Source organism: Cavia porcellus, unplaced genomic scaffold (genome assembly GCF_034190915.1).
Source record: "Cavia porcellus strain 051 isolate PalLab524CR breed Dunkin Hartley unplaced genomic scaffold, mCavPor4.1 scaffold_6, whole genome shotgun sequence".
NCBI classification, from domain to species: domain Eukaryota; kingdom Metazoa; phylum Chordata; class Mammalia; order Rodentia; family Caviidae; genus Cavia; species Cavia porcellus.
In genome coordinates, this window is record NW_026947489.1 from 96,035,592 (window position 1) to 96,179,450 (window position 143,859).

The following is a 143,859-nucleotide window of genomic DNA, read 5'->3' on the forward strand; positions in this document are numbered from 1 at the left end:
ATTGATCAAAACAGTACAAAACAAAACCAATAAAACCTAAACATTGGAGACATTACAGGACTTCAAAAGAAGATAATAGTCAAACCAGAAAGGGCATCAGAGTGAATCTGATTGTCTTCAAAGTAGTTACCTATACCTTCAAACTTGATGCTATCAAGCAAAACAGAATAGAATAAAATCAGTCAAAACAAGATGGTGAGAGCAGTACAGGGCTTCAAATCAAGTTAATAGGAAATAAAAATGGTTACTATAATATATCCTGCTATTTTTCCCTTAATTAAAAAATAAAAAAATAAATTTAAAAAAGGAGACTGAGATAAAAGAGGACACAACAATACAACAGCACAGGTCAGAACAGAACAATTTAAGCAACATAGTGTTTCACCACAAGATAACCCGACATAACAGTAGTTACCATAGTGTCTCTTTCCTTGAAATATTTGAGTATAACTTCATATACTATAGCATCAAACATATCAAGACAGTGTAAAACCATTCAAGAGAATGAAAGTATTACAGGGTATTTAGAACCAACTAACAGAAAACGAAAAATAGTTTCTATATTATCTTCTTGTCTATAAAAATTTTTGTTTGTACTATCACATATAATAAAATCCAATAAGATACAACATGATAAGACAGATGGAGACAGAAGAATAAAAGTTTGATGGGACTTCAAAACAAGATGATATTAAATCAGCACTAGCTATTATGATGTCTTGTTTTCTTCAAAATAGCTGTTCATACAATCACAGGTAATAAAATCAAACAACCCAGAATAAAACCATCCCAATTAATGAACAAAAACATTATTAAACTTCAAAGCAATATGATGGGGAATCATGATTACCACATATTTTTATGTATTCTTACCATTTCTTACACTAGGGAAACTATTCGGTATTTATACATGTGAGTTTGATTTATTTCACTTATGAGTATGGTCTCAAGCTGTGCCCATTTATTTATAAATATCTCAATGTGGTCATTGTTTATAGCTGAGTAGTACTCTATTGTATAAAAATATCACAACTTTTATCCATTCCTCAGTTGACAGACACTTAGGTTGTTTCCAAGATCTGGCTATTACAAATTGTGCTGCTATAAACATGGGTGCACATATATCACTGTGGTATGATGCTTTCAGTTCTTCTGGGAATATGCCTAGATGTGGAATAGCTGAAACAAATGGGACTTCCAATCCCAGCTTTTTGAGAAATCTCCAGACTGACCTCCACAGTGGTTGCACCAGCCTACACTCCCATCAACAGTGTAAGAGAGTTTCTTTTTCCCCACAGCCTCTCCAGCATTTGTTGTTGGTGGTTTTCTTGATCCTGGCCATTCTTTCAGGAGTGAGATGGAATCTCAGTGTGGTTTTAATTTGCATTTCTCTAATGACCAATGATGATGAACATTTTTTCATGTATCTATTTGTCATTTGTATTTCTTCATCTGAGAAGTGTGTATTCATCTCAGATGCCCGTCTTTGGATTGGATCTTTGAATTTTGGGGGTCTGATTTTTTTTAATTCTTTATATGTTTTAGACAGAAGTCCTTTGTCTGAGGGAGAGTTCACTAAGATTTTTTTCCCAGTTTGTGGATTTTCTTTTCACTATGCTGGAGATTTCTTTTGACATGCACAAACTTTTTAATAAGAGGTGATCCCAGTTATTGATTCTGGGAAGTATTTCCCGTGCGGTTTGAGTCCTGTTCATGAATTCTCTACCTGCCCCTATGTCTTCAAGGTTTTTACCCAATTTGTCTTCCAATAGATTTAGTGTTTCTGTTTTAATATTGAGATCTTTGACCCATTTAGATTTTAATTTAGTATATGGTGATAGGCATGGGTCTAGCTTTAGTTTTTGGCATATGGAGAACCAGTTTTTCCAACACCATTTATTAAAGAGACTGTCCTTCTTCCAGTGAACATGTTTGGCCCTTTTATCAAAGATAAGGTGGTTGAGTGTGTTTGTAGTTGTGGTTGTATCTTCTAATCTATTCCATTGATCTTCAGCTCTGTTTTGATTCCAGTACCATGTTGATTTTACTACGGTTGCTTTGTAGTATAAGTTCAAGTCAGGGATTGTGATGCCTCCTGCCTTGCCTTTGCTGCTTAGAACTGTCTTTGCTATTCTAGGTCTCTTCTCGCTCCAGATGAATTTTAGGAGTGATTTCTCTAGATCTATGAGGTACGTTGATGGTATTTTTATTGGGATTGCTTTGAATCTGTGTAACAGTTTAGGGGAAATGGCCATTTTCACAATATTTATTCTTCCTATCTATGAGCAAGGGATGTCTTTTCACTTTCTGAGATCCTCTTCAATTTCTTCTTTCAGTATATTATAATTTTTCCTGTATGAGTCTATCACTTCTTTCATGAGAGTAATTCCTAAATATTTCATTTTTTTGGTTGCTAGTGTGAAGGATGTGGCTTCTCTTATTTCTCTGTCAGTGATTTTGTTGTTAATGTATAGGAATGCTATTGATTTTTGAGTATTGATTGGCTCACAGATTTAAATTAAACATTAAATCTGCTGGAATATAGAATAGGTGGAACTCTTGAAGACACTGGTGTAGGCAAAGATTTTATGAACAAAACCCTGATCTCATAGTCAGTATCACAAAGAATCAATGACTGTGCTCTCATCTTATTAAAAACTTTTTGCACAACAAGAGGAACTACCAATGGATTGAAGAGACAACCCACAATGTGGAAAAAATTTTTGCCAGCTGCTGCTCAGACAATGGACTAATATCAAGGTTATACAAAGAACTCAAAAAAATCAATGCAACAGAAAAGGGCTAACAAACATTAAGAAGATCTAAATAAATGAAAAAAGCAATTCACATATATGGATTGGAAGACTTAATATTGTTAAGATGACAAAATTCTCCAAATTTAGCCATGGATTCAATGCAGTCACTTTCACAATTTGTGCTAAGTTTACTTCCAGAAATCAACGAGCTGCTAATAAAACTCGTATGGCAATTCAAGGGATCCAGATCATTCTTGAAAAGGAGCACAGTTGGAGGCGTTGCACTTCCTGATTCTAGCATTTACTACAAAGCAGCAATAACCTGGACGATGTGGTTGGCATAAGGATAAACATTCTGACTGATGGAATGGGAAGGGTCCAGAAGTGCTCTCACCCAGTCAGCTGACTTTCAGGATGGACTCTGCCACACTTCAGTGGGAAGGAATTTTAGCAAATCCTTGGGGCCACTGATCGTCCACGTAGAAGAAAAAGAAGTTGGACCCCAACCTCACACTAAATGTAAAATTAATTAAAAGTGAATTAAAGACCTGAATTGAGAGGTGAAATTAAAACTTTAAGAAGAAAATATGGATAAATCTTCATGACCTAGACTTAGTGAACAGTCTTTTAGATACAACACCCAAACCACAAAAGAGAAAACAGAAAATTTAACTTCTTCAAAATTAAAAAAAATTTTGAGCTAGGCACAGTGGCTCACACCTCTTAATCTCAAGTATATGGAAGGCTGAGGCAGGAAGATCACAAGTTTCAGGCCAGCCTGGGCAACTTTAGCAAGATCCTGTCTCAAAACAAACAATGAGAAAGGTCTTAGATGTATCTCACTGGCAGGCCATGCCTGGGTCAAATCCTCATATCTCATGAACAAATAAAATAAATGTCTTTGTGTTTCAAAGAACATTGTCAAGAAAGTGAAAGGAACTACAGGTGGGAAAAAAGATTTAATGCAAATTACATGTCTATGTTTGATGCGGCTTAGTGTCCAGAAAATGTAGAGCATTATTTTAAGTCAGTGAAAAGGCAAACAATCCAGTTTGACAATGAGTAAATGCTCTGAATAGATATTTCCGCGGAGAGAAGGTCCGAATGGCCAACAGGCAAATAACAGGATGTTCACAGCTGCATTAGCAATCAAGGCTGAGGATATGGGAACTGTGATGAGTGTCCCCCTCCCCCATGGCCACCACAAAACTCCCACATGGACAATGACCACGTGGGGAGGACGTGGAGATGTAACTGAGGATGGAATCCAAAACAGTGCAGCTGCTGTGGGAGTACCTGGTAACGGCTCACGAGGGTTATACACAGAGTTACCACGTGGTCCAGCAATTCCACCGCTTAGCCCACAGTTCAAGAGAATTAGTAGCATATGCACACACAAGCTCTGCATGTGGATACTCATGGTAGTGTTATTAACAATGGCCAAAAAAGAGGAATCAACTCAGATATCCATCCGTGGGTGGACAGATGCTCAATTAAAAGTGATTTATCTGGCAAAGCAATATTATGCCAAAGTGAAATGAATGAAATATAGATACATTCTGCAACCTGGATGAACCATGCATCATTATACGAAGTGCAAGAAGCCAGACCAAAAAGACCAGGTACTGTATAATCCCCCTCAAATGAAGTTGAGAGCAGTTAATTCTGCAGAGAAGGAAGGCAGATTAGAGGTTGCTCGGGATGGCGTGGGGAGGAAAGCTGATGCTGGGAGTGGGGTTTCTTTTTGAGGTTTACAAATGTTCTGACATGGATCCTGTGAAGGTTGTGTGACTCTGAATAGATCAAAAGCCACTGAATTGAACACTTTGAATGATTGAGCGGCACATGTGTGAACTACAGCTCAAGGGTGCTATTAACACGAAAGAAAGCAAGGTCCTAGTGATCTAGGACCTCAATTGAGCCTGTAACAAATGACACGAAATGAAACAGAATCTTCACCTACAAGCTCTTGCCTTTTCCTTGCCCTGCCACCCCACCCATGGCCATGCTCATCACCTACCCACAGCACCGGCTACTCACGGCAGGCAGGGGTTCAGACAGGTCCTTTGTTCCCCAGGTCTCATCACAGCTTAGTAGGAGAGAGAAGGCCTGGCACTTAGCATTCATTCATTTGGTATAAGAGGAAAACTCGGAGTAATTATGGCTTAAACAAGACAGAAGTCATCTCTCTTACATTGGTTAGACAGCTTGGGTCTACTGCTGCAGTTCCTCAGGGCCGTGGGGAACTGCAGCCTTTCTGTGGTGTCCTGCGTGCAGCTCCTAACCAAGAGTCATCATGTAGGATGATGTGGCTGCTGAAGGGGGTTGAGGAAAGTAAACTGAGGCAGGGGGAGCTGGATACATATGTAGGGTCAAGAGAAGGATTCTGGAAGATGAAAGACAACAGACGGGAGCGAAGTCAGAGATCTAAGTCAGAGAGAGAAACTGCAGATGGCCTGGATAGTGAAGCCTCATCTGTTTATCTTCCTTATGGTAGAATTTATATGTAGGAAATGAACAGACCTTCCTTGTACATTAGGCAAGTTTTGATAAATTCCTGTACCTGGGCACTTAAACCACTGAAAGAGACCTAGAAACCACTGTAAAGAGACCTAGACCTCACCCTAGAAAGTCCCTTCATGCAACTTCCAAGTTACTTGATCTTTTATTTCTTTTTTTTTTTTGAGACATGATCTTACCGTGTAATTCAGGATGGCCTTGAATTTAAGGCTATCCTCCTGCCTCAGTCTCCCAAGTGCTAGGATTACAAGCATGCACCACCACACTTGGGCTATTCTGATTTCCCCCTGTAGATTAGTTTTACCTGCTTCCGAACTTCATACTTAAGACTGAATGATTTGTTTTGTGTCTCGCTTCTTTCACACGCCATGATGTTCTCATTCTTGTTGCTGTGTGTACTGGCAGCTACTCTCATTTAACTGCGAGTAACATTCTATCACATCATTCTACTAGAAGAGCTGTTTATTTTTCTTCTGATAGTCCTGGGGATTGTTTCTAGTTTTCCGTGATAATGAATATGGCAACTATGGGCATTCTTTTCATGAGTCTTTTTGTGGACTTATAGAGATCCCTTTCCCATCCTTGTCTCAGCCTGGGGAATTTATATTTGTTATCCCATGGTAAAGTTATTGGAATTCTAGCAAGTTAATTCCAATCAACCACTTCTAGTGCAACCCACGGCAAGCATAAAGACACCAAGGCATATTTACAGCTATGGAGAGTCGAGGGGTCCTGAGGCCAGCCCAGATACAGGTTCAGTGGAAAAAGGCCTCGACTCAGGGTCTAACCCAGATTTTATTATTTCATGAAGAAGGGAGTGGCTTGAGGATGAGTGACTGTGAGAACGAGGGAAGTACATGAATGCGGTGAGCTGTGTAGGTAGGAGGCCTGAAAGCACCTCTGCAGTATACCAAGAGAAGGAGATGCAGAAAGGCCAATCCGCACAACACAGCTGAGGTAAAGTTGTGCTTAGAAGGCTGGTGCTTCAGTACTGATGTGCAAACTTTTCCCCTGGGAAGTCCAGAAGTTGTAGCTTCTTATTCTGATAGCCCTGGAGCAGCAGCTCTGCATCCCAACCCAGCCAACTGAGAGGAAAAGGAAATGGCTTAGCTGGCTCTGTACCCATCAGCACTCGGAGACAGGGCCAGCTTTAGCCAAACCAGTAACTCCTGTCCTTTCTCTTAGGTAAATTCCCAGGAGGGGACTGGCTAGGGTGGGATTAGTGTTATAAGAAACACCAGCTCTTTGCCTAGTAGTGCTACCATTTTATATTCTTACCAGCAATGTGTGAAAATTTCAGTTCTCCATATCCTTGTCAGCATTTGATGTTGTCAGTATTTAATTTTAACTATTCTGGTGCATGTACTTGATGTCTTGAGGCAGTTTGTTTTATGACTAATGACACTCAGCACCTTTTTACAGAATCTTGATCATCTGTCAGTCTTCCTTTGTGAAGCTCCTATTCCAATACTTTTGCTATTTTAAAAGTTGAGTTCATCTTTTTATTGTTGGCTCCCAGGGATTATTTGTATATGCTGCATACCACTTTTTTTTTTTGGTCATTTGTGAGACGGGGTCTCGCTATGCAGTTCAGGCTGAACTTGAGCTTACTTTGTAGCCCAGGTTGGTCTCGAACTTGCAACGATCCTCCTGCTTCAGCCTCCCGAGTGCTGGGATTACAGGGGTGAGCCACCACGCCTGGCTCTGCATACCACTTTTTTTTTTTTTAATCAGATTTGCTTTTGCAAACATTTTCTTCTAGTCTGAGCCCTATCTATGCTACTTTTAATGGTGTCTGTTGAGGAGCAGTTTTTTTTTTTATTCTGATGAAGTCTAATTTATTTTTAAAAAGATACTTCATGCTGGGTGTGGTGGCACATGCCTATAATAATCCCAACACTCAGGAGGCTGAAGCAGCAGGGTTGCCAGGGGTCTGAGGCCAGTTTGGGCTGCATAGTAAGTTCAAGGCCAGTCTGAGCTACATTCTGAAGCCCTGTCTCAAAAAACCAAAACAACAACAACCAAAAGGACAAAAAAGATACTTCAGGCTTTCTGTGATCTTGTTTTGTTTTTTCACTTGGGACTACCTCAAATAGATTCTCCTGTGGTTTTTTTTCTAGAAATATTATAGCTTTAGCTTTTGGTTCATTTTTATGATGCAACTAAAATAAATTTTTATGATACCAGGAGTAGTAGCTTATACTTGTAATTCCAACATTTTGAAAGGTTGAGGCAGGAATATTGCAAATTCAAGTCCAACCTGGGTAAATTAGTGACTCAGAAAAACCTTCTCTCAAAATGAAAAATAAAGACCTGAGGATTTAGCTCAGCAGTAAGATCGAGGTCACAAGTTCAATCCCTGGTACCAAAATAAATAAATAAATAAAAATAAAAAATAAAATAAAATAAAATGTAAAATAGCTGAGAATGTAGTGCAAAGGTCCTGGGTTCTGTCTCCAGTTACACCCCTCTCCCCAAATTCTGGGAGTGTGGGTAAATAGTAGAATTCCCCTGAGTTTAATCTTCAGAAAGGGAAAAATAGATATAGGTAGATGATAGATAGATAGATAGATGGATTAGATAATAGATTTGTAAATTTTTAGAAAGAAATCAAGTTGAATCTGGAGACCATCTTGAAAAAGGATAGAGCTGCCACCTCAGTAACACTAAGTCTTCCAGCCCATGGACACACCTCCCCACTGATTTAGGTCTTCCCCCCCCCCCCCACTGTTGCTCTCTGTTTTTTTACTACTCGGGATTAATCCAAGGGCCTTTGTACTGAGCTACATCCTTAACCCCCCACCCTCTTCTGCAAGACAGGGTCTTTCGGAGTACCTAAGTTGCCCAGGTTGGACATGGAACTCTCCTGTCTCGGTCTCCCAGCATGTTACAGGCATGTACCACCTCACTTAGCTTATATAAAGGTTTTTGTTTTGTTTTTGGTACTGGAATCGAAAGCAGGGCTTTGCACTGAGCTACATCTTTAGCCCTTTTTTATTTTTAAATTTGAAACAGAATCTCATTGAATTACTAAACTGCCTGGGCTAGGCCCAAACTTGCAACCTTCCTTCCTGGCCTTCCACAGTGCTGGGACTACAGTCGTGTGCCCTCACACTGGACCTGTTCAGTCTTCTTGAATGTCTGTCAGCAGCACTCTATAGTGCTCAGAGCAGAGGTCTCACATAGCTTTTGTGGAATTTACTCCTGAGTATTTCACGGTTTTCTAAGAGGTGTTACTCTACAGGAAATGTTTTAAATCTCACCTTCCTATGTTGGCAGCAGCGTAACAGTCCACAGGCTGCCCCAGGTGTGGGGACTGGGTGGAGGCTTCCCCTCACTCCCTCCTGTCCCCAGATGCCCTCCCTCAGGCCACACCACTCTGGCCCTGGAGCCCTTAGTGGAGGCTGCTGCCCTGGTGGCTCCAGATGGCTGTAGCTCTGAGGCAGAGACACATCTTGCCCTCTCCAGGAGGAGATGGAAGGGAACACTCAGGCCCTGGTCTCCATGTCATTCCGCAGCATGTACTGAGGATAGAGTCTCAGGAAGTTGGGCTGTCCTATGTCCCCTCCTGTATTGCTGGAACAATATAGGGTGGGTAGAGGGAGGATGGAAACAGGAAGCCTCTTCTTGGCCAGGCAAGAGGACAGGCCAGCAGTGCCTGTGGGAGTTTGCCCAAAGCCCCCAGAGGAATGTGTGCTGACCATGCCAAGGCCATCTGTGTGTTCTGTGATTTATGCTGCTTACCTGGTGTCCACGTGGGTGTTGTCCACTCCTGGGGCCATCAGTGGACAGGGATTCTCATCGTCCTGTCCTGCTCCTGAGTAGGCATGATTAAGTCCTCAAACCATGGCCAGGAGGGACACATGGGTGAGGACTTGTAACAAGGCCAGGAGGCCTGGGAAAGACCTCAGCCTGAAACTGCTTCCTGGGCAGCGTGACGCTGGGCGGGGGAGCTTGGATTTTTTGCCCCTGCCTCTGGCTCTGTTGGGCCCCCACGACCTGTGCCCTTGTTTTGCACACTTTTGAGGGCTGGGTGATGAGGAGGCTTCAACGTTCCCCACCCGTCCCAGAGCTGTCCCTAAATCTGACCTCTTCTGAGGGGCCTCCTTGGAAGCTCAGTCTCCACTTGGACATTTCCTCTCTCCATGGCTCTCTGGTGAATGTGGGCAGGAGCAACACTTGGGGCTGAGGTCTCACTGCTCAGTGACGTCTGGGATTCTTCACCCGAGGGCTGTGACACCCAAGTGTGCGAGCCTGGGAGGGTTAGGTGTTCACACGCAAGAGTGTATGACAGGTCGTTCCAGAGGGGATAGAGACAGGGCTAACCCTTCAAGGGGGGCCGTGTGCCTAATGCAGTGGCCATTTGTTAAACCCTTGCTGCAACCCAGATGTCATGAAGCATGCGCTATACCTGCTGGTCAGCTTCTCTGCCCTGCAATAAAGGCAGAAGAGTCCTTTCCTTCTCCCTCACACTATGACAAGACAGCAAGACGTGGGGAGGCTCAGTCACAGTTCCCAGCTCACACAGCAATGCAAGTCTGCAGCTTCCCTGTCCTCCATCTGCTCTTTCCAGGGACACCCAGCTGGACAGTGGTGCTCAGTGCTGGTGGCAACCAGCTTGGATCCCTGGGGCTGTAACCACTGGGTTGGGATGGAGGTGATATATATCATTCTGGATCAAAGCCTGTAAGTGCTAGTGTCTTGCCTTTGGCTCGCTCCTAATTTTTGGTGGGGGCCACGGAGGCCGAGGTTTGAAACAGTGACACTCCTGGGGCCTGGATGGCCCCGTCATCACACCAGGTCTTGCTAATGTGAGGAGCTGCCCTAGGCAGCAGCTCTGGGTGAGTGAGCTGTGTGTGGGCTGTACCAGCAGATGAGGGACACACGATACCTCACAGACTTCTGTTCATAAACTGCATGGCAATCCTGAGGGAAGCCAGGATGGAAGATGTCCAAGACGCAAGCTGTGAGAGCAGGCGGAGGACACTAGGGGTGGCCCTTGGCCCCTGTGCAGGTGGCCCCAGCCCTAGCCTCCTGGTGCAGCTTTCCTCTGCCCTACATGGAGCTCGCCCATGGCTGGCCCTGTCTCCACCCCAGTGGATGGCACACAGACAGCAGCCACATCACACACTGTGCTTCATGCACATCCTGGTGAAAGGAAAATTAGAATTTTAAATAAAATCCAGCCAAGACCAGGCAGACATGTCCATGTCCAGACAAGCCTGATAACAGAACATTCCCTCCTTTGGGTAATCCATGCTTGTATAACAATGGCCTTGCCATGTAACTTGAGATGTATAAACTCCCTCAGCAGCCCTTGATGTCACCCGACCGTCCAGTCATGATGCACTAAATCTGCCTCTGTACCTCCTCCTTGATGCCCCCGTAAAAGCCCTGAACCTTGCTAGGCGGGCTCTGACTTTTGGTGAGAGTGTAATAATCTGTCTCCTAACCCTTCTTGATGCCGTTTCCTCCTGTGTTCAATCTGTTTTCTGTAGTACCAGGGACTCGGATCTCTTGCAATCTGGATGGTCACTGCTTTCTGGCTTTGCTGAGGAGCAGCCACCAGCTGTGTGTAGCAGACAGAAATCCTACCCAGCGCTGGGCCAGGCAGATAAAAGGTGGAGGGCCAGAGATGGGACACAAAGACCATGAGCTCGACCCACTGGGACTGCTCTGCAAACTCTCATAGATGTGGGCACAAGGTCTTGGCCCTGCCTTCTGGAAGCTTCCATCCTGTAAACCCGAGTAGAACCTTAGCCACAGGAAAATTACGGAGCACCAGGAATTGGACAGGGAGTTTTTTACTTGCAGGCAATAGGAGCCCAGGGTCGGTGTACAACTTAGCGAGAAAAGACTGTGTCAGAGTTCTGGGGCTTACGCGGAACCCAGGGTTATTACCCTAAATGTGTGTGAGTGAGTGTCCCAGAACGGAGAGCATCATTTCACACTTTCTGCTTGCAACATTCTAAATAAGTCTGTCAAAGTCCTCCTTCCTCCTTTTCTCTGTCCTTCTCTCCCTTCCTTTTGCCCCAGTCCCTCTTTCCCTTCATTCCTTTGTTCCTTTCTCCTTCCCTTTCTTCCTTTTTCCCTTCCTTCTCTTCCTCCCTCACTCCCTCCTTTCCCCTGTTCCTCCATCCCTTCTTTCTTTCTTCTTACCAGTCTTCTTCCTTCCTTCCTTCCTTCCTCCTTTGTTTCCTGTTGGCCTCCTAAATTAGGGGTGCCCTAAGCCCCTGCTAACCCAGACTCCATAGCTCTATTTTGCTTGGCTGGGCAGTGTAAGGCTTGATTCTGATATGACTCTCCAGGTGCTTGGCCTATCTGCCAGCAGAAGCATTGTTCTCTTCTCAGTACCTGTGCCCCAGCAAGTACAGGATGTTTAAAAGAAGTAAAATAGAAGATGGAATCTTCCAAACCCTGGGACATCTGAAGACACCCAAACATTCATACCAGATGCCTCAAGGACTTTGCCCACTGAGGCACCAGACTTCCAGAGAACTTTTCTATTTTTGGTGATGGGAGTCAAACCTAAGACCTTGCGCTTTCCAGGCAGGGGCTGTGCCACTGAGCTTTATCCCCACCCCCTTCCTGAGAACTCTGACCACTGATGTTTACTAAGATCTTCCCACCTAGTGTCCCTTGCTTTCTTTTTTTTATTTTAAAGAATTTAAAGAGAAAAAACAAGCAAAACAGAAAAAGGGTAGAAGTAATACAGAATTTCAAAAAAAAAAAACAAATAGTAAGAAATCACTAGTTGATAGATTATATATTGTCATCTTAGAAGTTGCTGTTCCAGGTACAACATTAAAGCATACAAAGTGGACATTCAAACAGTGAGACTGCAAACAGTTCTGTTCAATGATCCAACAAAAACTTAGTAGTATGGTTATCTGTCTTACACAATTAAACATATGTGCAGTTACATCCTTTAGAGCACTTTCGTTTCCTCTCTTTTTTATAATAACAATTACATATTTTAGGTGTTATTACTCCTACAGTTCTTATTACTTTGTTTGAAGAGAATAAAACCAAATGTGACAAAACAAAATGGAGTCAGTTAAAACAAGAATAGACATCGTATATGATGTGGTCAAGGTGATCAACAGTGGCTACTATAATGCCTCTTACTATCTTCAAAAGAATTGCCCATATCTTAAAGAGGGTAAGATTAAACATAACAAAACAGAACAAAACAAATCTTAAGGAAACAATTTTAAGAAGCACAGATTTCAAGGAAAGTCCACTAGAGATCGTCACTGTCTGTCTTATTGTCTCTAGTTTTCTTCCAAATAGTTGTCCTCATCTTCACATGCCTTGAATACATACTGAACATTATAGAACTAATATAATAATAACAGGATGATGAAAGGCTTTTTAGGTCTTCAAGACCTGACATTGGGGAAATCAATAATGACTGCCATAATGTCCCTCATTCTCTTCACAGTAGCTGTCCTTACCTTTACATACACTGAAATTGAACATAAGAGACTAGACTAATATCATTCTGAACAGTGGTGAATTGTATAATAATGTAACAGAGTTAGCACTAGGTTTCTTTTTTCTTTTTTTATTTAAAGAAAAAACAGAACAGGAAAAGGGTACAAGTAATACAGAATTTCAAAAAAATAAACTGTAAGAAACCACTAGTTAATAGATTACATATTATCACCTTAGAAATAGTTGTTCAAGTTACAAAATTAAAGCATACAAGTGGACATTCAAACAGTGAGACTGCAAACAGTTGTGTTCAGTGATCCAACAAAAATTTAGTAATATGGTCATCTGTCTTACACACCAAAACACACTTGCGGTTGTATCTTTTAGAGCACTTTCTTTTCTTCTCTTTTTTACAATATGGGTTTTATTACTCCCACAGTTCTTATTACTTTTTTTGGGAAGAGAATAAAACCAAATGTGACAAAACAAAGCAGTCAGTCAAAACAAAGGATGGACATAGTACATGATGTAAAAGCAGAATACAAGATATTCAACAATGGTTACCATAATGCCTCTTGCTACCTTAAAAAGAATTGCCTATACCATCAGTTATAATAAAATTGAACAAAACAGTACAGAACAAAAACAATAAAACCGAAACATTGGAGACACTACAGGACTTCAAAAGAAGATAATAGTCAAACCAAATGGGCATCATAGTGAATCTTATTGCCTTCAAAGTAATTGCCTATACCCTCAAACTTGATACTATCAAATAAAACAGAATAGAGTAAAATCAGTCAAAACAAGATGGTGAGAGCAATACAGCACTGGGTTTCTTAGTGTCTCTTCTTCAGAGTATCTGTTTGTTACATCGTGCATTATATAATCTGTTCCCGCAAACTGTTTAGAAATTCTCCCCATGTGGAAAGCCTGCATCTCCTGGCCTTTTTGCCTTGTCTGCCTGCATCCAGGTACAATATGCTTGCTATGCTGCCTTTCTACAAGCCCAGTGGTCTCAGGCTGGCCTCCTCTTCACACTGCTCCTTACAGAGGCTAGGACAGTGAGCAGAGGCTGAGAGCAGTGGTGTCCCCACCCTAGATTTCCTGCCTTGCCAGACCAGCACAAGCTGGTCATCGTGTCATCTACCCTGGAGTTCCAGATCTGGGGAGGGAGGCTCTGGCAGCCCCGGAAACTCAGACTGTCAGTATTTCTGAGGAGGAGCCCTGCTAGACCTTACCTTCTCCATCCCTGATTAGGCTCTTTGGGGACCAAGGGCTCCCACAGAGTAGCCTTTAAATAGGATGTCTGCAAAACTCAGGTGGCTGGAACAAGTCTGGCACAGGGGTTGAGCTGGAGGGGGCAAAGGCTCAAATCAGGGGTCACTGAGACGAAGCAGGCCAACACACGTACTTCCTTATTTATTCATGTAGAGACACATACCATTATGCTAATCTATGATGCCATTATAAAACATAAAATGAAAGTTTTGAGAGATGAGAGAACACTAGTAAACAAATTAAACAAATTAAGACCCATCCATACCACAGGCCACTACTGAGTTATAAAAGAACACGCTCTTAGAACTCAATAATAAGGAGACAACTAGGTTTTCAAAAAGGACAAAAGATTCCAACAGATATTTTATTAAAGGAGATATTCAAATGACCAACAGCATATGGAAATGCTTGACATCATTTGTTATTAGGGAACTGCAAACTAAAACTACAAAGAAATGCCACTTTGTTCCACTTGAATGTATGATTCCATTTATATGAAATTTCCTAAAACAGCAAAGCTTAGAGGTGGTGGTGGGGGCAGGAGTGAATGCTCACTACCAGAGCCGGAGGAACTTTTATGACAATGAGAATTTTCTAAACCTGGTTTGGGGTGATAGTTGCACAACTACAAATTTGCTCAAATTGACTGAACAGCACACTCATGGTGGATGAAATTTGAAAATAAAGCTGGTCGGGTGTGGTGGTACACGTTTGTGATCCCAGCACTCGGGAGGCTGAGGCAGGAGGATCATTGTGTGTTTGAGGCCAGCCTGAGCTATAGAGTGAGTTCAAGGTCAGCCTAATCTACACTGAGACCTTGTCTCAAAAAGTAAAAAGTATTTTTTGGGGGGAGCTGGGGATTTAGCTCAGTGGCATTAGCACCTGCCTTGCAAGCAGGCGGTCATGAGTTCAACCCCCGGTACCGATAAAACAAAAAGTATTTTTTAAAAAAGTTTGTTTTTGAAAACAGAATGAAGAAGTTCACTAGGGATAGAAGAAAGGTCTCCAGGACACATGGTGAAGTAACAGTGGAGAGCCAGGGTGCACCCGTGCTCACTATAAAGTGAAGATGTGCTGAGATGTGGCTTTGTTGGATGCATGCAGCCTTCTGAAAGGACAGACGAAACTGTAGCAGTAGGCATGCATTTAGGAATCTGATGGCTTGGAGCACAGGGCAGAGAGTTGTGTTTTACTTTTTTTTTTCTTTTGGAGACAGGTTCTTGCATGTAGATCAAGCTGGCCTTGAACTCACTATGTAGCACAGGCTGACCTTGAACTCAAGGCGATCCTCCTGCCTCAGCTGTCCTTGTAGTTGAGACTACAGACCCACTCCCACCCTGGCCCCCCTTTTGCCATTGTAGTGCACAGTGAGGGGGTATTTGTGCATCTGCATTGCTGTAGAATGGTCACTGTGTCCATCTTCACAGCTCCTCTCATCCTGCAGGACTGAAATTCTGCCTGTTAAGCAGTCGGGCCTCTGCCTTCCTCAGATTCAGGCTGCCTTTGGCGAGCTCTGCCGTACTCAAGGCCACCCTATACTCTGTACACTGGGCCCACCTGTGCAACAGCATGTGTCAGACGCCTCCTTTTTAAGGCTAATAGTATTGCCCTGCCCCCCCCAGCTCTTCCCCCTGTTCATCCCTTCATCCCTCCATGCTGCCTGGGGGACGCCACCTTTTGGCTACTGTGAATATTTGGTGTGAACTTGGGGGTGCCAATTGCCCTTTGAGGTCCCACATACTTGCCATCCTAGCATTTGGGAGGCTGAGGCAGGAAAATCACTGAGTTCAAGGTCAGCCTGAACTATATAGCAAGACCCTAGGTTGTAGTCAGGGGTTGCAAGGAGAACAATTACATACAGAACACAAAATTTATAGTATTGTTTATAATGGTCACCCAAGAAGTCAAATACAAAGAAAAATCTGTCTACAACACCAAAGACCTAGAAAATCCAGCTGAGGGCCTAGATTCCATGGCAATAACCCACATGAGTTATGAGTTCACCTGAAAACCTAGAGTCCGAGACAGTGACTCGCGCAAGTCTGTTTCATGGATCTGTGCTGGGAGGGCCTAGAGGTCAGCATGGGGGCTAGAAAGTCTGTGCCAGTGGGGTGAAGAAGCTGTGCTAGTGGGCTGAGGGTTCTGCTCTGGAGCCAAGAAGAAACACTCAAAATAAGGACTAGGACTCCCCCTAAAAAGTACCACAGCCGTCCTCAACTGCAGTCAGGTCCTGAGCTCCTCTGATGATGATAACAGCTGAGTCCATATCAGGAAGCCAGCGTGACAAGCTTCTCCTGAGGACTGAACATCACCCATCTTCCCCCTTGGAGCCAGGAAGCGATGCTCAAAGTAAGGATCAGAGCTCCTCCAAAGTGAACCACAGCCATTCTCAGTGACAAGGTCCTGAGCTCCTCTGAGGACAACAGCTGAGTTCATATCAGGGGAGCCAGCATGACAAGCTCCTCCAGGAGAACCAATGGCTCCAAATAACAGTACTTAGGAGAACCCACAACACTTCTCTCTTCCTCTCCATGTCTCCTTTTATGCTGGCAACAGTCCTCAGGTGGGCCAACCACGCTCAGGACCACACTGATTCAGCTTAGCTGGTGATTAAATTGAATACCAGTTACCAATCCACTATACCCTGTCCTAAAAAAAAATCCCAGTTATTTGTACATTTTTAAGCATAAATATCCTTTTAAGAAAGAAATTAGCCTGGTGTGGTGGCCTAGGCCTGTACTCTCAGCTATGTGGGAGAATGAAACATGGGTGGCAGGTTCCAGGCCAGTCTGGGCAACTTATTGACAACTTAGTGACACCTTATTTAAAAAAAAAAAAGGCTAGGGATTTAACTCAGTGGCATAAGTGCTTGCCTGGCAAGTGAGAGGTCATGAGTTTGATCCCTGGTACAAAAACAAACAAACAAACAAACAAACAAATGGCCAAAAAAGGTTGGGGAAGGATTGAGGGTATAGCTTAGTGGCATAGTGCCTACCTGGCAAGTACAAGGTCCCGAGTTCGATTCTTGTCCCAGTAATGAGAGGAAAGTAACCAAAACAAAGGTCTTGGGTATAGCTCAGTAGTAGAGCACTTTCCTAGCATGAGGCTGGGCCTCACTCCCCCATTATCACATCAGTCAGCCCATTCTCTCCCAGGGCTGATCAGGGGAGAGGGCATCCATCTCAGCCTCCCATCCAGCACACATCTGGCTTCCCACTGGAGACTCCTGGTCTTCCCTTGCCCCCTGACCTCGGAAGGAGCTCCAGGAAGTCTGGGACCAAAGCATCCTTTCTGGGGGGACTGCAGGCCTCCAGGGAGCAGCCCACAGCCTCTTTTCTCCACTCCCAGAATTCACAAATGCCTCAACTTCCAAGATGGCAAACTCTGACTTGAATAAGTGTGCGGGTGGATCCTGGTCTTTACCCCACTTAAGCCCACGCTTGCTTCAGGGTTACATGCTGTGGCTTAGGTGCCAAATCCTTTCCCAAAATCCTAGAGCAGTGGTGGTGAACCTTTAAAGCTGTCACTTCACTGCCACTGTCCTGGGAACTCTGAGTTCCAGAGCACGAGCAGTGCCTGGATGCTAATGAGAGCCTAGCGCAGTGATGCCGCCTTACCAGGTAGAGCCAAGGATGGACAGGTCCAGGCCCTACTGGGAATGGCTGATCCATCCCCTGCCTGCCTGCTACTCCTCCAGGAGGCATTTCTCATTTACCTCAGAGCTATCTGTTTCAGCTCCCTGAGCTGGGCCTAGTGGCCCCTGTGGGCAGTGAGGGGCGGCTACAGGGTTGCTGGTAAAGTTGGCCTTGGTCTGGTGACTTCTCAGCTGTGAGCTCTGGGCTATGCTGTCCTTTCTGGCATCTGCAAGGTGCCACTGTGAGCATGACAATGTCCCTGAGTGCCACTGTGGGTCAGGCAGTGTGGACAGGTTTGACACGGGACTTACACGAGGGCATGCTTATGTGTGGGTATATTTAGCTGGAAAGTATTCATTACTTACCTGATATTCAAATTTAACTGGGCATCCTGTGTTTTTATGTGCTGAGCCTACAATTTCAGCCTGATGGGACGTGAATGCCAGTACATGTTGGCTGGCTTGTTAATAAATGTGATGGCTGGGTAGAGCAGGTGCTTTGTGTGTGTGAGGCCCTGGGTTTAACCCTAGCACCAAGTAATGATCACAAACACTGAATGGCCCAGAAGGTTTTCTCGTGGTTTCTTTTTTTTTTTTTTTTTTTTTTTTCTTTCTTTCTTTTTTTTTTGGTCCTTTTGAGACCAGGTTTCATTGTGCAGTTCAGGTTGGACTTAAAATCACTTTGTGGCCCAAAGTGGCCTTTTCTATGGTATTTTTGTCTAACCTTCTCCACCAGATTAAAGGTACAGTGGTACCTCAGTTCACGAACTTAATTCTTTCTAAGATTTTGCTTACAACCCAAATTGGACAAACTCTAATCAAATTCTGTAGTTAGATCCAGTGACCTTCTGGGGAAGTTTGATTCGGTTCTCTGCTTTGGTTTGAGATCAGAATAATAGGAAGAAGCTCATGAACCAAGGTACAACTATGCTCCAAGAACATTCACTTTGCATTTATTTATTGGGCAGCTACTGTATGCAGGTCATAACTGCAAGCCTTGGAAAGATAGTAGTGAACCAGACTTAGTCCTTGCCCTCTGGGGGCTTCCAGTCTGGTGACAAGATGAATACTGAGCACTCATGAGGAAGCCAAGTGTGATAGCGCACACCTGTAATCTCTACACCATGGGAGGCTGAGGCAGGAGGATTGACGGTTTGAACCTAGCCTGGGAAAACATTAATGAGGTACTTTAATTGGTACTTAGGGACATCTTATTTTACCTGCCGGTGGAAAAATATAGGAAAAAATATAGGAAAGGGGCTGGGGGTGTAGCGCAGTATGAAGGCACTGGGTTAAATCCCTAGCCAGTATTGCAAAATAAACAAAACATACACACAGAGTTCAGAGCTGTGGGAGAGGCCCCATGCTGTCTCTGCCTGGGCAGGGGCCTGGCCCATGACACTGACAGGGAGGGGCCTGGCAAGCATGGAGGAGCCCGAGGCCTCCCATCCCTTTCTGTGGGACACAGCCAGCGAGGAAAGGAGGCTCATCAGTTGCGGCTCAGTTTGGAGGTGTTTGGGGAGCCATTGTCATGGTGTCAGGTGCAGAGCGCCTGAGGAAGAGCCTGATCTGACCTTTGATGGAGGAGGAAACTGAGCCCTGGAGGGGGAAGCGACTTCTTTCTCTTTTTTTGGGAAGCAACTTCTGAAGGTCACACAAATCTTTCCTGGTGGTGCTGCCACCAAAACCCCTGCCTCTGGTGCGTCCCTGAGAAGGCTGTGAGGTCAGGCGCTCTCTGGGCTGGGAATCCCCAGGGGCTAGTTTCGGGGTCTTCATGTCCCATGTTTCTCAGAGCAAGGAGCCGCTGAAAGTCGCACTCCACTGACAAAGGAGAATGTGGGCCCTGAGAAGTTTCACTTCCCAAGGGCTGTGCTGGCCACATTCAGGCAGGGGCCTCAAACCCCGCCTGCCTGGGCTTTCTCCACCTTAGCCAGTCACAGCCCTGGATCTTCTGCATGCCAGCTGGGGCCCACAGTGACCAGGGTGGCATCTCACCTCCCTGCGCTGCGTGACTGCTTCCCCTCTCTGCACTCACATGTGGCCCTCAGTGATTACCTGCCCTTTTCTTTCCCTGCAGCCTGAGTTCACATGGGGACCTAGGTGCCAAGGCACAACCTCTGCCACCAGACATCCTAAATGGGCCTTTCTCATTTCTTCTTGTAGTGCTAAGTATTATAAACCCAGGGCTTGCCCATGTTACACAGGTGCTTTGCTATATCCCTGTATCTGTCTATTTATCTACCTATCTATCTAATCCATCTATCATCTATGTTGAGTGTTTTCATTTTTCTTTTTTTCGGTCTTTTTGGGACAGGGTCTCTCTATGCAGTTCAGGCTGGCCTTGGGCTCTCTTTGTAGCCCAGGCTGGTGTTGAAATTGCAAGATCCTCCTGCCTCAGCCTCCCATGTGCTGGGATTACAGATGTACACCACCATGTCCAGTTTATCATCTATTTTGAGACAAAGTCTTGCTACATTGCTCAGAGTGGCTTTGAATTTGTGATATTCCTGCCTCAGCCTCTCAAGTAGCTGAGATTACAGGTATATAATACCACTCCCAGCTTTAAATTTAAGGCCACCACTTCTAGCTGCATTTGGTTGTTCTAAAACATGCCTGAAAGTTCTTTGGTACTCTTTCCATTGAGGTGACATCCATGTTGGTCTTTCTCCTTGAAGCTAAGCTAAGCTTATGAGAGATGGTGAACATAGGTATGGCAGAAGCAATGCCTGTAAGGGACAGTTGGACCCTTCAACTTTCTGGGGACATTGCGTTGTGGAGAGTATGAGGCCACCATGCTGGAGGAAGCCCTGACCATGTATGGACAGAGCAGATGATGAGGGAATGGACAAGCCAGAGGCCTCTGCAGTCATGTGGGTGGAAGGGCTCTGGGTCAGGAGCCACTCATGGTGGAGCTCAACCTGATTCGGGTCTGACTCCAGGCCAGGACACACAGCAGGTCAAGGCCTCCAGAGATGGGTGTGAATGGGGCCACAGGGAGCAGCTCCAGCTCTAAGCCTCCTCCCTGGAAGTGTTGGCCTGTCGAACAAGTGCTAGCTCTCTAATCCAATTCATCTCTCCTCTAGTTCTTTAGTGTTTAACTCATTCCCAGGAGAGTACAGTTCCCTGAAGGTAGAGATGTTTATCTGTGTGGTAGTTGGCTATGCCCTGAGCACCTCCTGTGGAGCCCAGAGCACAGTGATAGACGCTCACTGCATAACTCCACAGATGGAGGGATGTGGGGGATGGGTGGGGGACGGAGGGAGGGATGGAATGGAGGGATATGGGAGGTGCGTGGGGGAAGGGAGGGAAGGAGGGAGGGAAGAAGAGAGAGAAAGGGATGGGGCAAGGAGGGAAGGAGGAAGAGAAAGAGGGATGCAGGGAGGGAGGGCCAGTGTGGCCACCACTGTGGGACCAGATTTGGTACAGTCCTCTAGAGGTCCAGGGTGGACAGCTGGGGCCACAAGGTGAGTGTTCCCCAACTAAGAAAGCAAGTTTAGGCTTCCTAATGCTCTGCCCAGGGCCCATGGAATGTCCAACCTGGGAACGAGCTCTGTGAGCTTAGGGTTGAGCTCAGGGGCAGCCATGTTCACTGAGAGGGCCTCACTCACAGCCTAACAAACTGGCTACTTGTCTGCTCTCAATCCGAGGGACTCAGCACCAGGATTTAGCCTCATACCCTGGACTGAACCCTTGCCTGCCTGGGCAGCACTGGAGAATGGATAAGGAGATGGCCAGAGTGTCCCAAGGCCTGTCCTTCTCACCCATGACTCCCTCCTGGGCTCAGGAAGAGCACTAATGTTGTGGGCACCCGTGGGGTGTAGCCTAGGGCTCGCTGCTCACTGCCCTTTAGCAGAAGGAGTCCCGGGCTGAACCTCCCAGGATGAAACAGATGGCAGTGTCACAGAGATGAGGCTACCTGGGAGGCACCTGGGTACCACAGCAGCACAGTGCACAGCTCACAGGGCCTCGTGTTGACCTGGGGTTGCAGAGCAGGTAATGAGCTGTTGAGCAGCACTGTCCTGCTGCCCATGGGATTTTCTCCCCAGCAGAAGGTTAGTAGGACTCTCCTTTCCAGAGTAGGTAGGACTCTCCTCTCCTAGCAAAATGGGAAGGGGCTGAGGGAGACCAGGAATGGGCAGTTTGGGGGCTCAGGGCTCTTCTGGAGAGATTAGTTAACCCATGCTGAGTTAGTTGATGTCTTCCTTCCCCTCTCTTAGGAACCCGCTCCCCAAGTGTCCTCTGCCTTCCATAGTCCAGGACCTCCTCCTGGCCCTGCTATCCATTTGTCTGCCTCAGGGGATCCCAGACAGCAGGTGGTGGCCAACCCAGTTCCCTAACCAGCCTCCCTCGGGGCTCTGCGCAGCCCTTCACAGAGTATTGAGGATCCTGGGGTCCTCCTATTTCCTGGCTGGTGGTGACTTCTCAGTGACCCCTGTTGAGGAGGCGCCCCTGGGTGGAAGTGGGGTGTACAACATCCTCAGCCTCCTCCGCAGCTTCCAAATCTCCCACCATCTTCCTCAACCTTGGCCCTGGTTGGTCAGCATTGTTTCCTGCCACCTCTTGGGTACCCCACTTTGCCCATCTTTTATCTAGGATCCTCTCCATCCTTGTTCAGAATGAGCCCAATGTCTTCCTGGTGCCTAGCTGTGTCTCGAGCATTCCCTCCACCAGGTCACCTGGCACCTCATCCTCACTGCTGGGCTCTGCCCTGAGCTCACAGCCTGTTCTCCAACCATGTTCTAGCATCTTGATGGCTCTCTCGCAGCAAGCCTAGCCCTTGTTCCAGGGCAGCAGAGCCAGCAGTCTCTCCCTGCCTGCGCCGAGATGGCAGGACAGAACTGAGGCCACAGTGTCAGCAACTGGGTCTGACGATCTCTGTCCTGCACAGAATCAGGCCATCACGGATATTCCTTCCTAGCCTCAGGAGAAGCTTCCTTTGTTTGGGCCACACCCCGTGGGGAGCGAGTCCAGTGTCTCTGTGCCCTTCCCAGGCTGACTTCCTCTTCTTCCTGGCTCTTTGACTCCCCACCCCCAGGGCCAGTGCTGCTCACATGTCCCCCTTCTGGGGCAGTTCTTGCTGACCACTGACCACCACACTGCCCCACATCACCCACAGACTTGACCCTCCTCTCAGACAGTCTGAGTGTGAGTATATTCTTCCTCACCTGATGGGGCCTGTTCCTGGCACCTGGCATATATCAAGCACTCAATATGCATTTGTAGAATCTATAAAAAATGGTAAGGAGGGAGGGGCTCCTCCCTGCAGGCCCTGCTTCATCCTGGCTCTGTGATTTCCCATGTCCTTTGTGGGTGCTGCTGGGCCCCACCTCTGCTCAGCTGTCTCAGATACTCAGATGGCTGAGGGTGGGGTGGAAGTCCAGGGGGACAGAGGCAACATGGTTGGAATGACTCCCTCTTCCAGGATGCGACCCTGCCTAATGCCCCAAACCTCCTCCGTCCCCCAGGTCCCACATGGAAGAGGATCTCATTCTGCTCAGCACAGAGTGCTCCTCATGGTCCCTGCCTGGAACTGAATTCTGTAAATGGAGGGCTGAGCCCCAGGAACCTCTCAGGCAAAGGCAGAGAGCAGTGAGAGCCTGATGCTGGGGAGACCCTGGGGTGCAGTGACTGTAACTGGGAGGACAGCACAGTGCTTCTCTTGCTAAGGAACTGACTTGAGTGCCAAACCACAAGGGGCCCAGGCCCATGTGAATTTACTCAGCACAGCTCCCCTCCTTGCCCTGGCTTAGGGAACCTGGTGGGCAGGCGACGAAGCTAGAGCTCTCTTGTGGGTGACAGTATCCATGCAGGGCGGAGAAGAAACTGGGTGGCTTGGGGATATCCCTAACCTTTGAGCTGACGTCACAGTGATCGACACTCACTCTTAGCACACATTTTGTGGTGCCGGTTCTCTGCAGTGACGAGGAGAGCTGCAGATCTGAAGTTTTCCTGAGTACAGATGGGGAACCAGGTCCTGCCAGGGGTTCAGTGAGGTGACAGTCACTTGAAGAATGGCTCATTTTTTCATTAATGGGAAGAATTGAAAGCTTGTTTCTGGGAGGCAAGACCAGTGCCAGCTCCATCTCCACAAGAAGAGTGGGGTCATGGGTGGCCGAGCTACAAGGCCATATGGGGCACGGGGGAAGGTTGTGTCACCCCAGGTGGAAAGACAGCCCAGACACCAGGAGTCCATAGAGCTCAGCCAGACAGAGCAGGCAGATAGATGGGTCCTGGTCAGGTTTGCCTCTGCATCTGGAAGCTGGGCACAGGGAGTCGGGTTATGTGCTTGGAGCCCCATGACTAGGCTGAGTTCAGATCCACATGTGCATTCCCAGCATCCCATTCTGTATTTCCAAAACCAGCTGAGTGCTGTGTGGCCCGAAGTGGACTTGCCCAGCCAGGCTGTGTCCTTGTGCCACTGCTACAGCCTGAGCCTTGGGGTTCTGATGTTTGTTTTAAACAGTTTGCTGTTTAAAAGCCTAACTTTTTCTTTTCTTTTTCAAATCTATTTTATTTCAAAAGAGAGAAAAAAACCAAATCAAAACAAAAAACTCCTACAAAATTTCAAAACACATCAATCAGGGAGTAATAATGGTACATACATTGTGCATTGCTGCTCCCAAATCATTCATCGAGAGCAAAAGACATCTGCATTCAGACAACTGTCCAAACAGTATTGGCACAAATCTTTCTCTTCAGTGTACCCAGAGAAATCAATAGTCTAACTATCTTAACTATTTTTTATATACATATGCATATATATATACACATACACTTATGCATCTGTTGTTTCTTCCAGCTTGTCATACTAGTGAGACAATATAATGTTTACACATGCGTATCTGATTTGTTTCACTTAGGAGTATGGTCTCAAGTTGCATCCATTTACCTTAAAAGTCTCCAGTTTATCATTCTTTATAGCTGAGTAGTACTCTACTGGATAAAAGTACCACATCTCTTTTATCCATTCTTCAGTTGATGGGCATTTAGGTTGTTTCTAAGAACTAGCTATTACAAACTGCTGCTATAAACATTGGTGCACATATATCTTTGTGGTATGATGCTTTTACACAGACGGGAAATAGCTGGGCAGAATGGGACCTCTAGTCCTAGTTTTTTGAGGAATCTCCACACTGATTTCCACAGTGGTTGCAGCAGTCTGCATTTCCACTACAGTGGATAAGGGTTCCTTTTCCCCACAGCCCCTCCAGCATTTGTTATTACTTGATTTCTTGATAATAGCCATTCTTTCTGGGGTGAGATGAAATCTCAGCATTGTTTTAATTTGCATTTCTGAAATGACCAGTGCTGTTGAACACTTTTCACATATTTATTTGCTGTTTGTATTTCTCCATCTGAGAAGTGTATATTGGTCTCAGATGCCCAGTTTTTAATTGGGTCTTTAAGTCTGGGAAGACAGATTTTTTTGAGTCCTTTATGTTCTCAATAGTAATCCTTTGTCTGAGGAGCAGCTGACAAATGTTTTCTCCCATGTTGTTTCTTTTCACTCTGTTGGTGGTTTCTCTCTTGTGCAAAAGCTTTTCAATAAGATGAGGTCCCAGCTGTTGATTCTCTGTGATTAGTTCCTGTGCAATCGGGGTTTTGTTCATAAAGTCTTTGCCTACACCAGTGTCTTCAAGAGTTTTACCTACTCTGTCTTCCAGCAGATTTAATTTTTCTGTTTTATTATTAAGATCTTTGATCCATTCCAAATTTAGCTTAGTGCTTGGTGAAAGACATGGGTCCAGTTTTAATCTTCAGCATGTGTAGAGCTAGCTTTTCTAGCACCATTTACTAAAGAAGCTGTCTTTCTTCTAGTGAATGTGTTTGGCACCTTTGTCAAAAATAAGGTGGCTTAGTGTGTCTGGAGTTGTTTCTGCAATGTCTAATTTTCTCCATTGATCTTTGGGTCTGTTTTTTTCCTCCAGTACTGTACTGTTTTTATCACAGGAGCTTTATAGCATAATTTCAAGTCAGGGATTGTGATGCCCCCTGCCTTGTCTTTGTTGCCCAGTATCCCCTTTGCTATTCTAGATCTCTTCTGATTCCAGATGAATTTTAGGATTGTTTTCTCTAATTCTGTGAGATGTGCTATTGGAATTTGGATTAGGATTGCATTGAATCTGTGTAACACTTTTGGAAGTATGGCCATTTTTACTATATTGGTTCTTCCTACCCAAGAGCACAGCATATCTCTCCATTTTCTAATATCCTCTTTGGTCTCCTTTTCAGAGTACTGAAATGTAGAGATCTTTTATAGCCTTCATTAGATTGATTCCTAGGTATTTCATTTTTTGGATGTTGTTTTGAAAGGTGTTTCCCTGATTTCTCTCTCAGTGAGTTTGTAATTCATGTACAGGAAAAGCCTAACTTTTAATCATTTGCTTTCTTCTTTTTGGCACTGGGGATTTTGTGATACTAAGCATTCACTGGATTACAGAGCTCCTTTCCAGACCTAGGCGATTTTTCCTGAGGTGTACAGGGTCGGGGAGAATGATTTTCACATGGCAAGGCAGAATAGCTGGGATTCAGTGCCTCCCCCAGGCCACAGGAGACCTGAGCCTGAGACTTACGAATGGTTTAATTTTTCCTCCCTCTGAACTTGGCACTAATGGAAATAAGGCTGTTTCTTTCTTTAACCCATCAGTTCTCTTTCATTCCCACTCCATTCTGTAAACACACAACCATCTGTCCAGGGTTGCAGATGCACAGACCCACAGCCAGGGGACAGACTGCAGTCTGTCTGGGGCTGTATGAGTGTAGAAGTGACTTCTGGTCAGTGCACTTACTTACTCATCCCGTTGAGATAATTCCTGGGGAGCATGGCTCAGCTTTGGTTGAGGCTGCTATTTCCTTATGTGGTTGTCAGTTTGTCCCCACTGCCTAAACATTCTACACCCTTGCCAGCATTTGAAGCTGTTAGTTTTGTGTCAGCCCTGCTGAGAGTAATGGTCTTGCACTATGATTTTACTTTGCATTTTTCAGATGCTTGAATTGGGCACTTTTTTGAGACAGGGTTATGTTGTGTAATTCAGACTGGGCTTAACTATTTAGCCCAGGTTGGGGTCTCAAACTCATGGTGATCCTCCTGCTCAGCCTCTTGAGTGCTGGGATTACCATGCCCAGCTGGGCACTTATGTGTAAGGATCTCATGTATCTTCTTTGTGAAGATTGAGTCTATTCCAATTTCTATTGATTGCTTTCATTGGTAAGTAAGATCTCTTTATATATCCTGGACACTAGACTGGTCCTTTGATGGGTATCTTCTCATGAATGAATTTTACTTTATGGGGCTTTAGCACCATAGCTAGAAACCCCACAGCCCATGTTGCAAATAGTAGATACTGTAATTTTAAAGTAAATGGAATGAAAACAAGACCATGTTACATTCAAGCTAGTGTGCTTGGCAGCTGGGCAGCAGCCTGATTCCTACTGAAAGGAGGAATTATCCATTGAGAGGAGATAAGCATTTCTGGGAACCTGCCCCTTGATGCAATCTAAAGACTGAAGAGAGGAAACAAATAGCTCCTTATCTTCCACTTGCATTCATTGTCACCCAGGGGACCTAGCTCTCACAGAGGAGATAATTGACATCCTATAAATATGCCAAGTGCCAGCCCTTGTGAGTCTTACACTTTGGAAACACATTATGGGGTGTAGGTACAGGAAGGGATTGGCATAATGGGACTGACAATAAGAACAGCTGCCTAAGTGGCAGAGTGGACGAGAGAATGGATGTGGAGAACACAGGTAAGGAACCCTGGAGGTCACAGTTCTGAACTGGGAGATCTCGGCCCCAGTGGCCAGCGTAGGATATAAGAAGTAGAATCTGGCACCATGGTGAGTGGTTGATGGATGAAGAGATGGCCCTCTGGGGTGACTAGGGTTTCTAAATTGGGAGGTAGAGGAGAGGTAGCAAAGGCAGGATGGGAGAATGGAGGAGAGGAGGAGATCACTTGGGATGTGCTGACTTAGAAGTGCTCAGGGACCACTGAGGCAGAGTCATTAGCTCATTCATTTCGCAAGTACCAACCGAGTGTATGCAGGTGAAGGGCCAGCAGTCCCCAGGCAGGGAGGCAGGGTCCCTGTCCCTGTTCTCTGGAAGCTCATGGAAAGGACACAGACTTCTGAAAAAGAAGCAGCAGTGAGTGAGAGCTTGGGTTGGGCGTGTGGGACAGCAGCTGAAGAAAGCTACTTGGGGGTGAGCCTGCCCAGGGAGGGAATATGCACTGTGCCAGTGTCTAGGGCAGCAGGGAAGGTACCCTGCACAGAAAGCCACCAGGGAGTGATGGAAGGAAGTGATACAGGCCACAGGAAGTGGGTTTAAAAGATAGGACATTGACACATTCATCCATTCAGTCACACAGCCCTTTTCTTTTTGGGGCCCTGGGCAGTCAGAGATGGGTAAGAAATTTGGGGGAGGCAGTGACGTGGAGCCTGCAAGGTGGGAGTGCCAAGGGCCTCACCTCTGCTGATCCAGCTGGCGTGTTTTGTGTAGAGCCAGTGTGGAGAGAGAGACAAGGAGGAGTTTGCTGACTGGGGACTTAGCAAGGGTGTGCAGGCAGAGCCCAGCAGTGTGCAGGACACAGAGGCACACAGGACAGATGGTGCAAAGCTGGGTCTGAGCAGAAAGTCCTAGGGTATGGGCAAGTGCTAAAAAGCAGAGGGGCCACCAAGTGTGCTGCTACAGTGGGAGGGAGAGGATGGGTGCGGAGGGTGAGGCCTGTGCTCTGGGTCTTAGAAGAAGCAAGGGGACTGGAGGGCAGCCATGTGGTTGCAGGAGGGGCAGGCAGAGTTGTCAAGCCTGAGCTCAGAGCCCCCTCTGCGGATGCCCATATGATGGAGGGCCTCCCTCTGCCTGACCCCAGAGCCCCCTGCCAGACAGGCCTTCTCTGTCCCCTCCTGGACCAAACATCACCAGCCCCAGTCACTAATTTGGAGCTAGGCTGAAACCTGTGGGCTGGGGTCCAGTGAGGGACAAGACTTCAGAAGGCCTACAGAACTGGCCTTGGGCAAAGCCTCTGGTGCCCCCTGCTGGCAGCTCTGCCTCAGCGCCCAGGTGCTCTGCAGCAGACACCCTTCTGCCTGGCCACCTGGACCAGCTCCAGGTTGCAGAGCAGTGTATGGGATCCCTAGGGAGGAGGTCTGGCTCTTGATGGCTGAGTGTCCTGCTTCATCCTTCAGTGGCAGCTGGGAGAGACTCCAAAGCCCACCACACGCCACATCCAAGGCAGGTTGTGAACTAGGGACAAGAAGGGCATCATGCTGAGCTTAAGAGGCTGGTCTGGAAAGGTTGTTTGCTGCATTAATGCATCTATGGGACATTCTCCAAAGAAACATCAGACACATAGAGAGAGCTCCAAGGCGAGATGAGGATACATAGCAGAAGGAATCCTCTTTCTTCATGGTGGCTCATACACGCTAGACACAGCTGTCTAACACCAACAGTGCTGTTACAGGTGGGCCTAGCTGGTGGATAGGGTCACGAGGACTTTGTAGGCCATCTCACTCAGTGCTTCTCTGCATTCTGCTTGCCAGCTGTCAAGAGTTAAGCAGCACTGCTCTCCCATACGGCCCTGCCATGATGCCCCACCTCAGAGCCAGCCTACTGTGGACCGAAACCTCAGAACCCATGAGCCACATTAAACTTCTCCTCCTTTGATTTGTGGCACAGGTATTACATCCCATGAGGATAAGCGGACTAGCCCACATGCTTTGGAAGAGACATCTGGGTCCTGGGAGCAGCCACCCCAACAAGGTCTCGGAGCACCTGTGCTTCTTCTTATAACATGGACGGCTACACCATCAGCTGCTGAACCTTGCCTGCTTCTGTCCTCTGGTCAGAAGAAAGGGGCTCCCTGCCACAGTCTCCTACTTCAGGGGCTCCAGGCTGCCCTCTAGTTATGGCTCTCTATGTAGGGTGAGCCATCAGAAGGTCTCCTGTAGGCTGGATGTTTCCTTTAGACCAGGCTTCCAATACAGGGGCCCAGCATGCCCTGGCTTAATGGCTCAAACCTACTCCAGGTGTCACCAGTGGGCTGCAGCACCCTATCAGCACAGAGCCTGTTCTTTGCTCTGTGGTGGCAAGAGAGAAGGGTAGGATGAGGGCCTGGCTTCTCACCCCACCATGTTCTCAGGGACCTTGGAAGAATTACAGATGTTTAAACTAGAATCTGGTCTTCCGAATCATCATCAAAACACCCTTGCTGAAGTAGAAGAATAAAACATATTTTATTTCAATTATTAGCTTGATTTACAACTTTTAAATACTTAGATGTATGAAAAGAGATCCCTACTGGTACTTCTACCTGGACCCTGGTTCTACAGGGCCAACAAGTATGTTCCTGGCACACAAGAACACAATACCTACTTTGAGAGACACAGGGATAACAGGGGCAGGATGCCTGGCCTGGTGTGGATGCTCAATACAAACGAGCTATTATTGTCCCCTGAGCCATGAGCAGGGAGGTGGGGCCACAAGATCCACAGCCTGAGGTGGTTTGTGCATGAGAAGGGACAGGTCGGGCCTCCTGACCCAGGTGCACTCCTTCTTCTCTGAGGCTGGGTGCCCTAGACCTCTCCCAAGGGCAAGGGGAGTCCCAGTAGGTATCTTGGCAGCTGGGGCCAGAGAAGGTGCTACTCCCTCCAGAAGAGCAGGCTGGCTGCTCTCTGGCCCCTGCTGGGAAGGGCCGCAGAGAGGCTGGGTCCCCTGGCGAGGGCTGTGCGCTGGTGAGGGAGGGGCCTTGCAAGCAGGTTTTCATCCTGTATCAGGGCTCTGTGTGGATAAGGCCCCCTTTATGGCAGGGGCAGGGGACAAGGGCAAGAAAAACCCTTGCCCAGCACAGTGCGGATGGGATCCTGATGTGGATCAGCAGACAGGAAGGCCAGATCTTTGGTTGGGGCAAGGAGGCTTAGACTGGAGGTCACATGGTCCTGTCAAGATCTGTCTGTTTCTGCGTGGTCGCCTACACAGGCACCTGCCCGAAGGAGCCAGAAAACCCCTCATAAAGTCTCCCTCCCAGAACAGAAGCCCCCCATCCTGGCACCCAACCAGAGCACCTGGCCTAGGTCAGGACAAAAAAAGACCTATTTCAGGTCGCTGTACCATCGGCACTGAGGATGGGTGCCAGTCGGTTAGTGTGGTGGGAAGATGTCTGTGCACTGCTGCAGGATGAACTCTACCACCTGGTTCTGGAGCACCATAGTCATGGGAATGCTGGCCTCTGTCTCTGGCCGCAGCAGCGTAGGCCCGAACACAATGGCCATGCTCTGCACTGACATGCGGTTCTGCTCTCCGTGCTCCACCACCCTGAGAGGGAAGGACAATCAGGCTTGGGGTCGGGGTCATGGGGACCCCAGCTTGGGTGCAGAGTCACCATGCTCACCGGTGCAGGTGCTGGAACAGCAGCTGCAGGGTGTCATGGTTTGGGGTGGGCAGTGAGCACACCAGGTCTCGAATGCAGCGGGCACGCTTGGCCGGGTCCTGCAGTTCTGTGGGGAGATGGGAGTTGGCACAGCACACCAGGGCACCCAACCCTCCCCCCCACTAGGCCCTCTGGGCTCTGGCTCACTGATGGCTGCGAGGAAGAGGGGGAAGTGCGAGAAGGGGAAGAGTGGCTCAGGCAGCTCACGCAGGAAGAGCTTGAGCGCACCAGTGAGCACATGGACATCATCCCAGCGTCCGTCGTCCAGGTCTAGGCGCTCGTCTGCGGGAGGGGGGAGTGTCAGGGAGGGGCAGCAGGTCAGAAGGGACAGAGGATCAGGGGCCCCAGAGTGGGGGTGTTACCGTGGTCCACGTGGTAGCGCAGTTTCTGGATGGTGGCCAGGTTCCCACTGATGCGGTACAGGCCGTCAGTGTCTAGCCCTGTGGAAACCGAGGCGCTGATGCACCTTTCCAAGCCCCAGACCCAGCACCCCCAACCTCCCAGTCCCAGTATTGAGAGCCGCGCATACCCCGGGCCTCCACAGCGCGCACGCATTGCTGCACGAAGCGTGGTACTGAGCTCTTCTCTCTCGCGCAAAGGGTGGCCAGCGAACAGCCGAAGACCTGGTCTAGGGACAGGGTGTCAGTGCCGAGCAAAAACCTCTCCCTAGTCCCCCTCTTCCAGAACCCCGGGCCCCTCACTGAAGCCCCCTCCTCGAACCCCCCTCCCCGTGGTACCCCTGATGTAGCCACGCTCGCGTAGTGACTGCAGCGTAGGCCGCCTCTGCAAGAACCTCCGCAGCTTGTGCCGCACCCGGCTCAGGTCACTCTCCAGGGTCCCAGGGCTTGGGGCAGGCGCGGCTGCGGCGGGACACGAGCATCAGCAGGCTGTTAGGTCCCAGCCCGGGTCCTCTCCCCACCCCTCCACCGGGCGCACCTGCGCAGTCCTCCTTCTCGCTGGACTGGAAGTCTGTGCTGTTGGCTTCACTGTCCTCCTCCAGGGCTGGATCTGCGGACTGGAACTGAAGTCTGAGCAGGGCAGGGTCCAGAAGCCCCTGGCAGGCCTCAGTGGAGATTCTGAGGCAGAACCCCCTATCCAGCCCCCCATCAGGATGTTGCCTCTTTTGGCCATGGGAACCCTTAGGCACCCTTACCTTCCCATCTTGCACCCCTCACCCCGCAGCCTCTCTACCCACATCTTCCTCAGCACCTGCACACCCTCCTCCAGATCAGTTTCCAGCCATCAAATACTTTTTCCAGCAGAAGCCAGCACACTATCAATAGCTGCACTACCACCACCTCCTGCATCTGAGCTCCTGCTTCTATCACTGCAGTCCACAGATGCACTCATGGCCAGGTGAAGAGCCGTGAGAGGGGTCCCCCCATCTCTACTTATGTTATTAGTATTTTGGAACCTGAAAATGGTACACTTGAATTCAGTCTTTTATCTTCTTGTTTCAGCCTGTTGGTCTGGTGTGCACCTGGCTCTAAGTATACCACCTATATTCTTCCTTCTTCCTTTGAAATTGAAAATGCCCCTCATGCCCGTCCCTTCCTGCAGAGCCCTCCAGAGAGGCCATCCTTGGGTGCCAGGGTTCACTGTGCAGGGCAGAGTGCCTCCCCACAAGCCAGGAGACTGGGGCTCTGCCTACCCGTTCCTGGATGCCCTGCAGGATAGCCTTGTGCCAGGCGCTGATGACATCCTCTGAGTCGTGCTGAATCAGGTACTCAGAGCCATCTCGGCTCCGCAGCTGGAGGAACACAAATCACTGGGTCACAGAGGAACCAGGCCAGGGTGGACGGGGCTCAGAGGTGGAGATGACCTGTCCCTGCCCTGTAAGGGCGGAGCCTGGCAAGCAAAGGCCTGGCCCAGGGTCAGCAGGGGTCTAGAATAGCCTAGTGGGTGGGGAGGTCTGTAGACTGCACCTCCTCTGAGGAAAGCGAGACCTTGTGTGCAATGGAGACTCTGAGTTGTCCTGGCTTTTCCAGCCTGTGCCCCCACACTGCCCTACACTCCAGCCCATCCATCATTCAGCATCTGTCAGCCAGAACATGGAGGAAACCTGGCATGTGTGCATAGCCTACTGACTTGGACAGCCCCACCCCCAGTCTGTGCCTGTGACCCAGAGGGGCTAAAAGTCTTCTAAAACAATATCCATCATGTCTTGCAGCTTGCTCAGAACATAACCAGCTCATGTCTGTGAGTCTCCCATGCCCTCACAGGCTTCCGACATAAAATCATCCCTTGCTCATTTTCTTCCACAAGGAACTCCTGGGCCACTGATTCCAATACTAGTCTTGATCGAAACAATTATTCAGCCAATCACCCTAGCAGTCTGTTTAACCACAAACATTACTGCTGGGCACCTGCTTATACATTTAATTGGAGGAGCTACACTAGCCTTAACTACTATCAGCATCCCTACAGTTCTAATTACATTCGTTATCTTATTCTTATTGACAATACTAGAAATTGCCGTGGCAATAATTCAAGCCTATGTATTTACGATACTAGTAAGTCTTTACCTACATAACAACTCTTAATGACCCACCAAACACATGCTTACCATATAGTAAACCCCAGCCCATGACCACTCACAGGGGCCTTATCTGCCCTTCCACTAACTTCAGGTATAATCATATGATTTCACTTCAACTCAAAAACACTATTAACGCTAAGTTTTTTAGCCAATGCTCTCATTATATATCAATGATGACGAGACATCGTATGAGAAGGGCCATATCAAGGACATCATACAACAGCTGTACAAAGAGGATTAAGATATGGAATGGTCTTACTGATTATTTCTGAAGTATTTTTCTTCTTGGGCTTTTTCTGAGCATTTTATCACTCTAGCCTAGCCCCAACCCCAGAACCAGGAGGATTTTGACCACCCGCAGGTATCAACCCATTAAACCCTATAGAAGTCCCTCTTTTAAATACATCAGTTCTCCTAGCATCGGGTGTATCAATTACCTTGATCCCACCACAACCTTATAGAAGGGAACTGAAAACAAATCATTCAAGCCTTGGCCATTACAATTGCCCTAGGTATTTATTTTACCCTACTACAAGCCTCAGAGTATTATGAAGCCTCGTTTTCTATTTCTGACGGAATTTATGGCTCAACCTTTTTTGTTGCAACAGGGTTTCACAGCCTACATGTAATCATTCCTTTTAGTATGTCTTTTCCGCCAACTACTCTACCACTTTACAGATAGACACCATTTTGGCTTTGAAGCAGCTGCTTGATATTGACACTTCGTGGACGTAGTATGACCGTTCCTCTACGTCTCCATTTACTGATGAGGCTCATACTTTCTTAGTATAAACAGTATTGCCGACTTCCAATCAGCAGGCCCCAGATACACCTGGGAGAAAGTAATTAACATCATAATTTCTCTACTAACCAACTGCTTCTTAACCCTCCTATTAATCACGATTGCATTCTGACTACCTCAAATAAACACTTATACAGAAAAAACTAGTCCATACGAATGTGGGTTTGACCCCACAGAATCTGCATGCCTACCATGCTCAATGAAATTTTTCCTTATCGTCATTACCTTTTTGCTGTTCGACCTAGAAATTGCCTTACTATTGCCACTTCCACGAGCATCTCAAATCAACAATCTTAACCTCATACTATTAATTGTACTTATACTTATTTTAATCTTAACACTAGGCCTAGCTTATGAATAAACTCAAAAAGGCCTAGAATGAACTGAATATGGTAATTAGTTTAATCCAAAAACAAATGATTTCGACTCATGAGATTACGCTTAACACGTAATTACCAAGATGTCATCAATCCACTTCAATTTAATTATAGCCTTTGCCATCTCATTTTAGGTACAATACGCTACTGATCCCACATAATGTCAACATTATTATGCCTAGAAGGCATAATATTCTCAACATTTATCTTTGGCTCTCTTGTCATACTCAACTCCCACTACCTACTATCATTCGCAATTTCGATTATCATATTAGTGTTTGCTGCCTGCGAGGCAGCTGTGGGCCTAGCATTATTAGTTATAATCTCCAACACCTATGGGACTGATTATGTACAAAACTTAAATTTACTACAATGCTAAAAATTATTATACCTACAATTATACTTATTCCAACCATCTGATTATCTAATAAACCAATAATATGGATTAACACAACATCACATAGCCTACTAATTGCATTAATTACCCTAACAACTATTAACAAACTTGACACCACTGGACAAAATTACTCTACAAACTTTTCATCCGATTCATTTTCCTCCCCTCTCCTCATTCTAATGACATGACTCCTACCGCTAATAATTATTGCCAGCCAACATCACCTAAACAATGAAACAGAGACACGCAAAAAATGTATATAACCCTTATAGTTCTCCTTCAAATTTCCTTAATCATAACTTTCTCTGTTACAGAGATAATAATATTTTATATTTTATTTGAAACAACCCTAATTCCTACCCTAATCATCATTACCCGATGAGGGAAATCAAGCAGAGCACATGAAAGCAGGCCTGTATTTCCTATTTTGTACACTAATTGGGTCTCTCCCCTTATTAATTGCTTTAGTATACTTACAAAACTTACTAGGGACTATAAACTTCATAGCATACTCATCAATTGCCCATATAGGATGAATAGCAGCTATTTTAATCTATAATCCATCAATTATACTAATAAATTATATCATTTATATTTTTCTCACAGCCTCCATATTTTCTATGTTTATTATATATAACAGCATAACTACATCTTCTCTAAGCCACACTTGAAATATTTCCCCACTGTTAACCACAATAATAATAATTACTCTCCCATCATTAGGAGGCCTTCCACCTCTAACTGGGTTCGCTCCTAAATGATTAATTATTCAAGAAATAGTAAAAAATAGTAACATCATTCTCCCCACTGCAATAACCATCAGAGCCCTACTCAACCTATATTTCTATATACGACTAATATATTCAACATCACTAACCCTATTTCCTTCAAAAAACAATACAAAAATAAAATGACATTATCAGTACATGAAACACAATTTCCTACTCCCCACAATCTTAATTATCTCCACCCTTTTAAATGTGTGCTTGTGAGGGACCCCACAAAGCAACTGTGATCTGCAAGGACATCCTGGGCCCCAAAATGCCACACAGACCCTGTGCTAGAGCCTTTGAGGTTCTTTCTGCAGGAAAACCCTGCAGTCGCCTACAGGTCGCCCTGAGCAGAGGGAAGAAGGCTGTCATTGGCAGGGAGGCAGACTTGAGTTTCCTTCAGGACTGGCACCCTTCCTGGCTCACACAGCTTCTAAAGGCACTGTTGCCTTCAGACCTTGTCAAAAAGACAACTGGCTGAGTGTGGAGGCTGAGGCAGGAGGACTGACATGAGTTTAAAGCCACTTGGGCTACATAGTGAGTTCATGACCAGCATGAACTATATAGTGAGACCCTGTCTCAGAAAACTACCAACCCCCAAAACAAAGATGACAACTAGGCCAGGCTTTCTCAGAAGCTTCATCAGCAGCCCAATCAAAAGTGGCATGATAGGCAACACTTTGAAGGATGCCCCAGTCTAGGAAGGACCAAGGCTCACAAATATGAGGTCCTGGCTCAATATGACACCATGGCAGACATGAGTCCTTGATGGAAACTGCCCTGCCAAGTTTTGAGAAGACTCCAGATGATGGATCAGAGTAGCTCATCTCTAAAACTGGGTTTCCAATGCTGCTCTGAACACCGTGGCTCTGGAACTGGATGAAGCTCAGCGAATCACTGTAAACACTCCACTAGCGCTCTTTGAAGAACTGGTTTTTCTGGGCTGAGATCTGAGGTCAGGTTTGCTCCTATCATAATAAGCTACCTGGAAAGCACAGGATCCCTATGACCCAACAGGGTGGTCTGCAACAGGGTACTGGCCTCATCCTCTAGGCCCCATGTTCACCAAGCTACATGCTAGGAATTTCTTTAAGAAGAAACTGTGATTTTCTGAAGAGCTGGCCCTAAAATTAGCTGTGTCACTGACAGACCATCTCAGCTTCTGGAGACACAAGCTAAACTTTTCAGCAGCTGCCTGAGCACCTGCTCATCACCTGCCCCCAGTCCTTCTCCACTTGACTTCCACCTCTAACATGTTTTGCCTGGTCCTAGGTTCTTAAGGGATTTCGCCAATTTGCCTTGTATAGGTATTTATTTTTGAGATAGTTTTTATATGCAATTCAGGCTGAACTTGGACTCACTATGTAGATGAGACTGGCCTTGCACTCACAGCAATCTTCCCCTTGCTACCTCCTGAGTGCCAGGATTACACGCATTTGCCGTTGCACTCAGCTAACACCTGTGTTTTTGTTGAAATTTGCTGCACAGCTTTCAGAGACCAAGGTGTGGATAGAGCAGTTTGAAAAGGAGACCAAAGGAAAAAGGGAACAGGGCACTGTGAGGCTATCCCCCGGGTTTTCCTGTTCTTCATGCTGGGGACACCCAAAAGTTTGTTCCTGCCCTGGTTTCTTTACTGGGGACCCAGTAAAGAACCTGACTCTCGTAGGGGAGAGCAGGTGCCCCTGCCCAGTTGCCAGAAGGTAGCAATTCTAGGCATGACTGCTTCCTCTTCCAGAAATCCTTGCTTCTCACCAACCTCAGCTCCTTCAGGGGGAGTATGGGGCCCAGATGGCAGAAACACTGCCCCAGGATGAGCAGCTTTGGCCTTGCACCCCATCCCCCCAGCTTCTCTTTCTTGGTACTATGGAGAAGGCACCTCTTCCCTGCCCACTGCTCACCTCTAGCACATTCTTCTTGCTGGATTTGTCCTTGGGAGCCCAGGAAAGAGAGGCCCCTTTCAGCTCCACTGTGTACTCTGGTGTGGAGAGCTTGCAAGGCTGCTGCCTCTGGCAGAGAGGAGGAGTGGCACAGGGTTAGGGGATCCTCAACTCATAGGGGCCTGCCACAGCACCTGTCTCTGACCCATGGCTTCTTGGTTCTCGGAACAGACCGGGGATCCCAGAGGAGTCAGACAACAGCTTTGGGTTCCTGGGCCCTAGATGTACTGGTGCTTCTTAGTCAGAAGCCTGTTGGCTGGCTTGTCCATTTCTCTCCACCCAGCAGGGTGCCAGGCTGGGCCTCCTTCTTCCACCTGCAAGGACTGCCCCACCCCAAGGTGACTGGGACTGTTTGTCCTGTGTGGATCTACTGCCAACACTCCTCTCTGCTGAGCCCAGCTGCACTGCTTCGAGGGTACAGCTGTCTCAGCCCAGGTTAGGTGGGGAGGTTCTGGCAAGGGCCCTAGCTCACCAGGCCGCCTGCAGCTGAGGTCTTGGAGTCCTTGAAGAAGGTCAGGACACTGCCCTCCAGGACCGACCAGGAAGTGCTCCAGTGCTTCTTCCTGGAGGCAGGCAGGGCTCAGATTTGCTCCCAGCAGAGGATGCACTGTGACCCCCAGGGTAAGGGCATCCTTTCCACCAGAGGCAAGGCATGATCTCTCAGTGCTCCTAGGACTTCATGAGAGATCCCTGAGGACAGGCCCACACTGCCCCTCTGGGTGAGCTCTCACCGGAGCCGCTTCCCCTTGTCTGCTGTCCGGGTGCAATGCAGTACCCCTGCCTTGTCCAGGGTCTTCATCTAGACAGAAAGGAAAGTGGGGCTCCGGGATGAGCCATGGCAGAGGCTGGCCCTCTCCATGGCAGCTCCTTGTGGGCTGAAAGAGTCTCCTCCTTATTGGCCACCTACCCGGCAGCTGTGGTGGGACGTGCTTCTCCTCCCAGCCCTCCCCCTGGGCTTAGTGCTGTCACAGAAAAAGGCAAGATGGCCCACTCTGTCTCCACCCCCAGCTCTCCAGAACTCTATTTCTCCAGTGATGTTCACCAGGGCCTGCTTGCCCATATTCACCTTTTCCTCTGGGGGGCTGGCCAGGGCTGGGGTGCTGCCATCCCGACTGGTTTTGCGGATGCTTCGAGGGGCAGGGATGGGGACCTGGGGAGAAGGGCACTGTCATGTAGGATCCCTTCCATTACCCAGGCTATCCCTCCCAGGCTGTTTACCTGGGGCAGCTCCCACCGCACAGAAGAGTCCTGTGGCTTGTAGAAGTAGACCTTGCCATGCTGGTCCTCCAGCTGCACCCACTGGGTCGAGGGGACAGGGACAGTCAGAGCCCAGCCCTGAGCATGGGAGAAGGTCCCACCAGCAGATCCAGGACAGCGTCAGGTTTGGGGGCTCCCGGGAGCACCCCACCAGCCTCTGTCTCACCTGTTCTCCCGTGAAGTGGTTGGTGTAGAAGGTCTGCTGGTCCGGGCCTAGATGACAAGACCAGCCAGGGGGCGGGGACAACGGGGACGTGGGGCTGGGCTCCCCACAGGAGATCGCGGAGGGATAGTCTTCCTCAGGATAACTGGACAGCGGCTCTGGGTAGTCAGCCTCCGGGGTGGGAGGCTACAGGGAGCAGAGGTTCTTAGCGCCGGTACTGCCCCAGCCCTTACCCTTCCACAGCCAGTGGGCCTCAGTGGAGGCCGCAGGGTCACCAGCTCCACTCTTGCCCCACTGGTCCTGCCCCTCACCTCAGGCCCGGGCCTTGGACTCTGCCTCTCCCTGGCCGGAGGACTCCACTTTCGCCTTTCGCCCTGCCCCTGAGGTCCACCCCCATTCGTCTTGGCCCAATCCGCTCTGCCCGACTCCTGCCCCTATCCCCACCCACACGGCTCCGCCCCAGACTCCTGCCCCTATCCCCACCCACACGGCTCCGCCCCAGACTCCCGCCCTGTCTCCGCCCACCAGGCTCCGCCCCAGACTCCCGCCCTGTCCCCGCCCACCAGGCTCCGCCCCAGACTCCCGCCTGTCTCCGCCCACCAGGCTCCGCCCCGGACTCCCGCCCTGTCTCCGCCCACCAGGCTCCGCCCCAGACTCCCGGCCTGTCTCCGCCCACCAGGCTCCTCCCACTCACCCGCCGACCTGCGGGGCAGACTGGGCTCTGTGCTGGACGCATGTCCCCTAGCGCGTCTTCGTTCTCGTCCCTGGGCACGTCCTCCCAGGCCGTCTCGCCCGTCAGCGGGTTGTAGAAGAATACCCTGCGGCTATCCTCATCCCAGTACTGGTCCCACTCGCTCTCCAGGCTCTCGCGACTGCCGGCCGAGGTCGGGGAAGCGGCCGGGCTGGCCTCGCCGGGCGGCTCCCACGTGGTGGCGCCCGTGTCGCGGTTATAATAGTAGCGGCGCCCGCTGCCCGCGTCCGTGTGCTCTTCCCACGCCTCCCACGCGGGGTCGGGCCGAGGGGCGGCGGACGCGCGTGGCGACCGGGCCAGAGGTCTCCCCACGTTTACGTACACGGGGTCGGCGGGCGCGTCCACCTGTGGACAGCGATAGGGACACGTACATGTCAGGGGCCACCGGCCGGTACAGCCACCCTCACCTCCCGGTCCGGCCTCCTGGGGTCAGTGGCCCTTCTCCCCACGCCCGGAATGCAATGGAGGAGAGGGAGGAAATGTTCCTGCTAGTGATGGGCCATGCCGCTGATTACCCATTAACCAGTGACCGGTCCTCACGACTGAGAGGGTGGGCAGAACCCACTCGTCCCTGCTGCACCGAGCTCATTCCAGGGGAGCCCTGGGGACCGAACCCTTCAGGGTGCAGCTGGCACTTTCCACTGTGGGATTCACAGGTGTTGGCATCAACAGCTGGGCGAGTGGAAGTGGAAGGAGGAAGAAGGCATTTGGGGGTCCCTGTGATCCCAAATCCACACCCGTGTCTGATTCACACGTCCTGGCTCCCCGCTGGTTGCAAGGCAGAGTCCAGTCCCGGCCTTGTTCCTGCCACTCCCAGTGCCCTGCCCCTCTCGGTGAACTTTAAGCTCCAGCTGTTAAAGCTGCTGCAAGCCCCAACCGCCTTCCTCCCCCCACACTCAGCTCCACCCTTCCCATCTGCTTGGCGCCTCTTTCTCAGTACTCAGTTCAGGCACAGCTTCCAGGTCTTTGCAGAGACTCCAGTGCTCACCCCATCAAGCCCATTGCCTCCCACAGATAACCTGTGATTAAACCCGTAAACAACATGAGGCGATCCATACGGTTTCCTATGAACACATAATGCCAAATACAAATGCAGGTTCCAGCAAAGGAAGAACATCGACTGTCCAATTCTGTGCAATTGGAAATCATTCAAAATGCTCATGGACGTGGGCTGTGTCTGGTGAGTGCGAGGTCATGACTTTGATCCCCAGTATCAACAACAACAACAAAAAAGTGGGCAGTGTGATAAAGGGGTTTGGTTTTTGTTTTTTAAATCAGTACGACCACCTGCTTGCAAGGCAGGTGCTTATGCCACTGAGCTAAATCCCCAGCCCTTTGGGGTTCGGTTTTCTGTGTGTGTGTGTGTGCTAGGATTGAATTTGGAGCACAACAGGTTGCACCCCAGCCTCCAACAGAGGCACCTTCTACCTCCCCCAGTTGTCCCCTCATTCCTCCACCCTTCAAGTCCTGCTCTATTCTGACCTCAGCTTCTCTCAGGGAGGTCTAACCTGCAGGCACTAAAGTCTAACCTGCTGGAGCTGAGCTCAAGACTGTTAGGGCCCCATGCCATTCTGCCTTGGTGGTCAGTTAGTGGGCCAGACTTCTTCCCACCTGCTCATCTCAAAGGCAGAAGTCTTGCTAATAAGATGCAGCAGATCTGCCCAAAACACTGCTTTAAAACACGAGTCAGTCCCCTGTCCAAGGAGCAACACACAAACACACACCCCTGACACTCCAGGAGAGCTCTGAGCAGGAACTTCTGAGAATGATGGTCTGAGCCACAGAACCCAGTAAAATGCTGGGAAGACAGATGGAGGCTGGGAAGAGGAGGGTGAAAAGCTGCCCATTACTCTTAGCCCCCTGCCAGCTGGACTGTCCTGTTCAGAGGTTTGCAGGGTAGGGGAACGGGGATTTTGCTTAGTAACTCCCTGGGCTGGGCTGTACACAGGTATCACAATAGGTACAAAGATGATTTTGGAGGGAGAAGCTTGGGTCCCCAGTATGACTGAGCTGTCACTGGGGAGAGGGGTGCAGCATCACATGGGGTAGGGGCCAGAGCATAGCCCCCAAGAGATACACACTAAGGCCCGGATGGGGAAGAGCAAGGACCTCACTAGCGCCCAGAAGCAGGGTGCACACCCTTCCTTCAGAGAGACTGTGGCAGAGGGGCCCCTGTCCCAAGACCCAGGCCCAGCCAGCCCATCAACAGGCTTCTGACAAGTTCCCAGTCCAAGCCTCAGACCCAGGGCAGAGCTTGAAAGAGGAAGTGTCTCCCCTTAGACCTGAGGATCAACAGGCTGAAGAGGGACTCTGGCCGTACAGCGCTATGGGCCCCATACTTCCTGACAGCCGTGTTTTGCTGATCCTCAAACCCCCTGGCTGGAGCTTCGAACCTTGTCATCCCCACCCTCGCTCAGACAGCAGAGCCTCCGAGGAGGAAAAAGGCAGAAGAGAAGAGCCCCACTTGCCATCTCCTCAAAGGGTGAGACCCCTAGGCCCCTGGACCCAAGCCTCCCTCCCTACCTGAACCCGCAGGGCTTTGCTCTGCCTCCTGGTCAGTTTAGCAATCACGTCCACCATCCTGTCCCCTGTGAGCTGCTGGGCTGGGCCCTGGGAAAGTTCTAGGGGTGGAGCCAAGGGGCACAACCCTAGGCCTGGCACAGGGCAACAAGGAAACAAGAAGTTGCCTGAGATGGCGGAGGTTGAGACTGCAGCATTTCCTGTCAGAGCTGAGGAAGTGCTGTGGAGACAGTCTGAAACTGCGGTGAGGCCACCGTTTTCTGTGCTTCCCCACCCCAGCTGCCACACAAGGTCCCAGTCCCAGGCCTAGATATGCATGGTGTAGCCTGCACACTGAGGGTGCATCTAAACCCAGGGTAGTGAGGGTGCCACCCAGACAGGATGGCCAGAAGGGACTGGGCTTGGCTGGCTTGGGCCACAAGCAAGACAGGAGGGGCTCCAACTCCGTAGGCCCAGGGAGGATGGCAGGGAAAGAGGAAGCTTGTGGGGAGTCATGTTCCCAAAGAGGCAGGGGTCTGGGCAGACAAGGTGGAGAACTGCACCTGTCTCTGTAGCCTTGTGGGCCAGAGGGCTCTGGCTGTACCACTGTCTGGCGCCCAACTGCCAGTTGGTCTGTGTCCTGTAGCCCTGGTCACCAGGACCCAACTGTGCCTGTGCCCACACACATCCCCATCTACATTCACAGCCACTCCCAATCCCCATGAAATCAGCAGAGAGGTGGGTGCCAGGTTCTCCCTCTGCCTCTTGTTCCTCCAAGTCCTGGGGATGGTCGTATCTGCCCCTCTCAGGGTACCCCCACCTCAGCCCTAAGGGCCACCTGGTTTCCTCTCTTTTCTCCTCCTCAACTATGGCCTCTGTTGTGCCTCTTCAGGCTCAGGATAGCAACACAGTAAAGCCAAGCATGGGCAAGTTTGGGGCATGGGGTGCTTGGGAAGGGTACAGTTTACTGCAGCCTCTGCTGTTCTCTGCCTGGCCCAGTCCCCCAAGTTTCCCTTGGGAACCCAGACCCAGGGCAGGCCCAGGGTACAGCAACCCCTGTGGCTCCCCCCACCCCCTGCCAGGGAGGTGGCAACCACAGTAGCAACCAGCATCATGGTTTCCCTCCTCTGAGGACAGGAGGGATACCCCACCCCACCCAGCCCCTCCACCCACTTCCCTCTCCCAAATCTCCAGGAATGGCTGGGCAGGCGCAGAGGAATTAGAAATCTTGCTTTCCAGGATGAATGGCTAAAGAGGCCCAGAAACTGGCTTGGGCATGAACCCTCCTTCACATACCCACAGAGGCTGCTTTGTGCCACCAGGACCTCCATGGCTTCACCTTCTCCACTTGCACATGGATGCGGACTGGGTCCTGTATCCATCTGCCAGTGCAGAGCCACCTGTCCTTTGATATCCCCCTCAGGTACCTGCTGTAGAGCCCAGGGGAGGCACAGTCAGAGACTCATGACAGGGACATAATGGGTCTGAGGCTCAAGCTTCAGGTGGAAGGAGAACAGAAGAAGCAGGAGCCTGGAGAGGGACCTGGGAGAAGCTGCCTTGGCCTCCCTCTGGGCAATGCCAGAGGCTCCAGACCTCAGTCCTGTAGCTGTGTGATGGGCATCTGCCTTGCCCTAGTTAGCTGCTGAGTTCCCACGCCCCGAGATGGGAGAAAGCAGGGCACACTTCTGCTTTTTCTGACCTCAGATTTTGAAGTCTGGCCTGGCCCAGAGTGATCCTGTGGGGCCTGCTTCTGCAGCTGGCAGATCTAGGCTGTGGCCCCGGTGCTCATACTTACTGCCTGTGCTGTGGGAGAGCTCGGTCTGTGGGTGGTCATCTTCTGTCCCCCAAGCTATCTGCACCTGTACCCACCATTCTCCCCAGGGTAGGGCCCATGGCTCCTTCATGCCCATCTCCCTAGTGCCCAGAGAGCCTCCACTCCTTCCTGATCATCTTAGTCCCAAGCATTGCCAGGGACCTAAGGTCTCTCCATCTGGCTTGCTCCCCTGGCCCTCTGGTGCTTCCTCATCCCCATCTCTGTGGGCCGATCCAGCCTGTTTCTACCTTTCCTCAGCAATATGGGCCAGCTCTACACCCTGTCCCTTCCTGGTGTCCAGGAGTAGGCAGTTGGCTGTGTCAACAACCTAGCCCCTGGGTGTCCTCTGTGTCCGCCTCGGAGCTGGTGTCTCCTGACTCAGACACAGCGGCCTGGAGGCATCCCTGAGTCGCTGAACCTGATGACTGGTTCATGGACAGTGCAGACCGAGCGGCTGTGGGACATAGGCCCTGGTCAGCAAAGAAACGCAGCCCAACAGAGGAAGGATGGGGCTGTTCATGAAGGGCTGCAGCATGACTGAGAGCAGCTGAGTCTCTGGCCACACACAGGCAGGCAGTGCTGTAGGGAAGCAGGGAAGTCTGATGGTCCCTAGGTCTTTCGTGACACTCAGGGAATCTGCTGTCAGATGATAATTCGAGTGACACTGGCTGAGGTTCCAGGGATAACACGATGCTATGCAGAATTTACAAATCCTTAGCTCAATAAATAAACAAACAAGGCCAATACAGTTGAATCTAGGTAACAAGCATAATGGTGCTCATTTTTAAAGGTAATCTTTTACTTTTCTGTATGCTCGAAAAATTTCAGAATGAAATATTTTTTAAAAAGAGGGGGCCCTGGAGGTGTGGCTCAGTGGGAGAGCACATGCCTAGTGCACAGAGCCCTGGGCTCCAGACTAGCTCTGCAAATAATAATAATAATAATAATAATAATAATAACCTCTCTCAAACAGTTTACCAGTCGTCACTCAGGTTCCACAGAAGCATACTGCTTTCCTTTGTTCAAGGTGCAGCCTGGGGCTAGCATCCTGGGGAGGAGGTAACTCAGGCAAGCCTGCTTATCCTCTTCTCCTAGGCAAGCAGGGGTCAAGGGAAAAAGTAGGGTGGCCCTGGCTGAGATCCTCTGCCCAGGAACACGGGGAGCCCAGGAAGCCCAGGTTGGGCCGAGCAGAGCAGGGAGCACTCGAGGCAGGACCATGGGCTTGGCCACAGCAGGTCTACCACAGGGCAGCCACAGCTGGCCCTCAGTTCTGCTTCCACCTCTCAGCTACTGGACACATACAGCACTGTGGAGCTGACCAAGGGGTGCTGTGAGGATGGAAATAGAGGTGGGTCTACACCTTATACTGTCTACTTGAGTAAATCCTCAAGGATCAAAGATTTAAATGTTAAGAAAATGAAGCCAGGCTGAGTGTGGTGGTACACTCTTGTAATCCCAGCCCTCTGGGAGGCTGAGGTAGGAAAATCACAAATTTGAGTCTAGCCTGCTGGGTAATTTAGTGAGACTCTGTCTCAAAAAAGGGCAGGGCTGGATCACAAAGGCTCAGTGCATAAGACCCTGGGTTCAATCCCCAGTACTGCAAAAAACCAGATACGAAACTAAGGCAGCTGAAAATTCCTATTGTCTGGTAAATCTTCAGCCACCAGAAAGTCACAGGGCATTACTCACATGTCTGTGACAACCCTGGTGTAAACAACCTTAGTGATTGCATGAAGAGGTCATGCTGGCATGGCCAGATGATACTGTGAGCAAAGTCAACAGACAAGCCAGGCTGGATGTGAAGGCCCATGAATGCAGTGCTAGTTACTGAGGAGACTGAGGCAGTAAGATCCCTTGAGCCCAGGTGTGCAAGCATGCATGCATTGCATGTGCATGTGGCACATGCACGCACACACACACACACACACACACACACACACACACACACAAACTTGAAGAGGAAATAGCAAAGTATTATATATCATGCATTAAAGGGTTATTGTCCCTAATATAGATACAGCTTGAAATCAGCAAAAAGACCAATAACACAACAGACAAATAGGTAAAAGATACGAGTAGACTATCCACAGGAAAGGAAAAACAAATGGCTGCTGAATATATGGAAAGTGAAATGTAAATTCAAAACCTCCTAAGACACTACTGTATATTTTAGTATCAGATTGGCAGAAAGCAAAATTGGACTAAAGGGTGTAGGTAGAAAGATGGTCCCCAAGCTGGTGGGGCATCACCCTGGTATAACCATCTTTGCTGGCAACCTGCTGGCCTATCCTGTCCCCTTGACCTGAAACCCTTCTGGATTTGTTCCTATCCTCACTGGTGCATTGTGGGCATGAGGGGCAGAGAGAAAGCCATCTTGGCATTTAGCACAGGGCAGTCAGGAATTATGAGGCCCCCCTGCAGTGAAAGTGAAGGGGGCGTCAGCAAGGGGTGGGCAGGACACAATACCTGCACCCGCAGGAGACAAACCAAGCATCGACACAGACACCTTGGTTGGTGTTGCAATAAAGAAAATCTGCAAGAATGGGGAAAGAGTGAATGAAAGAGATGGCTTCTAAGCTGACTGAAATGTCGCACTGACACACATCACAATCCTTTATGTTTTGTTTTGTTTTTTTCTTATTCTGAGACAAAATCTAGCTAGTAGACCAGGCTGGCCTCAGACTCGCCATCCTCCTGGATCTGCTTCCTGAGCTCTTGATTACAGACGTGTGTCACCATCAATGCCCAGCCTTGAAAAATCATTTTTATTTTGAAACAGGGTCTTCACAATTGTTATACAGATTTAATGCAATCCTGGTCAAAATTCCAACAGCACATCTCACAGAATTAGAGAAAGGAATCCTAAAAATCCTTTGGAACCAGAGGAAACCAGAATTGGTTTTGTTAACCAATTCTGGGCAACAAAGTAAGGCAGGGAACATCATAATCCTTAACTTGAAATTATACTACAAAGCTACTGTGAAAAAAAAAATAGCATGGTACTGGCAAACAAAACAAAACAAAAACCCAAAACCAGATCTGAGGATTAATAGAACAGATTATAAGATGCAAACACAATTCCAAACACATTCAGCCACCTTACCTTTGACAAAAGTACCAAGTATGTACACTGGAAGAAGGAAACCCTCTTTAATTAATACTACTGACTAAACCGGTTTCCCACATGCCAAAGATTAAAACTAGACCCATGTATATCACCATGAACTAATCTAAATTCAAAATAGATCAAAGTTCTAAATAGTAAAAACAGAAACACTCTCTCTACTGGAAGAGAAAGTGGGTAGAAACCTTGAAGACATAGGAGTAAGCAGAGTTCATGAACAAAACACAAACTGCCGGGGAAGTACTTCAAAGAATAACTGGATCTCATCTTACAAAAAAAGTTTTGCACATCAAAAGAAATCACCAACAGAGTGAAAAGATAACCCATAGAATGGGAAAAAATTTTAGCCAATTGTCCCTCAAAGGACATGTCTTTCTAGATACATGTATCTAGAAAGTATAAAGAATTGAAAAAATCAGATCCCTCAAATTTAAAGATCCAATAAAAAAATGGGCTTCTGAGGTGAATATGCACTTCTCAGATGAAGCACTATAAATAGCAAATAAATATATGAGAAAATGTTCAGCATCATTTGTCATTAGATGCATAAATTAAAACACTATATTCTATCTCACTCCAGAAAGAACGGCTGCCATCAAGAAATCAACCAATAACAAATGCTGGCAGGGCTGAGGAAAAAAGGAACACATCTCCACTGTTAGTTGGGAGTGCAGACTGGTACAACCACTATGGAGATCAGCAAGGAGTTTCCTCAAAAATCTAGAATTACAAGTTCCATTTGACTCAGCTACTCCCCTTCTGGGTGTCTTCCCAGAAGAATTAAAAACATCATACCACAGTGATATATGTACATCTAGGTTTATCGTAGCACAATTTGTAATACTTAAATCTTGGAAACAATTCAAGGCCCATCATCCTAGGAATGCATAAAAAAGATGTGGTATTTTTGTACAATAGAGTACTACTCAGCTATAAAGGAGGACAAACTCAAGACTTTTAGAGGTAAATGGATGCAACTTGAGACCACACTCACAAGTGAAATAAATCAGAAATGCATGTGTAACACTGTACTGTCTCCCTGGTGTGAGAAACTGAAAGAATAAATAAAGTCTAAAATGTACATAGATATTGTTAAGTGGGAAGAAATTATTTAAAAGGAAAAAAGAACTAGGATTGGAAAAGGGGAAAGGAAGGAAGAGAAAAGGAAAAAATGCAAGTTAGCTAAGACTAATATTAAAGTACATTTTATAGCTAAGATACGTGGAAAGCATTCTCTTCTAGTAGTTTTACAGTAAAAAGTCAACTTTCCGAGTTTTACTCCAAATACTCGTTATATTTTTTTGTACATATGTTGTAACAGCCTTAATTCATGAACTGTTCATGATTTTTAGAGTTAAGAATGCAAGCCTTTTACATACCAATGACTTATCATAGGCTGTTTCTATGATGAATGTGATCATTATGTATATCTAAAATATACCAATAAAATCTAATGTTAAAAAAAGTACCTTTTATACATTTTTTATATCAATGACTTATCCTAGACTATTAAAATATTTTATATTTTCATTTAGACTTCTCTAGGAAATAAAAGTATTATTGTATATAAGAAAAAAATCTAGTATTAAAACAAAAACTAAATCTGTTGGAAGAGAGAATAAGTAGAACTAAAGAGATGGGTATAGGCAAAGACTTCATGAACAAAACCTTAATTGCATGGGAAACACAAAAAAGAATCAACAATTGGAATCTCATCCTATTAAAAAGCTTTTGTATGGCAAAAGAAATCACCAACAGACAGAAGAGTCAGACCACAGATTGGGAAAAAAAATCTTATCCAGCTGTTCCTCAGACAAAGACTAACATTTAGACTATATAGAGATTTGAAAATAATCAAATCCCACCCCCACAATTTAAAGACCCAATCCAAAAAATGGGCATCTGAGATGAACACACACTTCTTAGATGAAGTAGTAAAAATGGCAAATAAATGTATGAAAAAATGTTCAACATCATTGGTCTTTTTTTTTTTTTTTGTCTTTTTTGTTTTTACCGGTACCGGGAACATCATTGGTCTTCAAGAGATAAAATTAAAATAATGCAAGATCCAACCTCATCCAGAAAGAATGGCTATTATCAAGAAATTAACCAACAAAAAATGCTGGAAGGGTTGTGGAGAAAAAGGAACCTTTCTCCATTGCTGGTGGCTGTGTAGACTGGTGCAACCACTGTGCAAATCAGTGTAGAGAGTTCTCAAAAACTGAAACTAGAGGTTCCATTTGATGTAGCTATTCCTCTTCTTGTCATTTTCCCCCCAAAATTAAAAGCATCTTACTGAGGGAGACCACCCTATTGATTAAGTAGGCTTTAAGTAGCATGGGCTGCAGGGTTAATTCCACAACTGGCTTTTTAAAGTAGTGAGTCTAAGCCTACGTGACTCAGAAGAGCACTGCACGGTGCTTGGGCTAGCAATCCTCCCCACCCAGAATGGCCACAGCAGAGACCAGAGATAGGGTCAGTTAGTCTGTGAGGCTGTAGGTTCTGATAGGAGATAACATGGCAGCCGAGGACAAGTGACTCTTCCCAAATTTTTTCCCCAGAATTGTTTATTTTACTTGAAAAATGAGTTAGTTGTTAACCATGACCTTTTCCTGGTCTCTTGTCCTTGAGGCAAGGATGTTTTGTTCTTTCCTTTACAAGTCCTGCCTGCGTCAGCGGCTTATCCCCAGCAACTGCACAAGGCCTCCTGCCCCATTCTATAGATTGTACAACCAACAAACACCCTGGGTATGGCTGGTTTAGGGTCTTTGTTGCCTCAAACACTGACTGTCCCAGTTCCCTGTGTCATTTTTATTTTGTTTCTAAGTTTTTCTTTGCAGCCTTGAGTCACAGAGCTGAACAGGAGACTGAGGTCACTTGTCAGGGTCCCCAATATCATACCATAGTGATATATTCACACTCACGTTTATAGCAGCACAGTTTGTAATAGGTAAATCTTGGGAACAGCCCAAATTCCTTCAACTGGTGAATGGTAAAAAAAGATGTGGGCTTTTTTTTATAGTGAAGTACCACTCTGCCATAAAGAATAAGCTTGAGACATTTCCAGCTAAATAGATATCTTTTGAGACCATAGTATTAAGTGAAATATATCAAACACATATGTATAAAAATAGCATTGTTTCTCTGATGTGAGAAACTGAAAGTGTAAATAAGAACCGAAATAAATATTGTGATATAGGAAGAAATTTTTCAAAAGGAAAGGGGAACAAGGGAGTGGGAAGGGGAAAGTCGAAAGGGAAAAGAAAAAAATGAGAAAAGAAGGATAAAATGGAAACAAAAGCTTTGTAAATAAGTAGGGGAAATGGGACTGAAGGGGAATGGGAAGAAAGAGAAATCAAGATACATGATACACAGGCACAAATTCCTTATGACGAATGTGATCATTATGTATATCTAAATTGTACCAATAAACTTAAAAAAGAATCAAGGTCTTACTAATCTGGCCTTGAACTTGTGATCTTCTTGCCTCAACTTCTAAGTAGCTGGGACTATCAGGTACACACAATAGTGCCCAGTTTGGTTTAAAAAAACAAAACATTGTAAACTCATTACCAGTCAGGATGTATTTACTAGATACTGAACCAGAGCCTTCACACTGAGTTACATCTCCTGTCCCATAGTTATTTATTCTGAGACATAATCTTGCCAAATGGCCCAGGGTGGGCTCAAATTTATGATCATCCTGCCTCAGCCTCCCAGAGTGCTGGGATTACAGCGGGGCACAACCATGCTCTGCACATTACCAGTTTTAAAAAAAGTCATAACTACTAGCAGATAGGCTAGAAATATAATTACAACTTGAACAAAAATGTAAGAGCCCTTTAAAGGAGATTTGAAGTGGAGCAAAAAGTTAAAAGAGACTTTTTAAAGGACTTGAAATACGTATTTTACTAATTAAAGGAAAACATATTCACTCTTGAGAGTCCAATGTGTGGTCTGGAAGAAAGTAGAAGAAATACAACAAATATAGGATAAAAGTATTTAGGGGTGGAAACCAAGTGGGAGGAGAAAACCCTGAAGGAGCTGGTCAGGACCAGGCTAAGAACCCTGGAGAGACCATGAATGGATGACAGCTGTATGACCATCAGATCTTCCCGAGTGTTACAGCTGTGCCTAGATGCCTCCCCAAAGCCTCATGTGATCATAGGTGGGGCTTTTTCGAAGTGGGTGGATCTAGAGTGTGTGACGGATGGGTGATTGCTACATGGGTCCACTGACTGGTCTGGTACCACTGTAACCCTAGGAACCTGGAATAGATCACAAAAGGGGCTAAAAGATGCTGCTGTTGTCCCTTGTGGCTGGTCATTTGCTTCCTATGTGCCACCCTGCTTTGGAGCCAGCTGACTATGACTGAAATCTCCACAAACTGTGAGCCAAATAAACCTTTCCCCTTTGGATTTTGGGAATTTTGTCTCAGTAACAAGAAAAATAACTGAGACACCAAGTCTGTAGACCAGCAGGTTCTGTGAGCTGCAGAGGGGCATGTGGAAAAAAACCCACCCAAGAATCTACCCAGCATGATCTAACATTTGGTGAGACAGAAGCCACTAATGATGAAAGCACAGAGAAATAAGGGAATCAGTAACAGCCCAGTTGAAGGGGAAAACAACAGGCCAACCAGGAAATGCAAGCAATAGAAGCAAGTTCAGGATACCACTGTTCAACGAAATGGTGAGGCCGAATTGTAATCATTTTATACCTTGTGTTGTACTTTTGGAGTGCTCATAATAGTAGAAAATAATTACAATTTTTCTCTTCAAAATCTGGTTCCTTGAATTTTTCTAGGTAACATAAAAATTCAAAAAATGGCAATCTTAAAAAAATGGCAATCTTCAGAAATCCGTTAAAGGACATAGAGAGCTTGAGTTTATAAGTGTTGTCCATATGCTGTACATGTCTGTAAAACATACACAAAGCTACACTTTCTAGGCAGGGTACACAGTTGCACATCCCTGAAATCTCAGCTATTTGGGAGGCTAACGAGGAGGGTCATGAGTTACAGGTCAGTCTTTCTTGCCAACTTAGTGAGGGCCTGTCTTAAAAAAAAATGGTCAGAATGTTATTCAGTGCTAGAAAGGTCACCTGCCATGCCTGAGACTCTGAGTTCAACCTTTAGCACTGAGGGTGGCATGGCACAAAATTATTCTAAAAAGAAGACTGTGGCTGGGTGTGGTGCATGCCTATAATCTCAGCACTATGAAGGGCTGGGGCAAGAGTGTCCCAAGTTCAAACCCAGCCTGGGCAATTTAGTGACTTCTCAAAAGTAATAAAGGCTGAGGGACATACCTTCACTACTGGTTGAGTTCAGCCCCCACTAGCAGCCAAAAAAAAGTAATTATGGTTGAAAATAAAAAAGACACCAAAAGCAATCAGATCATATCGCAATCGAAGGTTACTGACCGACCTGGGACACACAGAACGACCAGTCTGCTACTACAGAGCAGCTGGAATCTGTGTGCTTCCAACACTCTGCACTAAATATAAAGAGCAAAAATGATGAAAAGCACAAGAAGTCCATAGATAAAATTTGAGTGGGAGCTTTTAAAAATCTATCAGAAACAAAGATGAAAAGTGATGTGAAAGTCTGGATCAATATAACCAACAAATTCAATACATATGAACACTTATAACCCTTACATAGAGAACACTCAATTTTCTACATCTAGAAAAAGCTTAGAAAAATCATTTCTTTGGCTCCAAGGAAACTCACAATATATTTTGAAAATGGAGATTTTTTTTACTTTATTTGTTAATATTAAGAAGAAAAGGTAAAACAAATTTTCACAACAAAATAATGAAAAAATAACAATTGTTGATAAATTACACATCATTATCTTTGCTCACTCAAGTACAAAATATGGGCATAAAAATTTCTTCAATTAATATTAGCACAACCTTTCCTATTCAGTGAACTAAGTGACACTAATGGTATAACTAACTTGCATTTTTTTCTTTTCCCTTCTATCCTTTTTCTTTTCCCCTATCTTAGTTTCTTCTTTTTATTGAACAGTTTCCTCCCATTTCACAGTGACTATTGTATATTTTGAACCTTATGGTTGCACATATGTCACTGTGGTGTGATGTTTTTCAATCCTTCTGGGAAGATACACAGAAGGGGAATACCTGGGTTGAATGGGACCTCTAATCCTAATTTTCTGAGGAATCTCCACACTGATTTCCACAGTGTTTATACTAGTCTACTCTCTAACCAACAGTTGTAAAGGGTTTCTTTTTTCCTACAGACCCAGCAGCATTTTTTATTGGTTGATATTTTTTTTTAAAAATTAAATAATTTTTTAATGAATAAGGAAGAAGATGAGATAAAAGCGGCCATAACGACATAACAATACAGGTTAAAGCATGATACTTTCAGCAACCTAGTGCTTCACCACCAAATAACCCGACTTAATAGTAGTTACCATAGGGTCTTTTTCTTTGAAATATTTGAATATAACTTCATATGCTATAGCATCAAACATATCTAGACTGTGTAACACCATTCAAGTGGATGAAAGCATTGTAGAGTATTTAGAACCAGCTAACAGAAAAAAATGATCAATGGTTTCAATATTATCTCTTTGCCTATAACAATTTTTGTTTATACTACCACATACGATAAAATCCAGCAAGTTACAACATGATAAAATCAATGGAGACAGAAGAACCATAGTTTGGTGCGGCTTTAAGGCAAGATGGTATTAAATCGGCACTAGCTGTTATTATGTCTTATTTTCTTCAAAGTAGCTGTTCATTGCATCACCGGCCATAATATCAAACAGCCCAGAATAAAGCCACTGCAATTAATGAGTGAAAATTTTATAAGGCTTCAAGGCCATATAATGGGGAATCATGGTTATCACATACTTTTATATATTTGATTCATTTCCTACACTAGGGAAACTATTCGGAGTTCACAGATGCGAGTCTGATTTAGTTCAGAGAAAACGAATGCCTTCCTAAGAAAACATAAAATGGCCAAAATTAACTAATAGGAAATTTGAATAGACCAGCACCGAGGAGAAGAAAGTCTGCCATTGAAAACCTTGATCTGGAGGGCCAGGGAGGTCACTGCCCTCTCTAGGAATTGTGCCTAGACTTCTGCCAACGAAATCCTGGGAGCAGACAACCAGCTGTAACTGCAACAGCCCTGACTCTGGGCTTTGTTGGCCAGTTGCTCCTGGAGAGCGAACTGGCTGAGGCCAGGGCCTCCCAGCGGCCGTTAGCATCTGCAGCTTCCTGCCTACATTTATATGAAAGCAAAAAAGCAAGGTGCTTTGCCAGGCTCAAGCCCAGTCTGTGCTGTACAGCAAGATCCATCTTAAAAGACAAAGAAAGGAGAAGAAGGGACAAGCAGGAGGACAGTGCAGAACTCAGGGAAGTAAAAACACAAACCCAGATGCTAGCAGGAAAGAGATAAAGCTTTGCTGTTATCCAAGTGTTCTCAGTGAGGTTCAATCCGGGTGCTAGAGACACTGCCACTGACACACTCAGACACAGGTTTTGGCCTGTGACCTGGAGGAAGGGCTGGGTGTGTCCAGCCTGAGGCCATGTCAGACATGCCTGCGTCCAACAAAAAATATGAAAAGCACAGGGAGCTTCATTTTTGTGTTACTTTTGAGCCAATAAGAAGTCTTAGCCGTAATGGTGTCATACACTTCTACTGGCGCCCCAGGACCACCCCTGTTCTCTCAGTGGCCAGGCCAGTGCACCTCACAGAGCCAGGGTGGACACATATGGGGCTAGCGCCTTCAGCCCTCTGCTTCCCAAGACAACACAAAGAGCTGGCTCTGCTGTCCAGCTAAGAGGACACAAGGAGGGTGTCTGCGGGAGGGAGCCCAGGGCTGAGCTGGATAGGGAGCCTCGGGCCTGGCCTGCACTAGTCAGCAACTCTCCAATCCGAACCCAACACCAGATCCTGCCTTGGTTCCTTGCTCACCAGCCCATCCCCAGCCCTCAGTGTCCCCAACACTCTGATGTAGACCCCCATACATCCTTCATCATCCTGCACCCTAGGGCCTGGCACTGACCAGCACTGTTCAGCACAGAGGCTGCCAGCAGCCCATGGAGGGCAGAGACAATTGAGCTGGGCTTGGAGGGCAGGGAGTGGTCACATCTCAAAGGTCTGGGGGCTGACAGGGCCAGAGATGAGGGGAGAGAAATCAGCCCGTGTTCAGGAGACACAGACCACCTCAGGTTAGTGGGGGGATGGTGGAGAGTCCCCTAAGTGACCAGGGATGGTCACAAGCCAGATCCTGGGGCTGCTGTGAGTCATGGGGAGGAAAGGTCAGGGGAAGCATGAAGAGGCCAGCTAAGTGCTGGCCAAGTGCCCCTGGTGAGGGATGTCAGAGGAGGAACAGTGCTCACTGCAACCTTGGCTTTAGCTCCCCACTCTTACCAAATGCCTTGGCTGGCCAGAAGTAGGCATGGGTGGATCTGTCCTGAGCTATGTCCTAGAAGCATCCAGGGAAAGCCAAGTGGGGAGTCCAGGGGAGGGGAGAGTGCAGGAAACCTTTCCAAGCTCCCAGTGCCAGTAGAGGGGTCACTCACAGTTCCCGGAAAGTGGAGAGGGAAGAACAAGGCCTGGGGCTCCTTCCAGGCCAGGCCTGCTCAGGTGTGGTGCCTCCTGGGCTGTTTGCATAAGGAGCTTCAGTGCCCAAGGCCCAGGGCGTGTGAAGGAGGCCACACCTCAAGGCCCCGGCCCTGCCTCACTTCCTGGGTAGGCAGGGTCCTCCTGGGTGGGTGTGGCCCTCCTGGCAAACCCTGCCCTCTCTTATATCTCGGGCCCTTCTGGGACTTCTGGTGTGGCCTCTTAGGGGTGGCACCCAGCTGTTTTGGAGGGTGAGACTGGGACATGCCTACTCCTTCCCGATCCCCACAGCCATGTGCCTCTCTCTGTGTGCTGCTCTTGCCTGGGGAGCAAGTAGGTTGATTTAGCCTAGTGGCCGGGGTGGAGTTTGGGTTCAGGCCCACAGACCCTCTCTAGACCCATCTGTGTTCAGGTTAGGGGGTTTCAGCCCTTGGGGACCATCCCAACATGCTCTGTGTCCCAGGGTCCAGGCTGGTAAGCTGCACCCCTGGACTGGAACATGCTTGTGTGGCAGCAGCTCCATGTCCCTTGTCTGAACCCTGAACCCTCTTGTCTGAGGCTTGTCACTCCTCCCTTTCCAGGAATCCTGTTCCTCACTCACCTATTTCCCACCCTCAACCCCCATTCCTGCCCATCACTTGGCAAAGCCTGGGGCTCACAGCTGCATCTCTCCTCTTTGCCTGTCCTTTCTACGTGTCCTTGGCCATCTGGCCTTAGGTGGCCACTTCAGATAAGTATCCTGCAGCCTTCATCTGCCATGACCTTCCTGTTACCCTCTTTCCTCTTGATGCTTCTCCTCGGCTTCTGGGCCACAATACTCCTGCATTTCTTTCCTGTTCCCATGGCTGTTTCATCTCTGTTTCCCATCTCTTTCCTTCACCCATAATATTGTCCATCTACATGCCACGCTGGGGAAGCCACGGAAGTCCTTGTGACTTTAGTCACAGTGGCTTTTTCTGTGTCCCAGTCCTTCTCTGAGAAAAACTTTCCAAGTGCTGACAAAGATCCACAAGGTGAGGCTGGTGCATACCACTCACCGCCCCCCCATGCCATCTGTGCCCCAAATGTACATAGCTCACAATCTATTTTCTTCTGTGGGCTACTGGTCCCAGAGAGGCAGTCCCAGAGCTGTGGTTGTGCAGATCTGCAAATTCACCCAGGGCTAGGCAAGAGGTGGATCAGCTCATGCTTAAGGGAATCCTCCTGCACAAGCAAAACTCCTTCCTGAAATGCTGCCCTGACAAGGAGAGGCAGGGAGGGGCTTCCTTCTGGAGGGCAGCCAGCTCCCACTCTAGGTGTTTGTTGGGAGCAGGATGTCAGGGAGAGGTACAGCTGGCCTTGAGTAAGGAATGGCAGGAGCTGGTTCTGCTCTGCTTACACTGGAAGAGACTTGAGGGTTCCTTTAGGGCCACAGGGCAGTGCCTCTGCACCAAGTCTCTCGAGGTCTTGGATCCTCCCTGTGACCCTCCAATCACTGCAAGAAGAAAGAGGACATAGGATCCTGGGCAGCTACTCTGGAGGCTGAGGTGACCTGGAAGTCTTGGGTGGCAGCCCGTGAAAGACTGCAGAGCCCCGGCTCACCAGTAGAGGGCCGCCGCCGCTCGCTCCTCCTTGACACACATCCTTGGTGCAAAACCAGGCCAGATGGTGGAGTTAGGGTTAGGGTTAGGGTCATCTCAACTCTAAGGTGGGTGGTGGACTCACTCTCACCATAGCCAAGCGCTAGAACCCGGAGAGACTCGGAGAGCACCCGGGAACAGGGCAACCGGGATGGAGCGCGGGCACCCAACCTCTTATTGTAGAGAAGGCACCTGGCCAGCTGGCGGGTGACGCTGACACAAGGCCACTTGCCTCCAGCACGCATGCGAGATGCTGTTTCCGCTCTGGCCACGAGAGGGCGTGCGGCCCCTAACGAGGACTGAGGGAGGGACCACCGGAGACCTTGTTCAAGGCCCACCGCAAGCCTGAGCCGTGGGTATCATGTTTACACATGAGGACCCCCAGCCCGGGGCGGGTCGTGGCTCAGCAGCAGCTGAAAGGAGACCCAGCAGGGTCAAGTGCGAGTTTCCGTTGCTGCAAAACCTGAACTGTCCAGGGCGATGAGATGGGGCTGGGCAGCACGGGGGGAGGGGGCGACAGGTGGCCTTCGCGGCCTAGGGTTGGGCATCCAAGTGGGTGCAATGGGAGTCCCGAGGGTCCCCACCTGTTCCCTTCTCTGGGCTCAAAAGCAAACCGAGCTCTGGGACTGGAAGTGAGTGGCCGATGGGTCCCCAGCCCATGGATGTGAGAGAAGTGACCATGACTCCCAGCACCTTTCTTCCCTGAGCATCCCTGGGGTCGGGACATTGGGAGCAGCAGAGGATTCTGGAAATGCACGGGTGTCTTAAAAACACGCAGGTTTTGGAGTTCTCAGACCCACATACCCAAACTCCGACTCACCAACTTCGCGTCGCTTTCAGAACCAAACCACCACGCGCTCAACGAAAAACCGAAAGGCCGCAAGCCCCCAGAGGGACTCTGCTCCATCTCTCGCACCCTCCTCGCATCTGACCCCGTAGCCACTGGACGGCGCCGCACTTCGTGCCAGGCGTCCAGGCCGCAGGGGGCGCCGGGTCCTCAGCCGGGCTTCACTGCCTTTCTGTGGCAGTGAGAAGAACAAAGGCCTTCCCAGCAGTGAGAAAAACAAAGGCCTCACAAATATGGGGTCAGTTCCGGCCCAGACACTTCCAGCGTCCAGAGAGTCACAGATCGGGGCCAGGGCGTGCCAGGCGTCCTCTCCGCCCTCCGGGACCTACCTGCTCCGGGATCCCCTCCGTGGCAGCCTCGTTGACATCCTCAGAGCCGCTGCGTGCCAGGGGCCGCGGACACACCCAGGAGCCTGCCACGCTGCAGGCCTTGATGTGGCGCGCACCCTTGAGGGGGATCCCAGAGGGCGCAGTGGCACGTGCCAGGTCATCCAGGGAATGCGCAGGGCGTACGAGTGTCACGGGCCGCGTGTACAGGCGGGCAGGAAGGCCAGGAACGCTCAGGAGCCGGGGGGTGCGGGCTGGTAGGGCTGGGCTGCCGAGTGCTGGCAGCTCACGCACATACTGGGCAGGCAGGTAGAAGGGGCGGCCGCCGGGCTCGCGCCTCACGCGCCACCAGTGCGGCGTGCTGCGGTGCAGCAGACGGTAGCGCTCATTAGGTCGGATGGCGATGTGGCGCCCGTCTCGGCCGGTGTACTCGAAGGAGTGTTCCACCAGCACGTCCACCTGGCCCTCGACATCCGCTGCCATCGCAGCCGCTGCGTTTCCCTGCAAATGAAGAGAAGAGGTGAGGTCAGAGTGAGCTCCGCATACGCGAGGGGACAGAGGCCTGGCTTCAGCCCGCCCTGTGCGCCCTGGATCCAGGGTTCCCGTCTTTGACAAGGGTACTTGCATGAAATCACCCCTGGGTTCTAGGGGTTCTACGACAACCCTTCATTCCGTGGCATTGATTCTAAGATTTGAGGCTCACTTCGGTCCAGTGGTGGGAAAGGGTGGGGTGGTAACAACAGCCCTGATCAACTATCAGGAAGTCTTGACTCAAGGATATGGCATGATCCTTTTGCCTAGTATTTCCTGAACCTCAGTTTCCCTGCTGGAGCAGTAGGAAAGTAGCCTGTTTCCTACAGTGAATCTATGGGGTGCTCACTGCGGAGCTCTCCGGAGTGTACCTGCCTGCAGGAGTCCCAGGGACTTAACACGGGCCTGGCTGCCAAGAACGGGGAACCGGTTTTCTCGGTTTCTTTTCCCTTCCATAGTGGCTTGGCCCGGTCCTCCCAGTCTTTGGTTCTGCACAGTGAAAGTAACTACCCATCCAGTGTTGCCAGGCCCCCAGAGCTCTCTGGAGCCACTACCTAGGGCTAGTTTGGCTCCGCCCAGCTGCGCTCTCCGCGCCTTCACCTAGGCAAGAACCAGGCCTCCCCCGAAGTGGATCTGAATTCTACATGGACCACATCTGCTCATGTCCATGAGGTGGCCACTGCTAGAAGCCGGGAGCTGGTCTCTTGCTGAGGCCGAGGACCCCGGAATCAAGCGGAGGGATGGAGGAGTCACGGCATTCTTTTACTTTTTCAAGCGATATTTGACAGATGTTACTGAGGCATGGAGCATGCTGGGCTCCGAAGGTAGCCTAAACAGAAGAGCCCCGCCCCGCACCTCCTTCTCGGACCCCAGTCGCTCACTCACTTGGGCAGAACGGGCCTCGGAGAGCCCACTGGCGGAGCGCACCGAGCAGGGGAGAGTACAGGTTAGATCCCAGCCATCGCGGGGCGGGGCGTGGAGGGGAGCCGCAGAGCGCGCCCGCGGGAGCTGGTGAGGGTAGAGGTGAAGAGAGACCTTCAACAGAGCCGTACCTAACCCCTGTACAGCTGTGGGAGGGGGCGAGGAGGAGGCATAGCCTGTATGCAGAGGTCCTTGGTGGGCGTGGGGGATCGGGCATCGGGACGGGAAGGGGGCATTGGCGGGTAGTGCGCGCAGTCCTAAGCCCCCTTCGCCAGCCGGAACTGCTGTCGGGAGCCCTGCGACCCACGGGCGCGCGGCTCTGGGAATGCCTGGCTGGGGCTGCCGGTCTCTTCCGGTCGCTCGAGTTTGGAACGAGGCTATTTGCCCCTGAGTCATCAGCCACGAGCCTTTCCAGCCGGATTGCGTTCCTGTCCCACCTCTGCCCGCCCTAGGCCCTTTCTGGGCGCAGCCGGCTGACGGAGATTCCCACAGCTGTGTCACCTGCCGCAGCGCCACATCTCGGGCTGGGCAAGAAGATGACCGGCGCCAGCGATCCTGAGGAAGCAGGAGGACCCCCGGAGCGCTAGAACGCACCGACCGCAAGGGGTGCTTTTTACTGCTACCCAGGTGACACAGAGGCGCCAGCGCTCGAGTTGGTGCAGAGCGCCCGGTTCCCTCGCCTCCCAGGGAACTGGGGGTGTCCTCCTCGCGTCCCAGCGCAGTGCAAAGCGGGCGGTGCGCGGGGGTCTGGGAGAGGACCTGCTATCTGGGGATCGTCCTCCCTCCCCCCGCCCGGCCCCGCTGGCTCTGGCACCTCAGGACGTCGGCCTCGCTTCCACTCGTCCAGGGGTCGCGCGCTGCTTGGAGTCCTGCTTTCCTTCCTGCACCACCTGGCCTCCGCGCTGCCCTGTTTCCTGTTCGACAATGTATGAGGGAGGCACCAGCGGAGCGCCCGGCAGAACTTCCTCCCCGCCTGGGGCTGGGCTGCGGTTGCAAAAGACAATCCCCGGTATCCCGGCTTCCTGTCCCCTGGGCCGGTTTGCGCCCCAGGAGCCGAGACACCACCCCTTCTTCTGTACACCTCATGGGATGGGTCCTGGGCCAAGCTAGCTGTCTCTAGGGATGAGGATGCCGGTGGCCTCCCACCAACTTCAGCACGATTTTCCTCCTTGAGACCCCTGCCCTTGTAGTGTTAGAGAAGGAAGTCCCTCCAATCTGCTCTGCAGCCTTCTGGAGGTCAGGGCCTCTAGTGGAGTCCAGGGCCTTCCTCTTGGGGCCACTCTGGGAAAGTAGCCTTGCCCCTCTAACTAGACCCAGTTTTCACTCCAGGCTTGGGCTAAGCAGCTCCTGTGGACTCATTCTCAGGGCTTGCATCTCCATAGGTCTCATGCTGAGTCTGCTAAGTGCCCATGTTTGAGAGAAGGGAGCCCCCATCCTAAGCCTGATTCCAGGTAGCCTGAACAGCACCAAGGGATTGGTTGGAAATGCACCTATAAACTGCCTCCACTCCACTGGGGACCAAATCCAAGGAACCCTGTACTACTGAACCATGTGACACAGCCCTTTTATGAGACCATCCTAAATTGTTTAGGCTGGGCTGGAACTTCTGATCCTGCCTCAGCCACCTAAGTTGGGGTGTGCCATGATGCTTTACAGTCTCAGACCGGTTCTCACTATTTAAGACTGAACTTGATCCCACTTTGTAGTCCAGGCTTGGATCAAACTCAAAATGATCCTTTTGCCTCAGGTTCCTAAGTGGTGAATTCTAGGCATATGCCAGTATCATTACTGTTTGTATTGTAAGGTCTGCAGGTTAGGTTTGCTTTTCCAAACCTCCCCTTCTCCAGGTGGAGGGGAAACTTATGCCCTTAAGGGTACTTTGCCAAGGACTTTCCCCAGCCTGGCATCGCTCCTCCTGCCTATTGCCCCTGGCGGGGAACCTGCTGGGGGAGCTGGGCTCATGGATGGACAGGGGGTGCCCTAGTCTTCAACAAAAAGCTGCAGATCTGACCATACGTTTTCTGCCTTATTTTCCTACAACCTGGCTCCCTGGGATTTCGTTTTCCTTCTTTTGTTCTTTAAGGGACAGTAAGGGGGTTCTGAGGAACAGAGCAGCCAAGTACAGGCCTTAAATCCACAGCCTGAGTTCTAGGACCCTACTAAACTCGTTCTCCTACTCCTTCCTGTTCCTTGATTTCTCCTGTGTTCCCGAGGCTGCAGTGCTCTGACATCTAAGGCTTAGGAAATGAAGCCACAGGCAACCAGCTTCAGCTACAACAGTGCAAAGCCCTGCCCCTCCCCCTGGGAACCTGCTCCTTGCCATGAAAGGGAGGCCGGACACTGTTGCTCGAATTCTTTTCTCCTTGCCCTTCTGGTGCATAAACCCCTGCCCGCAAGTGTGCACCCTTGGCTACAACTCTCCTGGACCAGAGATGGACTAATAGAAGGGCCCCTTTAGCCCTTGCCATGGTTGATAGCTCCTCCAGTAGCAGCGTTAGTGTTCTAAAATCACAGAGAGATAAGAAAGACCAGCTCTTTACTGCAAAATCATTCAAAAGCACACAGCAGCTTTAATACATAGCCAAGCACTTCTCAGGGGCTGAGCCTGTCTCAAAAGTTTATTGCATACAGTAACATCTGAAGACATGTGGACATTGCTGAGGCTCACAGCAGCTCTCCTCTGGGGTGTGGGGTGAGAGCCAACGCACTGCATTAGCAGCTTTTTGGTAACAGGAGGGGCCTGGTTTAATGTTCATGGTGGCAGGGTGGGAGGAGGCCCCAGCACCCAGGGCTTGTTCCTGCTGCCTCCCAGGGGACCTGGGATGTACTCCTAGGCCCATGTCCACCCCAGGTAACTCCTCCCATTCAGGTACCTGGGATGTTTGTGGAAGCATTAATGCTGGCTGTGGGTGTGGGGTGGGGAAATGGACCACTTCCGGGTTCTGGAGGCCTGTATTCTGGGCATAGGTGTCTTCACCTTCCCTTGTGGGAACACATAATGGGGCCAGAGGAGCTGTGTTGCAGCTGTTGCCACCTCCCTACTGCCTCCTCAGTTCTGTTACACAATTCCTCCAGCTCTGGGCTGGGCAGGTGACTCAGCAGCCCTATCACCACAGGGAGGGAAGGAGGTCACTTTTGTTTGTTTCCTTCCTTCCTTCCTTCTGTAAGTGCTGGATGGGACCAGGGCCTTGGGTGTGCTAGGTGAATGCCCCACACAGGGCTGTATCCCCACACAAAGGCTCACCTCCTGACTCTGAAAGATGTATGTCCTGAGGCCTCCACTTGAAGACAAGGCAGGTGGGGTGGTCAGAGGGGCCTGCTGGTGCAGGAGAGGAGGGGACAGCAGAGCTCACACCCATGCTCCCCCCACCATGCCTTTACAGTCTGAACATCACCTTGAGAACAGTTCAGGTTCTCATCCTGTTCCAAGGCCTCTTTCAAAAGGTGATCATGCTCTAAGGAGCTTTCAAGGCTCTGGCAGTGCCCTGCTGGGCCAGTCCAGGAGGCTTTGTGAGCCCATGGCTTGGTGGGCCGGAGTTGTGCAGGTTTCCACATGGCAGCTTCTTGGCCTGTGCAGCTCAGGACAGGTCCCTGCCCCAGTGCAGGGCCCACAGCTGGCTTGGTCTAGGCTCCTTGCCCTCTTAGGGATCCAAGTTTTTCTGCCCTGGCAAGGTCGGGCAGGTGGGGATGTGACCCCTAGAGCCACATGAGGTGGCCCTGGCCATTTGTGGAGGGCATGAGGTTAAAGGCGGGTGATGCTAGCCTTTCCTGAACAAGGAAGGCTCAAAGTGCTGACAGTGCTGGTTTTGATTTATTTCTCCTTTTCTTGCTAAGGCCAGTGCCCCAGACCTGAGAAGAGCTGGGGACTGATGCCGAGAAAGGGGAGGCTTTGGTGAGGAGTGTGGGGCATGCAGCCAAGAAGAGGTGGGGAAGGAAGATGACAGTCACCAGGACTAACCCTGACTCTGCCATCAGCAGCAGGTCTGTCTGTCAGTGGCTGTGCCCGGTCACCTGCTTGCCCCCGTCACGCCAAACAGCTCCCACACCCTTGGCTCAGGGTGAGAAGGCCTGGATTTTTGGGGTGACTTGCTTACGATCAAGAATAAAAAAATATTTTCTGTTGAAATATGAGGGGAAAAATAACCCACTTTAAAAAACTAGACCTTTTAATCGGTAATGTGGAGTTGAAAATGTCTCCAAGTCTTGTTTCCACAGTGTTTGCACAGCCCAAATTGAGGGTCATGGTGTGAGGCTGGCCAGGCCTGATGCAGGCCTTCAGGCCCCTGCTGGGGTCTAGAGAAGGGTGTAGGGGCAGCAAGGGCATCATGGCCCTTGTCTTCCCAACAAAGGAGAAGCTGTGACGCTGGTGAACAGAACCCTGGGCTGAGGGCAAACCAGGATGCCAGCCAGTTTTAGGAAAGACTGTTCTGTTCCAGGTACTTGCGCCGGCGGGCACAGCGGGGGCAGCCCTTCTTTACCACAGTCTGGCAGCTCTGGTGGAAGACGGTCTTGCACTCAGCACACCTGGGGAGAGAAAGGCCACTGTGCAGGTTGGGCAAGGGCTGGCCTGGGCTCTGGCTAGAATCCACAGTGAGCTGTGCTCTGTCTCATAGCCCATGCCCATAGATGGTGCCCTCGGCCTTGTTGAAGGTTGCTTTAGACAAGATGACCTGGAAGCTATTGGTGCACAATGCACCTTGCCCCACTGCACTTTTCTAACAGCTGCTTGGGTCCCCTAAACACTGTCATTGAAACACTCTGGTCTAAAACCAGCCCCAGGCTCAGGCAGGCTGCATCCTGGCTGGGTGAACCTACTGAAAGGGATGACTGGCTCCTATGTGAGTTCAAGGAAAGCTGAGGTGAAATCTTACACTTAGGATTCTGATCCTGAGGAACTACAGGCCAAGAACAATTACTGTAGTGCAAAGGCCGTGGCTGCATCACCCACCACCCATTTTTGACTGGAGTGGGAAGTCGTTCAATCCCTCGTCCTATTAGCAGATGGAGCTCAGAGAGGCCCTACTCAGAAAGCCTGTGTCACCTCTCTCTGGGCTCAGCAGAGGGGGAAGCCTGGGCCTGGGTTGCTCTGGACAACCCTGCCACCCAGTCAGGGCAGAGGTCACTGCTGGGACGACGGACCAGGCTGAGGGTGTAGGGTGCTGCCGGCGTCCCACATACCTGACTGTGGTGTCAAACTCAAAGGGGAAGATGATGTCACTGTGGTGGCAGATCTGGCAGATGAAGCCCCGCTGGGTACACAGGTCACAGTGGTAGACGTGCTGGGAGGCGAACTCGATTAGGACCTTGAGGAACCCTTCGTACAACCCCTCTGCAATCTGCAGGGAAAGCAGGCCTGGCCTTAGTAGCTGTGCCCTCATGCCATGTTCCTCACTGAGGGTCTGTCCCCACACTGACATGGGCAGGGGGACATCCAGCCCTGTACCCTATGCTCTTTGGGAAATGTGGGATTTGTACATGTGACCCAAAGCTTTCTGCTCTCCCTTGAGGAAAGCAGGGCCCCAAACTCTTACCCTTGGGATCCTGGGTCTGCTGAGTACCTGCCCAGGAAGCTGGGCACAGCAGGGAGCCCCTTCTGAGGGGAGAAACTGCAGAACTGCAGGCCCTTCCTCCCACTTCCCTTTGTGGTTTCTCCAGGAATGAGCACTTTTGGGGGGGCCTTGTGTACTCACCTGCTGCAGGTCAGCAACACTGAACTTGTGGGGAGACTCCAAGAGATAATGCCTGTATCCGAGCCTGAAAGAAACATGTGAACTTCCTTCCCACAGCACTGCTGGCTGGCGGGACCAAGAACACAAAGCGGCCAGTGTGGGCTCCCACCTGGCTCCCAGGAGAATTGGGACCTGGACAAGTCACCAGGACTCTGAACTAACTGCAGGAGTCCTCTGAGAAACAGAGCTGTCTGGGGAATTAACATTCATTTAAAGCACGTGACACAGGTCCCAGCACACAGTAAACACAGGACTAATGACAGTGCGGATGCCCCTGCTGTGTGCTGACCCTAAATACCAGGAGCTGGACTAATAGCTTCCCCCATGCTCATCTCACCCCACTACAATTCTGTGAGGCTGGCATCTGGAGAAGGTGAGAAACAGAGTTCAAGTAACTTCCCTGAGCCACACAGTGCATCAGAGTGGAGCTTGGGGGCAGGAATCTGGTGCCAGAGCTGGATCCTCATCACCCCACTCAGTCACTGCCCCCACACACTAGGGACAGAAATGCAGAAATGTGGCCACTGCCCTCTTGCAGCAATGGGTCCAGCTGAAAGACCCTCAGTCTCTGGTGTCAGTGCTATGTGAGAGGAGCCCAGATCCCATTTCAGAGGTGGGGCAGTGGTAGGGGACAAAGGCTCTGGTTCCCATCACTCCTCTGCAGGGCCTCTGGTCACATCCTGAGGGACAGAGAGGAAGCAGCTGCAGAAAACCCCTGGCATGGAATCTCCTCGCCTTGCTGTCTGTGGGCAGTGGGGGTGGGAACTCTGCATTACAGGAAGCTGGGGAGCTTGCCAGGATGCCTGGACATCAGGGCAGAAGCGCACCTGAGGTGGGGAGGGTGAGTCCTCCAGCAGCCTAACAGGACCACAGTGTCAGGGATGGGGACACTGCTGACCTGCCACTTTGTTCCACCATTCAGTTTTCCCCAGTGAATGTCCAGTTTTCTGAAACAGGAAGCTGCCATTTATCACCAGGAAGATACAGGGGTGAGGGACGGACACAGGCTGACCCTGAGCTGGTAGGAAGGGAAGGGCTGATTGGGAGGAAGAGTTATCCCTGTCATCTGCCTTTGTGCACAGTCCTGGGAGCCTTGGATGCTAGCCAGGTCCTGGGCCTGCACTGGTTCCCACTGTTTCAGAGGCCTTGCAACACTTAGTCAAGGCCAGATGGTTGCTAGGTGTGAGGGTGTATACCTATAATCCCAGCATTTAGGAGGACAGATTCAAAGCCAGCATGGGCTACACAGTGAGACCCTGTCTCAAAACAAAAAGATAGAGACACAGACAGAATGAGAATGAAGAAAGACCACAGGCTTCCTCTGCCAGGTTAGTGCCCTCCCTCAAGGCACACCATGTTGCCTGGGCCATCTGTCTGCCAGGTGCAGAAACCCTTGCTCTGAATCAGGAAGGCCATATGCAGGGTTTCCAGACTCACACTAGAGTTGGGAAGCTGGGGTCATCAGTGGGGCTGAAACTGGGCAAGGTGGTCCTGTACCTTTCCCCTTTCTGTGCCTCCTCTAAATAGCACCTGCACAGGCACAGCCTGCCACATGCACGTGCTGCCCTAGCACCCACTCCACAGAACCCACCCAAGGTTCTGGTCTACATAGGTCTGTGGCCTCTCTCTCGGCTCTAGACAACCACGACCTCACCAGGCAGGAGGCCATGGCATCTCAGAAAGGGGAGAAGTGAGCCAGCCTGGCCAAGAAGGGGGACACAGGCGAGACCTCAATAGCCTCTGTCCTCCCAAGCCCTGAGGGTAAAGGGTAAAAGCTATAGGCCTCAGCACTACCCAAACATACCACCACCTGCTGCTTGGTACTATGTTCCCAATACTTACTTATTGAATGCATCAATAAACGTGTAAACAAGTCTTCAAACCTGTGGTAACTCCACAAGCCTAGTAGAGAGCCCTGCCTGTGGAAGGTGCTTACCTCTTGTTCAGCTCCTTGAGGGCTCCACTGCGGCACAGGCCCAGGTAGTCCCCCAGGAGCTTCAGCTGCTCTCGCTTCTGGCTGATGAGGTGCATCTGCTCCACATGGTCATAGAGGGAGGGGTTCACCAGCTGCAGGTTGATGAGAGGCTGGGCCTGGATCTGCGCCAGGAACTTCAGGGCCTGTCGGCAGACCTGGAGTCCCATGGGGAACAGAGGCTGCTCAGCAAGCACCTCTGGGTGTGCTGCTCCCCCTACCCAGCAGCCACCTCCCTCATTTTACATGCCAGGAAATGGGTTTGGGGTTCGAAGAGACAAGCTTCTCGGCCAAGGACGCACAGCTCAGAATGGTTCAAGATCTGACCCAAGGTTTCTGAGCCCCAAGGCATCCTCCTTCTAACAACTCTGGTTGCTCCTCTCCAGAACCTGGCTGAGATGGGGAGGCACCTCTGTCCAGAGCCCACCTCTCACTCCTCTTACTGTCCTCACCCTCCTTTCTGGCCTGAAGGAAGCAGGCTCTCCCCATTGGGCTGGACTCAGCAGCCAGGGCTTCCACTCAGCCCCAGGAATCTGAAGAGCTAATGCCACTCAACAAGGTTCCCAGCGTCGTGGCTCTTGCCAGGAACCAGAAGGGCTGCCCTGTGCCTCTCTGGGGAATCAATCCTGGCCTTTCCCAACTGACTGGGGCATGGCTACAAGTTCTGTGTGTGGCCCCCACTCTCACATCGGTGCCAATAACTGTGTACCTACAGTGCGCCTGCCACTGGGCTAGGGACTGTGCCCACATCATCTCCTCATCTCAGAACACTCACACAGGGAGGCAGTGTCCCCACTTGGTATATGATGAAACTGAGTCTCAGAGATGCTGAAGTGGTTTCTCAGCCCACTGTGGAGAGTGGAGCCCAGCTCTGAGTGGTAGTGTGGTTTCTAAACAAGAACTCCCTTCCCCTATGTTTTCTTGGTGGCATGCTAAGGAGCTGAGGTTTATCAGAATAAGATGCAAGCTCCTTCCTCATGAGAAAAGAGTGATTCCATGTATGTCCTTGGCCCTGGGCCAAGCAAGCAGCTCATCTTCAGTAAACATAAACTGCTGTGTGAGACCTTCTATGGCCCTGCCATGCCCAGAGCATCAGGGTAAGTCATGGAGACCTGTGCCTACTTTGCGGCCCAGGGAATCCTCTGGCCTCCATTCTCACAGCTGGACAGCATTTCTTTCCTCCCTCACAGTGGACACTTCCTCTTCCCTGAGGTAGGTGGCAGCCCAGCAGGGAGACCTCTCCCTGGCTGGTCACAGCCCAGCAGGCAAGTGCAGTCTCAGCCCCAGCCCAGATCTTACCCTGCCTCTGGCTATGGTTAAATGACACACAGGGTGTGCACTTGCGGGCAGGGGCTTCATGCCCCAGGGACCATCTCACTCTGTGGGTGTGGAGGAGACAGACAAAAGCTCCACGCCAGGCCTGGGCTGACATCCTGTCAGGGGCCAGTTGGGGCTCAGCACAAGTGGGTCAGCCAAAGTAGCTGCTGTGAACAAGACACCCAAACCCAAGGACCAGCCATGTTCTGTTTTGATTTTTTCCTGTCTTTCCCAGGCCAGTCACCTTAGAGGGACAGCTGGATACTTCCTGATCTGAGGAAAGCACTGTGATTTCCTAGTTAGGTAATGCGCAAAGACACAGACTCCAGCAATCAGTGAGGAGATGGGTCAATAGAAAGAATAAGCCTTGTAAGAAGGGAAAGTGTTCATCAGTTGGAGGGCTCTTCACAGTGGCAACTTTGAGAGCTATTTTTCTGTGTGCTAATTTAAATACTTAGCACAGAGGGCAGAGGTGTGGACAAGAAGCAATAGAACTGCCAGAGTGAGGCTGACTTCAGGGTTTCCCTTTGATGGAAAACCTTTCCTGCACTTCTGGGACACATGTGTAGGCTAAGACTGCAAGCAGCTTCTCCCGAGTTACAAGGCTCCTGTCATGGAAGTCTGAGCCCACAGGGAGAGCCAAGTGTGTTCTTGAGGCACACCCTGAACAAGTGAGAGGTGTGAGGGATCTCCAGGGAGGAAAGGCACTGCTGGAGGCACTGGTCTTCCTGGCAAGCACGTACTACACCCTGCCCTCACCGCAATCCCAAGACAGACAGTATCAGCCATCCTGATAGGGACAAGAACATGGAACTAATCTGCTCACGATAGCAAAGCTAGAAAACTGAACTTGCTGTAGTTCGGCTCAGCTACAGAAAAGGAACATCTGAAAGGTCACGTTTAGATGTACTTGGCAGACATAAAAAAGTACACAAGATGTGGTATAAAATGAACAAAGATGGACCGAGGAGGATGAGTCCAGCATGACCCCAACTGCACAGGGTGTGGACAGTGATGCAAATAAATGCATAGACTGGCTGTGCTCCAGAGCATAAGAGTGACACCCTCCATGCTGTGATATAAAGTTCTGATTTGTCTTTGGGCTTGTAATTTTAAAATGTTAAGCAATGAGCATACATTGTCCTTAAAATGAATGGATGCCCAGAACAATGCTTTCTAAAATGTAAGGCAATGCAGGGCCTGCAAAGAAGAGCAGTCCGTTAGAACTCCAGGGCTGGAGAAGCCAAGGGGCATAGCCACCCTGCTGGTCTCCCCACCTATCCACAACCATTAATCCATTTACCCACTACCCATTCACCCAGCCATCCATCCAGTCTATCTTATCCTAATCTTCCTATATTCCTACCTACCTACCCATCTCCTTTCTAGCAACCTAAATAGTCAGTAGTGCTTTCAACAGTGTCTGTCACTGAGGGAGCTGCTGAAAACTATCCTCAGATGCCCCACTTGGGGACCAAAGCAGGTCTTCAGAGCTCTGGTCTGAGACTTGGTAGGCACCAAGCTTTTCTCTTAATCACTGAACCAGTGGCCCTGCCTACCTTCTAGCCAGACTCTTCCAGACAAACAGCAGCAGCAGAGGGGGAACATTTCTGGGTCATTCAGTATACTGTGTGGTTATGACAGTCTGCCTGCAGACTTACCGGGCGCTTGGTGAGGTCCCAGTTGTGGATGATCCTGGCTGGAATCACTGATGTATCATCCTGGTGGCAGATGTCACAGTAATAGAGGCCAGAGAAGGCACAGAGCTTGGGTCGTACAAAGGAGAAGCCAATCTGCCGGGAGCAGCCTGGGGACGGGGTGGTGAGTGGGTAAGTGAGCTGCTGAGGCAGAGTCAGCTCCGAGTAACATGGGAGCTACTGTGACAGGAAGGCCTTGCTAGTTTGTATTTTTTTTAAAAGGAAATTACAAAAGTAAAAATAATCTTCACTCAAATTTCTAGCCCTCAGAATCAATACTATCAACTGCAGTACACTACAATTCCATTTTACAGATGAAGAACTGATGCTCAGAGGCTGAGAAGTCTGCCTGATCATTCCAGGGGACTTGGTTGGCTTGAGTCCCATTCTCACTGTTACCTGGCAGCCTGCCTGTTCCCTGAAGCTCTCTGTCTGCTCTTCCACAGGGGCCCAGAAACGAAAGCAAGCAAGCAGGTCTTGGGTGAAGCAAACTGGGGAGGGGTGGCCACAGCAGTCGGAAGTCAGCAAGGCAGAGCAGCCTGGACATAATCTGGAGCCATTTCAAACAGTGGGCATGAATCACAGCAGGGTCAGCAGGGATGGGCGTGCCCAGGGCAAAGAGCAAGGCCCAGTTTAAACCCTGATCCATGCCTTGCTTCCAAGGAAAGAGGGAAAAACCGTTTTGGCCTTGGGATCAACTGCATCATCCTGATATCTGCCTAATTTTCTCAAGGTTCTATTTCAGTGTCTATAAAACCAAGCTAGCTATTCTGCAGGCTCATCACACACACGCGCGCGCGCACACACACACACACACACACACACACACACACACAAACCAACTAAAAAAATGAAGGCTGGGGGTGTAGCTCAGTGCCTGCCTAGCATGTGTGAAGTCTGGGTTCCATTGCTAGGGTCACAAAAACAAAAACAAGAGGAGAGACAAACTGCAAAGGCAGAGCATAGGCAAGCAAAGGTCTCCTTGCTCCCTGCACCTGAATGACAACAGAGATGTCAGTGATCAATGTCTGCTTGGTCTTTTACAGCAAACTCCAGGTTTCTCCCAGGTTTCATAGCCCCTCTGGCTGGCTGACTGGGTGTCAGGGAGAATGCTCTGCAGTCCTCACACCCTCCCCTCACCCACGCTCCTGCAGGAAGCTTTGCTGTGCTGTTTTCTCCCCTCCTCCGGGGCACCGCAGGCCACTTCCTTCCAGATACCTGAAGGCGGCTTTGTGCAGTCCCACAGGCTCCACCCCCACTGGGACTGTTCTGAAGCCACAGTTCAGCCTCTTCTGCCTTCTTTTGCAGGCAGTGGGCATCTCCAGACTGCAGGGAAGGTAGCTGCGAGACCCTTGGAGATCCTACTATAAAGAAAGGCTTGGATCTTGCCAGTCCTGTCTGCTCTGCTACTTACTAGCTCTGCAACCCTGAGTCAAAGCATTTCTCAGCTGGGAGCCTCATTTCCTCAACTATAAACAGAGACAATTGTAGCCCCTACCTCTATATAGCTGCTGGGAAGGTTAAGATACCCTAAGCAGTTTCAACCCAGCTCCCCCATGGAACTGTGAGCTTCCATGATGACAGTTTCCTAGCAGATGTACTAACAGAGAATACTAGTCACTACATATCAGGAGAAAAAAACCAAGTTGCTGAACTATATGGATCTACACTGGCCAAGGCAGTAGCCATGAGTCACAGGTAATCTTTTTTACATTTAAGTAAAGTTTAAATGAAATTCAATTTCTTGGTCATAATAGCCACACTTGAAAGTACTGTGTTCACTGCTGCTGAGTCAGACAGCACAGACCTAGAATACCTTCATTACCAGAGAAGTTCGAGTGGATGGCACTGAACAGTATAACTTGCAGAAGCAAGCCAAAATCTCTGTTTTCAGAGAACCCCATGCCTTTGCTATAGGAGTCTGCCAGCATACAGCAAGAAGAATGCAGGGAGGGGAGAAGGTGCCAGAAGTAGGACTGCCACCCACAGGCCCCACCCTGAGGGCAAGTGGCAGGAGAGGGAAAGTGGGGGTACCCATGGGCAGAAGCTGTGGATGCTGGGCTGTCCAGGAAGGGAGGAGCCCTGGCGGGAGCCTAGATCAAAAAGCTGCAGCAGATGGGAGTGGTGGGCATCAGTCAGCACCTGCACAGAAGCAGCCCTGGGAGTCTAGGCCCTTCTCTGTGGGGATGGCCACCAGATACTGCAGGAGGAACCCGTTCTCCCGGGTGGCGAACTTCAGCACTTCCTGACAGCTTTCGTCCAGGCTCCCACCAAGGGTCACAGCCTCCTCAGCCATCTCCAAGTAGGATGCCAGGACCTTGCGGACCAGATCCCTCCACAGGGCAGCCTCCTTGGCATTCCCGGCCTGCAGCTTCAGGATGGCCTTGGCTGTGATGATTTTGAAGAAGGCTGGGCCCCCTAGGCTTGTGTCTGGCAGGATGTCTCGGATGGTCTCCACTCCATGGCTGTCACTCAGCATCTTCTCATTATTCCTCACACGGAAGCATTTCAGAGATTCCAAGGACAGGGAAAAAATATAGGGCATCCAGGTCCTGTCTGCATACAGGTAAAGAAGAGACTCTTTGATAGCATCTGGTTCTGGAACCTGGGCAGACGTCCAGTCACATTGTGAGCTCTGGGGGCTGGCTGGCGCTGGGAGCAGGGCTGAGTAAGAGGGATGGCTGCCAGGGGGGACCTCGGCAGGCTCCTCGGGCTGGTCTGGGTATTCGATAGTCACCCATTCGTCCTCTTGCTGTGGCCGGACCTTCTGCAGGGCCTCCCGCACCCGGTCCAGCCAGTCTTCAGCCTCATCCTGAGAGGAGGCTCGCAGAGCCAGCTTCTTGCTGGAGAAGACCAGCTCGAAGCGGCCATCACTGTGGGCTGGCCCCACCGACTCACAGCGCAGCAGGGAGCAGCTCTCCACGCAGGTGCGCTCCTTGTCGCTCAGGTAGAGGCGGAGCTCCATTGGCGACAGCTCACAGAAGAGCTCTTTCCAGATGCCCATGGCCCCCCGCCGTGACACTGTACCCAGTTTCAGGAGACCCCGGAATGGGTTGGACAGCCCTGGAGGCAGAAAGAGGCAGGTTAGCACATGGGCCTGCCCTTGACCACCTTTGTCACCTCTGGTGCACACGGTTTCGCTATGGGTGGATACAGCCAGTCACAGGTACTGCCAGGAGGGGCTGTAGGCTGGGAGGACCTGTAGAGGCTTCTTCCCTGCCTCCACTCAGCTGCTGACCTCATGTCCGAGTTTCACTGGAGGATGGAACAGACCCTCTCCATGACACCCCTTCCAGCATCTGTGCCTGCACTCTGAATTCCCTCACCAGGGATAGACAGACTGTGCTTGCATCGAAGATACTACTTGCTCCCAACTTGAGACCAGCTCTCCAGCAGTTTCCTTTTCTCATCTGCCACCCTGTTTTCCTTTCTTAGGCATACAAATATGCTGTAATTTCTCGCATCTTTAAAATTTCTTCTAGTTCTGGACTTGTATCTACCATCCATATCTTGGTCCCTTTGACAGGCAAACATTGCATAAGGAAGTACCAAGGTTTTTTGCTCCCATTCCTTCTTTAACTCACCCAAGTTTGGTTTTTTTGCCCTTGTTCCACTGAGTCTGCCCATGGGAAGGGCACTGCGTCTAAACCAGAAGGCTTTCCTCGGGGGCTCTTTTCTACCCTTGGTCTTCTTGGCTCCCTGACCTCTCAGGACTGGAGTGAATCTGGTGCCCAGTCCCAGGTTCCTGTCTTTTCTCTAGACTTTCCAGCTGCTTCTCTCTTTGGGCTTTAGGCCAACAACTCCCCAATTGTTCTCTCCAGCCTGGACTTCACCCACAAACTTCAGACTCACATATCCACCTGTCCCACCTATGTCTCAGAGGTATCACAGAGTCACCGAAACAAATCCTGATCTACCTGCTGCAAACTTACTTCTCTCCTAATGTTTTTCATCTCACAAATCAGTAACCTTCGTTTTTCTACTTTCTTAGGCTAAAAACCCTGAAGTCACCTCATAGTATCTCTTTCACAGCCTCCATTCTATTAGCAAATCCTGTAGGCTTTATCTTCAATACACAGGCAGAACCTGCCATGCCCCCCTGGCCACAACATGCCCTTATAGGATCAGTTCTGACTCTGTCCTATTGTGCCCGTCTCCCTGTCTGTCACGTATATTCCACTACAAGGTCTTTGCATTTCTCCTTGCTTGAAATACCCAGATTGCCTCTTGCCTCCCTCTCTTTCTTTCTTCTGTTCCAGTGTCATCTGACTTGTGAGGGCCACTGTAGCCACCCTCTAGCAGGACTACACTCTTCTGTGTTGTACTCTGCTTCTGTCCACACAGTTATCATCACCTGACCATGCTCTACCTGTACTTATCATTCTTTGTATTTCCTCTCCTCTACTAGAATGTAAATCTTGCAAAGGTAGGGAACTGCTTTGTTGCCTGTTGTGTCCAGAGAACCTAGAACCGTGCTGGGTCCATCAAGAACGCTCAGTAACTCTGTTGATGAATGAGTGGGTGATGTTGTACCTCTCTGGCCGATGTGCCATGCACCACTCCACACTTCCTCCTCTCCAGAGAAGGCTATGAACAGGGAGTAAAAGGGACACATGATACTCTCCCATCTTGGAGTAGCCCCAGAGGCTGGAGTTTTCTACTCATCAGGGGGCCTGATGGTCTAGCCACAAATCACACACTTCCTGTATGGTTACTACTATAGTCATGGCTGAGAGAGAAACTCAGAAGGAACCACATGGAAATCAGAGCTTTGCCCATACTCCCAGGCCAGGGCCCATGAACCAGCATTCTCTACTGCATCACTGCACACAGCAAATGAGGAGAGGGCTGATGCTCATCTGTTATGTTTGTTTTAAAAGAAAGCTCATTTGGAGGATGCATAAAAATTAGGTTACAGTTATTTAATGCTTTCTGGACTTTCACAGGGTGTAGAGATCAAGCTGATCTCACTGTAAGTACCATGCACAGGACAGAAATCCACCATAGATCTGATAAGCCCTACCAGAGTTTTAAAGGAATAATCAGAGATAAAAACCTCTGGAAGGAGATGCTAGACACCTGAGTAGGGTTTGTTTTGAGCCTGAAGGCATCAAGACTTCTTTGTTATCTTAAATTTTGTAACCTAACTCCAGGGAGAATACTTTCATTTTAGTACCTGAAGTATCTTTATCCTCTTCAGGCAGTTTTGGACACTGGGAGAATACAGAACTTTTCTCAAAGTGTTTTTCTGAATCACTAAGCATGATTGTGCTGCACACATTACATTACCATGGTCTAGGACAATGGTGGTGAGGCTACAGCACGCGTGCCACAGTAGGCTGGTTGCATCACTGAAAACTCTAAAAGTTTGCTACCACTGTTCTGGGGTGAAGTTTTCTGTGAGAATGTGGCATCAGCTGGGTAAATGCAAACGGGACTTTTCGAAAGGCATGGTCCTTGCAGAAGGAACCCTGTGGAGTCACCTACCCATTTGCCGCCGATGTACCACCCAGAAGTTCTTGTGCTCCTGCACTGGGGCTGCCCTGGTGCTCCTGTGTCCTGGGGAATGCATGCACATTTTGTCCAGGGTGCCATTGGAACAGCTCTTTTTTGGTCCTTGAGAACAGCACTGGTGGAGAGCAGCCTTTGGCTCCAGGAATCCTTTAGAAGCGGCACCAGCATTGTTGGGAGTGGGATCCTGGGGAGGTCGGTAGAAGTCATCTTCTGAGATCCAGCTCTTGATTTCCTATGAAGAAAGAAGATAAAGACAGTCAAAGATCTTTTTTAAAAGTTAAAAGCAGACTGTCTTTATCTTCTTTCTTCATAGGATTTATGTTTTCTTTCCTTGCATACATACTTGGGAGTGGAATTACATTATCAGAGGTTACTCTGTTTCTTCCTTGAGGAACTACCAGTCTATTTCCCATGGTGCCTGCACCATTTTACATTCCCACTAGTAATGCACTATTCTGTTTCCTGATTCTAGTTATCCCAACGGGTGTGAAGTGCTATTCCCTTGTGGCTTTGATATACATTTCCCTGATGATACATCTTTTCATGTGCTCCGTACACATTCACTGAAGAAAAATCTACTGGCATCCATAATATTGGATTATCTTTCAGTCGTTAAGGGCTGAATCATGCTCCCTAAAAAGATACAGGGTACCTCATTTGGAAATAGAGTTCTTGCAGATGTATTTAATTAAGATGAGAGCCTAATTAAGTACGGTGAGCTCTTAACTCAATATGACTGACATTCTTGTATGAAGAGAAGGAAAGATAAGACACATACCATAGTCACTTTTCTCATTACTGGGACAAAATAAGTGACATTAGCAACCAAAAGGTGAAGAGGCGTATTTTAGCTCATAGTTTCAAAGTTTCAGTCCAGATTTGGCAGGCTTAAACACAGAAACATGGTGGAATGGTTCACATTATGGAGGCCAGGAAGCAGAGAGTGGGGGGAGGAGCTGGGGAAAGAGATCTACCCTTCCAAGCCATACCCCAAGTGAGCCAGTTCTTCCAGCCAGATCCATCTCCCAACAGCAAGTCAGCTATGTCGCCTCCATGATTTGACCACTTTCCAAAAGCCCCACCTATGAGCACATGAGATCTTTGGGAGACCTTCTTGAGCCAAGCCATGACACATACACAGAATGCCAAGTTAGAAACAGAGAGGGAGAGTGCATGTGATGGGAGGGAGGGCTGGAGTAATGCTGACACAGCTGGGAATGCTAAAGTTAGCTAGCAACCTTAGAAAAGAGGAGAAAGGCATGGCAGACCCTTCCTTAGAATCTCCAGATGGAACAACCCTGCTCTTGGAGGGGAAGCAAGTGCTTGGTTTTGTCTGGGGAGCTGTGAGAGGCCAGAGGTCACTTAGTGGGCAGGGGAGTGACTCGGTTGCCAAGTTAGTAGCCCTGTCCTGTCAGGTATCTGTACCTGCAAAGCAGAGGCCAGGTTCTCAGCAAAGGTGAGCTCGGTGTGACCAACGGCACTACCTCAGCATCTACCGCCATCAAATAATCGGTTTCTGCTGTTTTAAGCCACCCAGCTTATGGCACATAGCCTTGGCTGCCTTAGGAAGCTACAAATTGTGAAGGATCTTTACATATTGCAGGTACAGGGCCCTTATCAGCGATGCCATTTACTAATACAGTAATCTCTTACTCTGTGAGTTGTCATTTCATTTTCTTAATGCTGCTTTCTGAAGCAGAAGTATTTAATTTTGATGAAATAAATCAAATTTTATTTTTTTGGTCTGCTCTTGGTGTTGCATTGAAAAAAATCACTGCCAAAAACAATATTATGAAGATTTACTCCTATGTATTCTGGTAAGCAGTTTATAATTTTAGCTCTTACATGTAGGCCGATGGCCCACTTTTAAGAGATTTTGGGGTAAGGTGTGAGGATGGGTATACCTTTGCCCCTCTGCAGGTGGACATCCACACTCTGCTTATAGGGTTTGGCTGGCAGGGCTTAGTCCTTACTGGCTGCCTCTGCTCCCTCTTCTGCTGTGCTGTTCTGTATCTCAAGTTGCTCACCGATAGGGAAACCAGGGAGGCTTGGGGTCAGTCAGCTTTTTTCCTCCACTACCTTACTACTCTCTGCCTTTCTGTGCCTACACACGGGAGACCAGAGGCAGGAAGCTGGTTGGGCTGCCCAGAGTGGTTGTCTGCAAGAAGAAAATGAGTAAAGAGTAAGATCAGTCCAGCCTCACCCTCATGGTGCTATTTCCAAGCTTTAATCAAGACTGCTCTTTGTGTTTCTGTAGCAGAGGAGAGGAGCTGGACTGGGGCTCTTGGAAGGGTTGGTTTACTCGTCATTCAGATGACACAAAACTAAGTCAAGAGGCAGGTACTTGGGGGAGCTTCTTCCATAGGTTCTCGGAATTGGCAGGTGGTTCTTTCTGCCAGGGACTAGACAATCAGCCATGGGGTCAAGACTCAGGAGAACTCCTCAAGAAAAAGGATGAAATAACAGACGTGGCTGAGTCAGGAACTGGGAGGACAGAGATGTATGAATTTTACAATTAGGAATAGAAAGGGCTTCTCTCTTCTCTGGGGACTGGAGACCATTAGGAAATGTGAGACACAGTCCATGGGCCAGAGCAGCCTCTGGGAAATGGTTCTCTGGAGATGACCTTTGCCTCTGTCAGCAACCAGAAGGTAGTGGAAGCAGCTCGCAGGAGTGAGGGCTGGGGCGCCCTGCTGTGAGTGCAGTAGGAGGGAACTGAGAATGTGTGCAGTTTCCAGTCTCACTCTTTTTCTGTAATTCTTGTAGGTCTGCTTGCTCAGGACCATTATCTGGCCAGCTCTCTGCGCCTTGAACACTGATCCAAAACTTGCTCTAGAGTGGCACCTGCTACTAGAACCCAGGACAGAGGAACACCACCATCAGCTACCCCAGTATCACTCTGCTGTGTACAACAATCAAGTCTCAGAGGTGGGTCAGGTCTCTAGACTGCTTTCTAAAGGACTTTCCACCCAGGCAAGGGGACTTCCCATACCCACAACTGCAGAAGACCCTATTCTACAGGCAGGCAGTTCTTGATAAGGTCATTGATAAGGTACACATTACAGAGTCACCTGCTGCTCGTGCCCATTCTTCTCAGCACAAATGCAATCATGATGTGAATCATCACCAGTCTAGTCCAAGGGGCAGGGCTTTTGTCTGTCCTGTTGCAACTCTCTCCCTAATACCAATCATGGTGCTTGGTCACCATCATGCTTTGTGTTGCAGGAATTAAAAAAAAAAAACACTTTTAACAGAAGGACTGAATTGCTTTCAGGGCTATCAAGCTGGAAAGTGACCCCAACATCATATCAGATCAAAAGCATGTGACTAAGTGACAGGAGCATAGAACAATGAGCACCACAGGAACAGACACACAGGGCACGACACACAGGGAATCCCAGCATTGTCCATAGGCAGGGGCCCCACAAGGCCCTGGGCATAGGTCAGCTACACAGTGTTGGCCAGTGCCCACCTACGAAGTGACACAATGGAGGAACCCACAGAGCCTCTGAGACAAGAAGGGGGAGAACTGGGGGCTTTCACACTGGACTGAGCACCAGGTTCTTTGATTCCATGCTCCCCAGACCACTCTGACCAGCCCAGATCCCTGAGAGTGCACTGCTCCAAGGAGACTTGCACATTCACATTTGGAGACAGACAAGAACCATGAATGGTGGCCACTCCCCCAGGTACAGGGCTCAGACCTGATGATACAGAAGTCAACAGGCACAGCCCTGTGTCAGGGGCTAATGTTCTAGGGATCAACACAGAAAATAGGCACATAGTGGTAACTGTCAAAAACAAAGTATAGTGGAAGCTGAGACCAGAGTGAGGATCAGGGGCAAGTCAGGAAAATGCTGTTGGAGAGGGAAGAAGCATTTGCTTTGTTCAGGGAGTTGCAAGGAGGCTACAGGTCAGTCAGTGGGCAGGGGAGGGGCTCTGTCACCAAGTCTGTAGTTGTCCCTTCAGGTCTGGGCCCTTGGCAGACATATCTGAGCCTGCAAAGCAGAGGCCAGGTCCTCGGCAGGGCCAATGAGATATCCTGTGCCTCTGGATAAAGCCAGCTACTGGCCACAACCTTCAGGATCCCATAACACTCATCTTCCTAAAGCCACCTGCAGGATAAACAAATACAGATTTGGACTCACAGTTTCGTGATTTCCATGATCATATTCAATGCATGGTGCTAGGTCAAGTAGATAACCATGTGGAACAACATGAACCTTGCTTCCTATCTTATTCCATACACAAAAGTTAATCCTGTAAGGATTAGAACCCTCATTGTGAATGGTAAATTACTAAAGCTTCTACCAGGAAACACTAGAAAGTAATGCCAAAGCCTTGGAGTAAACAGAGATTTCTTAAATAGCACCACACACACACACACACACACACACACACACACACACACACAACCTAGGGAAATCATAAACAAAATGATTGATAAACAGAACATTATGAAAATTAACAGCTTATATTCAATGAAAAATTTCATTAAAAAACTTAAAGGCAAATCATGCTGGAATCCCGCTCCTTCCTTCCAATAAAAGCCGTGTATCTGTGATTTATAAAGAGCCAGTACAAGTCAATGCAGAAACCACACAGCACCACCCTTAAGAATGGGGTGATGAACTGAACAGACTCTTCCTTAAAGAACAGCAAAAGGCCAACAAGCAAATGAAAAGCATCAATGTCTTTGTGTACCAGGGCCATGCAGATTAAACTCTGGTCAGCCGCATTTCTTAACCACTAGGATAGCTGTGATCATTTAAAAAAAAAAAAAAACCCTAGCTAATATTAACTGGAGAGGATGTGGAGACATAAATAACTAGTGGGAAAGCCAGGCTCGGTGGTGCATGCCTGTAATCTCAGCACTTGAGAGGCTGAGGCAGGAGGATCACTGTGAGCCAACCTGGCTTATATAGTGAGTTCAAGGCCAGCATGAACTAGATAGGAAGATCCTGTCTCAAAACAGAAAACAAAAAACAAAACAAAGCACTCTGTGACTGTGGGGATGGCTACATAATCTTACGAATTTACAGAAAACCACTGAACTATATTCTAATGAAGTGATCGCATGTATGTGAATCACACCTTGGTAATGCTGTTTAAAGGGGGAGCAGGTGCGCCTTTCCATTTATTTGATGGCTGTTGTTCCACCTTGAGTAATGATCTGGAAGCTCCCTAAGGCTCAAGGGCAAGGCAGTGAAGACTTACAAGTTCATCCATAGATGATGGACATTATTGCCACAGAAAATGATATGGGGAAGGCAGTGACTGCTCAGGTCATGAGCTGGAGCCCCACCACAGCTCCAACATTTTCCCAGGATCCCCGCCCCCACCCCAACAGCCTAGCCACTCACCGGACTGGTGGGGGAGGGAACCACAAGCTTCAGCCCCAATCTTCGATCCTCCAGGGCCTTCTGCAGGCTGCTCCCTTGGCCAACAGTTCCGCTCACCTCTCTCCCAGGATCAGAAGGCTGCTGGCCTGAAGTGCTTCCTGCAGGACAGGCTTGGGCAATGACTGGCTGTTTCACATGTGGGGTGCCAAGTGCCTGGGGCAGCGGCTCCTGCTCGTAGTCACCTCCTGGGGTCCTAGAGGATGTGCAGTCAGGAAGAGACTCTGCGGGCATATCTGAGAGCAGGTGTGTGCTGATGGCCAGGTCATGGAAGGATAGTGGGGCCTGGAGTATGGCTATCTCTGACTCTTGGCTTGGTCCACAGGTTGGCACAGAGTTGACCTGGGCTTTGCTCAATTCTGACAACACCCTAGAAGTTTTCAAACAGAGAAACCTGTATGAAAAGTTAATGGCCAGAATGTGCAAGGCTACTGGGGCAGCGTTAAGAATAGAAAAATGCTGCTTGTGATTAAGAAGCACAAACTGTCCAACACTCCCGCCATCACCCTCCTGCCCTCCCTCCCTCCCATGTGGTTGGCCAGGACTCAGGCACAGTGCTAGAGCCCAGGCCTCAGAGAAATGCCCAGGTGGCACATGTGAGTGGGGACTGACTGCATCTTAAAACAGGCTTACTCAGGCATCTGCCTGGGTGAACAAAGGGCTGTGTGGGCAGTGGTTTCCCAGCGTCATCTGATGCAGAGTCTAAAAAAAGATGGGGTTCTCAAAGAGGGTCTCCAGCAGTGGAGTACCCAGGAACCAACTGCTCCTGGGACAGGGATGGATGATGTGAGGACTCTGTCTGTGGGACAGTATGGAGATAGTAGGTCTAGCCTGAGGTCCCAGAGCTTGTGCCCCTCAGAGCTGGACTAGACATGGGGTCACTGCCTTCCCTAGGGATACAGGAGGGTGTGCACAAGTGTGCTCAGCTAGGTACTACTTATGTTCTTGGTGGCACAGCCACTCCTTGTTCCCTCAGAGGCACTACCTGGGGCCCCAGGGAACCAACGTTCACTGCCTTTAGACACACAGCACACACTGCACAGAAATACTTCTGGGCCTTCTGGAATGTGCCCTGGCCAGCAATGCTCCACCCCCTCCACTCCCCCTCCCAAGGTTTCCGGGAATCCAGGTTCTCTTTCTAAAATAAACTCACTTGCTGTTTCCTCTTCTGCTTAGAAAACCACTGGAGTAAGGCACGGACAAACGCAGGTTCAGAAAGCAAAAAGGCTGCTCAGCACCCAACGACAATGTGCAGCAGACCTAATGGCTTCCACTGGAGCCAGAAGGCACGTTAAGCTTCCCTCACACAGGCTGAGGGAAGGAAGATTTCAGAACACAAGTTGTTTACCTGCTTGCTTCTATTCAGCTCTGCTTTTACCTAACCCCAAGCATCATCTGTAGCCAAGAATATGTGACAAACCTATACTTTTATGAGCAAGTGACTTTCAGCAGGGATGGCAGACATTCAGTGGGGAAAGAACAGTGTTTTCAACAAATGGTGGACGGATAAATGGTCACATATACAAAAATTAACTTAACATCCACCAAAGACCTAACTGTAATAGTTAAAACTCCAAACTCTTAGAAGAAAATATATTATAAATTTCAAGTCTTTGGATTAGGCAGTGGTTTCTTAAACATGACATCTAAAACCATAAGCAACCAGTACAAAACTGATAAACTAGACTTTACCAAAATGAACAAACTGAGGGACCATAGGTGTAATTTATCAGTTGTACAAAGTTCTGGGTTTGACTCTGAGTATTGGGAAAAGAAAAGTGAAATAATAACCCAAAGAATGGAGGAAAGTATTTGGAAATCACAATCCTATATCCACAATGTATAAAGAAGTCTTACAATTCAACAATAAAAAAACCCCAAATTTTAAAATGCGCAAAGGATTTGAAGACTTCTCTGAAGAATATGTACAAGTGGTCAACAAATACATGGGAAAAAAACGAAGGAAAAAGTACATGAAGAGATCTCGAGGTCAGTGGCCGTGGTGGATGCAAACCAATCTGAACCCGCCAGGACGGCTGCCACTACAGTGACAGAGCTACTCTCACAGACAGACGGTGAGGGTGCGAGCGGCCGTTTTAGGGAAGTTTGGTAGTCGCTTAAGGGTTAAACACAGAGTTGCTACTTTACACAATTCCTAAGAGAATTACATGTGTCCACCTGAAAACTTAGACATAAATGTTCACAGAAAAATTACTCATAACAGCAAAAAACATGAGGAAAAATTAACTGTCAACTGACGAGTGGACACAGTGTGGCAGAGCCACACAAAGGAATAATATTCAGCTGTGACTCATTATAACATGAGTGACTCTTAAAAACATTACATTTGGTGCTGACACCAGCCACAAAAGGCCACGTTTTATATGATTCCATTTATATGGAATAACTGAAAATCCACAGCTGATGGTAAGGGGTTTCCTTATGGGATGATGAAAATATTCTTGAATTTAAAAAAATAAAAGAAAATATTCTTGAATTAATGGTAATGATACTGCAATCTTGTGAATATACTAAGTGCCACTTTATTTATTTTACTCTTTTGGTACTGGGAATCCAACTCACGAACTCGTACTTGCCAGGCAGGTGCTGTGCTGCTGAGCTACATCCCTAGGCCTGTACCACTTCATTAACACTTTTATAAATGGTGAAATTTTTGCCAGGCACAGTGGTGCACAACTATGATCCTAGCACTTAGGAGGCTAAGGCAGGACTGCCATGAGTTCAAGGCCTGCCTTGTCATATAGCAAGACCTTGTCACAAACTCACCCCAAACCAAAATAAAAAACAAAAACCAAAAAGAGGTGAATTTTTTTTTTTTTTTGGTTATGGTTTATTTTTTATTTTTGTCTTTTTGAGACAGGGTCTCACTATGCAGTTCAGGCTGGCCTTGGGCTCACTTTGTAGCCCAGACTAGTCTCAAACTTGTAATGATCCGCAGCCTCCTGAAAACTTAGATTACAAGAGTGTGCCACTATGCCTGGCTTGGTTATTGTTTCTTGAGACAGAGACTTGTTGTGTAGCCCTGGCTGGCCTGGAACTCATGGCCATCCTTCTTCCTCAGCCTCCTGAGTGCTGGAATCACAGGCATGTGCCACCACACTCAGCAAGATCTTAGCTCACTATGTAGCCAAAGCTGGCCTCAAACTTGCAGCACTCCTCCTGCTTCAGCCTCTCCAAGTGCCACGATTACAGGTGTGTGCCACTACTCCTGGCACAAATGGTGAATCTAATGGTGTATCAATCCTGTCTTGATAAAAGAAATAAGTGAGTAATCAGAGAAAGGAATAGTTATGGGGGAGGCAGGTAGGTGCTAGTATTTGCTCTAAAAACAGATGAACAAAAATCTAGGAGTGCAACTTGCAGGGATGGGAAATAAGTTCTGGAAACAAAGACCTCACTCACACAGGTGGAGAGGAGAACATCTGCCAACTACTGTGCACATTCAAACTTTAGGGACAGAATGGGGCCACCTGGACGAGTCAGGCAGGCTGTTTCTCATAGTGACCCCTTTGAGTCTGGCGCCTTGTGGGCATGGGGCAAGGGGTGGTGGGTGAACAGGATGGGCCCTACTTCTACCTGGCTGCACCCTACATACTACTCTGTACCCCACCCCAGGCTTTGCAGTTTATGGGCTGCTCTTATTTGTAAAGCAGGAATAGTAGCAGCACTACCTCTCAGGACTGTGACTAAGATCATATGAGGTAATATAGGCAGATGCTCAGGGCTGTGTCTCAGACACAGCCTTCCCCTTGATGGTATGCTGGCTACTTTTACCACTGATTAGATGGCTTAGATGCCACACAGAAATATAAAAATACAGAGGAAAAAGCCAAAGTGTGGAAATACTCACTAGCATTACAAAGACAAGACACTTACGTTAATGAATCTTAATCTATATGAAACTTTTTAGCAGTACTAGGGATTGAACCCAAAGGCTACATGCCCAGCCCTTATTTTTAACTTTGAGACAGGGTCTTGCTAAGTTACTTAGACTGGCTTTGAGCTTTCGAACCTCCTACCTTAGCCTCCCAGGTAACTGGGTTAGAGGCATATTCCACTGAACTGGCTATGAAAGAGAGTTTAATAACTAAATGACAGTGTTAGAATAAATGACGATGCCTAAGTAAATGCCATCAGACAGTAGCAAGCTTGTAAAAAAAATTAGTTTCCATTAAACCAACACCAAGGTGAAGGTGAAATCAAGTTTACAGAGTTTCACCAGAATCAGGAGTAGTCTTCAGGCCTACAGAAAATAAGATACACTCATAAAGTGGAAACAATGCAAGCTAAAACTCAGATTTTGAATGTAAACTAAAAAGGAAAGTTTTCAAGAATTTTGAAATGGCCATAGTCCTTCCCCTTTTATGTGGCTTAAGGCTCGAATTTCCAAAGACCTTATTCAAAAATTTAAAATGTGCTTCCAAAATTGTTCAAAAGGAAAGAGAAACTGGGATGAGGGAAAGGAGAAAAGAAGGCAAAAACAAACAAAAAACAAAAACAAAATAACTTATACAAGATAGTTATGATAGTTTATTGAAAAGAAAGGTTTAGGCTAACTTTGGACAATTTTTCATGCCTATATTTTATGTGCTAAAGATAACAATATGCACTGTAGTAACTACTGTTACTCTATTATCTTGTTTTGACATTTTGTTTTATTTTCTCTTTAAAATAAGATTTAGAAATAAGGGGCTGGGGATTTAGCTCAGCGGCATAAGCACCTGCCTTCCAAGCAAGTGGTCATGAGTTCGATCCCTGGTACCAATTAAAAAAAAAAAAGACTTAGAAATAAAATAAAACGTGCTTCCATTTAGTAAACAGTCTGAAGGCAGCATGTCAGGCATGCACCTGTACACGTGTGCTCATGTGTGTCTGCAGTAACCAAAGCCTGGTCTGAGAACCAGTGCGCTGGGCTATAGGCTCCAACCACTTGGTCCTGGTGCTGGTGAGGCCTGGAGCTGCTCTGCAGGCCCAGGAGGCTGCACATGACATCACCCATGAGAAGGCTTCACGCTGAACATTAAGCTCCAGCGGTCCTGCAGCTGCACACAGTGACAAGTGGTGGGACAGCTAACATCCCAGATACCTAATGGCAAAATGATCTCATTGTGTTCTTGGTGACTCTCCTTAGCACTTCACATCATGACTCAACTCTGTGTCTTTGAAGAATTCTTAGCCTCATGTTACAGGGAAGGACATTATGTCAGAAAGCTGGAGAATGGACAACCTAGCAGCGTGGCTCCTGAGTCCCCTGGACCGTACTTCAGCTCCCTGGTGACAACCCTAACCCATACTCAAGGGCAGTCAGGGTTCTGACCATCCAGCAAAGCACAATTTAGTTTCTGGGAAAAAAAAGAACCCTGTGGGTATGAATGTATGTGTATATATATATTTAAAATTTACTTTTATTTTATGGGTGGTGTTTGAGACAGGTCTTCCTATGTAGTCCAGGCTAGCTTTGAACTGTATAGCTCTGGCTGATTTGAACTCTTGCTCTTCCTGCCTCAGCCTCCTGAGTGCTGAGGTTACCGTGTATGCTACCATGCCTGGTTAATACAGTTAATTTTGAATGTTGTTTTGTATTTTATGGTTAATTTGCAGGGGCTGAACCCAGAACCTTCACACTGACCTACATCCCTAGACCTCTTTAAAATTTTTTATTCATTTTTAAAATTTTTTGTCAGTACCAGGGATCGAACTCTTGACTGAGCACTTGCAAGGCAGGTGCTTATGCCGCTGAGCTAAATCCCCAGCCCTAAAATTTTTTATTTTGAAAGTGTTTCACTAAATTTCCCAGGCTGGATTTGAACTTGGTGATCTTCCTACCTCAGCCTCATAGAGTGCTGGGATTACAGGTTTAGGTGTTGATTTTACATTTCTAACAAGCACAGAGTATGCAGTTTTAAATTATAAATATTTAACTAGTCTGATAATAATAATGAAGTTTAGGTGGTGGTGAGAACCCCTGCACTTAAAATACATACTTCAAGAAATGCTAATTTCTGCCTCTATTCAAAGACTAACTTCAAAGCTCCTCTCTAAGAGACACGGCGCTGGACCTGTGTTTGTGTGTATGGTGTTTAATGTCTGTGAGCTGTCCACACTGTCCAGTGCTCATCAGCTTGCACACATCCTGACTCTCATCTCTCCAGCTCCCCCTAAAACTCAGGGCAATGCTTCTCACGCAGGGTGGGGGACTACTGCTTCAGTGACTTAACACTGGACTTTTCCAGGCACAAGGCTCATAAAGATAAAGGTGCACATGACAGAGAAGCTGGTGGTCTGTGAAGGAGATGAAAACACACCAAGGGCCGGATAAGACAGCAAACCTGGTCACACCATGGGCCCAGCATGCCTACCATCTCCATTGTTCCAACCAACAGCTGAAGATGCTGCTTCCCTGGCCCAAGGCTCAGAGCCACCTCTGGAGTTAGCAGACACTCTTAAGTATGTGCTCACAAGGCATCTGATTTGCCTCTCAGTCAGCCCAATAAGGCATCTCTAGTTTAAAGGGCAATAGACTGGGCTTCAGCAATCTCCCTGACATGAGTGGCCTTACCAGTGGTGCAACAGGTCTGGAGAGCAGGTCTACAGTCCACATGGCACCTCGTCCAGTGCTGGTCCCACTCTGGGTGGGAACTGTGCAAGCACTGGGACCCAGGGAGGGTGAAGGTGCAGCATAAGGGGAAAAAGACACAAGCAGATGGATCAAGAGTTCAACTGAGAAGGCTGCAACAAAGCTCATTGCTTTTCACCCATTAAAGCAAACAGACAAAGTTTGGTAGCACTTCTTACTGGCAAGGCTAAGAAGACATGGGTGCATTCTTTGCATCATATAAATAGGCAGTGTCTAAAATTAGTCATCTATGTGTTGGCTCAGCAATTTTGCTTCTGGGAGTTTACTGAACTGAGACACTTACATAAAATTAAAAGGCCACATATAAAAGGTTATTTATGCAAACAATGCATAAGCAATGCAAACAATGAACTCCAATGCCCATTAAATATGTCTGCTCAAATAAACTAAGACACAATGCTGTAACAGAGACATATACAACAGAAAAAAAAATAAAGATCCTCTGATATACAAAGATTTCCTCCAAAATGAAGTCTAGACAACGTACACATACAACCTTTTATGGAAAGGGGAGGGTAAGAAATAAGAAAGGTTAAAAATGTGTGTGTATATTGGTATTTGTCACAGATGCACTTACAGACTTTGGAAGAATATACAAGGGGGGAAAGGATGAACAGGGAAGCTCGGGAACTGACTTATTCAGGGTCATGTGGGATACAGCAGGAGCTTTACCAGGCCTGAGCCCTTCCACATCCACCCACTGTACCCTGTTCCTGTCACAGCTCCCAGAAGTTCCAAACCCTGGCTTGAACACGTTTGCTTTGACTCTAGACCCAGTGGAGTTCAGTGACAGTCACATGCATAGGAAGAAGGAAAGAAAAGAGAAAAGATGTGAAGGGAGGATGGGCGAGCTGGAGAGGGGCACTCACTCTTGCAGGGACTGGTCAGAATCATCAGCATTTGCTGTTCCCAGATCTGAGTCGTAGGACATGGGCTCCTCAGAGCGGCCCGGACTCTTCGAGCCATTCTCTTGGAGCAGGCAGCTATCAGAGTTTGGGCTGCATGACATCTGCGAGGAAGTGGCTGTGTCCAGGCTGAGTGATGAGGCTGTGAGCTTCCTGTTCTGCCGGATCTTATGGCCTGAGTGCTGGACTTCGATGTCCTCTGAGCCTGAGGAGTGGGAAATGGAATCCAGAGACTCCTTACGCTGGAATTCTATACTAGAGGTAGGGAGAGGCTCAAGCTCTGAGAGTGGGCAAAGCCCGGAGAGGGCTAGCGGGGTGAGTGTCCACTCATTTAGGATAGCAGACTTGTAGGAGAGCTCGAAGGACAAGGATGTGAGACCCTGCAGGAAGCTCAGGAGGAACTCGCCCTCCTCGGCATCACGCAGTAGGGCTGTGGGCTGGTAGTACTCGCACAGTCTCATCTGCTCCTGGAGGAGCAGCTTCAGGTAGCACTCCATCAAGCCATCATTGAGGGCAAGCCGCAGCCAGGCCCGGCAGCGGCCCACGTCCGTGTTGACAAAGGCCAGGTGCTCTAGGTCCGAGATGATGTGTCTGGGAGGGCAGAGCAGACTTGCTTGAGAAACTGCCTTAGATCACTGAGAAACTAGTTAGCAAGAATCACTGGTAACAATGGTAGATATGTGCAGGCGTGAAAAATTCCTTGATAATGGTATTTCAAGGGAAGTATAGAGATATTAAACTATAACCTCCAATGTCTTGAGGTTAGTGTCATGAAGGAATATTGTCGTGTTCATTACAACCCCCTCCTATCACTGCCATCATCTGCTGATCAAGATATGTGTGTCGAATCCAAGATTTTAGAGCTGGGAAGCTACGAATAGAAACATGATCCCTATGCTGATTCCAGGTAGGGGCCTTTCTTCTGTGTGTGTTTCTGGAGAGGAAGCTATGGCCTTCAGCATGTTAAGTAAGTGTTCCACCACTGAGCCACACTCCCAAGCCCATACTACTGCTATTCAAGGGCCCATGAAGTCAACTTTTTTCTTGGTGGAGATGGTGTAAGAGATTGGGTCATCACTTCATATGGAAAATGCCACAGAAAGCATAGCATTTGAACTGTGCCCTAAGGGTTTTTAAGAACCAAAAATGAGCCAGGTGTGGTGGTGTACACTTGTAACCTTAACACTGTGGGAGGCTGAGGCAGGAGGAATGTCACCTTTGAAACCGACAATTAAATTGACAGTTGAAACTGAGTGACTCAGCAAGACCTTGTCTCAAAATAAAAATTAGAGAATAGCAAGGTTGGGGGAACAAAAAAAACAAATGGACCGAGTAGCCGGACATGCTGGCATGCTCCTGTAATCCCAGCACTCAGGAGGCTGAGACAGGAGGATTGCTGCAAGTTCAAGAGCAACCTGGACTACACTGTGAGTCCAATGCCAGCTTAGACTATATAGCAATACCCTGTGTCTCAAAAAAAAAAAAAAAAAAAAAAAAGAAGAAGAAGACTGAAGATACAGTTCACTGTGAAAGCCCCAGGTTCTATCTTGCATATGAGGATGTGGTATGGTATGATTCCCAGGCAAAATAGACTAATAGAAAAAAAAAGCATTAAGGGTAGGAAAACAACAAGTCTGTAATAACAGTGGGGAGTGCTCTAATCACAAACAGGGGGAAAGGGCTATTTCAGTTGCAAAGCCAAACGTAGAGGCTCTTAAATATCAAATTGAATGAGCCAGTAGGTAAAGATCCCTCCCGTCTGGTGGTGCAGCAGAAGCCCCTAGGAAATTTATCAGGATTCAGACTTAGGGGCCCCAATTTGCTGACTTGGTGATCTGACCACAGCCAATAGCACACAGGAGGGAAGATGCTCCGTATGAGCTCCAGACCTAGACCTGGAATCTCTCTGGCTGACACTGAGTACCAGTCTGTACCTATGAGGCCTGTGCATGGGTCTGGGGGTAGTGTAGCCCATTCTCCCTGGGAGCTGCTGAAGCTCAGTGAATGTGAGAGGCTGACTCAGGCAGACACTGAGGTAAGGGGACAATTAAAAAGCCACTGCTGTCTAGGACAAAAGCAAGGATCTGTGATGGGTTATGGTTATGACCATGGGTATGCAAGGAGAGGTCAGAGACTGACAAGGCACCTTTGGGTTGAAGGTGCCATTTAACAGCCCTTAGGGCATGATGCCAGCTACTTTTTAAAAGCCTAGGTAGCTGGGGGCAAGGTCAAAGACAAGGGTCTCAGTGGACATTCAAGAGGGTCTACCTGAACTCCACTCTGGTTGAAAAACAAAGTACATTGCCTCACTATAATACTGAGAATACAAATGTTCAAACAGCCAAAGGCAGGGTCAGTAAAAACTTTCTGTCCAGGGCTAGAGAGCAAATATTTCAGGCCTTGCAGGCCACACAGAATCTACCTCACTCTGCTAAACTGGTCCAAAGCTCACTAACCCTGGGCTGTGGAGCTGCCTGAGAGCTAAGGGTCCTGGGTCAACTGGCTGTCTGGGAAGTGTGTTCTGGAGACAGTCCTTTTTACAAGACGCTCCAGCTCCACCTTACCCATCTCTGTACTAGAGCCAGCTTCTGTTGTTGTCCACACAGCTAGGGAGAAACAGCCAGTGGCCCCACACTTGCAAGGTCATCCCCCAACAAAACCTCTCTGCTGATCTCACTTGTGGGTGACAGCTTTCAGGAGGGACCAGAAGACAGGCTGAGGCAGAGGTTTCTGGTGTGTACTTTTCTTCCATTTTCCTCCAGACTCTGTACGGATGTGCTTGGCATGCAGGCCATGGATAAATACAGCTTCTAGGGCACTGCACATGATGTTGGCATCTCCATCTTCACTTGTCACTGCTGTGTCCAGGGACACATACTGCTTCTGCAGTGCCTTCACAGATTCCACCAGCTTCTTCTTGATGACCTAGGTGGTGCCAAGCAGAAGGGGGCCTTTAGAAGAGAACCTCATGGACAACTCTGGAGAGTAGCCCTGTCTACCACCAAATACTTGCATGACCACACACATGCAAATCCCTTACAGAGATAACACACGCAAAATTAGCATGTGTTAATTATACCAAAGACATTGTGTAGAGAAGAAAAGCAAAGTCACACACAGTAATCAGAGACAACTAATGGTACTGCCACTCTGCATATCCTACACTTTTGTTTTCCAAAGAGAACTTTGGTAAACTTACAGCCATATAACTGTTTCAATGATGGCTCCATCAAAGAAATGGCTAGGGAGCTTTATGGAGTGAGGCTTTATGTGACCAATAATCTGCACAGACTCAATAAGCTAAGAGGTAAAAAGTGCTGCTTTGAAAAAAATAATTATTGCACGTAAGGGCTGAGGCACGGGTAGCTCAGTGTTAGAACACGAGCTAGAACATCAAGCCCTGCTTGATCCTCAGCACTGTGGAAAAAAATCAAGACAAAAGAGCATGGTTACCAAGAGAGATTCTTCTAGGGATTAGACATGGTGGTATATGCCTATAATTCTGGGAGGCTCGGGCAGGAAAATCTAAGTCTGAGCCTAGCCTGGGCAAACTATCTCAAAATAAAAAATTAAAAAATGGGTGGAGATATAGCTCAGGAAAACACCCTGGTTCCAATTTTCACTACTAAGCATGAGAGAAAGCATGAGAGACTGACTGATCCATTCATCCATTCATCTATCCACTCATTCTGGGAGCCAATGGCGTAGGTTGTATCTCAGCTCAGACACCTTGGAAATTTCACTTAAGTTTTCTGAGCTTCAATTCCTGAATCTGTTAAAAAGGAAATAACATTCCCTAAATTATAGCACTTGTGGCATTGCTTCTGAAGGCAGATCAAACTACCCACCCCAATGGAGGACTGAACCCAGGAGTGCTAGTCCATTCTTATTTTTGAGACAAGGTCTGGCTAACTTGTAAAAGTTGGCCTGGAATTTGTGATCCTTTTGTCTCGGTCACTCAAGTAGCTGGGATTACAGGCTTACACCATAGTGTACAACTCAGAATAGCTTTTTAAATTTATCCATGTATCTCAAACAACTTCCATATTAGGCACATGGAAGCAGTCCAACTGTAACTCGGGTTAAATGAATACATTACAGAATATATTTAAGTCCTTTGGGACTAAAGAGTAAAATTGTGTTTGGAAAAGGATTAGAAAGGACAGCATAGACAGTGTCTCCCTTGTTCTTCTCAGAAGGTCAATGATCTCTCAGAGAATTTAATCTTATAAGAAACTTAGAAAAGAAATTGATGAAAGAAAAATATTCAGGTCTAAACCAAGCCTTAGTTTGGAGGTGGAAGGGTCTTTAGAAAATGTTGTCTTTACAACTAGAATTTGGGTTTTTGCCTGGACCAGCAAGGGGGCCTAGGCACGGAATCCTGCCCCAGTCTGGGGGAAATCCCTTTGTTGCCTGGGGACCAGGGCGCAGTTCCCTGGCAGGACCAGCGAGTGGGGCCTAGGCATGGAATCCTGCCCCAGGAATCCCGCCCCAGTCTGGGGGAACTCTCTTTGTTGCCTGGGGACCAGCCTGTGGTTTTCTGCCGGGGCCAATGAGTCGGGTAGGCACAGAATTCCGCCCCAGTCTGAGGGAACTCTCTTTGTCGCCTGGGGACCAGTGCGCGGTTTCTTGCTGGGACCAGCAAGTGGGGCTTAGGCAAGGAATCCCGCCCTAGTCTGGGGGAACTCTCTTTGTCGCCTGGGGACCAGTGCACGGTTTCCTGCCAGGACCAGCAAGTGGGGCCTAGGCACAGAATCCTGCCCCAGGAATCCAGTCCCAGTCTTGGGGAACACTCTTCCTCACCTGGGGGCCAGGCTGCGGTTCCCTGCGGGCCCAGCCAGTCAGGCCTAGACACAGTCTGGGGGAACTCTCTCCCTTACTTGGAACAACACTTGAAGCTCTAAAATATAGGAAAATAACAAAACGAAAGACCAAAATGCAACATCAAACATGCAGCCCAACCCAAGAAAGCCTAGGAACCACATGCATAGAAGAAAACACATTCCACATACCTGAAATACCTGAAATAATAGTAACTGAAATAAAGAAGCAACTCTGGGAAACCTTAAAGGAATTCAAATTAGAAATAATCTCTCAGGTAAAAGCAGAAATGATAAATGAAGGAGATGATGAATATATCTAAAGAAGACACAGTTAAAAATTGGAGGACCTAAAAAAGATAGAATCCCTGGATGAACAATATAAGAAACAAACAGAATACATAAAGCAGAGATGCAAAGAGATACACAGGAAATAAAAAACTCCATTGAAAGTTGTAAAAACCGCCTCAATGAATGTGAAGATAGAATCTCAGACCTCGAAGACAAGATTGCAGCTAGCGAACAGGAAAGGAAAGATCTTTTAAAAATAACAAGAAATCAGGAAATAACAATTCAACACCTGCAACATGATGCAAAGCGGAACAATATAAGGTTGATAGGGATAAATGAAAAAGAAGGGGACAACATAAAGGATGTCAAGAGTATATTTAGAGAAGTAATAGCTGAAAACTTCCCAAACATGAGATTAGAAACTGATATCAAGATCAGTGAAGCATATAGAACTCCAAATAGCCATAACCAAAATAAATCTACACCCAGACATATAATAATGAATATCCCAGAAATCGAATGAAAAAATAGAATATTAAAAGCTGTCAGAGAGAAAAGACAGATCACCTATAAAGGAAAACCTATCAGAATAACAGCAGACTTCTCAGCACAAACAATAAACTCAAGAAGAGAATGGAGTGAAGTATTCCAGATCCTAAAGCAAAATGATTTCCAACCTAGGCTGATGTACCCTGCAAAACTGTCCTTCAAAATTGATGGAGAAATAAGATACTTCCATGACAAAGAACAGCTGAAAAACTTCGTGATCACCAAGCCAGCGCTGCAAAGAATACTGAAAGACAGCCTAGATACATTTAGGGAAAAACCACTAAACAAAGCAGACAATTAAATAGAGCAGAACCATAAAGATGCAACAGCAAAAAGATAACATGGCAACAACAAACCAATATATAACAGTTATAACCATTAATGTAAATGGTCGCAATGCACCAATTAAAAGAAACAGACTGGTAGAATGGATCAAGAAACATAATCCAACCATATGGTGTCTACAAGAAACCCATCTAACCAAAAAGGATACTCAAAGACTAAATGTTAAAGGATGGAAAACAATACTTCATGCGATAGGAACCCCCCAAAAAAGCGGGGGTAGCTATTCTGTTTGCAGATAACCTGAATTTCAAACCAATAATGATCATAAGGGATAAAGAAGGACACTACATACTGGTTAGGGGAAAACTTCAAGAGGAAGAGATAATTATCTTAAATATATATGCACCAAACACCTGAGCACCCTGTTATATAAAACAAGTACTAACAGAAATGAAAAACCAAATTAGCAGTAACACAATTCTAACAAGAGATCTTAACACACAATTGACACCAATGGGCAGATCAACCAGACAGAAAATCAACAAAGAAATAAAAGAACTGAATCGCATCTGTGAACAAATGTACTTAATAGACATATACAGAGTATATCACCCAACAACAACAGAATACACATTCTTCTCAGCAGGACATGGGTCATTCTCTAAAATAGACCATATATTAATTCACAGAACATATATAAATGAATGCAAAAGGGTCGAAATTATCCCTTGCATGCTATCCGACCATAGCACTGTGAAATTAGAAATTAAGGATAAAAGATACTGCAAAAATCCCACAAACACATGGAAACTGAATAACACACTCTTAAAGAATCAGTGGGTCACAGAGGAAATTAAATAAGAAATTAAACAGTACCTACAAACAAATGAAAACAGAAATACAACTTACCGGAATCTGTGGGATGCAATGAAAGCTGTCCTCAGAGGAAAATTTATTGCACTGAGTTCCCACATTACGAAAACAGAGTGAATACAAATAAATAACCTGATGTTACACCTCAAACATCTAGAAAAGAGCAAGTCAAGCCCAAAGTCAAATGAAGAGAAGAAATTATAAAAATCAAAGCAGAAATCAATGCAATAGAGACCAAAAAGACAATTCAAAACATCAACAAATCAAAGAGCTGGTTCTTTGAAAGAATAAATAAAATCGACAAGCCCCTAGCCAACCTTATTTAAAAAAGGGAAGAAAAAGCTCAAATTCATGCAATAAGGAGTGAAAGAGGCAAAATTACTACAGACCCTATAGAAATACAGAAGATCATCAACACCTATTTTGAAAACCTCTACTCTCAAAGGTTTGATAACACAGAGGAAATAGACAGATTCCTAGAAGCATACGAAGTACCAAAGCTAGGTCATGAAGATGTAAAACTACTGAATAACCCAATTTCTATTAATGAAATTGAAAATGTAATTAAATCTTTACCTACAAAGAAGAGCCCTGGCCCAGACGGATTCACTGCAGAATTCTACAAGAAATACAAAGATGACCTAATGCCAATACTCCTCAAACTCTTCAATGAAATTGAAAGGGAAGCAATCCTTCCTAAATCATTCCTAGAAGCAAATATTACTCTAGTACCAAAACCAGAGAAGGACCCAACTGAAAAAGAGAACTAAAGACCAATCTCCCTAATGAACACAGATGCAAAAATCCTCAATAAAATATTGGCAAATAGGATGCAGCAAATCATCAAGAAGATCATACACCCTGACCAAGTGGGATTCATCCCAGGCATGCAGGGATGGTTCAACATATGTAAATCAATAAACATAATCCACCATATCAACAAAGCCAAAAGTAAGAATCATATGATCATTTCTATAGATGCAGAAAAAGCCTTTGATAAGGTCCAATATTCATTCATGATAAGAACCTTACAGAAAATTGGAATAGATGGTCTTTACCTCAATATAATTAAGGCCATGTATGACAAACCAACAGCCAATATCATACTAAATGGCCAAAAATTGAAGGCTTTTACTTTAAAATCAGGCACAAGACAAGGATGTCCTTTATCACCACTCCTATTTAATATAGTACTGGAAATACTAGCCAGAGCAATTAGACAAGAGAGAGAAATAAAAGGCATAAAGATAGGAAAAGAAGAAGTTAAATTATCATTATTTGCAGATGACATGATACTCTATATAGAAAATCCCCAAAATTCCACTGAAAGACTCCTAGATATAATAAATAAATTCACTAATGTAGCTGGATACAAAATCAATACTCAAAAATCAATAGCATTCCTATAGACCAATAACAAAGTCACAGAGAGAGAGAAATAAGAGAGGCAACACCCTTCACACTAGCAACCAAAAAAATGAAATATTTAGGAATTACTCTCACGAAAGAAGTGAAAGACCTATTCAGGGAAAATTATAATGTGCTGAAAAATGAAATTGAAGATCATCTCAGAAAATGGAAAGAGATCCCTTGCTCATGGATAGGAAGAATAAATATTGTGAAAATGGCCATTCTCCCAAAACTTTTATACAGATTCAATGCAATCCTGATAAAAATACCATCAACATACCTCACAGAACTCGAGAAATCATTCCTAAAATTCATCTGGAGCGAGAAGAGACCTAGACTAGCAAGGACAGTTCTAAGCAGCAAAGGCAAGGCAGGAGGTATCACAATCCCTGACTTGAAGTTAGACTACAAGGCACCTGTAGTAAAATCAACATGGTACTGGAACCGAAACAGAACCAAAGATCAGTGGAATAGATTAGAAGATACAACCACAATTACAAACACACCCAACCACCTTATCTTTGATAAAGGGGCCAAATATGTTCACTGGAAGAACGACAGTCTCTTTAATAAATGGTGTTGGAAAAACTGGCTCTCCATATGCCGAAAACTAAAGCTAGACCCATGCCTATCACCATGTACTAAAATAAAATCTAAATGGATCAAAGATCTTAATATTAAAACAGAAACACTAAATCTATTGGAAGACAAATTGGGTAAAAACCTTGAAGACATAGGAGTAGGTAAAGAATTCATGAACAGGACTCAAACCGCATGGGAAATACTTCCCAGAGTCAATAACTGGGATCGCCTCTTATTAAAAAGTTTCTGTACGTCAAAAGAAATCTCCAGCATAGTGAAAAGAAAACCCACAAACTGGGAAATAATCTTAGTGAACTCTCCCTCAGACAAAGGACTTCTGTCTAAAACATATAAAGAATTAAAAAACATCAGACCCTCAAAATTCAAAGACCCAATCCAAAAACGGGCATCTGAGATGAATAAACAATTTTCAGATGAAGAAATACAAACGGCAAATAAATACATGAAAAAATGTTCACCATCACTGGTTATTAGAGAAATGCAAGTTAAAACCACACTGAGCTTTCATCTCACTCCTGAAAGAATGGCCAAGATCAAGAAAACCACCAACAACAAATGCTGGAGAGGCTGTGGGGAAAAAGGAACTCTCCTACACTGTTGGTGGGAGTGTAGACTGGTACAACCATTGTGGAGGTCAGTCTGGAGATTTCTCAGAAAGCTGGGACTGGAAGCCCCATTTGACCCAGCTATTCCACTTCTAGGCATATTCCCAGAAGAACTGAAAGCATCATACCACAGTGATATATGTGCACCTATGTTTATAGCAGCACAATTTGTAATAGCCAGATCTTGGAAACCACCTAAGTGTCCATCAACTAAGGAATGGATAAAAAAGTTGTGGTATTTTTATACAATGGATACTCAGCTATAAAGAATGATCACATTGAGATATTTATAAATAAATGGACGCAGCTTGAGACCATACTCATAAGTGAAATAAATCAAACTCACATGTATAAATACTGAATAGTTTCCCTAGTGTAAGAAATGATAAGAATACATAAAAATATGTGATAATCATGACTCCCAATCATATTGGTTTGAATCCATATAATGTTATCACTCATTAATTGCAATGGTTTTAACCTGGGTTGTTCGATTTTAGTATTGGTGATAGTACGAATAGCTATTCTGAAGAAAACAACACATCATAAACGCAAGTGCTGATTTAATATATTGTTTTGAAGTCCCATCAAGCTGTTGTACACCTGTTTCCACTGGTTTTAACATGTGGTATCTTACTATATGCAATAGTATAAACAAAATTTTTTATAGGCAAAGAGATAATATAGAAACCATTGTTTGTTTTCTGTTAACTGGTTCTAAATACCCTGTAATTTCTTCATTCTTTTGAATAGCTTCAGACTGTCTTGATATGCTTGATGCTATAGTATATGATGTTATACTCAAATGATTCAAGGAAGGAGGCACTATGGTGACTACTATTATGTTAGATTATCTGGGGGTGAAACACAATGATGCTTAAATTGTTCGGTTCTGACCTGTGTTGTTCTAATACAATGTCCTCTTTTACCTCAATCCCACCCTTTTTAAAATTAACCTATTTTTTCTTACATTTTTTTTTCAATTAAGGGAAAACCAAATTAAAAAATAGCAGGATATATTATGTAACTTTTTTGCTTTCCTAGTAACCTGATATGAACCCCAGTATTGCTCTCCCCATCTTGTTCTGTCAGATTTTACTATATTCTATTTTGTTTGATAGTACCAAGTTTGAGGGTAGAGGCAACCACTTTGAAGACAGTAAGATTCACTATGATGCCCATTATGGTTTGACTATTACCTTCTTTTGAAATCCTGTAAGGTCTCCAGTGTAGGTTTTATTGGTCTTGTTCTGTACTGTTTTGATCAATTCTATTATACCTGATGATATAGGCAACTTTTTTAAAAATAGCAAGAGGCACAATGGTAACCATTTTTGATTACCTGATGTTCTATTTTTGCATCATGTACTATGCCCATCTTTCTGTTCTAACCGACTCTGTTTTGTTTAGTCATGTTAGGTTTTATTCTCTCCAAAAAAATAATAAGAATTGTGGGAGTAAAAAACCCCAAAAGTGTAATTGTTATTAAAAAGAGAGGAAAGGGAGGTGGTCTAAGGGATATAACTGCATGTACGTTTGAGTGTGTAGGATGAAAATCCATATTACTGAACTTTTGTTGGATCATTGATTGGCACTGTCTGCAATCTCATTGTATGAATGTTCACTTTATATGCTTTAATTTTATAATTTGGACAACTGTTTCAAAGATGACAATATGTAACCTATTAACTAGTGATATCTTACTGTATTTTTTTTCTTGAAATTCTGTATTATTTGTACCCTTTTACTGCTTTGTTTTTTAATTTTATTTCCTTTCTTTTTTTTCTCTTTAAAAAAAAAAGGACTGCACAAAACGGATTGAACTTAGTGACAGTGCTATGAATATAGTTCATTCTTTTATCCTGACTTATCCCAAACAAGGAAGTTAATTTCTTTTTTCTTTCTGTAAAGCCTAGGCTGGGTTCCAACTCATAGTCTTGCTTCTGCCTCCCAAGTACTGAGACTGTGACATATGCTGTCATATCTGGTCTTGCAAAGCTAAATTTTTAAACATTAGCTTAAAAAATCAATGCGATATGATTCACACACCACAAATGCACTCATTTAAAGCACTGACACACATTTAAATAAAGCACTGGGTTCAGTGATTTTTAGTAAATCAGAAAACTGTAATGCTCATCACTCATTTTAGGTCTTTTTCATCTCCCCTTAAGGGAAACATGGTATTTAGTGTTGGCAGAAGCTGGAAGAGAGAGAAACTGGGAGTGGCAGTAGCCAGACATGTACTTTTGTCTCTGGATTTACCTTTCCTGGACAGTTCACACTAATGGGATCTTCTAAGGCAGAGCTCGGGATGGGTGGGGAGGACCACAGGAAGGGCAACGGTTATTGTACAAAAGCCAGTTGGGCAACAGGTGGAGCTGCGCACTCTGGTGACCAGAGGTGGAGGCACACCTCTGAGGAAGCTCTGAATTAACAGAGCCATAGATGGAGGAAAGAGAAATCCTGGCTTCTTAAGGGGCCACCTCAGGACTCTGCTGAGGGACAGCCCGAAACCTGCCTGACCTTCTACCTCTTTACGGAACTGACAGAGCCAGTCCAGAATGCCCCAGGCATCCCAGGGGCATTACAGGGCAGAGGAGACGGAGGTGAAACAGTCACCAACAGCTGTGTCTGAAAATCTGGAAAATGGTTAATGTTCAAAGACAGTCAGTCATAAGCTATCAACTTACCCCATTACTGAGTTAACAATCCAGCACCTAGCAATATCTGTTCTGACCAAATCAATGCTTTGACCAAACATGGCCTAAGAACAGAGGGCTGAAGGTCTGAATGGAAATCCTTGGTCTCCAGGTAGCACACTTTAAACCCTCACCATGTTTTATTAAATAAACCGCAATTTTGGAACAGATAAGTCCATCTGGAGAGGGCAGGATCTCCTCCAGCTTGCTTTCCCTCTTTTTCCCCTGGTGACTCTTTCTGGGCAGTGGGAGGCCTGTGCCCTCTGCGGCCCCAACCCATCTGCCCTGCCTACTTACCGGGATGGTGGCCCGGGGGTCCAGTCCATTTTCGACCACTGAGAGCATTTCCACTCAGGAGCAGCTCTGCCAAGACTCACATGACACCTGCAGAAACAGATGGTGGCCACATGAGCACACTTCCAACTCGCAGTAGCCACAGTCCCTCCCAGTGGTCAGCTGGCTGGCTCAAACTGCAACTGAGAGGCCTCTGAGTGACACGAAAGTAAAACCCGAAAGAGGATTTTAAGGAAGGAAGCAAGGAAAGAAAAACCAGAGGCTCAGTGCTGGGAACATAAGGAGCCCTGTGTAGCGGAGAAGGTTCAGGGCTCTCTGCACATTATAGAATGCCCCCAGCTCCATGGCTAGGGAACCAAGAGCTGACTGGAGGCACAGGGTGCTGCCTCAGTGGGAGGTGACCAGCAAGCAGGAGCACAGTCCTATTCAAAGCCCCTACTCTACACCGGTCTGACTCCTGTCCCAGTTCAGGGACAGCCAGCTTGCTGTGGAAGCCCAAACACAGCAGCTTCACAAGAAACTTCTGCTTTTTCTTTGGACTGTGAGGGTTCCACATGAATAGCCTAGGGAGGGGTCTAAATGGGCCAACACCAGTCTGATCACAATTTGCCACTATCAGACAAGCATGCAGAGTGCAGTATCTGATCTCCCAGGTGCAGAGTAGGAACAGGGGACAAGCACAGGACTCCTGCCCTACTATAAATGGCACTGGTCATCCTAGTGCAATAGTTGTGAACCTGTGGTGTGCATGTTGCAGCAGACTGTTTATTATGATTAAAGCCCTGAAGGTACATCACTATTATAGTGGACGTGGTTGTGAGCCTGAGGGCTGCTGGCCTCTGAGCCTGAGGGCTACTGGCAGGCCTAGCCCCACCTAGCAGGTAGGGCTGGGCAGACACATTGGCTATACAAACCTCTAGCATGAGAAAAAAATAAGTGTGGTGGCACAGCTCATAATCCCAGCACTCTAGGAGACTGAGATAGGAGGACTTTCAAGTTTGAGCCCAGGCTGTGTGACTTAGGAAGACCCTGTCTCAAAATAAAAAATGAAAAGGGCTGGGTATGTAGCTCAGTGAGAAGGCCCTGGATTCAACCCCAGTAGCAGGATGTGAGGAAAGGAGGCTTAAGGTTGTCTGCTCAGGAATATGGCCCCAAGAAGTTAACAAAAACAAGGCATGTGACATTGATTGATTCATTTATACTCTGCCTAATCATCCCAGGAGACCCATTTTATTATCTCCACCTGACAGATAAGGATACAGATATCACACCTGATAGGGTCTGAAAGGCTTTTGGCCCAGGCCAGACACTGTAACCAGAACCAGGAAGCTCCTATCTCCCCCACCCCTAGGAATTTACCTGTGACGCCATCTTCCCGCCCCTGGAAATTTACCTATGTCGCCAAACCTAGGACCAATGGGCTACCTGTGCATCCCTAATGCTCCCCTTAGGTTCCACCCCAAACCGAGATTACTTATGTGCCTCACTCCACACGTTCCACGGAGAGATCGCTGGACTCCAGCATTGGGGGGTGCCGGTCATCTCGCTCTGTGTTCTCAGAATAAAGGCCGCTTTTTGTTTTATACTTCTCATCTTTTGGAAATACTTTTCATCTTTTGGAAATAATCCTATCATTTGGTGCCTTGACTCAGATCGGCAGGCGATTGACTCCTGGGACACACCCAGTTGAGTCTCCAGCCGATTCATGAACCAGGTAACATCCTGGATTAATTCCATGCTTTTTCCTCTCCCGAGACGTCCTTGTCGCCAGCTATTTGCACTCACCATTGACCAGATTGATTTCAGGTGAGCACTCTCCAGGGAACTCTTGGCACTGAGCAGCCCCAGTTGACTGTTCTCCCTGTTCACGTGGGTCCATGCATTTTCACGTCCTTAGGACAGCCCAGGGCAGGGTTTTTCTGGGCAAACCTGGGTCCACACTCTAAAATCTCTCACGTTCTTTGGGTTCGGATAGCCCAAAGCAGAGATTTTTGGACTGCCCACACTAAAAGACCCTCACTTCCCTTAAAGCCTTGCACTTTCATGGGCAGAACTGTTACTGACCCCACATGGGCTCCATTCATAAATCTCTCAGTGACGACTGGAATATATGAGTTTTTGGAACCTTAGCCGCCATGTGGTGCCACAAACAAGTGATGGCTTGTTCTCTGGACCACAGCTTATTTCTTGCCTGAATCAGTCATGGGAAACCTATTTTCTAACTCCCAAAAGACACCTTTACAATGCCTAATTTCCAATTTACATACTCTTAACAATTAAAAGTACCATAAAAACTAAACAATTAACTTTTTACTGCTGGGAGGTCTGGCCAACCTACCCACTTAGCGGCAATCATTGGCCCAAGGAAGGAACATTTGACCCCTGCATTCTCAGAAACTTGTATGATTTCTGTCAGGCCAGCGACAAGTTATTAAAACTTCCTTATATTCAGGCCTTTCTTATTCTGAGAACACGCCTGTCTCTCATTAAGTCTTGTGCTCCCGCTGAGATACTTTTAGCTAACTCTACCACGCTGCAAACTTTTCCATCCTGCCCTCAGGATTCGCTTCATGACATTCCCCCGGTCTTTTCCCGGCCGCTGCCTGCCTACCCCCAAACTCATTCCCTGCTATTACCTCCCACTGGACTGCTCTCCCCTCCCCCATGCCTGATTCTCTCAGCAGTCCTGGTCCCAGTGCGTCACAGTTACCTCCTACTGTGCGATCGTCTCCCTCTCCGCCTTCCACGACCCATAACTCTCCCAGCAACTCTAATCACTCTGTTTAGTGCTTCCTCAAAGTCTCCGACTCTTTCTCCTGATAATTCTCTGACCTCTACAGCATTCTCACTGCCCACCCACCATACCTAATCTTGGTCGTTGTGCCTTTCTGGCAAGCTGTGTGATTGTTCCGGCTTGCGCCAGGAACAGTTGCCAAGTTGCAACCCTCTGCCACGTGACAGGGCACTGCCATCTTGGGACAGAACTCACGATCAATGGGCGCCCTCTTGTGGCTCCTCTTGTAAACAGCAACAGCCGCCCTGTTGTGGTCCACATGATGGTTCATTGTGCTGCTGACAGCAATTATCTCGCTGCAAGGCACATAGTGAGATGCCATCTGCCTGTGTTTCCTTGTCCCAGGGTAACCACCAGCCACTCTGTAGCTGCTCTACAGATAACTGCTCGCACACGTCTACCAGACGGATAGCTGCCCAATGGCCCTTGACTCTACAATCTTCTCCTCAGGCTCTGCTGCCACTTCGGGAGCAAGCTGGCTCTGAGGGACTTGTTAATATACATGTGCCTTTTTTCCTTTCTGATCTATCCCAGACTGCCCATAAATTAGGTAGCTTCTCTGTTGACCCACAGAATTATATCAGGCAATTTGTATTACTAATTGTTATGATTTACATTTTAAGGATGTTTATGTGATTTTAAACACCACCCTTAGCTCACAAGAGCGAAATCAGCTGTGGCAGGCAGCTCGAGAAGAAGCTGATCGCAGGCATAGGGCAAACACCACTGAAAATGACCCTGGGCCTGTAGCTGTGCTACACCAAGATCCTGACTGGAACTATCAGAATGGACAAGGTTCAAAAAAATTACATAAGATGATTGAATGTCTGATTGTGGGCCTTAATAAGATTGCTCAAAAACATACTAACTATAACAAGCTTTTAGAACAGGTCCAGGAGGCTAATGAAAAGCCAGTTGTGTTCCTAAATCGGCTTTCTAACCCTCATGCCCCGAGAGCAGTTCCAGCTTCGCGCACTTCATTGGGCCGCCTCCTAGCCCCTCCCCCATGCGCCGTCCCAGCCCTTCCCTCCCCCGTGCGCCATTGCCGCCGCCACCTTATGCGTTTCTGGGGGCAGTCGCAGCCTGCCCCTGCGCGCTACATCCCGATGCTCACACCCCCGCCCTGCTGTGCCGCAAAACAGCAGCTCAGTGGCTCCGCTCAGGCATGCTTTTTTTATAGTTTGGCTTCGCTCAAAAGATGCTATTTTTTATTACAATTCTCAAGCCATTTAATCAAGGTTATTGGCCACCTGATAATTTTACCAGCCTTGTTTAGCAATCAAAGCCTTCACTAATCTCCTGTTTAACAACTAAGGTTATAAATTCCTTTTTGCTGGAAACCACTAGCTCTGTTCCAAGACAAGGGTTTTGTTAAAAGTTTTAATAGTGTCTAAAAACAAAATTTTATTTGTCTTGGTTCATACTACTGCAAATAACAGGTTTAAAAAAAGCAAATGTGTTCAAAATTTGACAGTATTAGATCAGTTTTCATAGATTTATTCATAAGATTGGTAAACCTTTACTGCAAAATGTTTCCATTAAAATGAGATTATATTCCAAAAGGGGGAGGGCAGACTAAAGCCTTTTTTATTAAATATATAATTCCACACAACACCCTAAAAGTGATATGCCATCCAGATAAAGCCTGCTCTCTGATCTAAAATGCCAATATTAAACTCCTGCATACTTACTTAATTCTACTGTAGTCCAAATCCCAAACAAAAGCCAAAACTTGACCTTCAAACCTTAGAGAGATCTTAATATGGTTTTTCATATTTTTAACATTTTTGACACTTGGAGTTCTGAGGCAGGTAAACCTACACAAGGTGGAGCTGCCTGGCCCCCACCATGGACCACACTCAAATGCAGCAGAAGACATTGGGCAAGAAAATGCTCCATCCTGGTGTTCTTTGAGACCTTACTCCAGGGCTGCTGGACTGTCCTAGCCACCAGAGAGTGGGTAAGCCATCCTAACTTCTAGCCCTCACAGGAAATGTCCACACTGCCAGATTCATTGCCAACAAAAATTGCTGCCAAAGACTGAGGGGGTTCAGGGCAACAACAGCCCTCTTTAAGGTGTCCGTCTCAGAGTCCAAGTCGCACTAAAGTCTCAGGTAAGACAATTCTCTATATTTATGGACATAGAGGCCATGTATACAGAGTTCTTCCTGAGTTTTCAGGCTGCTATATTAAGTCCTCAATCTTTATAACGGGGTATTGATGGTCAACCTATGCCATTTACAAACAGGACCTATTTCATACAGGTCCCAGTCCTAAATATACAGGCTAACTTAGACACACTGAGGCCTCAACAGCTTTCACCTGTTATCACTAGTAAACCTCTCCTCAGTGATATAAGACCACCCCCTTCCTTTCTTATTCACGAATTTGTCAGACAACCCTGGTCAAGACTGATAGATACATTTTGTCTTCTCACTTTGTTTATACTTTTTCAAGATACATAAAAGCCTTTCCCACAACCAAGTAAACTGCTGATACAACTAGGTTACAGTGACCCATGCCTAAATCAAAGTTGCTAGACTGCCATCCTGGTTTCACATCACTCAGGCTAAGAGGTGCCCTCCCAGCCCTAAATCTGATCATTCTGAGTGGTCATCTCATCTTCTGTCGCCCACCCATCTCGGTCTCCCAAAGGCCTCGCAGCTACAGTTAACAGGCTAAGTCATGTTTTGTTATCCACTTTGGTTCGTAATTCCTTACATTCTATTAATCTATTCCTTACATTCTATTATTATTTTACAGCAGGACTCTTTAACAGTATTGCCTACAGACTCCCAACGTCATGCATACCAGAGACAAGCCTTACCAACCTACCTCTTAACTTTTATGCTTTCAGATGGGGGAGTAATCACCTCTCATAACTTCACTCCTCCTAACCCCACATTTAATTTTCAGAATTCTGCCTTACTGTGGAAATGTTCCTACCTCAACGTTGTCCTGATATAATGACATGTCTAAATCAAAGGCACCTTTCCTTCTACCTCACCTGGGTCCTTAAATATAACAGTGCTGTGTCTCCTCATAACATCTTGTCTCTTTGTTTTTCCAGTCTAACATACGTGCATTCACCAGTGAAGATGTCCTGGCTAAAACACCTGGCACCGGCGTCTACCTGGGCATCAACCTTCATCCCGTCGATTCCCCTAGGCTCCATTACAGCGCCCTCTGCCAGCAGGAAGTAAAGAGAGAAATCTTCGCCCCTTTTCATAATAATAATCATCATAAGACAGGATATGAAAGGCTTTTGGCCCAGGCCAGACACTGTAACCAGAACCAGGAAGTGCCTATCTCCCCCACCCCTAGGAATTTACCTGTGACACCATCTTCCCGCCCCTGGAAATTTACCTAAGTCACCAAACCTAGGACCAATGGGCTACCTGTGCATCCCTAATGCTCCCCTTAGGTTCCACCCCAAACTGAGGCTACTTATGTGCCTCACTCCACGTGTTCCACAGAGAGATCGCTGGACTCCAGTGGTAGGGGGTGCCGGTCATCTCTCTCTGTGTTCTCAGAATAAAGGCTGCTTTTTGTTTTATACTTCTCATCTTTTGGAAATAATCCTATCAGAGTCCTGCCTCTAGACTCCGGAGCCAGTGTCATCCTGAGCCAGGACTTCAGTGGGGCTCAGGAGGGGTGTGGTGACAGAGGCCAGTCTTCAGGCAAGGTTTGCAAGGAGAGGGTGGAACAGGTCTTCAAAGGGAAAAGAAGGGGGCCTTAGTAGAGCTGCTTCAGTGTGGCCTGGGGCTTATTGTCCCAGGGAATCAGGATCTGCAGAGCGAGGGAGGGAAGGAGGTCTGGTGTATGTTTGTTGGAAGTGGAGCCCTCCCCTGGTTGTGGTCCCTGGCTACCTGCCTCAGCTTTCGTCCTACTGTGCTCCTTCTAATTAGGGGTTTCAGGGTCTCCAGAGACCATCCCCACACTCTGGACTTCAGGGTGACAGGAAAAGGCATGTGCTGTGGTTAAACAGTCACTCCTGGCAATATATGTGCTCCATGAGGTTGGGCTCTTGTAGCGTTACCCTTGTGTAGCACTGTAGGCAAAATCTTTTTTTTTTGGCCTTTTTCCTTTTTATCGGTACCAGGGATCGAACTCATGACTGCCTGCTTGCAAGGCAGGAGCTTATGCCACTGAGCTAAACCTCCAGCCCCTGTAGGCAAAATCTTGATTCTCTGGTTCCAAGGCCCAGGTGTCCAGACTCTGTCCATAATTCCCAGGGCTTAGGCCTCTCACTGGGCCCTTCCAGACAGCTGCCCTTTCCAAACCAGCTACAAGGACAGGACCCTAGAGCTTAGATCTCAACTACCTAAATAATAGCCTGGGTCCATTAAAGCCCTGTTAGTTAGCTGGGAGTAACAGAATATTCATTAGGAAGGACTAGTAGGTGCTCTGGCAGAATAACAGTTCATTAAAAAAAAACTCAAAGTAAAGTGAAGCTAGGAGGGGTCAGAGCAGGCTGACAAGAGACAAGTTAATGATAGAATTGTGGGGCGGCTGAAAAGATAAGAAGTATGAAATATAAATGACCTTTATTTTAAGAATGTGGGGAGAGATCCCCCTGATCCTCTGGGGTCTGGCATCTCCCTGGGAGTGGCGATCTCTCCCGGAGGTGTCTGGGAATCTCTCCGTCGGGACATGTGGAGTGGGGGCATACATGTAGCTTAGGTTTGGGGTGGTGCCTGAGGGGCATTAGTGATGTGCAGGTAGCCCATTGGTATTCCTTTCGCACCAGAGGCAAATTCCTAGGGGTGGGGAAGATAGAGCCACAGGTAAATTCCTAGGAGTGGGGAAGATGGAGCTTCTTGGTTCTGCCTGAGGCTTTACTGGCTAGTGTCCTGTCTGGGCCAAAATCCTTTCAGTTAACTACTACTGAAAACTAAGTGTCAGGAGAGCCATAAAATGCTGATGCTCAGAAGAACCCACAATAGCCCTTTGACAATTCACAAAACAGAATAAAGGCCTTGGGGCTCAACCACAATTCAGGACACCTTGACCTTTCCTTGCAGGAAGCCAAAACACCCTATAAGTTTCAGTTGCCTGGGGTGTGGGCATGAGTATGACCATCAGTGACAGAAGATCTCACTGTTGAGCCCTGACTGAGGTGCTGGATCTCTCAATTGCTGGGTCAGTGCTCTGACCCTCCACCTAGTGGGTCAGATCCCAAGTCCACCATCCAAAGGAACTGGTGTTACTTTCTGCCCTTACAGATACCAGAAACTCATGGCTCCAAAGTGACCTACACTTAAGGGAACAAGGGGAGAACTGGGGCTACTCCCTCTGCAGGCTCTGCAGCATCAAGGGGCAAGTCTAGCAGGGGAAGTTGATGCTACCTATGCCTAACCCCTCCCAGCTTTCCAGGTGAACAGACACGCTTCTTTCCATTGATCTCTTTAAACCTAGCTTACTCAGAATGATCCTGTGAGAGACTGCCACCCCTCCTTTAGAGAGGAAACCAGGGCTCCACAGAAACAGGCCTCAAGTAAGGGATAGAATTCTTGGGACTCCTCACCCCTTTTACCACATAAAACCATCTCAGGCTGGAAAACTTTCCAGCACAATATTTGTGTGTGTGTGTGTGTTTGAGATAGGATCTCTTTATACAGTTTAGGCTGGATTTGAGCCCACCAGGCTGGTCTTAAACTTGCAACAATTCCCCTGCTTCAGCCTCTGGAGTGCTGGGATTGCAGACATGCACCCAGCTCCAGCACACTACTGTTCACAGACTTATCAGCTCTCTTCAGAAGCTCCATTTAATTGCAGTGAGACAAGTCTGTGTCAGATTTCTAGTCCCACCCAGCTGAGCCCAGCTCTTTCTCTCAATACGTTTTAGAGTTTTTCTTTCTTAAATGTTCTCACAATGGGAAGGGATTGTCCCACTGGCTCTTTTTTCTACTTCTTATCCCTGTGTATACACAATGTCCAATTTCACTTCCTCCACAGACCAAGAGAGAAAGCACACAATGGCTTTGAGGAGACCCACAAAGCATGAAGAGACAGACAACCTGGCTTCCTCACTCTCAGAACACTCAGTCCAACAGTAAACAGCACCTGCTTCTCTTTAGGAATTTCCCAGTCTCTTCCTATAGCCTTCCTTCTGCTGCCTGAAACAGTACCTGGCCATCAGGGACAACAGCCTGGCAGTGATGCCATCCAGCTGCTGCCCGAATCGATGAGTCACATCATTTCAGCTGGAATGGAATGACAATGTTCTTGTCTGATTCAGAAAGGCAGCTGATCTGCCAGATATGAGTCCTGCATGAATAAACAGCCATCCGTTCCATCTGAAGAAGGCTGGATTCTAGATAGGGGGCCTAGAAGGGGTGGGGTGCTGGAGAGGGGGACGAGAACTTTTAAGCAACAGCTTTGAATCAAACATGAAGGGTGAGAACTTCCAGTATATGATTCTTAGACCAGGGACTAGTGGATGAGGGTGGAACTGTGAGGTTATGAATGCTAGGTATCTTTCTTTTTTCTCTCATATTTCCATCCAACAACACCCATCATCCTATTTGCTGTCCCAGTTGCTGCAGGATTTGAAGGAGTGAACTCAGATAATGAAAACAGGAACTCTAGCTAACTTACCACTGCATTTCTAGTACAGTGAAATGAGTCTGCAACTTACACACCTCCAAGTTGTGAATTTTCACAGCTGTACTGTATAAGACTTACTTTGTTGTATTATGAATAAATATAACTTATGAACATTTTCCTGGAAGTCAGGAACTGACCGTTCCTAGAATGGTGCTTGGTACCTTGTTTTACTTGAGTAAAATAAAAATAAAGCCTAGGGCAGATATGTCCATTCCACAGCCTAGAAGTTGAGGGACACCACTCTGACGTAGTAGGGCTTCTGTAGAACTCCTGCCATTAAACCTCTAATACAGCTGAAATCCACCCAGATAGTTGCATTGTAGCAGGGAGACACTGAAAGTAGAACCACACTCATCTTTCAAAGCCACAGACTAAAGTGGCAAGGACAAGGGTCCTCTGGGCTCTTTAAAACTGCCCTTGTGGCTGGGGATGTTTACGAGAAAACCTGGCTTCCTTTATTCATGGAACCTAAATGGCTAAAATTCAATGTTTCAGTACCTACAAAAAGTACAGGCAACTCAGCAGTGTCGGTCCACTCACTGCTACACTTCACAGTACGTAGCATGCCTCTGACACCCACTGTGTCCCTTGTATTAAGCACTGAGTCTGATCTGCAGTCAGCTCTGGCAGAAAGGAGCCCTGGGACAGGATTTTCACAAGTGCCAGGACAAAACACATGACACAGGAACATGGTTCTGTGATCACTGCCAACTCCACACAGTGGCAACTCCCTAAGGTTCTCCACAGCCATAAGGAAGTGAGCTGGATGAGTGGCCATTTCTCACCTTCTAGGTATTTGAATGACATCTACCATTTTAATAGTCTGCACAAGCAATTTAAAATGAATGGGAACAACAGCAACAATCTCTAAGTACAAGTCCAGGGGACCAGAAAAACCTCTGACCCAAGTGTAGAGGTTAGGATCTGGACTCTCACACTACTACCTGAGGCTCTGCACGCCCAGGTCTACTGGCTTCACTCTAACTGCTCAGCTCTGAGCCTGTACCTGCCGCAGAGGGGCAACTGGTGGCAGGGGCTCAGTGTCACCTGTGTTCTCAGGCTGAATAGGAGCCTAAGCAAAGTAAAAATGGGCACAGAGTTGGGGTGATGAGTTTCTATGGGGATGGCAGAGGTGAAAAACTCGGAGTAATAAGACTGGCAGAGAGTATTAAGAATGGAGGAGGCAAGAGTTGTGGACAGGTTAGGAGAAACTCAGGGATGGGTGTTTTCAAAATTGCAGAAGAACACAAAGAACACGTGATGAGCTAGAAAGCTGGGAACAGAGGCTGTGAGGACAAGATGCACGTAAGAGTGGAGTAAGTTTGGGGTCACAGGTATTAAGAAGAGGGGAGTCAGCAGGGTACCCATTTTGGTGGCAGGTCTTCAAGGGGGATAGGGTGAGGATGCTTTGGGATAAGCAGACACTGGGGAGCTAAGCAAGTGTGGGAGCCGGAAAAGGGAAAGCCCGAAAGGGCTATGAAATAGGGATGCTCTGCGCAGAGCATTAGGCTTGCCAGAGGGGCTGAAAGGTGAGGATGAGCTAAAGAGAAGTAAAAAGACATGAGCCAGGCCGAGGCTTCACGGCTAACCAGAGGTTACAAGGCTGTCTTTAGGAAAGACCAGCGCAGGTTGCGTGGGGGTCGGGGCCGAAGGGGAAGACGGAGCAGGGCGCCGGCAGGGAGGACTGGAGGTTCCCGAGCCAGGATGTCTCAGACAACCCGGGGTCTGGGATCCGGGTTAGCGCCGGAAGCCGCCACCCAATCGCGCCCCGCCCTCGTCGTCCCTGCTCTGTTGTTCTCACCTCCCCGGGCCCTAACTCACCACAGACAGCAGGAGCCAGATCGGCGCTCTGGCAACAGCAACCCCTCAGCCTCCCGGCCACTGACAACAGGAAGTAGCTCCGCGACGCTGACGCCATCACGTGGGCCCAGCGTCTGGGTTCTCCTGGACGGCGAACCAATCGCGGGGCCCGGAGGAGCCGCGGGGCGGGCGTTGCCAGCGCTTCCCGGAAGCTGGGCGCCACCCCGGGGGAGGTGCACAACGGTGGTGTCTGCGACCCCTGTACGCCTAGGGACATTGCGCCCACGCTAGCGTCTATACTGTCTGCCTTCTTCAGGTCAGCGCTTGACCGGGTCGTGGCGTCTAGGTCCTCTACCTCACTCGGCCTCGGCACCAACTGTGCGACTGTGAGGTTGTCCCTCGCCTCCCCAGCCGACTTTGGGCCCTTTAAGAGCGGCTCCAAAAATGCCAGATTTGCCTTTGCCTCTCAGGACGTCAGTGTAGCCCTTTGGGCAGAGCCTGGGCCCAAGGTGAAGCCGCTGGCTTTCAGAGTCAGCAAAAACACCTGTTTCTACCGTGCCATTTGCCTTGTGTCTTGAAAGCTCCTTTGAACATTTTCCGTGGTCTAAGTCACAGCGCCTGGCACGAAGCCAGACGCCCTAGTGTATCCTTTCTAGCTACACAGTTGTTTGTTTGCATTTTAAAACAAAAGTCGGAAGACCACTGAGCCAGTGAAGGACCAGGAGGAGCAGGTGTTAACAGTGACCCTGCTTTAGGGTCAGGGGCAAGGATTGAAGGCAGTTTTTGTTTAAAACACTGCTCCCTGCTAGGGCCTTCAAAAATCTAATGGGCAACCAAAACCTGGCATCATTTCCTCTGTTTTGCATCGATTTTCTTTGCCCTTGCTGGGAATCATTGTCTTTGGCAGTCACCTTAGATTCTAGAAGCAACAGGCAAGCCTGACCAACCCAAAGATTGAGATCATTCAGTCACCTTTGATCAACCACCTTTTGTTTGATTATGCACATTGCTGGTTCCCTTGTCTATATAACCTGGGAATGCTCACTTATCAGTAAAACATGAAGTAAAAACACAGAGCCTCTTGTCTGCCTGACGTAGCTACACACGGGATTGTTTAAAGTTCCTTTCCCGCCTTTGCCATTATGTTTTTATTCAATGTGGCAGTTGGGATGCACTGAGTTGGTCTGTAGCCTAGGACTCTGGTAACAGCATCTTTTCCCCCAGTTGGGGGCTGCAATTGTAAAAAGTTTAATTCAATTTGGCTAAAATATATTGGAGTGCTCTCTGATTTTGTAACATGTTTGTCTGTCTGCCTATGTATGTGTTTGTCTGTTTGTCCAGTATGTTAAGCTGTGGTTGGGGGAGTCAACTGAGCTTGTGATCATTCACATATGCAGAGCCAAAAGCACAAGTGCCTGTATAGGAGTGCCCAAATGGCACAGAATGCCTAAGAAACACCCTGAGGGCATAGAGTGTTGGAGGTGACAGGTGTTCCAAACTCCTTAACACAGGGAGTCAGAAGTGAGCTAGTTCAGCAAAGGGGCAAGATACAAGTCTATAGATAGCCCCTGGGAATTTTGGAGAGTTCTTGAAGACACTGAAAACTGCTTGTTTCTATGTCTGTTTGAATCTGTACAGATCATCTGTCCATGTTTGTCCATTTGTCCAACCCGTGAACAGCTGTTCCTTTTTATTTGAGCTCAACAGTTTTTTCTCTTTTACATTTTTGGATCATTTAATCAAAGTTTAATTTGGGTCACAGGTTTAAAAGAGAAAAATCATGCTTCTGCCTGGTTTCCCAGTTAGTCAAAATGATGCTAAAATTGGTTATGTAAATGTAATATACATTGTTATCATAACTTGAAAGTTTCTCATTGTTCAAAAATAATATGTTGAATGTTATGATTGGGTTTTTCTTAAGTCATTAAAAATTATTAGAATTATTAAACAAAATCCTTTAGGGTGTGGAGAGATTATTGGACAGGACTTAAGTTGATGAATAAAAAAGTGGCCCACCTGGTAACATTTAACCAGGTCTTGTGCAATGATCTCTATAGCCTTATGGGAGATGCCTCAACTAAAATTATAAAAGTGTATTATTATAATATGTTCACACTGGTCATTATAAAAAATAATATAATAAGATTTTTGATTTAAAGATACCCATACAAAAGTTTTCATGTGGCTAGGACAGATTGTTATTAACCTCATGGTATACCAATATGTTCATGCTTCCAGATATACAAGTTTTCCAAAATGTAAAACAGATTGTTTATAGTGACAGAATATTGTTTCAGATTCAGACCTCTGTCTGTAACAATTTATGAAATGTACATGCCACGAAAAGCCAACATGTTAGGTAAAAGCTTCTTATGTATTAAATAGGGATGACTGACTAAAAGGAGATATTTGGTATCAAAGTGGAAATCCAGATGTGTTATAAAATTTCATCATGATTGTCATGCTATAATGTTATATATGAGTTTGAGTTCTAATTTTCTGTGTAAAACATCCTATAGGCATTCAAATGTTAAAACATCTATGGGTATTAAAAAAGTGTTTCATTTTATGTTTTAAGGTATTTGATATTTAGATAAAATAATAATGTTAAACTTACTGACTCTCCAATATTTTGGTCCTAGCTCTCTGAGGTCTGTGAGAACCCAGTATATAAGAGAACCTCTGCTGTGCTTTTATATACTTGATGAGTGCCTGATCTGATCAAGGGTATTATGAGACCACAGACAAAAGTGATCATTGGTGTGTGGTGTGCCTAAGGAGAGTCACCAGAAGAAAACATCTCCCAAGCTTCACAGAAAGCAACTTAGTCAAACAATGGCCATGCCTCATCCAGAGGGCTGACACTGATGGAAGAACTAAGAGGTGGTGTTCATTGTTCCATAGATAACCAAAATTTGATATTTTAAAAAACAGTTATCATCTTAACTTGGTCTTGAACATCCTGCAAAAAACATACAACTACTAGAGGTATATAAAACAATGTTATGAGATAGCTTGGACCCCAGAATAAAGTCCAAGGAAGCAAGAAATTAAGAAATTTGGAGAAAAGGCTTTATTACAGGCCTGGTAACGCAGCCCCCTCAGGATCAACCCAGAGACTGTGCACTTAACACACTAAGGGAGGGATATTTAAAGATATTTAAAGCTAAAGTAATGCTGTTGACTTAGTTCTGATAACATCCGGAGCTCTTGGTGCATTCTACTACTCCCACCCTGTGGTTAAACATCTCAGAATAGCACACCTGCAATAACATGTGGAAAAGGGGTAGGGGAGTTAATTATCTCAGAATAGCTCACTAGCAATAACATGCAGAAAGGGGGTAGGGAAGTTACAAGAAGCTGAAACTTAAGCTTTTACAAGAATTAGAACCTTAACCCTATTGAGCTGGTGTATACAGAACAAGATGGAGGCACATTGGTTAGAGTTAAGCCATAACAGTTAAAGTAATATATTGTAAAAGAAACTCAAATCACTAATACCTTGTGACAGTTGTCAACTATACTGATAACTGACTATTCTTATGGATTAATGGACTACATAGAGTTTAAATTCCAGAATGCAGAGACTTAAAATCCTAGGGCTACACTTAAAAAGATACACAGAGTTCTTCAAACATAATTCCTCCTGCTTCAACTGACCACGCATCCTGTGCTACAGCACAACAAAAAAGGAAGATATTTAGGGAGCCATTGAAGCTGGAGATTGATCACATGCATTGGGCTAAAAGCAAAACCAACCCTTGTGATAGCTTGGACCCCGGAATAAAATCCAAGGAAGCAAGAGATTGAAATTTGGGGAGCAAAGGCTTTATTTCTAGGCCTGGCAGCACAGTCTCTCCAGGATCGACCCAGAGACTGTTCACCCCAGAGACTGAAGAAAGGGATTTTAAAAGCAGGAGAGGGAGAAAAAAACGCCAAAAAACCCCGCAGAGCTGTTAAGCTGTTGACTCAAGTCTGGAAACTGTAAAGCTGTCCACTTAGTTCTGATAACATTGAGAGCCTTTGGTGCCTTTCAAGTTACTCCCATTCTGCAGATAAGCATTATCTCGGAATAGCACATCTGCAATTAACATTTGGAGAAAAAAGTAGAAAGTTAATTATTTCGGGACAGCTTGTTAGCAATAACATGTGGAAGGGGGGAGGTGGTTAATTATCTCGGGACAGCTCATTAGTACTAACATGTGAGAAGTGGTCAAAAGTTATAAGAAGCTGAAATTTAAGTTTTTACAAGGATTTGAAACTTAACCCTTTCGGCGCATACAGAACAAGAGGAGGTGCATTACAGAACAGAAATACGGTGAGATTACTTTTTTGTGGGGGGAGAACAAGATCAGGTAAGGGTTGTGCTAACAAGCAAGTCTTCCTGCATACAAGCAAGTTACCCTTCAAACAAGTTTAAATTAGGAAAACATCCTGGTTTCTTCAGCAGAGAATAGAGAAGTCTAACTGTAATTAACAACCCCTGTTAGCTTATTTTAGTACCACATCTGTTATTTGTAGAGGGCAACAATGGTTAACATATCAATTAGGTAAGATTTTACAATTCTTTACAGAGGAGAGCATTTCTTAAAGAACAGCAAATTTTATTAAAGATAGCAGGATGAGGGGTAGGGGAAGGGGTGACCAGAAACTGAAACCTAAGGCTTTTATGGCCTTTCAGGAAATTTAAACTTAACCTAGATAGATAGGAAGGGGGAAGGGGGAAGGGGGGGCAGTAAGACGCATACAGAACAGAAAATGAGGCGCAATGGTTAGAACTAGGTTACAACACCCTGAAAACACAAAGATCCCAAAACAAGCTATGTAAACAAGTTGTTCCAGCTCTAGGAAGGCAAGGGGCCCAGGCCAGCCAAGTGAACAAGTTGCTAGGCTGTGAGATTGAAACTGATGTGCTTCTTTGGAGTGTATGCAATACATAAATAAACATGCTATAGTGGTTGAGCAGTTCCTTCTCTCCCATCAGGAGAGTAAGGGCTCCACCTGACCTCAGATTTTGTCTCTTCTTTGTTTTCTCATCCTCTCACTGCATCCACCCAACATCTAGAGCTGCAGCCAGTTGCTACACTAGTATAGTTAGAAACAAAGGAGCTAAGTAAGTCACTCCCACCCATATAATTGTAAAGAGCACCCTAGGGCCATTCCTTCTTCCACATGAGAATCACATAACAAACCCAAGCAATCTCTGACACTAGGCAAGAGTCCAAATGCTGTTAAATTCTAGCCTGATCTTTAATCACCTTAACCCTATTCTAACCTTTTTTTTGGTCTGAGACAGGGTCTCATTATGCAGTTCAGGCTGGTCTTGGGCTCACTTTGTAGCCCAGGCTGGTCTTGAACTTGCAAGTGATTCTACCTCAGCCTTCCAAGTGCTGGGATTACAGGACCTACTCCAACCTTATTAAGGGTTTGTAAATATGTACATCTCATGCATGTAGTTAAGATCAAAGTGAATTCTGGGACAGATATGAATGTTGAGACTCTCTGAGATGACACTGCACCCTGTCAGTTTTTCTCATCAGTCACACCTGGAAATGCTGAAGAGGCACCTGGGCTGAGGTGCTATCTTTTAAATCCCAAAAGTCTGATTTATCTGTGTGCAATTGCTTTCTTGTCACCCTGGCACCACTTTTCTGTTTATGCCATGTTTTTGTCAGCTTGGACCTATCCTGAACATAGCTTCCCATGATCTTCAATAAATGTAGCTGTTTTTCACTTACCTACTGATGTTACTTGCAATTAATTACTCATCATACACAAGGGCCTGAATTTTACCTATTGAATTCATCTGTGGTTAACAAAACTGTACTCATGGTGTGAAACTAATTTTAAACATTTATTTATTTTTGTTTCTTTTTTTTGAGACAGGGTCTTGCTATGTAGTACAGCTGGCCTTGAACTTGCTTGTGTAACCCAGACTGGCTTCGAACTCATGGTGATCCCCTTGCCTCAGCCTCCCAAGTCTGGGATTACAGGTGTAACTCATTTTAAGCAAGGTGGAAAATTAGGGATTTTCTGGGGAAATCTAACTATCTTGGCAAAAGGATAGCATAGGCAAAGGATAGAACTGGTACAGTCAGAGCATCAGTGGCACATCTCTGCCTATCCCCAAATCAAACACTTAAATGTCTTTTAGTTACTCCACTGTTTTCCACAGCCACTGAATGCTGGAGTGGTAGGCAACCTCTTGAAATAATCCCTTGTCTGGTTTTCAGGAGCCTCTGTCTTTTGGTCTAATACTTTCTAGGTTCTGATATCTCAATATCTGCAGGCTTGTCTTCCTCCCTTTGATTTACTAGCCTATGTGAAACTGCATAAAGTCACAGGTCCTGAGGTGGAAGGTATGGAAGAGGGACTTGAACAGATGGACACACATATTGCACATTCTCACATATTTTTCACATGAGCCTATCGAATGGGTTCTAGATAAGAGGGAAAAAAGGGTTCATATTACTATGTGTCTTGATTACTTTTCTCTTGTTGCTGGGACAAAAATATCTGATGCCCAAAACTAAGAAAGGAAAGATTTATTTAACTTACAGTTGGTGAAAGTCTCAGTCTGTACTCAGCTGACTCCAAGGCAGGGTGGCATGGCACAGGGACAGCTGTTCATAGTGGCTGCAGGTATCAAAGGTGATAAGAGCAAATAAGGGAAGAGTGTGCCTCCTTCCCTCCCTTATATTGTATGCCAGCTACCTGACCCTGGGCGAGTGCAGCCTTCAAATTGCCAATCTAGCACTAGACAATGAAACAGTCTCAAATGCTAGATTCAGTGGCCTTCAAAAAACCTGCCCCCCACCACCACATGAAACTTTGGGAGGACATATAAACAAACCATAACATTCCACTCCTGCCCCCGCAAAGACTCATCTCATCCTTTAGGCAAAAGACATTTAGTCCATCTCTAAGAGTTGCTAAAGTCCTAACAGTTTCAGCATTGCTGACAAGTCCCAAATCTCTTCCAAGATCTATGGCAAACTATTAGTGGTAACTTCTCATACAAATGAAAACAAAGTTAAACACTTCCAACATTCAATGCACAAGATAAGCATTGCTATTCTAAGAGGTACAGGCAGGAATACAAAGGTTTGGGACTAAAACAAGTCCAAAATCCAGCAGGAAAAGCATTAAGTCCTGTAGTTCCATGTGCATCATTTTAGGCAATGTATGGCAAACTGTGAGCTCCAAAGGGCTTCAGTGACACCATAACCCTATGGCACTTCTGGTGGTGGTGGCTCCTATGGCTTCTCTCTTAGCCAGTTCTATTTATTCCTTGCAGTTTTTCTTCAATGACCCAGTTCCTGGATTTTCTAAACTTCTGGGGTCTCCACTGCACCTTTGGATTCACTTTCACAGCTTCACATACTGCCCACTCAAGGGCATACTGTTTGACCTCCCAAGGCTCCTGAAATTGAGTCAGAAGCCTTTTTAACCTCAGAACTTGTGCATTCTGCATGTGCTTAAAACCATCACCATGTGGATGCTGCCAAGGTCCACTGCCAGTTGGAACAGTAGCCAGACTTTCATCTTTCTTGGCTAGAGGGGTCAAGTGCCTGAATCTCTGGGTACTTTGAACCTCATCATAAGGAACAAATTTGCTATGTCACCATTGTTCTGGAATCTGGTGCAGCCACTGCCATTTTGGAACCTAGCGTGGCCTCTGCCACCATTCTGGAACATGGTGCTTTGTGGCTTTTTCCTCAAAACAAAGTCTCTCACTTCTACAGTTTTGAGGTTCCAAGGGGTGGAGATAAGCTGCCTCCTGTGATGCCCACAGGCCATATTTTCTATTTTTCTGATCTTTCTTAGCAATTGAGATCTCAGCTCTGTCTTTTTTATTATTTAAAGAAAGACAAAACAAAATAGAAAATAGGCAGAAATAGTACGTACTTTCAAAGAACAGAAATAAACAGTAATATGTCACTAGTTGATGTATACGTATTGTCCCCACATTAAATAGTTGTTCAAGATACAAAAGTGGAACATATAGATGGGAATTCAACCAGGGAGACTGTAAACAGTTCTGATCAACAATCTAACAAAAACTAAGTAATATGGCTATCAATCCTATACACTTAAACATGTACACATTTATCCATATCTTCATTTATGTTTAAACCTAACAAAACTTATTAGATTAAAATCCTTCTGAACAAAGATTAATAATATTGCTGGATTTCACATCATAACACTCTGGAATCAGCACTGGGTACTGCAGTGCCCCTTTATTTCCTTCACAGTATTTGTTCATTTCATCATGTGTCATACGATCAGTTCTCATAAACTGTTTATAGGTTTTATGCAAGCATGAGTCTTAACATGTATTTCTATCCTTTCTATATTAGAAGGAGAAACAGAACTAAACATATTCCTATAGACACATCATCAACAGAATTGGCTATATTATTAGATAAAGTATAAAGTATAATTGAACATATCAGTCATAAGAGAATTAATAGAAATACAACTTTGTAGACAGTGTAGAGCTACAAAAACAGGTAGTAATCAAATCAGAATGGATATCAGGTACAGTCACAGCAATGACCCCACTTCTCTGGTACCAAATTCTGTGTGGGTTACTTTTCTCTTATTGCTGAGACAAAATACTTGCTGCTGTCATTAAGGGTTGCCCCTGTGACACATCACCCTGCCTTGGAATCAGCTGAGTATGGACTAAAACCTCCAAAAACTGTAAGCTAAATGAACTTTTTCTTCCCTTACTTTCTCTGAGCAATGAGAGAAAAGTAACCAAGACAGCATGTGACTTAGACAGTAATAAAATAACTTGCAAAATGGTATGGAATAAACTGAGCTCCTATAAGGTTTCCAAGTCCATTGCATCCATCGCATCTATGAACATATGAAGCACTGTTGAGTTTGGCTTTGAATTTAGTCCAGTCCAGCTTTGGTCTTTGATTCTCCATTCCTCATATTACACTCTAATCTGGTAACAGGACCTCCCTGTTCTACTTTCGGAACGATAGAGAGTCTCCTCTATTCCCTCTGACTGTTCTGGGTTTTGAGTCACCAGTTTAAGACCCTTATTCCAGTGCACACATGACCATGGCTGAGCACTCAGAGGCCTTTCTCTGCGCCAACATCAGTGTAAAGTTACTAATGACCATCTTTGCAGCTGTGGGGCCAGAGTCTTCCCAAGGTTGAAAGCATCATAGAAGAAAGTGCAGGAGAACCAGACATGAAGAGGATGAGGACCTGTGGATGCAGCCAACATTAAGCCCTCAGCATTTTCCATTAATATGAGCCAATGTAGCCTATGTTTTTGAATTTGATCAAGTCATTTATCCCCAGTCTCAATTTCCTCATCTATTAATTGGAAGAGAATAAGCTTTACATGAATAAGATTTACATGAGACAATGTGAAAACACAAAGTATGATTGTTTTTACTAATATATTTTTTGGAATGTAGAGAGCCCTTGAAGCTTGAGATTGATCACATGTGTGGGGCTAAAGCAAGACTAGCCCTGAAAACACAGAGAGCTCAAAACAGGATATGTAAACAAGTTGCTTCAGCTTTAAGAAGGTAAGGGGCCCAGGTCATCCAGGCAAACAAATTGCTAGGCAGTAGGGTTGAAATTGACATTCTTCTTTGGAGTGTATAAATAAATGTGCTACAGTGATTGAGTAGTTCCTTCTCTCCTATCAGGAGAGTAAGGGCTCTACCTGACCCTGGCTTTTGCTTCTGATTTATTTTCTCATCCTCTTGCTGTCTTTTACCCAAGAACCTCAAGAGCTGCATTGGTTGAGGCAGTGGGAAACAGGATTTCTTTTCTCTAAAAATGGTACTTAGTGCACTCATGCATTCAGATGTCACTGACTTTCCAAGGATCTGCAGTTACCAGCTAGAAATCTTTGCTGCAGAGGTTGCTGCAATGAAACAACATGTATTCTCCCATGCCCTTTCAGTCTGTGTGCATTCTTTTTGAAAGATCATAGGTTTGTGTTGCACAACCTCTCCTCTCTGTTACCATCTCAACAGGCTTGGACATAGGTTACTTCCAAGCTGCCTTCCTATTTGTTTTCACCAAATCTCACACTTGCCCAGAATGCTCAGTTCTCAGAGGCTGTGAGGTCACAGGACACTTATTTCTTCTTCTTTTAAAAAACTGGTGTATTTTAGAGGTACATAATGATCACACTCATCATAGGGAGTTTATAATTGTGTATGATATATCTTGGGTTTTTCTCTCCATTACCCTTCCTTCCTTTCTACTCTTCTTATCTTTCTTATTTACAAAAGTTTTGTTTCCATTTTTTGCTTTCTATTTTCTTTTTTCTTGTCCCTTCCTTTTTCCCCCATCCTCTCTCCCTTGTTCTCCTTTTCTTCACATTTCCCAATATCTATTATACATTTTTGTCCTATTTACATTTTTGGTTTCTCACACCAGAGTGACAATGTGGTATCTAAACATGCATGTCCAATTTAGTTTACATGAGAGTATGGTCTCAAGGTGCATTCATTTAATTAGAAATGTCTCAAGTTTACACTTCTTTATGGTAGAGTGGCACTCCATTGTATAAAAACACCACATCTTTTTTATTCATTCATCAATTAATGGGTAATTGGGCTGTTTCCAAGACTTAGCTCTTACAAACTGTGCTGCTACAAACATTGGTGTGCATATATTGCTGTGGTATGATGCTTTTCATTCTTTTGGGAAGATACCAAGAAGGGGAACAGCTGAGTCAAGTTGGCCTTCTAATCTCAGTTTTTTGAGGAATCTCCACAGATTTCCACAGTGGTTGCACCAGTCTACACTCCCACCAACAGTGAAGAAGTGTTTCTTTTCCCCCACAACTCCACCAGTATTTTTATTGATCTTTCTTTCTTTCTTTCTTTCTTTCTTTCTTTCTTTCTTTCTGAGACAGATTCTCACTATGTAGTTCAGGCTGGCCTGGAACAAACACCAATTCTACTGCCTCAGTCTCCTGAATGCTGGGATTACAGGCTTGTGCTACCATGCCTGACCTTGGTTGATTTTTTTGTACCAAGGATCAAACTCTAGACCTCATGCTTGCCAGGCAGGCACTTACGTTGCTGAGCTAAGTACCCAGCTGATTTCTTTATTGATAATAACAATTCTTTCTGGAGTGACATGGAACCTCACTGTTGTTTTAATCTGCATTTCTTGAGTGACCAGTGATAATGAACATTTTTTCATATATCTATTTTCCATTTTTACTGCTTCATCTGAAAAATGTCTAGTCATCTCAAATGATCAACTTTGGGATGGGTCTTTAAATTTGGTAGGGTGGTATCTGATTTTATCAAGTCTGTATATATTCTAAGTATTATTATTTTGTCTGAGCAACAACTTGCTAAATTTTTTGCCATTCTGTAGTTTTTATTTTCATTGCATTGGTAACTTTTATTGTTTCACACAAGATTTTTAATAGAATGAGATCCTAGTTGTTGATTCATTGTGGTATTTCCAATACAATCCAGGCTTTGTTCATGAAGATTTTGCTTACACTTATGTCTTCAGGAGTTCTACCTATTCTCTATTCCCACAGACTGAGTATTTCTGTTTACTATTTAGATCCTTGGACTTCCAGGAAGATGGCAGAGTGGTAAACAGTGGATAAAACAGCCTCTCTGAGAGTCACTGTCAAAATGCTGGAATATAACATTGTGAGGAAGACAAGAAGGAGGCAAAGAAAAGAAAAGAAAAACCAGCAAAGAAGAAGGTGGTAGTTGGTAACATCTTTGCCTTGAGTTGGGACTCACTGTGCAAGAGGAGCTGTTCAAATGCATGGTGATGGTGAAGGTGACAGCTGGTGACCCTGGAGGCCTGTGCAGAGAGATATGGTAGTGGAAGGGAGCAGGAGACTTGGAGGACAGCACTGGCTGGTGGTGAGTGCAGTGGGCTTAGTCTTCCCATGGGAAGACAGCCATTAGCCAGGAGCCATTTTGAAGCCAGAACAGCTACTGGATTCTTCTAGCAGCTCTTAGCTGGGGGCAGACCCATGGAAACTACTTGGACTGTAGCATGCCCTATGAGTCTGTTCTCAGGGTAGACATGCTATGATTATCCATTATCCTGCCAAACAGCAACTGCTGGGTTGTTGGAATAGATAAGCATGATTCAGGACTCTGTCTCCACAGGTTGTCTACTAGTGAAATCAGAGAGAACTCTGGAAAAGGACTTTTCCCCCCCTCTTTTTCCTTCTTTACCCTATTTCTCCTTCATTGATTTTTTATGAGTGTGAAAGTGGCTCCTAACTTCTTTGTGGGTGTGGTTCTGTTCTGTTCTTTTTATCTCTTTCATTTCTCTTTTCCTTCTATCTTCTGCTCCAGTGTTCCCAACTTAGCATGATCTCCCATTGCCCTCCAACCTTACTGCTAATATGTCTCTTTTTCCAATTCTTTGTTTTTCCCTAAAGCCATTTTAAATTTTAATCCTCGAGGGAAAAATTGACATACTACAGGCTTATATATTGCATATGATTATCTGATTTGTTTTACATTTTGTCATATAATCACAAATCTAACTCATATGGTTAAGAGTTTCAAAATAAGGATTAGCTCAGCTTTTTTCCTAGGCTGTGTTTGATGCTATTGGTACCACTTTACCCAAAATTGACATGATTTTCTAAACTGCTGTGGATTCTGGTATTCCATGGTTGAGATTAACTAAGGGTCCCAGAAAATACAGTGGCACAGTACCAAAGAACCAGGAACTGGGCCAAACAAGCAGCAACTTCTTATCTCCAAAAAACTAAAGAGGTAATGTCGATGTCCGCTCCCGGCCGGCAGGAAGGACACACGACAAAGTCTGGTAGTGGACAACCTTTTCTTTTTATTTTCCTTCTCCGTACAGCCTGCCCTGGGTTCTCCCAGCTGAAGCCTCCTCTGGTCCGCTCCCCGCGGCTCCTTTTGTGCTTCAGTCTGCCCCAAAGCCTCTACCGGTCCGCTCTCCGCGGCTCCTTTTGGGCTTTTACTTCTGGGCTTCTACCTGGCTTCTTCTTCCGCCCAGGGGTGGCACCGGTATATATACGGGTACAGTGTCCAATCATGTTAAAGTAAGCAAGGCAAGCTGATTGGCTAACATCATCAGTTGCCAGGCAGACTATATTGTTGAGCGGGTTGTTTACGCGGTAAGCAGGAAACTAACATATTCGATGGGAGGGGTAATCTACCTCAGGCTTTGCTCTTTACCACAGGCCGCACGTCCGCCGCGCAAGGCGAGCTATCACAGACGCGGCTCCCAACATCTCCCCCTATTTTATTTTTTATGAATGTGCGCATCGTAGCCCTTCCTGGACTGGGTGCAGAGGCTTATGCCCTATGTGTAGGCCCACCGTAGGTCCTTGGCTTAGACCCTGGTTGGCCATGCCATGGTCTGCCAAGGCCCTGAGGCCCTCGTCCTTTTTCTAGGGCCAGGCACAAACTGGACGGAACCTGGATGCACACAAGCTTGCACTCATTTCCTCTCCGTAAAGAAATCCCCTCGGAGAGAAATTTAGACCTGGGCAGCATCTAACAGTCCAGCGGCTTACGTGCAGGATGGGGTAGGGCCTGGCTTAGGTCGAGTCGTGCTGGGGAGGCACGCTCTTACCCGTCATTGACTCACCTACCCTGCTGTGTATTGTCACCTTATGGAGGAGAATGAGGGATGCCCGCCATATCTAGACTCGGTCGTGGGCCAATTGAGCAAGCCATGCATATGCCTGAGGATCTTCTTGTCCATTTCGGGCTACCGCTATTTCTATTCATCTTATTGGTTGGTCTGTGATGGATCTCCAGTAGGGCAGGTCTGATCTTCAGTCGAGGGCTTTGTTGCCCGTGTCAGTCTCTCCGGTATCCACAGTGGTTCTCGTCCCGGTTCCTGTGGGAAAACACAAACCGCGCCTCGGTTCCAGCTGACCACTGGATCCGGGCCCATCCATTGTCCTGTCAGGACATCTTTCCACTTCACCCACCCTTTATGGTTGGGGGAAGGGTTGCAGTGCTCCACAGCTGGGGAGCGATTATCATTATTTAAATTTAAAAAATTGTGTGTGAATAGTGCCATGGATAATCGTGCCTTTGGGGCCAGGCCTTGGCCTACTCCCCCTTTTTGTTTTTGTAAAATTTCTTTGAGGCTTCTATGAGCCCTCTCAATGATTCCTTGACCTTGGGGATTGTATGGGATACCATGTTTTAATTGAACCTCCATCATTTTGCAGAACTCATTGAAGGCTTTGCCTATATAGGCTGGTCCATTATCAGTTTTTAATATTTTTGGTTTGCCCCATGCGGCCCAAGCTGCCAGGCAATGATTGATCACATTAGACACTTTTTCACCTGTTTCTGCTGTTGCGAATATGACGTGAGAACAGGTGTCTGTGGAAACATGAACATATTTAAGAGTCCCAAACTCCTGTATATGTGTGATGTCCATCTGCCAAACATCACCAGGGATCAAACCTCGAGGGTTTACTCCCATCGGTATGGCAGGTTTGTATGTGGCACAGGAGTCACATAGTCGCACGATATCTCGTGCATCTGCTCTAGAAACATGGAAATGGTTTGCTAGTGTCCTGGCATTAACATGAAACTTATCATGGAAGGCACGGGCTCGCTCGATTGGTGTTAGTAAGGTAAAAATCCATAACGGGCGAGTGGCAGTGTCAGCAGCCGCATTCCCCTGTGCCATGGGCCCCGGCAGGGATGTATGTGCTCTTATGTGGGTGGTGAAGACCTTATGGTGTCTGTTCTGAAGCAATGTCTGGATAGACAGGAACAGTCCAGCCACTGTGGAAGTGGATCTAATTAAACTGGCAGTCTCAAGCACTTGCATAGCATTGACCACATACCTAGAATCGGAGACAATGTTAATGGCTTCTGAGAACCGTTCAAGAATCATTTTAACGATCTGCAGTTCTACCACCTGAGGCTGATCTGGTTTAAATTGTATGGTAACCGGGGGCTTGCCTAGGATCACATAGGCGCCTATCCCCGTCTTGGAACCATCTGTGTATATTGTAGTTGCTGGGACTAATGGCTCAGAGGCAGTAACCTTTGGAAAAATTATAGGGTGCTGAGTGACAAATGACAAGATAGGGTCTTTAGGGTATTGATTGTTTATATCTCCATGGAAAACACATCTCAGAATGGCCCAGGTATCTATGCAGGCAGCCAGGGTCTTGATCTGGCTGGCGGTATAGGGTACTCGGATGGCTTGTGGTCCTGAGCCAAAATGTTGGACAGCTCTATCATGCGCTTCAAGGGCCAATGAAGCAACTGCCTCCGGGTAATGCTCTATGACTTTTGCAGGTGAGACCTTAGGGTGTATCCACAGTAGTGGTCCTTTCTGCCAAATCACCGCTGTAGGCTGTAGACTAGTCTGTAGCAAACAGACATCAAAGGGTCGCCCTGGTTCAATTCTGTGTAAGGTAGCCCCACCTAAGGCTTTTTCCACTCTCTGTAAGGCAGCTCTTGCCTCAGGAGTGAGCCTCCTGTGGGAGGCTATATCTGGGTCTCCCTTCAGAAGGTCGAACAGGGGTTTGAGATCTGAATTTGGTATATGTAAATATGGCCTAATCCAATTAATGTCTCCCAATAGCTTTTGCATGTCATTTAGGGTCCTAACGCCATCCATCCTAATGGTGACCTTCTGCGGAGAGACTAGCATAGGGGAGATTCTCGCGCCTAAGTAGGTCACCATTTCTCCTCCCTGAATCTTGTCGGGGGCAACATGCAGATTAGCTTGTCTCAGGGCCTCGACCAACTGGCTGAGCATATTATTTAGCATGTCTGGGTCCCTGCCGCTGAGCAAAAGGTCGTCCATGTAATGTATACATCTTATCTTGGGAAAGGATTTTCGTAGGGGGGCCAGTAGGGAATCAAGGTAAATCTGACACATAGTGGGACTGTTGGCCATACCTTGGGGCAACGTTACCCACTCGTATCTGAGATCAGGGCTTTCTTGGTTAATGGTGGGCAAAGTAAAGGCGAACCTATGAGTGTCCTCTGGGTGCAGGGGAATTGAGAAGAAACAGTCTCTAAGGTCTATAACATAAACTGGCCAGGACTGAGGGATGGCTGAGAGAGCTGGCAGCCCCCTCTGGACCGCCCCCAGGGGCTGCATCTGTGCGTTGACCGCCCTTAGATCATGGAGCAGCCTCCACTTGCCAGACTTTTTCTTAATTATAAAAATGGGGGTGTTCCATGGGGAGGTTGACGGCTTAATATGTCCTAATCTAAGTTGTGTACTGACTATTTCTGACAAGGCTAATAGCTTCTCCTTAGGCAGGGGCCACTGAGGTACCCAAACCGGATCATTTGATTTCCAGGTGATTTTGATCGAAGTGGGTAGGAGAGCTTCTTCAGCGGCCCCTAAGAAAAACCCAATCCTTGCCTACCTTTTTTGTTTTCTACTGGTATTGGGGATGTCCGACCCTGCAGGGCATTGCCCAAGCCTTTGCCGGGGGTATATCCCTGGTTCCTGAGTATATCCTTAGCCTGGGGGGAGCAGTTTGACGTAAGCGTGACATCCATCTGAGTGAGGATGTCCCTTCCCCATAGAGACACTGGCAACTGCAACACAAACGGTTGGAAATGGTCCTGATGACCCTCCTCATCGCACCAGAGCAGGGTTGAAGCACTAACCTGAGGAGCTGACACCATCCCCAGGCCCTGCAGCGTGTTATCTGCAGTGTTGGTGGGCCAGTTGGAAGGCCAATCCTTTCTGGAGATAATGGAATGGTCAGCTCCTGTGTCTAGGAGCCCTGTTATATTCTTGCCATTGACCTTAAGTGAGAGCATGGGCCTTTTACCAAGTGTCATATGGAGTCCCTCAAAGACTTCCCCTGAGGAACCGAAACCTTGACTTTCTCTAATTTTCTGCTTTGAGGGAAATCTCTTGTGGAGACTGGGGAGCAGCAAGAGCTGCGCTATCTTGTCTCCTTTATTGATTACCATAGTACCCACAAGAGATTGAACCATAATTTTAATATGTCCTGTGTAGTCTGAGTCTATGACCCCTGGGACTACTGTGAGACCCCGAAGGGCCGTGGAGGATCTCCCGATCACCAGACCCACGGAATTTTCGGGTAACGGTCCCTTAAAGGTGGTTTCAACCACTTGAACACCCATATCAGGCACTAATATAAGTCCTGAGGCGACACTGAGGTCCACACCTGCTGACCCAGGGGTGGCCCTTGTTGAAGGCTGCCACCCTGAGCTGTCCTGTCTCTGGGGCGGGGGCCCGCCTGTGAAGGGGGCCCCCTCTGGCCGTTTTTTGGCTCTCTAGCATCTTGTCCACAAATACGGTTGCCCTGAGCATCAAAGACCGACCTACACTCCTCAGCTTTGTGTGATCCCTTTTTGCATCGCCCACAAACATATGGTTCTTCATTCCTAGGGCGAGGCCTAGCATCTGCATTGTTTGGGCAATGATGTTTAATGTGTCCTGGCTCCCCGCAGGCAAAACACCCTTTAGCCTTACATTCCCCTTCTAACCCGCGAGGTCCCCTCTGCTGTACAGCCGCGGCCAGGAGAGCAGCCACTCCCGAGTTGGAGAGCGGCCCCCCTATCTCTCTGCATATCCTAATCCAGGCGTTGAGGTCCTTGTTCTTATGAGGAGCTATCGCTGCCTTGCACTCCTTTGTACATTGCTCAAAAATCAGCTGTCTTACCAGCGGTTGAGCCACTCCCGGATCAGAAAATATCTTATCGACAGCATCTTGCATTCGGGCCACAAAGTCAACAAATGGCTCTGTGGTACCCTGAATTATTTTTGAAAGACACAAGGAGGCTGTTCCGGCACCACTTACCTGTTTCCAGGCGCGGAGCCCTATGGCATTGATTTGTTCATAGACAGCGCCGGGGAACTGGGTCTGGTCATCAGCGTGCCGACCTTCTCCCATAAGCATTTCCTTGTTCCACCCCCGGTTTCCCCGATTGGCGTTTCTCTCAGCCTGCTCTGCAGAGAACTCTGCGTACCAGGCTCGCCAATCCAGGTAACTGCCCGAGGGCAGACACGCCTTTGCCAGCTGAATCCAGTCCGCGGGGGTGAGGGGCCCAGAAGACAGATTCTCCAGCATGGCAATGGTGTAAGGCGCAGTCGGCCCAAAGGTTGTAACTGCATTTTTAAGTTCTCTAATCTGCTTTATCTCAAAAGGCTCCCATACATTGCGTCCCTGGCCCATAGCTACTTGTACAGGAAATATCCCGTAGGGGCCACTATCTATCCCAGGTGGATGTACCTCATGAGACAAGCGTCCCCCCTGCCAAAGCCGCCTGTAAAAATACCGACCCGCCGGCGGCGGAGCATAAGACAGCGGCCGTGATTGGGCGGAAAATGGGGGCCCGTGCATCACTTCCTGTTCTGGCGAAAGGGGAGAGAGCTCCCAGGCGGCCGCCTCGTGGCGAGGAATCGCCTCCGGAAACGGCCCCCAAGGTGGGGCGGAAGGCTTCGCCTCCCTCTCGCGCCGGGGAGCGCTCAGGAGCTCTCTACTCCTCCGCAGACCAGGTTGAGCAGAGCGCAATTCGCGGGGCAACGCTGGAAAAGAACCCTGCGACTCCTTATTGAGCGACTTAGGCTCCTGACAGCTGGTCTCTTTGGCCTCCTTGCCATTCAACTTTCCCTCGTCCTCGGAGTCAGACGACTCCGAGGCTAGAGCCCCGTCCTCCTCCTTAGCATCCTTGTTCCCCTTGACGGACCCCTCTCGGGAGCTCCCTGACTGGGCCTGCTCAGATACCCTGCGTACTTTTGTAAGCTCTTGAGAGCTTTCTCCACAACCACCCTCGCTCTTAGTGTTGCTACCTAACATGTTTCCCATCTTTTAATATGTTACTCACCGCGTGAGGCCCAAGGAATCCGCCACTTACGCGTGAGCCTGAGGGGAGTCTAAAAGCCCTGTAGGTGCGCGCCACCCAGAGCCCAGGCTTATCCCCAACTCACCTGTCTCGCAGCTCTGTACTGGAGCGTTGTCCACTTCCACGTCTCGGGGGTGATCAGTCCCCGGGCGGGCCTCCAAATGTCGATGTCCGCTCCCGGCCGGCAGGAAGGACACACGACAAAGTCTGGTAGTGGACAACCTTTTCTTTTTATTTTCCTTCTCCGTACAGCCTGCCCTGGGTTCTCCCAGCTGAAGCCTCCTCTGGTCCGCTCCCCGCGGCTCCTTTTGTGCTTCAGTCTGCCCCAAAGCCTCTACCGGTCCGCTCTCCGCGGCTCCTTTTGGGCTTTTACTTCTGGGCTTCTACCTGGCTTCTTCTTCCGCCCAGGGGTGGCACCGGTATATATACGGGTACAGTGTCCAATCATGTTAAAGTAAGCAAGGCAAGCTGATTGGCTAACATCATCAGTTGCCAGGCAGACTATATTGTTGAGCGGGTTGTTTACGCGGTAAGCAGGAAACTAACATATTCGATGGGAGGGGTAATCTACCTCAGGCTTTGCTCTTTACCACAGGCCGCACGTCCGCCGCGCAAGGCGAGCTATCACAGACGCGGCTCCCAACAAGGTAAGATCTTCCAACAGACGCAAAATCCCAAAATCAACTACATCTAGAAGATATCTCAGAAGTAGTCATCACTTAAATATCCTAAATACTACCAATAAAGAAATATATCATAGGCAACTTATAAGCATAACCCCAAGAATTAAACTGAAGAAAGAGAGAAAATAAAGTGAGAAGATACTTAAGGAAAATGCAACTCCAGACATTCAATTCACCCAAGGCAAATTGAAGGGGTAATGAGGTGGGACAATCTGAAAGCCCTCCACCAGGTCTCTCTAAAGTGGTAACAACAAAGTGATTGAATGAGTCTCTGGGAAAAATGAAATCAGGAATAATTTCTCAGATAACTACAGTGATTACCAAAATACACACCATGCTAAGTGACATTAAAGCAGACAGAGACAAAAAAATACACAAGCTTAAGAGAATGATGGAAGCTCAATATAGGAAAGAAATGGAATTCATAAAACAGATTCAAGAAGATATCCAGGAGAATAAAAACTCCACTGAAAGTATTCAAAACAGGTTAGATCAATGTGAAGACAGAATCTCAGATATTGAAGACAGGCTTGCAGTTAGTGACCAGGAGAAGAAAGATTTCTCAAAACTAGCAAGGGGCCATGGGAAATCAATCCAACAAATGTTAGATGAGACAAAGAAGAATAATGTAAGATTGATGGGAGTCAATGAAAAAAGCAGGTGATACTACACATGACACTAAAAAAAAATGTTCAAAGACATGACGGAAAACTTTCCTGGTAGAAAAAAAAAAAAAGAATTTGACATACAGATAAATGAGACATACAGAACTCCAAATAGCAATGATAAAAACAATCTACAATCAGGCAAGACTTCAAAAATTCAACACAAGAATAGAATCATAAAACTCAGATCCTGAAGGATTAACTGCTGAATTCTATAAGAAACTAAGATAAGATCTAACACCACTACTTCTCAAAAACTGTAATGAAGTTGAAAGGGAAACAATTCATCCTTGGAAGCAAGCATTATCCTGATAACAAAAACCAAAGGAGGACCCAACAAAGAAAGAGAATTACCAGGCCAATCTCTAATGAATATTAATGCAAAGACCCACAATAAGATACTGGTAAACAGACTGCAGGAAATCATCTAGAAGATTGTACACCATGATCAAGTGGGATTCATCCCAGAGATGCAGGGATGGTTCAGCACATATAAATCCATAAATGTTATACACTATATTAATAGAGCCAAGGACAAAAATCATATGGTCATCTCAATAGATGCAAAAAAAGCTCTTGACAAAGTCCAGTACCCATTCATGATCAAAACTCAACAGAATATTGGAATACATGGTCTTTGTCTCAATCTAATAAAATCATCTATGACAAACCAACAGCCAACACCATACTAACTGTCCAAAAATTGAAAAATTTCTCTCTAAAATCAGTATTTGCAGATGTCATGATGCTCTGCTTAGAAGATCCTAAAAACTCCACCAAAAGACTACTAGATTTAATAACCAAATTCAGTATTATAGATGTTTACAAAGTCAACATTCAAAAATTAACTCTTCCTGTGCACAAATAACAAACTCACTGAGAGAGAATTCAGGGAAACAATACCTTTTACAATAGCACCCAAAAACATGAAATACCTAGGAATCAATCTAACAAAGGATGTAAAAGACCTCTACATATAAATCAAAATTCCAATAGTGTATGTCACAGAATTAGATGCCCAAAAGTGGGCATCTGAGATGAATATGTATTTCTCAGATGAAGAAATACTAAAAGCAAATAAATATGTGACAAATGTTCAGCATCACTGGTCATTTGAGAGATGCAAATTAAAACAACACTGAGATTCCATCTCACCCCAGAAAGAATGGCTATTAACAAGAAATCAAGGAATAACAGATGCTCGAGGGGCTGTGGGGAAAAAGGAACCCTTCTCCACTGTTGGTAGGAATGCAGAGTGATAAAAACACTGTGGAAATCAGTGTGGAGATTCCTCAAAAAACTAAGACTAGAGGTCCCATTCAACCCAGCTATTTCCCTTCTGTGTATCTTCCCAAAAGAATTTAAACGATAATACCATGGTGATATATGTGCACCCATGTTTATAGCAGCACAGTTTGTAATAGCCAGATCTTGGGAACAATCTAAATGCCCATCAAGTGAAGAATGGATAAAAAGATGTGATATTTTTATGCAGTGGAGTACTACTCAGCCATAAAGGATGAACTAGAGAATTTTTAGGTAAATGAATGCAACTTGAGGCCATACTTATCAGTGAAATAAACAAGACACACATGTTAGAGTTTTCTGGCACATAAATAAAAAAGAAAAGACAAGAGAAAATGTTGCCAGTTTCTCACCTAGAAAGGAGCACATAACCTTAGCAGTTGGGCTATTTCCTTCGACTGGATACAGAGAGGCAGAGGGTTTTATGACCTCTGATTGCAAGTGACACATGGGGTGGACATTGATGATGTGTGAGGAACTGATTGACATTTTCTTTGAGCACAAACAGGAAAGGGAGTTGCAGTTAGAGCTGAAGAAGAAGAAGGAGGAGGAGGAGGAAGTGGTAAATGTTCCCACTTAGGCCTTCTGCCATGTTAGATCACCACTATAATTGTACAGTAATTTATACTGGGGCAAGAACCTTTCATTCCCATCTTTGTGTTGTCAGGAAAAGGGCACAGGCTGTCTCTTTCTACTTCCTGTTGGATGGGGCATTGTGTTGGGGCTTAGGAGAGTTGATAGTTGATGCCCATGTAGAAGCTGGTACCAGGTGTTTCAACCAGGATAAAGAGTTTATCATTGGTGAACACTCACTTGCTAGATTGGAGAAATAAAAAGACAAGGTGCTATGAGGAGACAGGCCACTATCATAATTAAAGAACCCAGGAGAGGTAGAAGGAAAGGTGCCCTTGATCCAAATGTGTTGTCCCATCAGGGCCATGGTGAGGAAGAATCTGAAAAATAAGCATGGAGTTGGGAGAGGAGAAGTTACAGGAGGCAATTATCCCCCATCTGAAAGGGTAAAAGTGTAGACAGAACTTGTCCTTGGTCCAGGGGTTGAGCTGGAGAGAATAGGAAGCATAAGAAATATAAGGCCTGACAGTTGAATCATGTTTGGGAAATTATAAAACTATTGTCTAAAAGATGCTTGGTTATAGGTTTAAGTCCTCATAAATGTCTGGGAGTTATAGGATATTAAGGAATGCAAGAAAAATTGAAGGATTCCTCAGATAAATTAAAATAAGTATAGCATGCATAATGTGAGTGGGGTTGGAGGTGTTCCAAACTATGGGACTAACAAGGGAAGAAGGAAGAGGATAGGATGGCTTTGTGGTGAATTGTGATAGTGTTTGGAGGACCAGAGCTCTGGGAAGGGAGAAGGTTAAAGGAAGTTAAGCTTTTAGTGGAGATCCCTATCCAAAAGGGGTATGGGGCATTTCGGTATTATCAGAAAGCTATGGGTGAGGAAGAGAGTTTGGAACCTGCATAGAATGGGCTCTGTTTGGAGAGGCTGTGTGGGTTGGCCATCGACACCCATTACAGAGACTAAGGATTTAATATAATGGCCTGAAAACGCAGGAGGAACACTATACATGGCCTTCATGTCTACAAGTACAGAGAATGTCTTACCTGAGACCTCCAGTGAGACTTGGCACTTAGTGGGGACTGTGGGCCTTGAGCCCCATCAGTCTTCCCGCAGCAAGTCCAAGTAGGTCAACCAGTGATGAATCTTGTGGTGACAAGATCTCCTCTGAGGGCAAGGAATTAGAGGATAGCTTACCCACCTCTGGTGGAAGGACAGTTACTTTTCCAATGGCCCTTGGGATTGTAGTAGGGGCATTCTCTTGCCCAGTGTTCTTCCTTGCTGTACTTGAAGCGTGGTCTGGGAGGAGGCCAGGAAGCTCCACTTTGTTTTTGTTTACCTGTGTTAGAGCCCCAAGTGCCACTGCTAAAAGATCAGATTGCCATTTTTGCTCCTCTTGAGTTTTACCTCTGTTGTTGAAAACATGAAAAGCCATGTTAAGAATGTCTCCTGTGGGGTTTGAGGGTCAAATTTAGCCTTTTGTCTTGGGATCTGGCCCACGGTGAGAGGTATCTTTCAAGGTCAAAAGTCTAATCCTCTGTGTTGTTCCTATCAAGCCCTATAATATATTTAACTGACTATAATATATTTAACTGATTCAGCTGCCTGTACCATTTTTTTCCTTTGAAGAAGTAACCCAAACTGTTGTGAGGGGTACGGGCAATGACCAATTTGGCTTCTTCAGGCTGAAGGGGGTTGAAGTTGTCAAATAGCAGTCAGGGACACTCTGCAGAGCTTTTTAACTAGTGGCCTTCAATAGATAGCAGGCATTTTCATCTTGGGTAGGCATACAGCTTTAAGTCTAGAGAAGACAAAGGCAAAGGATCAATTAAGTATTCAAGTAATAGAATCAACAGGATATTTATGATTATAATTTTAGTAATGGCTTCCTATAAGAGGATAAGGATAAGGTCCAGGGAATTTTAGAAACTGACATGTCATTGATTTGTTATACACACATTTAGTTTTTACAGTTGCATAAGCACCTCCTGTGCTGTTAAAATGTCTAAAGCCATCTGATTTTGGAGGACAGCCTGTTTTATTAATTTTACCTTTTAAAAATTTTTTTATTTAAGGAGAAAAAGAAAAAAAAGCAGAGAAAGGGTACAAGTTATACAGATTTACAGAAAAAAATAAACAGTAGGAAATCACTAGTTAATGGATTACATATTGTCATCTTAGAAATAATTGTTCAAGTTACAAAATTAAAGCTTATAAAGTGGACATTCCAACAGTGAGACTGCAAACAGTTCTGTTCAATGATCCAACAAAACTCAGTAATATCATTATCTATTCTACACACTTAAATATACATGCAGTTATATTGTTTAGAGCACTTTCTTTTCCTCTCTTTTGTACAATGACAATTACTCATTTTGGGTTTTTTTGCTCTCACAGTTCTTATTACTTTTTTGGAAGAGAGTAGAACCAAATGTGACATAACAGAACAGAGCCAGTCAAATCAAAAGGATGGACATAATAGATAATGTAAAAGCATAATACAAGGTGATCAACAATGATGACCAGAATGCCTCACGCTACCTCTAATAGAATTGCCTATATCATCAGTTATAATAAAATTGAACAAAACAGTAAAGAACAAAATTGGCAAAACCAAAACATTGGAGACATTATAGGTCTTCAAAAGTAGATAATAGTCAACCAGAATGGGCGTCATAATGAATCCCGCTATCTTCACAGCTGTTGCCTAAACTTTCAAACCTGGTACTATCAAGCACAACAGAATAGGGGGACATCAGTCAAAACAAGATGGTGAGAGCAATACAGGGCTTTAAATCAAGATAATGGAGAGTCAAAGTGGGTTACTATAATATATCCTGCTATTTTTAAATTTATTTTTCCCTTAATTAAAAGGATAAAAATAAAAAAGTAAATAATAAAATGGAGATTGAGATAAAAGAGGGCATAACAGCAAAACAGCATAGATCAAAACATAACCATTTAAGCAAAATAGTGTTTCACCACAAGATAATCCTGACATAAAAGTAGTTACCATATTGTCTCTTTCCTTGAAATCTTTGAGTATAACTTTGTATACTGTAGCATCAAATATATCAAAATAATGTAAAACCATTTAAGAGAATGACAGTATTACAGGGTATTTAGAATCAACTAACAGAAAATGAACAATGGTTTCTGTATAATCTCCTTGTCTATAAAAGTTTTTGCTTGTACTATCATATATAATAAAATCCAATAAGATACAACCTGTTTAGACCAATGGAGACAGAAGAACAAAAGCTTGATGAGACTTCAAAACAAGATGATACTAAATCAGTATTACCTCTTAAGATGTCATTTTCTCCAAAATAGCTGTTCCTATCATCCAATCTCCTCTGCCTCATTTCTGTTGACCTCTTTTTCTTTCATTAGTTGTCAGTTTGTCTTCATTTTGTTTTCTCCTCCATTCATTGTGGCCTCTCTGCCACTATTTCTGGATTCTTCGTATTTTTCTTTTTTAGAATATCCTGCAGTATTCTCTGTAGAGTTGAATTGGTGGTTGCATATTCCCCTAGTTCCTCTTTATCCTGGAAGCACCTGTTTTTTCATCAATTTCCAGGGATAGTTGTGCAGGATATATCAATCTTGGCTGGAGATTATTATCTTTCAAAGCTTGAATTATTTCCCCCCACACTCTTCGTGATTTGATGGTTTGTGCCGAGAAGTCTGCTGTAATTATGATGAGTGTTCCCTTGTAAGTGATCTGTTTCTTGTCTCTGACAGCTTTTAATATTCTGTTCTTGTATTGGATTTCTGGAATTTTGATTATTATATGCCTGGGTGTTGCTCTGTTTGGGTTGTAGGTGGCTGGGGTCCTGTATGCTTCATACAACTGAGTATCTTTACCTTTTGCTCAATTAAGAAAATTCTCCTGGATTATTTCTGTGAGTAGCTTTTGTAGTTCATTTGTTTGTGTCCCTATTTCTTCTTTTATGTTCTTAATTCTTAAGTAATAGGTCCTCTTATCATCTTCTAGTCTTTGTATTGTTGCTGTTTGTTTCTTTGTTATTTTTAAGAAGTTTTTTCATTTCATGCTTCCATATTACAAATCTGCCCTCCAGTTCAGAAAATCTGTCCTTAGTTTCTTCCAAGCTGTTATGCCAGTTTTCGATAGAGTTTTTAGTTTCCTGGTAATCTCTTTGAACCTGCTTCACGTATTCTATGCTTTTTCTATTTTCTCCATTAAACAATTCTCCCCTCTTTTTCTGTTCTTCCATTCCACTATCTTGTTTTTTCTTGGGTGGTGCTTAGCATTTCTCTAACTATTCTGCTTATGTCTAGCTTCAGGTCATTAATAACTTCATTCCTGACCTTGTGTATGAGGCTCTGGAGATAGCGCTTTATATCTATTGATGCTGTGTCTGCTATTGCCTCTTTCTCAGGACTGGGGGCTGAGGAGCCTTTCTTGTTGCTGCCTCTTCCCATATTCTTTGTTCATTATATATGTGAGCGTATATAGGAGGCCCAGCTTCCTTGCCTGTCAGCCACAGTCTGATTGAATTGCGCTGGCTAGGTGTTGCCGCCCACCGCAGTGCACCATGAAGTTGCAGACCAGGCAGCCTATGCGGGGCCTGCCCCTCCAGGTCAATCTACCTTCAGGCGCTGGGACCTGGGTTGTGCTAGCCTACTGGCTCTTAGCCAGCAGCGTCACATAGGCTAGGCACTGCTCACCAATCCCGCTTGAGAGGGGGATATGTGGCTGAAGTCACTGCAGCGCCCTGTTCCCACAAGTCTGCCTGGACCCAGAATGTCCTATGTTGGAGTCCCCTAGACCGCGGAAGAGTCCCAGTTTCTCTCACTCACCACAGGTCAATGCACAGCTCCCCGCCTGTCCTGCTTTCAACTCCATTCACCAATTCCCATTCTCAGAGCTTTGCGTCTCTCTCCCTGTTGAGCTGATGTAGATGCAGCAGCGGTGGCGGGAAACCCAAATCATGGCTTTCAATGGCGTGGGCTCCAGCTTCCACACTGAGGCTTTTCTGTTCCTGTTATAGCACCAGGATTGCATTCCCAGTTGGTTTCTCTCAGCCCAGTACGTTCTTGGGTCAGCGGGGCATATCTCCTCTTGCTTATGATTACTTACTCTGCACCATTCCTGAATTCTAAGCTGGGTCTTTGAGAGAGCCTCCATAGCTGCTGCTACCTGTCCGCCATGTTCTCCCGGGAATTTTACCTTTTTAAGGAGAGAGATCAGCTGTTGGGCTATTTAAGGCCTGTTGAGTGTAGTAGTTAATTATGGCCTCAATATACATCATATAACCTTTTTCTGGAAAAGATTTGGTGGATCCCAATAAAAGGAATCTAAAAGAAATTTAGCATGTTTATTGTTGTTTTAAAATCTGTATGATGCATTGGGGTTTGGCACATTTTAGGTAAGAACAAATTTTAATTAAATTTTAATCATCTCTAAATATAGTGGCATATATATAGCATAGACATTACATAAATGTTTGTTTAAAAGTAATCATTTGACTGGTGATCTCATGTTGGTTTGACTTGAATCTCCTGGCTAGAGCACAATAAAAGGGCAGATGTCTGGATCTGAAAGAAAATGTTTATCATAAACAATCCAAATTTTATATTTGAAGGCACAAATATACCAAAGATTAGCAACAATGAATTGTCCTAGCCATATGAACTTTAGTTGGAGTATCTCCAATAAGGCTATGGAGATTATTGGTGGTCTCTAATTAATGAATAAGAACTGGTTAAAGTTACCAGGCAGCTGCTTTCTTATCCATCAATTGAAGTCTTGTCTAATCTCTCTTCACACCAAAGGATTTTGTTTAACCAATTTTAGCATCATTTTGACTAGCTGGAAATGTAGGTGGAAGCATGCTTTTTAAAACTTATAGCCCAAATAAACTTTGACTAAATGATCTGAAAATGCAAAAGAAAAAAGAAAAGAGAAAAGATTGTTGAGCTCAAACAAAAAGAAAGAGCTATTTACAGAGCAGACAAATGGACAATCATGGACAGGCAATCTGTACAGTATAAACAGACTGGACAAACAGATAACAGATATACAGCCTAACAAACATGTTATAAAATCAGAGTGCACTCAAATATATTTGGCCAATTTGACCTATAATAAATAGATTAGGGGTGTGTGTTTCCTGCATGCCCTGCCAAGCTGGGACCAACATGCCACCCTCTGGACCTTGCACCTGGGCACACATTTCCTGTGCACTCTGCCAGGTGGAGACTGTCATGCCACCCTCTGGACCTTGTGCTGTACCAGACCTGGACCACCTCAGCAGGCTCCAGTCAGTGTGGTTAGTTTGCCCCTAAGTCAGAAGTCTTCAGAGAGTAAATAGAAGCAGTAGTGAAGCTCCTTCCAGCTGTAAGACCTTGGAGAGGTTGACAAGGGTGTAGGTGACTCCTTTCTCTACACAGAGAACATCAGGCAAATTGAGAAGTGTGCCAATAAGGGCTCCTTCAACTTGGAGAAAATTTAAAGGACTTACGAAACACCCAGTTACACAGTAGGGTCTCAGCTAAAACAAGCACTATACACAGGGAGATCTGGTGACCTGTAATAACCTGAAGATATAGCCACAGCAGGAACTAAGGGTGGACTTATGTTAACACTCCTAGGCTAGTCAGCCTAGGAAGAATGTAAGACTCACCTAACAGAACCAGCAGAAGAAATTCAGGTGACTGGCCCTCCTCTTCATTGTGGTGTTCAATAATCAGACAAATATCAACCACACAGTAAGACCCTAAGATACACACTACCAACAGTTGTGACTATTGGGATTGAAAAACCAAATATTAGCCCAAAAGGTGAAAATGACAAAACAAAAAAAGCAAAATGCAATATCAAACATCTAGTCCATCAGAAGCAGGAACATGTGACAGTGAAATAGAGGACTTTAAAAGTCCTCCAGAGATCTCAGAAATGAAATAAAGACACAAATCCATGAGGCTTTAGAGGACATCAAATTAGAAATAATTTCTCATGTAAAGACAGAAATAACAATCTTAGTAATGAGTTGCTCAGCATAGCTAGAGAAGAAATAGATACAAAAATACAGGAGCATGGGAAATTGATTGAAACCTTGAATGAACAATATAGAATACAAGCTGAATCCATGAAACAAATTCAGAGAGATATCCAAGAAACAAAATATTCTACTGAAGGCTGGCAAAACCATTTAAATGAAGCTGAGGATAAAATTTCAGACCTTAAAGACAGGGTGGCAGATAACAATTATGAAAGGATAGAACTTTTAAAAACAACAAAGCAGCATGAAATGACAATCCAGCAGCTTCCAGAAGATGCCAAGAGAAACAATATAAGACTTATAGGCATCAATGAAGATGCAGAAGTCAATGCAAATGACATAACTAAACTATTCACAGAAGTAACAGCAGAAAATTTCCCAAACATGGGGAAAATCTGATATGCAGATAAGTGAGGCATATAAAGTGCCAACATAAATCTACCTCCAAACATATAATAATTAAGATCCCAGACATACAGCATAAAAACAGAATACTAAAAGCTGTTAGAGAAAAGACACAATTCACCTATCAAGGAAAGCCCACTAGAATCACAGCAGATTTTTCAGTGCAAACCTTCAAGTTAAGACAAGCTTGGAGTGAAGTATTTCAAGCCCTAAAACTAAACAACTTTCATCCCAGACTGGTGTTCCCTTAAAAACTCTTTCAAAATTTGGAGAAAAATGGAGAAAAAAGATACTTCTATGACAAAGAACAACTGAAGAAATTCATGTCCACTAAACCAACTCTAGAAAGAGTACTGAAAGACATACTAGATAGAGATAAAAATGACCACAATCTCTATAACAACAAGAGAAAGAAACCACCAGGAAGGGCAAGAAGGGGGAAAAGCAGAAAACAAAAAACAGGAACATAACATGACAGAGTTGAGCCAATACATATTAGTTATATCCATAAATGTAAATGGCCTCAATTCACCTCTTGAAACAGGATGACAGAATGGATCAAGAAACAGGATCTCACAATATGCTGTATTCAAGAAACACATCTGACTCAAATGGAAAATCATAGATTAAATGTCAAAGGATGGAAAACAATATTCCATGCAACAGGAACCCCCAAAAAAGCAGGGGTTGCTATTCTGTTTGTAGTCAAAGTGAACTTCAAACCTAAAATGATTAAAAGAGATAAAGAAGGCTACTACATACTTGTTAGTGGAAAACTTGAAGGGGAAAAACTAACAATTATAAATATATATGCACCAAATACAGGAGCACCCAACTATATAAGACAAATTCTAGTGGACATGAAAAACCAGATACACAAGTACCCTATTGTAGTAGGGACCTTAACATCCCACTGTCACAGATAGATAGATCAACTAGACAAAAAGCAAAGAAATAACATAACTGAATCATACTTGTGGGCAAAAGTACTTAGTGGATTTTTACAGAGTGTTCCACCCAACTACATCAGAATATATATTCTTCTTAGCTGCATAAGGGACATTCTCCAAAACAGACCATATATTAACCCATAAAACATTCTTAAGTAAACACAAAGAGATTAAAATTATCCTATGTATAATATTTGACCATAGTGCATTGAAATTGGAAATCAATGTCAGAAGAAATC

At 46.5% G+C, this 143,859-nt stretch overlaps 2 protein-coding genes and 1 long non-coding RNA gene across 13 annotated transcripts; 1 reads left to right on the forward strand and 2 right to left on the reverse strand.

The window, feature by feature from the left end:
• Window positions 1-29,835: 29,835 nt before the first annotated feature.
• On the reverse strand, window positions 29,836-62,699 carry Arhgap27 (Rho GTPase activating protein 27). 6 transcript variants are annotated; one of them, XM_063251765.1, is made up of 18 exons: window positions 61,148-62,699; window positions 58,885-59,382; window positions 39,989-40,390; window positions 39,298-39,480; window positions 39,093-39,173; window positions 38,941-39,024; window positions 38,606-38,673; window positions 38,347-38,437; window positions 37,836-37,943; window positions 32,704-32,802; window positions 31,989-32,067; window positions 31,790-31,912; window positions 31,582-31,680; window positions 31,415-31,492; window positions 31,281-31,334; window positions 31,014-31,119; window positions 30,734-30,937; window positions 29,836-30,605 (listed from the first exon to the last, which is right to left on the reverse strand). In XM_063251765.1, the coding sequence occupies exons 2-17, from the start codon at window positions 59,362-59,364 to the stop codon at window positions 30,763-30,765; spliced, it is 2,310 nt and encodes a 769-aa protein (XP_063107835.1). In that variant the 5' UTR covers window positions 59,365-59,382; window positions 61,148-62,699; the 3' UTR covers window positions 29,836-30,605; window positions 30,734-30,762. The 6 variants fall into 6 exon arrangements, with proteins under 6 accessions (XP_063107835.1, XP_013003585.2, XP_063107834.1 ...); XM_013148131.3 differs by having other exon boundaries at window positions 31,200-31,334; XM_063251764.1 differs by having other exon boundaries at window positions 30,715-30,937; window positions 31,200-31,334.
• Window positions 59,379-64,453, forward strand: LOC134476573 (uncharacterized). Its single transcript, XR_010048387.1, has 2 exons — window positions 59,379-60,358; window positions 60,786-64,453. It is a non-coding gene; the product is annotated as an uncharacterized LOC134476573 (long non-coding RNA).
• Window positions 62,881-113,298, reverse strand: Plekhm1 (pleckstrin homology and RUN domain containing M1). 6 transcript variants are annotated; one of them, XM_003465729.4, is made up of 12 exons: window positions 113,181-113,298; window positions 101,960-102,046; window positions 92,202-92,449; window positions 89,489-90,115; window positions 81,926-82,331; window positions 76,536-76,794; window positions 73,191-74,111; window positions 71,013-71,158; window positions 67,999-68,192; window positions 66,024-66,087; window positions 65,512-65,669; window positions 62,881-64,857 (listed from the first exon to the last, which is right to left on the reverse strand). In XM_003465729.4, the coding sequence occupies exons 2-12, from the start codon at window positions 102,005-102,007 to the stop codon at window positions 64,746-64,748; spliced, it is 3,183 nt and encodes a 1,060-aa protein (XP_003465777.1). In that variant the 5' UTR covers window positions 102,008-102,046; window positions 113,181-113,298; the 3' UTR covers window positions 62,881-64,745. The 6 variants fall into 6 exon arrangements, with proteins under 6 accessions (XP_003465777.1, XP_063107829.1, XP_063107830.1 ...); XM_063251759.1 differs by having other exon boundaries at window positions 81,926-82,355; XM_063251760.1 differs by lacking the exon at window positions 113,181-113,298 and adding an exon at window positions 104,667-104,842 and having other exon boundaries at window positions 81,926-82,355.
• Window positions 113,299-143,859: the final 30,561 nt, after the last annotated feature.

Bases quoted from the DNA above. Each gene is read 5' to 3' on its own strand.
- Arhgap27 (XM_013148131.3), bottom strand. From the start codon at position 59,364: ATGGCAGCGGATGTCGAGGGCCAGGTGGACGTGCTGGTGGAACACTCC. The intron at 39,481-39,988 runs GTGAGTGGGAGG...TGCTCCCTGTAG, and splicing joins TCTGCCCCGCAGGTCGGCGG to CCTCCCACCCCGGAGGCTGA. The intron at 32,068-32,703 runs GTAGGCAGAGCC...CTTCAGTTCCAG, and splicing joins TGCAGGGCATCCAGGAACGG to TCCGCAGATCCAGCCCTGGA.
- Plekhm1 (XM_063251759.1), bottom strand. From the start codon at position 102,007: ATGCTCTCAGTGGTCGAAAATGGACTGGACCCCCGGGCCACCATCCCG. The intron at 76,795-81,925 runs GTGAGTGGCTAG...CTTTCTTCATAG, and splicing joins TTCCCTCCCCCACCAGTCCG to GAAATCAAGAGCTGGATCTC. The intron at 66,088-67,998 runs GTAAGCACCTTC...TGTTTCTTTCAG, and splicing joins CTCAAGGAGCTGAACAAGAG to GCTCGGATACAGGCATTATC.